Source organism: Salvelinus alpinus, chromosome 1 (genome assembly GCF_045679555.1).
Source record: "Salvelinus alpinus chromosome 1, SLU_Salpinus.1, whole genome shotgun sequence".
Taxonomy (NCBI): Eukaryota; Metazoa; Chordata; class Actinopteri; order Salmoniformes; family Salmonidae; genus Salvelinus; species Salvelinus alpinus.
In genome coordinates, this window is record NC_092086.1 from 104,135,071 (window position 1) to 104,279,249 (window position 144,179).

Sequence of the window (144,179 nt, forward strand, 5' to 3'; positions counted from 1 at the left end):
CACCTACTCAGACTCACCTGCTCACACCCCCATCTCCATCACACCTACTCAGACCCACCTGCTCACACCCTCATCTCCATCACACCTACTCAGACCCACCTGCTCACACCCTCATCTCCATCACACCTACTCAGACTCACCTGCTCACACCCTCATCTCCATCACACCTACTCAGACCCACCTGCTCACACCCCCATCTCCATCACACCTACTCAGACCCACCTGCTCACACCCTCATCTCCATCACACCTACTCAGACCCACCTGCTCACACCCTCATCTCCATCACACCTACTCAGACTCACCTGCTCACACCCCCATCTCCATCACACCTACTCAGACCCACCTGCTCACACCCTCATCTCCATCACACCTACTCAGACTCACCTGCTCACACCCCCATCTCCATCACACCTACTCAGACCCACCTGCTCACACCCTCATCTCCATCACACCTACTCAGACTCACCTGCTCACACCCTCATCTCCATCACACCTACTCAGACCCACCTGCTCACACCCCCATCTCCATCACACCTACTCAGACTCACCTGCTCACACCCTCATCTCCATCACACCTACTCAGACCCACCTGCTCACACCCTCATCTCCATCACACCTACTCAGACTCACCTGCTCACACCCCCATCTCCATCACACCTACTCAGACCCACCTGCTCACACCCTCATCTCCATCACACCTACTCAGACCCACCTGCTCACACCCTCATCTCCATCACACCTACTCAGACTCACCTGCTCACACCCTCACCTCCATCACACCTACTCAGACCCACCTGCTCACACCCCCATCTCCATCACACCTACTCAGACCCACCTGCTCACACCCTCATCTCCATCACACCTACTCAGACCCACCTGCTCACACCCTCATCTCCATCACACCTACTCAGACTCACCTGCTCACACCCCCATCTCCATCACACCTACTCAGACCCACCTGCTCACACCCTCATCTCCATCACACCTACTCAGACTCACCTGCTCACACCCCCATCTCCATCACACCTACTCAGACCCACCTGCTCACACCCTCATCTCCATCACACCTACTCAGACTCACCTGCTCACACCCTCATCTCCATCACACCTACTCAGACCCACCTGCTCACACCCCCATCTCCATCACACCTACTCAGACTCACCTGCTCACACCCTCATCTCCATCACACCTACTCAGACCCACCTGCTCACACCCTCATCTCCATCACACCTACTCAGACTCACCTGCTCACACCCCCATCTCCATCACACCTACTCAGACTCACCTGCTCACACCCCCATCTCCATCACACCTACTCAGACTCACCTGCTCACACCCCCATCTCCATCACACCTACTCAGACTCACCTGCTCACACCCTCATCTCCATCACACCTACTCAGACTCACCTGCTCACACCCTCATCTCCATCACACCTACTCAGACCCACCTGCTCACACCCCCATCTCCATCACACCTACTCAGACCCACCTGCTCACACCCTCATCTCCATCACACCTACTCAGACCCACCTGCTCACACCCTCATCTCCATCACACCTACTCAGACTCACCTGCTCACACCCTCATCTCCATCACACCTACTCAGACCCACCTGCTCACACCCCCATCTCCATCACACCTACTCAGACCCACCTGCTCACACCCTCATCTCCATCACACCTACTCAGACTCACCTGCTCACACCCCCATCTCCATCACACCTACTCAGACCCACCTGCTCACACCCTCATCTCCATCACACCTACTCAGACTCACCTGCTCACACCCTCATCTCCATCACACCTACTCAGACCCACCTGCTCACACCCCCATCTCCATCACACCTACTCAGACTCACCTGCTCACACCCTCATCTCCATCACACCTACTCAGACCCACCTGCTCACACCCTCATCTCCATCACACCTACTCAGACTCACCTGCTCACACCCCCATCTCCATCACACCTACTCAGACCCACCTGCTCACACCCTCATCTCCATCACACCTACTCAGACTCACCTGCTCACACCCTCATCTCCATCACACCTACTCAGACCCACCTGCTCACACCCCCATCTCCATCACACCTACTCAGACTCACCTGCTCACACCCTCATCTCCATCACACCTACTCAGACCCACCTGCTCACACCCTCATCTCCATCACACCTACTCAGACTCACCTGCTCACACCCCCATCTCCATCACACCTACTCAGACTCACCTGCTCACACCCCCATCTCCATCACACCTACTCAGACTCACCTGCTCACACCCTCATCTCCATCACACCTACTCAGACTCACCTGCTCACACCCTCATCTCCATCACACCTACTGAGACCCACCTGCTCACACCCCCATCTCCATCACACCTACTCAGACCCACCTGCTCACACCCTCATCTCCATCACACCTACTCAGACCCACCTGCTCACACCCTCATCTCCATCACACCTACTCAGACTCACCTGCTCACACCCTCATCTCCATCACACCTACTCAGACCCACCTGCTCACACCCCCATCTCCATCACACCTACTCAGACCCACCTGCTCACACCCTCATCTCCATCACACCTACTCAGACCCACCTGCTCACACCCTCATCTCCATCACACCTACTCAGACTCACCTGCTCACACCCCCATCTCCATCACACCTACTCAGACCCACCTGCTCACACCCTCATCTCCATCACACCTACTCAGACTCACCTGCTCACACCCTCATCTCCATCACACCTACTCAGACCCACCTACTCACACCCTCATCTCCATCACACCTACTCAGACTCACCTGCTCACACCCTCATCTCCATCACACCTACTCAGACCCACCTACTCACACCCTCATCTCCATCACACCTACTCAGACTCACCTGCTCACACCCCCATCTCCATCACACCTACTCAGACCCACCTGCTCACACCCTCATCTCCATCACACCTACTCAGACCCACCTGCTCACACCTTCATCTCCATCACACCTACTCAGACCCACCTGCTCACACCCTCATCTCCATCACACCTACTCAGACTCACCTGCTCACACCCTCATCTCCATCACACCTACTCAGACTCACCTGCTCACACCCCCATCTCCATCACACCTACTCAGACCCACCTGCTCACACCCTCATCTCCATCACACCTACTCAGACCCACCTGCTCACACCCTCATCTCCATCACACCTACTCAGACTCACCTGCTCACACCCCCATCTCCATCACACCTACTCAGACCCACCTGCTCACACCCCCATCTCCATCACACCTACTCAGACCCACCTGCTCACACCCCCATCTCCATCACACCTACTCAGACCCACCTGCTCACACCCCCATCTCCATCACACCTACTCGGACCCACCTGCTCACACCCCCATCTCCATCACACCTACTCAGACCCACCTACTCACACCCTCATCTCCATCACACCTACTCAGACCCACCTGCTCACACCCCCATCTCCATCACACCTACTCAGACCCACCTGCTCACACCCTCATCTCCATCACACCTACTCAGACCCACCTGCTCACACCCCCATCTCCATCACACCTACTCAGACCCACCTGCTCACACCCCCATCTCCATCACACCTACTCAGACCCACCTGCTCACACCCCCATCTCCATCACACCTACTCAGACTCACCTGCTCACACCCCCATCTCCATCACACCTACTCAGACCCACCTGCTCACACCCCCATCTCCATCACACCTACTCAGACCCACCTGCTCACACCCCCATCTCCATCACACCTACTCAGACCCACCTGCTCACACCCTCATCTCCAGCATCACTCTCTTCCACATGGCCTCAAACTGTACCATCTTGTTTCTCTCTGTCGCCCACGCACTTAACATTTAGATAATAAAGCATTTGACCTTTTCATTGCGTTAACAATGGAGGATTGGTTGATTTCCAGTTTTTAAGTATACAAGAGAAAAGTATGGTCCAACCCATCGGGTATCTCACTGCACCCTCATATGCCATGTCTTGAAATAGATGGATTAAAAGTACATTTACATTGTACTACTTCTGACAGCCAACTTTCTAACTCCGCCCATAACTTTTGGACTTTCTAGCATTCCCAGAAGGCCTGGATTATTGAGTCGTTGCTAGTTTTACACTGCGGACATGACTCTGCCGTTGTGCTGTAGAATTTGTGAATTTTGTAAGTGTACATTTTCGTTAACTGTAATTTTGTTAGTTATGTTCCAACATTCCCTCCACCTGTAGGTAAATCTAAACACACAGCAATAACAAAGGATGGAAAACATCTGATAAGGGATTTATGGTTGTCACTAGTAACACAGCCACAAAGTCATAAACCCTGCCTATTTCTACAAATTATCTTCTTAAAATGTGATTTTTAAACCTAACCCTAACCTTAAGCCTAACCTTAACCACACTGCTAAACTTATGCCTAACCCTAACCTTAAATGAAGACCCAAAAATAAAATAAAAATTCATGAATGAATAGACCATTTTGACTTTGTGGCTGTGGTAACAAGTATAAACCGTGATGTATGTTTATCATGCTAAAGATACTATAGGATAATCCACGTAATACAAAGTACTGCTGAACAGAAACTACTGTGTTGCAGCTGTAGAACATAAAGTGAATCTGCACACTGGTTTTATCCTCCCAAATAGGACAACGTTTGGGCCCCAAACTGAGTCTTCATCTCTTAGTGATTGCCCTGGTTCCTCTGGCCTCGCTGTCCGTACAGCAGGTCACCTTCAGAGGCTTCCAGAGGCCTCCAGTCCCATCATGTCTCCTGTCCCCATTTAGAGGCAGAGGCAAGCAGGTAAGTAGATTAGGTCCACATCGAATCGATAGCCAGTCACTTAGCCCCATGGAGCCGTGCAAGAGAGAGTTCTTGAGCGGCCCGAGGTTGGATGAGATGGTGTGTGTGTGTGTGTGTGTGTGTGTGTGTGTGTGTGTGTGTGTGTGTGTGTGTGTGTGTGTGTGTGTGTGTGTGCGTATGTGCGTGTGTGTTAAAGACAGCAGTAAGGACTCTGAGTCCCCACAGTAGTAAAGGGATGTTGTCTCTTGGCCAAGTGGCCATCACATCTTAATCTCCATCAGAGATGAGTTATACAGGCCATCCTCCCCATCCTTCTCCTCCTCTACACAGCTAAAGACAGACAGCAACCTAATGGGGATGAATGGTGATGATGTGGCTGTGGGTACTCTTGGTACTGTACAGTTACAGTAGGCGGTATAGTTGTTTCTGGGATAGTGCTCTTGTTTGCAGTTCTGCTTCTTTGTTATGCTGCACTTGATCTGTGTCTAGTCTAAGAGCTGTAACTGAATGAACACGTTTTAGGTTGTTTCCGTCTACCCTGGGAGTCTCAGAACATCAAAGGATGACATCATAAAATAACTAAATGACATCCAAGAATAATTAAATGACATCATGGAATAACTACTGCGGTGACACCATACATAGCCAGTGAATCCTAACATGTTCCTCCTTTTACTACTTTACCTTCATTATTAGTGTGCTTTGAATGAGGCTGGCTAAAAACAGAACCAAATAAAGCCTCTATATATAAATCTGGCTAAAACTGTCACTTAGACAAAGTAAACGAGTGTCACACCCTGATCTGTTTCACCTGTCTTTGTGATTGTCTCCACCCCCCTCCAGGTGTCGCCCATCTTCCCCATTATCCCTGTGTATTTATACCGGTGTTCTCTGTTTGTCTGTAGCCATTTCGTCTTGTTGTCAAGTCAACCAGTGTTTTTGTATCAGCTCCTGCTTTTCCCCAGTCTCTCTTTTCTCGTCCTCCTGTTTTTTTCCCCTTGCCTGTCCTGACCCTGTACCCACCCGCCTGACCACTCTGCCTGACCCTGAGCCTGCCGTCCTGTATCTTTACCCCTATCTGTATTTCCAACCTCTGCCTGACCTGACCCTGAGCCTGCCGTCCTCTACCTTTGCCTCTGTTGCCGTAATAAACTTTGTTACTTCGACACGGTCTGCATCTGGGTCTTACCTTATCCTGATAACGAGTCCATATACCAGGCCATAAAAGTGTAATCAACTGACTAAGTGATTAAACATAACATTAGAGGAATGACACAACATTTTATGGGGTGAAACACCCTTGGTGCTGTGTGTGTGATAAAAGCTGTCTTCCAGGTCTTTCTGATTAATGCTGACGATTAATTGTAATTATAATATATACATTCTGATGATATGTTTGGAAGTGTGTATTTCTTTAAATTTAACACAACCCGTCATGTAAAGAAATGCATTTTCATCTTTCTTTTTGGGTGGTAAAATCCAATAAGTAAATTTGCATTAGTTGATAGTAACCCATTTCAGGCATGCTGTACAAAAAGTTACATACTCACATCTTTACTTTGAGGAATTATTTGAGGTATCTACTTAGGTGAAGGATCGATGTCTCTCACTGTTTCTCTGAGGTTGATACTATCTCCAAACTAGTCTAGGGGTGGATATGGGAATGGACCTGCTGCTATCATGTGGGTGTAAATAAGGAAATGAAATACACAGAAGGAATACATTGGCAGGTACTATCTCTACCTGGCAAACTCTTCTCTGTTTAAATTGTCTGCTCTTGTTTTAAAGACTCCTTTTGATTGTTGCTTGCGTTAGATGTGGAGACAGAAAGACTGCGGCAGGATGTTTGGGCGTGTCTTGAAAAGACATCAGGTCTTGAGGTCAACAGATTATTATTATTTTTCTTCAGGAAATTTACAAAGGTATTCGTATCCCAGCAGGACTACAGACATTGGTACTATGCAAAACACCAATAAAACGCTAAAACATGAGAAAGAGAAGAAGAGAGAAAGAAAGAGAGAAAAGACAGAGAGCTTTTTCTTCGACGTACCTACCTGAATGAACATGACCAAAAATGTGTCGGGGGGGGGGGACAGTATATCACGCACAAATGAAGGTGTGTGTTCAGTCACAGCCAATAGCAGGTAGGCATCCACTCGCTTCCTGACCATCAATCTCTTTTATATCTTGACCTGGGGTTTTGTCCACTGCACATGACTGCACAGGGCTGGGAGGGTTACATACCTTCAATTCTTGTTTGGCCTGGGACCAGTCAATGGGACACTGAGAGAGAAAGACTTTTAGACAGCTTCCTGGACAAAACAGTTCACTGCAATAGTGAAGATGAGAACTCGGCAGTAGAAAGCTTAAACAGTTATATTTGACCTTTATGCTTCCCTATCAAATCTAAACACTTCAAACAGACAACATAAGAAAATTAACCACAATGACAAATGGCTTGATGAAGAATGCAAAAACTTAAGATAGAGTTTTAGAAACCTATTCAACCAAAAACACAGAGACCAAGAACCTGAGTCTACGCCTTCACTGTAGTGAAACACAAAAACAGTACAGAAATACACAAAGGAAAAAGAAGGAACAGCACGTCAGAAACCAGCTCAATGTAATTGAAGAATCTATAGAATCTAACCACTTCTGGGAAAATTGGAACACACTAAACAAACAACAACAACAAGAGCTATCTATCCAAAATGGAGATCTATGGATAAACCACTTCTCCAATCTTTTTGGCCCCAAAGAACAAACAGCAAAAACATATACATGATCAATTACAAATCTTAGAATCAGCTATTAAAGACTACCAGAACCCACTGGAGTCTCCAATTACATTAAATTAACTACAGAACAAAATACAATCCTTCGAATCCAAAAAGTATTGTGGTGTCGATGGCATCCTAAATGAAATGATAAAATATACAGACCACAAATTCCTTTAAATATACTTGAAATCAGCCGCAAAGTCTTCTCATGCTTTGTTGATTTCAAAAAAGCTTTTGACTCAATTTGACATGAGGGTCAGCAAAGAAATTGTTGGAAAGAGGTGTTGGTGGAAAAATATACAACATTATAAAATCCATGTACACAAACAACTAGGGTGCGGTTAAAATTGTAAAAAAAAACACAGATTTCTTTCCTCAGGGCCGTGGGGTGAGACAGGGATGCAGCTTGAGCACCACTCTCTTCAATATATATATCAACGAATTGGCGAGGTCACTAGAACAGTTTACAGTACCCGGCCTCACCCTACTAGAATCCCAAGGATGGCCTACAGCAGCACCCATATCTTCTGCACAGATTCTGTCCGATCTGGGCCCTGACAGTGAATCTCAGAAAGTTAAAATAATGGTGTTCCAAAAAAGGTCCAATTGCCAGGACCACAAATACAAATTCCATCTAGACATCGTTACCCTAGAGCACACAAAAAACTATACCTAACTTGTCCAAACCTCAGCACCACAGTTAACTTCCACAAAGCTGTGAACGATCTGAGAGACATGGCAAGAAGGGCCTTCTACACCAGCAAAAGGAACATAAAATCTGACATCCCAATTAGGATCTGGCAAAAAATACGGGCTGGGGTCCGCTGACCAACAAAGAATTCACAAAATGGGACAAACACCAAATTGAGACTCTGCATGCAGAATTCTGAAAAAACATCCCCCATGTACAATGTAAAACACCAAATAATGCATGCAAAGCAGAATTAGGACGATACCCGCTAATTACCAAAATCCAGAAAAGAGCTGTTAAATTCTACAATCACCTTACTAAAGGAAGCAATTCTCAAACCTTCCATAATAAAGCCATCACCAACAAACAGATGCACCTAGAGAAGAGTCCCCTCAGACAGCTGGTTCTGGGGCTCTGTTCACAAACACAAACAGATCCCACAGAATCCCAGGACGGCAACACAATTAGAACCAATCAAATCATGAGAAAATAAAAGATAATTACTTGACACTTTGGAATGAACTAACCAAAAAACAAGCAAACTGGAATGCTATTTGGCCCTAAACAGAGAGTACACAGTGGCAGAATACCTGACCGCTGTGACTAACCCCAAATTAAGGAACGCTTTGATTATATACGGACTCAGTGAGCATAGCCTTTATATTGAGAAAGGTCGCCATAGGCAGACCTGGCTCTCGAGAGAAGACAGGCTATGTGCACACTCCCCACAAAATGAGGTGGAAAGTGAGATTGCATTGCCAATGTAAACATGTTTCCCATGCCAATAAAGCCCTTTGAATTGTATTAGAGAGAGAGAGAGAGACCCTGGCCAGTGTGCATAGAAGTAACAGAAATACTGCTGTATGGTAGGCTCTAGCAATGTTTCCGTCTGGAATGTTTCAGCTGGCTCAGGTGAGAGTGATAGGCCCTCAGAGCAATGTGCCCATGACAGAACACTAATGTGGAATGAACATCTCAATTACAGAAATGTCTTGCCTTTGCTGGAAACCCGAACTATTTGCATTTTAGTGGGAAAAATAAATGCAGCATTCAACAATTTCAGCAGTTTTACTGAGTTACAGTTCATATAAGGAAATCAGACAATATAGATACATTCATTAAGCCCTAATCTATGGATTGCACATGACTGGGCAGGGGCGCAGCCATGGGTAGGCCTGGGAGAGCATAGGCCCACCCACTGGGGAGCAAGGCCAGCCAATCAGAATGAGTTTTTCCCCACAAAAGGTAATTATTACAGACAGAAATACTCCTCAGTTTCATCAGCTGTCTGGGTGGCTGGTCTCAGACGATCCTGCAGGTGAAGAAGCTGGATGTGGAGGTGCTGGGCTGGCGTGGTTACACGTGGTCTGCGGTTGTGAGGCCGGTCAGACGTACTGCCAAATTCTCTAAAACGACATTGGAGGGAGGTTTATGGTAGAGGAATTAACATTACATTCTCTGGCAAACGCCCTGTTGGAAATTCCTGCAGTCGGCAGGTCAAATGCATGCTCCCTCAAAACATGGGAAATCTGTGGCATATTGTGTGACAAAACTGCACATTTTAGAGTGGCCTTTTATTGTATCCAGCAACAAGGTGCACCTGTGTAATGATCATGCTGTCTAATCAGCTTCTTGATATACCACACCTGTCAGGTGGATGGATTATCTTTGCAAATGAGAAATTCTCACTAACAGGGATGCAAATAAATATGTGCACAACATTTGAGAGAAATAAGCTTTTTGTGCTCATGGAACATTTCTGGGATCTTTAATTTCAACTCATGAAACCAACACTTTACATGTTGTGTTTCTATTTTTGTTCAGTATAAATAACAGCACACTGACTGTTGTATGCTCTAGCAATGTCTCCAACAGAAGGTCAAAAACACCTGGCTGGCTTAGGGGAGAGTGTTAGGGGAGAGTGTTAGGGGAGAGTGTTAGGGGAGAGTGTTAGGGGAGAGTGTTAGGGGAGAGTGTTAGGGGAGAGTGTTAGGCCCATGACACAACACTTAAGAATGGATATCTCCATTTCAGACATTTCCTGCTTTTCCTAGTTAACAAAACTATTTGCATTTTAGAGAGATGAGCCATGGTGTTTGGTCACAAGGTGTTTCTTACTAAGGGAAAATAAGGTTGGCTTAGGGGAGAGTGTTAGGCCCACGACACAATTTCTGTACATTCAGCATCATTCCATCAAGGGAAATATAGTATTCTTTCTAACAAAGATATCTACATATATTTCAGGATGTTGTGTATCGCTGAAAATAATCAGAATTCATGTAATCATTACATTTTTGAAAACATAGCGTGTCCCAAACAATTGGTCTCTTGGCACAACTTACCCTTGGTATGGGTTAAGGTGTGCCGCGGGACAGGGTAAATTAAGCCACTTCCAAATTTCTGTACTGAATTAAATATTACCACTGCCTTTTTAAAACCATGTCTATCTTTATTTCCCCATACATAATTCAACACAAACACAATCGCTTTTTTGTCTTAAAATAATGTTAAGCATATTTTAACACAGGCTTAACACCTAACAAACACTTTGTACTTTTTTAAAACACTTTCAACATAGTCCAGGCCCTGTTGTTACCTCATAACCCAGTGGTAATGCCTTGCATTATGCCTGGGAAGAAAACACTTTTACTTGCCATTGGCTCAACACACCCCAAGGCAAACACTTGACTATATTTGCCCAAACAGCTTCAAGGATGCACTTTCATGCTAGGTTTATGACCTCATTGAAGCTTATAGACCCCAACTGATGTATAGAACAATCTTAAAAGTTTCTACTTTGGTTTAGATACAAGCATCATGAAACCTCTAACACAATAAATTCATTTGACTTGGTGAAAATCCGATTTTTGGACCTAACTTGCTTTTTCCATGTGGTTTCTTCCTTCACAGACTATATGAAATGATGCACTCTTCCTAAATATTTGGTCAAATGATTAATTCAATGAAGGGTGGCTGAACTTATCTGACTCTCACCTACCTGTGTTTTATATTTGTTCCAATGCAAAGGTCTGTTCCAGAATTAATCAACTGAACAGCCGGTGCAGAAAATACAGATACAGTAGGAGAAAGTCGAGAAATACAATACTGTATTTAGAGATAATCAATTATTAGCGTGGTTGGTGGCCGGAGAAGTTTGAGAGGAGGCCAGTGTCATGACTGGAGTCAGATAACCTTTCACCTGTAAAACTTTCTCTGAGTGAGTGAATGAGTGAGTGAGTGAGTGAGTGAGTGAGTGAGTGAGTGAGTGAGTGAGTGAGTGAGTGAGTGAGTGAGTGAGTGAGTGAGTGAGTGAGTGAGTGAGTGAGTGAGTGAGTGAGTGAGTGAGTCAGTCAGTCAGTCAGTCAGTCAATCAGTCAGTCAATCAGTCAGTCAATCAGTCAGTACAGGCTCCATCACCCACACAGTAGAAACACATCAAGTATCCAATCTCTATTCAATCAAACCTGCAATGAAATATGTGGGCCTATATTCCACAATGGTCCACAACAGCGGTTGATGTTGTCAATGCTCACAATTGTGTGACCGATGCAATGAATTCATCAGATGTTCAGTCGTTGTTTTCTCGGAACGAGAAGGCGTGGTCATCCTTTTCAATGAGCAGGATTCCCTGTGGGTGCCAAACGTGGCCTGTTGTAGTCATTTCAAATAAAACGTCCCCTTTGCAAGAATCGTCTCCCAGAAATATGGTATAAATTCATGCAGTATCTTAAATGGAAATATTTTTGCAGTCTCCAACGGGTGGGTTAGTTAACAACCGTCCAGCGTGCAATTTAATGCAAAATGTTAATTCAGTCTGAGGTAAAATATTTCTTAAGTTTCCTTTTTAGAGTTTAACCTTGGTCTTGGTTGTAGTCTTGGCCTTAATTTATTGTTTTGACTGGTTATTTTCTATGCTTTAATTTAAGATTTTGGGGAAATAGTCTTCACTCCTGATCAGTCTTGTGCAATCCCTCTGGTTGTGTGGGGTTTCGTGTGGAGGCAGCCTGGCCTCTATTAGATGCAGTGTCTGACGAGGCCTTGCAGGGGGAATTCATCTCTGTGTTTGTGTTACTGCTCCAGTACCCCCCTTCAGAAGGAGGATATTATGCTCGATCACATCCCCTGGTTGGCATCTCTCCTGACACATACCCCTCCAGTGGCACTTCAACTGAGGCTCAAATGACATCCTCTGAACCCTATCCCCCTTACAGTGCATGCAGTCCACTAAGCCTTAAGTGATTAAATCAAAAGTAGTGTACCACAATAAGGGATCTGGTAAAAAGTAGTGCACTACAAGAAATAGTGGGGTCTGGTCAGAATGAGTGCCCTATATAGCAACTAAGCGGTTGTTTGTGCCTTATAAGATGAGGAAGGACAAGCAGCACAGGAGCAGCAGGTTTCAGTCAGGCGTAGGGACGGAGATAGTGACTGTTCTCTAATACATCATCCAGGGAGGTTTACAAGTGATGCACGCTCAGCTGTCTCCGTTGTAATGCAAGAAGCACATATGGACTAAGGAGAAGAGGAAGAGAGAGAGTTAAAACCTCACTGCTGAAAAATACATCTCACAAAGTGGCAGTGAATTAGGATGTGTGACACACGGACATTTATACAGGTTAACCATATTAAAGAAAAGTGGCTCTGCCTGCCTGCTTCGGCTTGTCTTTAACTATCCCCTCTGTTTTCACCGTGAGGCAATTAGAATACAAAACACTGAGATGACTAGACCATAGACTTTCAGCACACAGCTCAGGTAGGAAGGGACATTGTGACAGAGGTTGTAAAATCACAGTGCAGGTTGGTCAGAGTCAGTTAATGTAATCATAGATTAATTCGGGGGGATTGAAAGAACAGTGCTGGATGTTGCACCAAGGTCATATACTGTTTTACAATAATAACCCCAAAATCAACACACTTCTTTTGGACATGCTCTGGTGACCCTATTCCGATGACAAATCCCCACCGATGGTCTATAGAGCACAAGAGAAAGACACAGGCACAAAAAGGCGGTTGGGTTTTGTCCATCCCTTCTAATTGCACATGGACACAGGCACACACATAGCTCCTGCCCCAGACAGCCAGCTTGCTCCCACTCACACAGGGGACTTGGCCAGGCTGTGAGGACTCATGGCTAGGGGTTAAAGGTCAGACATGTGAGCCTCGGCACTGCAGGTGTGGGGGACTAAACATATGACAGAGCAGTACAGGGGCAAGAGTATACAAGGAGGAAATATATATTTTATATCATGTCAAATGGGTGCTGTGATGGTAGATCAGAAACAAGACCTGCAGAGTCTACTGTAGACTGTAGTGTAATCCAGCCCTGTAGTCTACTGTATACCGTAGTGTAATCCAGCCCTGTAGTCTACTATAGACCGTAGTGTAATCCAGCCCTGTAGTCTACTGTAGACTGTAGTGTCATCCAGCCCTGCAGTCTACTGTAGACTGTAGTGTCATCCAGCCCTGTAGTCTACTGTAGACTGTAGTGTCATCCAGCCCTGCAGTCTACTGTAGATGGTAGTGTCATCCAGCCTTGTAGAGTCTACTGTAGATTGTAGTGTCATCCAGCCCTGCAGTCTACTGTAGACTGTAGTGTAATCCAGCCCTGAAGTCTACTGTAGACTGTAGTGTCATCCAGCCCTGCAGTCCACTGTAGATGGTAGTGTCATCCAGCCTTGTAGAGTCTACTGTAGACTGTAGTGTCATCCAGCCTTGTAGAGTCTACTGTAGATTGTAGTGTCATCCAGCCCTGTAGTATACTGTAGACTGTAGTGTCATCCAGCCTTGTAGGGTCTACTGTAGACTCATCCAGCCTTGTAGAGTCTACTGTAGACCGTAGTGTCATCCAGCCCTGTAGTCTACTGTAGACTGTAGTGTCATCCAGCCCTGCAGTCTACTGTAGACTGTGGTGTCATCCAGCCCTGCAGTCTACTGTAGACTGTAGTGTCATCCAGCCTTGTAGAGTCTATTGTAGATTGTAGTGTCATCCAGCCCTGTAGTATACTGTAGATTGTAGTGTCATCCAGCCTTGCAGAGTCTACTGTAGTGTCATCCAGCCCTGTAGAGTCTACTGTAGACTGTAGTGTCATCCAGCCCTGCAGAGTCTACTGTAGACTGTAGTGTCATCCAGCCTTGTAGAGTCTACTGTAGATTGTAGTGTCATCCAGCCCTGTAGTATACTGTAGACTGTAGTGTCATCCAGCCTTGCAGAGTCTACTGTAGTGTCATCCAGCCCTTTAGAGTCCTACTGTAGACTGTAGTGTCATCCAGCCCTGCAGTCTACTGTAGATGGTAGTGTCATCCAGCCTTGTAGGGTCTACTGTAGACTGTAGTGTCATCCAGCCTTGTAGAGTCTACTGTAGACTATAGTGTCATCCAGCCCTGTAGTCTACTGTAGACCGTAGTGTCATCCAGCCCTGTAGTCTACTGTAGACTGTAGTGTTATCCAGCCCTGTAGTCTACTGTAGACTGTAGTGTCATCCAGCCTTGCAGAGTCTACTGTAGTGTCATCCAGCCCTTTGAGTCCTACTGTAGACTGTAGTGTCATCCAGCCCTGCAGTCTACTGTAGATGGTAGTGTCATCCAGCCTTGTAGGGTCTACTGTAGACTGTAGTGTCATCCAGCCTTGTAGAGTCTACTGTAGACTATAGTGTCATCCAGCCCTGTAGTCTACTGTAGACCGTAGTGTCATCCAGCCCTGTAGTCTACTGTAGACTGTAGTGTCATCCAGCCCTGTAGTCTACTGTAGACCGTAGTGTCATCCAGCCTTGTAGCGTCTACTGTAGACGGTAGTGTCAACCAGCCTTGTAGGGTCTACTGTAGACTGTAGTGTCATCCAGCCCTGCAGAGTCTACTGTAGACTGTAGTATCATCCAGCCCTGCAGAGTCTACTGTAGACTGTAGTGTCATCCAGCCCTGTAGTCTACTGTAGACTGTAGTGTCATCCAGCCCTGCAGTCTACTGTAGATGGTAGTGTCAACCAGCCTTGTAGAGTCTACTGTAGACTGTAGTGTAATCCAGCCCTGTAGTCTACTGTAGACTGTAGTGTCATCCAGCCCTGTAGAGTCTACTATAGACTGTTGTGTCATCTAGCCCTGCAGTCTACTGTAGATGGTAGTGTCATCCAGCCTTGTAGAGTCTACTGTAGACTGTATTGTCATCCAGCCCTGTAGAGTCTACTGTAGACTGTAGTGTAATCCAGCCCTGTAGTCTACTGTAGACTGTTGTGTAATCCAACCCTGTAGTCTACCGTAGACTGTAGTGTCATCCAGCCCTCTAGTCTACTATAGACGGTAGTGTCATCCAGCCCTGTAGTCTACCGTAGACTGTAGTGTCATCCAGCCCTGTAGTCTACTGTAGACAGTAGTGTCATCCAGCCCTGTAGTTTACTGTAGACGGTAGTGTCATCCAGCCCTGTAGTCTACCATAGACTGTAGTGTCATCCAGCCCTGTAGTCTACTGTAGACTGTAGTGCCATCCAGCCTTGTAGTATACTGTAGACTGTAGTGTCATCCAAACTTGTAGTCTACTGTAGACTGTAGTGTTATCCAGCCTTGTAGAGTCTACTGTAGAGTCATCCAGCCTTGTAGAGTATACTGTAGACTGTAGTGTCATCCAAACTTGTAGTCTACTGTAGACTGTAGTGTTATCCAGCCTTGTAGAGTATACTGTAGACTGTAGTGAAATCCAGCCCTGTAGTCTACTGTAGACTGTAGTGTCATCCAGCCTTGTGGAGTCTACTGTAGACTGTAGTGTCATCCAAACGTGCAGTCTACTGTAGACTGTAGTGTTATCCAGCCCTGTAGTCTACTATAGACGGTAGTGTCATCCAGCCCCGTAGTCTACTGTAGACTGTAGTGTCATCCAGCCCGGTAGTCTACTGTAGACAGAAGTGTCATCCAGCCCTGTAGTCTACCGTAGACTGTAGTGCAATCCAGCCCTGTAGTCTACTGTAGACTGTAGTGTAATCCAGCCCCGTGGTCTACTGTAGACTGTAGTGTCATCCAGCCTTGTAGAGTCTAGTGTAGACTGTAGTGTCATCAAGCCCTGTAGTCTACTGTAGATGGTAGTGTCATCCAGCCCTGTAGTCTACTGTAGGCCGTAGTGTCATCCAGCCTTGTAGCGTCTACTGTAGACGGTAGTGTCAACCAGCCTTGTAGGGTCTACTGTAGACTGTAGGGTCATCCAGCCCTGTAGTCTACTGTAGACTGTAGTGTCAACCAGCCTTGTAGGGTCTACTGTAGACCGTAGTGTCATCCAGCCTTGTAGGGTCTACTGTAGACTGTAGTGTCATCCAGCATTGTAGGGTCTACTGTAGACTGTAGTGTCATCCAGCCTTGTAGAGTCTACTGTAGACTGTAGTGTCATCCAGCCTTGTAGGGTCTACTGTAGACTGTAGTGTCATCCAGCTTTGTAGAGTCTACTGTAGACTGTAGTGTCATCCAGCCTTGTAGAGTCTACTGTAGACTGTAGTGTCATCCAGCCTTGTAGAGTCTACTGTAGACTGTAGTGTCATCCAGCCTTGTAGAGTCTACTGTAGACTGTAGTGTCATCCAGCCTTGTAGAGTCTACTGTAGACTGTAGTGTCATCCAGCCTTGTAGAGTCTACTGTAGACTGTAGTGTCATCCAGCATTGTAGGGTCTACTGTAGACTGTAGTGTCATCCAGCCTTGAATAGTCTACTGTAGACTGTAGTGTCATCCAGCATTGTAGGGTTTACTGTAGACTGTAGTGTCATCCAGCCTTGTAGAGTCTACTGTAGACTGTAGTGTCATCCAGCCCTGTAGTCTACTGTAGACTGTAGTGTCATCCAGCCCTGTAGTCTACTGTAGACTGTAGTGTCATCCAGCTCCCACTGCCAAGTACTAAAATAACAGAGGAGAATGGCAATATAAGCATCCCTCGGATATAGTGGTGATGGTTGTGGTATTGAAGGATCATAGTAATGTTATTACCATCTCATACTCAGCAGTGATAGACAGACAGACAGCAGCCATGAGCAGTATGTCCTGCCCAGAGCTAGCCACAGCACAGCAAGGCCAGGGAATGTTAAGTAGTCTGCTGGTGCTGCCGGACTGGAGAGTGACATTGTGTTGTCCTCTGTACTCTGTCCAACCAACACTACAGGAAGTCTGTATGTTAAAGCTAAGATGCTTTTTATTTTCAGAAGAGAAATCTATCAAGCTAATAGCAAGCTCCTTATTTTGAATTTATTGACTGTTTCATGTCTATTTGTTTGTTTTGTTCTGCACAAAATTGTGAGCGCTTTTGTAAACAGAAACTGTTTCTTGCCAAGAGCCAATATTGATATCAGCCACTCACAAGCCAAAAAGGAATGGGTCGCAAACCACCATTGGCATGGCTACAGTAGGTAGTCTGAGGGAAGCATGGTGCCTATCACCTGTTTTACATTAGCAGCGGCAGCTCAGGCCAGGCCATGGCCGGCCGACCAGGCTCATAGTGGAACATTACCTCTCCTTCCTGTTCCATATGAGAAGTTAAGCAGTAACCCAGAAGAGCAGTAAAAAGTGGCCTGCCGGCCAAACTCAGCTCCTGGTCACACATGGTAGAGAGCTACAGCATTTACTCCAACCACTATTACAGGAAGGCAGAGGGGCCAGGCTGGTCTCAAATGGCACCCGATTCCTCTGTGAAAAAGCTAACGTTTAAGTTCCTCGCTCAGAACATGAGAACATATGAAAGCTGGTGGTCCCTTTTAACATGAGTCTTCAATATTCCTAGTTAAGAAGTTTTAGGTTGTAGTTGTTATAGGAATATTTCTCTCTATACCATTTGTATTTCAAATACCTTTGACTATTGAATGTTCTTATAGGCACTATAGTATTGCCAGCCTAATCTCAGGAGTTGATAGGCTTGAAGTCATAAACAGCGCTGTGCTTCAAGCATTGCTAAGAGCTGCTGGCAAACGCAGGAAAGTTCTGTTTGAATGGATGCTTACGAGCCTGCTGCTGCCTACCACCGCTCAGACTGCTCTATCAAATCATAGACTTAATTATAATATAATAAAACACACAGAAATGCGAGACTTAGGTCATTAACCTCTAATTCCTCCCAAACCCGGATCCGGGAGCACCCCCATCAGTAAAAAAGCTGACTAGCATAGCCTAGCATAGCGTCACAAGTAAATACTAGCATCTAAATATCATTAATTCACAAGTCCAAGACACCAGATGAAAGATACACATCTTGTGAATCCAGCCATCATTTCTGATTTTTAAAATGTTTTACAGGGAAGACACAATATGTAAATCTATTAGCTAACCACGTTAGCAAAAGACACCACTTTTTTTACTCCACCAGTTTTTTACTCCATCAGTAGCTATCACAAATTCAACCAAATAAAGATATAAATAGCCACTAACCAAGAAACAACTTCATCAGATGACAGTCTGATAACATATTTATTGTATAGCATATGTTTTTTTAGAAAAATGTGCATATTTCAGGTATAAATCACAGTTCTACATTGCAGCTGCAATCTGAAATAGCGTCAATGCATGCAGAATAATTACAGAGACCAACGTCAAATACCTAATTACTCATCATAAAACATTTCTGAAAAATACACAGCGTACAGCAAATGAAAGCCCAACATCTTGTGAATCCAGCCAATATGTCAGATTTTTTAAGTGTTTTACAGCGAAAACACAATATAGCATTATATTAGCTTACCACAATAGCCAGAAACACAACCGCATTTACCAGCAGCAAATGTTAGCGATCGTAACAATCCAGCAAAAGATATATAATTGGACTAACCTTCATATACTTCATCAGATGACAGTCCTGTAACATCATATTACACAATGCATATAGGTTTTGTTCGACAATGTGCATATTTAGCAGCACAAATCGTGGTTATACAATGTGATCATTAGCAGCATTTCATGCATTCTGGCCGGCGCCATCTTGGAGAGGCACCTAATCTAATCGATAAATAATCGTAAACTTGACAAAAAAATATAGGTTGGACAGCAAATGAAAGATGCATTAGTTATTAATGCAACCGCTGTGTTAGATTTTTAAAATTAACGTTACTAGACATACAGTGTGCGTTACAGCCAGACCAGTGCCGCAATAATGGCGGACAAATCCTTTTTCATTTTTCCACATAAATACGGAATAACATCATAAATAGCTCTTACTTTTGGACGAGCTTCCATCAGAATCTTGGGCAAGATGTCCTTTGTCCAAAAGAATCGTTGCTCGGTTGTAAAAAGTCCTCTTCAACTTTGGAACTAGCAGCTAACAATAGCTATGTGACGCCGACATGCCCAAATGTTCAAAACGCAATACTAAGGAAATTCCGAAAATGGCAATATACTCGCATAAAGTGATATAACTCGGTTTAAAATAACTTCGTTATGATGTTTCTAACACCTATATCGAATTAAATTACAGACGGATATATCTAAGGCCGATAACTGAGCGTTTCAAAATGCCATCCTGAGGTCTTGCTTTGCGTCATGACGAACGTCAAAAAGAAAGCTCCCTCCGTTCCTTGTGGCTTTATAAGGTCTGAGATCTGCGTAGAAACTCCATTCCAATACTCATTGGTTACTGACATCCAGGGGAAGGCGGGTGCAGTTCATGTCGACCCATAGGATACATACAGAGCTTTAAACTGATCTGAGAACAGAGCCTCGTTTTCAGACCTTCGCAGTTCCTGTCATGAATTTCGCTGCAGAAAGAGTTCTGTTTCACCCACAGACATAATTCAAACGGTTTTAGAAACTAGAGATTGTTTTCTATCCAATAGTAATAATAATATGCATATTGTACGAGCAAGAATTGAGTACGAGGCAGTTTAATTTGGGAACGATAAATGGTAACTTTGAAACAGCACCCCCTATATTGAGAAAAGGTTTTAATATGGTCAAATCTGGAAACTATAATTTTGAAAACAAAACGTTTATTATTTCAGTGAAATACGGACCCGTTCCGTATTTTATCTAACGGGTGGCATCCATAAGTCTAAATATTGCTGTTACATTGCACAACCTTCAATGTTATGTCATAATTATGTAAAATTCTGGCAAATTAAATACGGTCTTTGTTAGGAAGAAATGGTCTTCACACAGTTCACAACGAGCCAGGCAGCCCAAACTGTTGCATATACCCTGACTCTGATTGCACAGAACGCAAGAGAAGTGACACAATTTCCCTAGTTAATATTGCCTGCTAACATGAATTTCTTTGAACTAAATATGCAGGTTTAAAAAAATATACTTGTGTATTGATTTTAAGAAAGGCATTGATGTTTATGGTTAGGTACATTCGTGCAACGACAGTGCTTTTTTCGCAAATGCGCTTGTTAAGTCATCACCCGTTTGGCGAAGTAGGCTGTGAGTCGATGATAAATTAACAGGCACCGCATTGATTATTTGCAACGCAGGACAAGCTAGTTAAACTAGTAATATCATCAATACCATGTGTAGTTAACTAGTGATTATGTTAAGATTGATTGTTTTTTATAAGATAAGTTTAATGCTAGCTAGCAACTTACCTTGGCTCCTTGCTGCACTCGCGTAACAGGTGGTCAAGCCTGCCACGCAGTCTCCTCATGGAGTGCAATGTAATCGGCGTCCAAAAATGCCGATTACCGATTGTTATGAAAACTTGAAAATCGGCCCTAATTAATCAGCCATACCGATTAATCGGTCGACCTCTAGTACAGATCCAGGATCAGCTTACCCTCTCCAATTATCTTAACTATTAGGGGGAACAATGCTAAACTGACCTTAGGTCATTCTCTTGGGGAAACTACTGCAGCAGCTTCTGCCTCTCATCCCTTTCCCCTCATTGCTCACCACAGTTAGGGTTGCAAAATTCCGGTAACTTTCCTAAAATTCCCAGAAATCCCTGTTGGAGGATTCCTGGAATCAGAGAGGATCAGAAATGCAGCTGCAAACATCAAAAGGCATGTACGTCTTATGAGAAAGGTCATTTATTATCAGTACATGTTCATTACATTGCTCATCAGACAAGTTGACATCGATGACTTGGAACGTCATCCATCAACCTTACTACTTTACCTAGGTACCTGAGCATTTCTCACCCCTTCACCTTCCAATTCTCACTCAATCACAACATACACATACAGTACTGTAGGATGATAAAAGTTCATTCCCGGAAATGTGGGTCAGATTCCAGTTGAAAACGCTAGAAGGATACTATGTCTTGATGACAGAGAGCTTTACATTAACAATAGCTGTCAGGTCATGAGCGTTTCCCTTTTATCAGGGATTATTCTGATGGGCTGGAGTCACGTTAGCCCTGTGTTAGCTACATCAGTCCAGATGTGAACAGAGGCCAACAGCTTCTCAATAACAGCTGTTTTGGTGCTTCATGGCATTCCAGGGTTCAAAGTTCACACAGTTTAACAGGAAGGAGAGACAGTTGTTTTGAAGTGGTGGGTTAGAGCGGAAGAGAGGAGTGAGGCCTGGTCTGTCACATGGCCGGGGTTAACCTCCAGGCCTAACTCTTGACCTTCTTCCTCTCTCCGCCGTTTGTTGACGGGGTTGCGTGGATCATAGATCTCAAACGTGTCTTCGTCCTGCATGTTGGCATCCTTGACTTTTCTGGTTTGTTCATCAAACTGGAGAACATGGGCCATCCTAAATATATAAGAAAGAAAGAAAGAAAGAGAGAAAGGTCAACGACTTATAACCAACAGACTAGACCCTGTTTCACTGAGACATTAACACACAGATCCAAAATGGTGAAAGTAGCAAAAACATGGCCAGGTTTCTACTGACTAGACTCATATCATTCTAACTTCCCCTACAGATATTAAAGCACCAATGTCCACAATAAAAACATAAATAATCACAACAAAAAGAGATGCGTCTCCATCGGTTCCTCCATCATTAATTGAGAACAAATGCCCTTCCTCTGAAGTGGATGTTAAGTCACAACAGGCATGTTATCAAGATGTCATGGTGGTTAGAGATGCCATTGTATTGCTGATAAAGGAATATGCTACACCTTTTACACAACGCAACACAGTAATGAGTGTGGTGATCACAGAAGTTTGCTAAAGAAGAATAGCACAGTCAAAATATGGGGTCGAAATGTTCTGTTCTCTTATGGAGGAGGAGGAAGAGGAGCAGAAGAAGGATGGAGAGAAAGGTGAGGAGGTAAATGGTGAAGAGGAATAAGAGAAGGAAGTTGACTGATATGCATTTGGAAGCATGATTGGCTTTCCTGTTGTCCTTTGGGGACTGTCAGCAAGTAACACCGTCACAGCAGAGAAAAAGAGGGAGAACGGCTGAATCTGAAGGAGCCCGCAAGAAGCAGCTGTAGGAACAGCAGCTAACATGGAATTCCACCTACATAGGACAGGTTTACAACTGACATCCTCGATGGAACTGAACTGCCACCGGAAGACTAGGTAGGACGGATATAGCATACTTCTAGATTTCCACATTCTTTATGGTTTCACTGATAAGCATTCTGTTTAATGATCATTCCAAAGGGTAGATCCAATATGGCCACAAGCTTTCAACTGGAATGTGTGTTCTGCTAATTCTAAGTGTATTGAAAATTCCGTTAGGATCAGAGGACTGCTGCCTCATTAGTAAATAAAGGAGATGAAAACACACGAGGAGAGGGTTAGAGAAGAGAGAAGGTAATGGAAGAGGTGATTATGATTTGATTTGTTAGGATCCCAATTAGCCGACATCAATGGACTGGGGTCCAACACATAATGAAAAATACATTACAGACGAAAGACTTTACAATTGACATGCATTTAAAAACATGAACGTGTAGCCTGTGTACATCTATCAGTTACACATACAATGCCTTTGGAAAGTATTCAGACTTTTTCCACATTTTGTTACATTACAGCCTTATTCTAAAATGGATTAAATAATATATTTTTTTTTAAACTCAGCAATCTACACACAATATCCCAAAATGATAAAGCAAAAACAGGATTTTAGAAATTCAGCAACAACTTAAAAAAATATATATATATTTATTTGACATTCTTCAAAGTAGCCACCATTTGCCTTGATGACGGCTTTGCATACTTTTGGCATTCTCGCAACCAGCTTCATGAGGTAGTCACCTAGAATGCATTTCAATTAACAGGTGTGCCTTGTTAAAAGTTAATTCCTGGAATTTATTTCCTTCTTAATGCGTATGAGCCAATCAGTTGTGTTGTGACAAGGTAGGAGTGGTATACAGAAGATAGCACTATTTGGTAAAAGACCAAGTCCATATTATGGCAAGTACAGCTCAAATAGGCAAAGAGAAATGACACAAAGGTCGTGAAGGTCAGTCAATCCGGAAAATGTGAAGGCCTTTATGGTTTCTTTAAGTGCAATCGCAAAAACCATCAAGCGCTAAGATGAAACTGGCTCTCATGAGGACCGCCACAGGAAAGGAAGACACAGAGTTACCTCTGCTGCAGAGGATAAGTTCATTAGAGTTACCAGCGTCAGAAATTGCAGCCCAAATAAATGCTTCACAGAGTTCAAGTAACAGACACATCTCAACATCAACTATTCAGAGGAGACTGCATGAGTCAGGCCTTCATGGTTGTATTTCTGCAAAGAAACCACTACTAAAGGACACCAATAAGTAGGAGAGACTTGCTTGGGCCAAGAAACACGAGCAATGGACATTAGACCGGTGGAAATCTGTCCTTCATAATACGGTGTATTCTTCATTTTGTTGAGTTTAGTCACAACTTCTCAATTTGCAGTAAGTCAGCCAGTCTGATGTGCAGCCAGACTTATTAGCCACTCCTTTTGCTCCATCTCTTTCAGCCAGTCAGTTTTTAATTTCCTCATCAATCCATGGAGCCTTAACAGTTCTAACAGTCAGTTTCTTAAAAGGTGCATGTTTATCAATAATTGGAAGAAGCAATTTCATAAATTCATCAAGTGCAGTGTCTGGATATCCTTGTTAATCACATCAGACCAACAAATATTGTATGTTGATCTTTCAACTGACACTACTTACAGAAATACTTATCTGTTTATAAAAATCTATATTTTAGAGAGAAGATCACAGGGTTAGAGAGGAAAGGGATTGGAAGAGAAGCAAAGGGTCTGAAATGTCATAAAACGAGGTCTTGACCAAAGCAGGGACTGATTGGCCAATGGCCAGCTACCTTTCAGGAAGATGAATGAAAGCACAGCACTAACACAAACATAGATTTAGCTGTCGTGTTCATCAAGCTTTTTTCCCCCCTCCGCTTAGTCAGTCCGTCTAATCACTCACAGTGGCCTGTATTCCCAGAGCCTCACACGTCATCTACCCAACATCACCTTCTTCTTCTGGAGAGAACACGTATCTTAGATCAGCTGTAAGTCAAATCTTAATGATTTAACCTCTATCAACCTGCTTCCCTTAGAACACACTGACTGAAAAACTCCAATGCGTTACCTAATAGGCCAAGCCTATCAGTCAAGCAGTTAACATCAAACTACCAGTGTATAGCTACAGAGACCAGGAACTCTACGGGGAAACTGGTAAAGAAAGCGGAGAAAGAGATGACTTCAATAGGGGTGAGGCAGGTCACCGGTGTCCATCAGGCAGACTCATCTATCCGGCACAGAGGGATTTGCACCACATGCATAATGCTCCGACAGGGACACACCTGTTTGGAGGGTTCTGATGAAGACCATGCGTTACACAGGGGTCACCGAGCTGAACCCTGGGTTAATTAAAATCAAGATAACATCTTCTCTTTTATCACCAATTCACAGAAGATGAGATTATTTTATTATTCGGGGGGGTATTAGAGGTAGTTGTTTTATTATTTGGGGGGGGTATTAGAGGTAGTTATTTTATTATTTGGGGGTGGTATTACAGGTAGTCATTTTATTATTCGGGGGGATGTATTAGAGGTAGTTATTTTATTATTCGGGGGGGATGTATTAGAGGTAGTTATTTTATTATTCGGGGGGATGTATTAGAGGTAGTTATTTTATTATTCGGGGGGGTATTAGAGGTAGTTATTTTATTATTTTGGGGGGGGGGTAATACAGGTAGTTATTTTATTATTCGGGGGGGTATTAGAGGTAGTTATTTTATTATTTGGGGGGGGGGGGGGGTATTACAGGTAGTTATTTTATTATCCGGGGGGGTATTAGAGGTAGTTATTTTATTATTTGGGGGGGGGGGGTATTAGAGGTAGTTATTTTATTATTCGGGGGGGTATTGCAGGTAGTTATTTTATTATTCGGGGTGGTATTAGCGGTAGTTATTTTATTATTCGGGGGGGGGGGGTATTACAGGTAGTTATTTTATTATTCGGGGGGGTATTGCAGGTAGTTATTTTATTATTCGGGGGGGGGGTATTACAGGTAGTTATTACATTTTGGGGGGAATTACAGGTAGTTATTACATTTTGGGGAGGGGGCATTATAGGTAGTTATTTTATTTCGGTGGTATTACAGGTAGTTATTTTATTTGGAGGAGGGGAGGGGGGTATTACAGGAAGTTATTTAAGTCAATGTATTGCCATATGAGTTGTGTTGTATGCTATCAGACACCATTGGCAGAACCACTTTAATCAGCCACTAAGATCATATTGAAATGTTTGTCCTCCTCGTATGTGTGTGTTGGATGGAGTGTGTCTGAGTGTGCACTTGAGTTTGTGTGCGAAGCTAAGTACGAGTGTATTTGTGTCAGCTGGCTTGTCTCTCTGTGCATGTGTGTATGTCTGCCTTCAGTGAAGCGGTATGTGTGTGCTCTGCAGTCCCCCTCCTGTGTTCATGTGAACTGGGCAGTAGTAGTAACAGCTCATCCAGGATATCATGGCTCTATTCTGGCAGACAGGGTTAGGATTAGGCCAACCACTACCATTCATTTATCTTCAGCCTCAGTGATGACAGGCACACAGCCTCACCGCTCAGACTTACTAAAGAACAGTGTGTGTCAGGCTCTGGGCTCCCACCATTCAGAGCTCCACAGTCTGCTCATCAAACCCACTCTCTACCCAGAGCTCCACAGTCTGCTCATCAAACCCACTCTCTACCCAGAGATCCACAGTCTGCTCATCAAACCCAAAAGAGGGAGGAAAGAGAGCGCCAGACAGACAGATGTCTGTGAGCGCGCGTGTGTGTGTGTGTGTGTGTGTGTGTGTGTGTGTGTGTGTGTGTGTGTGTGTGTGTGTGTGTGTGTGTGTGTGTGTGTGTGTGTGTGTGTGTGTGTGTGTGTGTGTGTGTGTGTGTGTGTGTGTGTGTGTGTGTGTGTGTGTGTGTGTGTGTGTGTGTGTGTGTGTGTGTGTGTGTGTGTGTGTGTGTGTGTGTGTGTGTGTGTGTGTGTGTGTGTGTGTGTGTGTGTGTGTGTGTGTGTGTGTGTGTGTGTGTGTGTGTGTGTGTGTGTGTGTGTGTGTGTGTGTGTGTGTGTGTGTGTGTGTGTGTGTGTGTGTGTGTGTGTGTGTGTGTGTGTGTGTGTGTGTGTGTGTGTGTGTGTGTGTGTGTGTGTGTGTGTGTGTGTGTGTGTGTGTGTGTGTGTGTGTGTGTGTGTGTGTGTGTGTGTGTGTGTGTGTGTGTGTGTGTGTGTGTGTGTGTGTGTGTGTGTGTGTGTGTGTGTGTGTGTGTGTGTGTGTGTGTGTGTGTGTGTGTGTGTGTGTGTGTGTGTGTGTGTGTGTGTGTGTGTGTGTGTGTGTGTGTGTGTGTGTGTGTGTGTGTGTGTGTGTGTGTGTGTGTGTGTGTGTGTGTGTGTGTGTGTGTGTGTGTGTGTGTGTGTGTGTGTGTGTGTTAGCAGAGCGATCTATAAAGTAGAGTTTGTAGACCCAGACACAGTTGGAATAGTTTCTAGTCCCCCGGCCCAGACTTGACTTGGGGAGTCTGACCTGTAGTAATGTTCTAGTTCCTGTACCAGTGCTCTCAGAGTGGCACAGACATCTACTCTACTGGCTGGTGGAGTGTTGTTCTAGACTAGGACTACGTTCCAAATGACACCCTATTCCCTAGCTGGTACACTACATTTGACCAGAGCCCTGCTAACTGATGTGGCTCACGCAATGGAATGTATTTTTTGTAATGTCAGTTGAGTTGATTCAACAAATCACAGCACAGATTGATGGGTACACTTCCTGCTTTGCTCCCATGGGTAGACTTGCAATGGCTGCCAATCCACCCATTATGCCATTATTGACTTGAATGGGGATGCCAGTTCTATTCATTGTATTTCTATGGTCACAGCTGATTTTCTGATGCTAGCTCTGTCTGGGCAGAGAGACCAGGCTATGCAAACACGCATGCACACTGCTGTCGTCATTGTCTTCAATAAATTGTTATATCTGAAGTATTGGCACGACTTCAGGTGCCAATACACACAGTCGTGTTTTAACTTCCAGCAGCCGCTCCACAAGGCGCCTCTCACGCGCACACACACGGAGACACACGCAGCAGCAGAGAAGAGAAACATTACATTTAAAAACCTAACAGAAAAGGGCCAGAAAGGTGACTGGCTGGGGGAGAAAAAATGTGATATTCCATATGAATCTGATTTGTCTGACAGAAGGAGCAGTATGAGCCAACAGACTAGTCTGATTAGTCTGACAGAAGGAGTGGTGTGAGCCAACAGACTAGTCGGATTTGTCTGACAGAAGGAGTGGTGTGAGCCAACAGACTAGTCTGATTTGTCTGACAGAAGGAGTGGTGTGAGCCAACAGACTAGTCTGATTTGTCTGACAGAAGGAGTGGTGTGAGCCAACAGACTAGTCTGATTTGTCTGACAGAAGGAGTGGTGTGAGCCAACAGACTAGTCTGATTTGTCTGACAGAAGGAGTGGTGTGAGCCAACAGACTAGTCTGATTTGTCTGACAGAAGGAGTGGTGTGAGCCAACAGACTAGTCTGATTTGTCTGACAGAAGGAGTGGTGTGAGCCAACAGACTAGTCTGATTTGTCTGACAGAAGGAGTGGTGTGAGCCAACAGACTAGTCTGATTTGTCTGACAGAAGGAGTGGTGTGAGCCAACAGACTAGTCTGATTTGTCTGACAGAAGGAGTGGTGTGAGCCAACAGACTAGTCTGATTTGTCTGACAGAAGGAGTGGTGTGAGCCAACAGACTAGTCTGATTTGTCTGACAGACTACAGCCCTGAATGTGGCCTCCTCACTGTAGGGTCCATCACATTCTATATCCTCACCCTGTACGCTCTAAAACATTACAGAAACATCCCTATACTTACAACGCATGTGTGTTTTCTATGCATCTGTGAGTTTCTTACACAGTGGCAACCCAAGGTTGTGTTGTGTGAAAACATGCATTAGGAACGACAAACCCTAGATCATTGTTATTCTAACTTCCGCGACGCATATAAGGCCCTCCCCCGCCCTCCTTTCGGAAAAGCTGACCACGACTCCATTTTGTTGCTTCCAGCCTACAGACAGAAACTAAAACAAGAAGCTCCCGCGCTCAGGTCTGTTCAACGCTGGTCCGACCAATCTGATTCCACGCTTCAAGACTGCTTCGATCACGTGGATTGGGATATGTTCCGCATTGCGTCCAACAACAACATTGACGAATACGCTGATTCGGTGAGCGAGTTCATTAGAAAGTGCATCGGCGATGTCGTACCCACAGCAACTATTAAAACATTCCCAACCCAGAAACCGTGGATTGATGGCAGCATTCGTGCGAAAATGAAAGCGCGAACCACTGCTTTTAACCAGGGCAAGGTGACCTGAAACATGACCGAATACAAACAGTGTAGCTATTCCCTCCGCAAGGCAATCAAACAAGCTAAGCGTCAGTATAGAGACAAAGTAGAGTTGCAATTCAACGGCTCAGACACAAGAGGTATGTGGCAGGGTCTACAGTCAATCACGGATTACAAAAAGAAAACCAGCCCCGTCGCGGACCAGGATGTCTTGCTCCCAGACAGACTAAATAACTTCTTTGCTCGCTTTGAGGACAATACAGTGCCACTGACACGGCCCGCTACCAAAACCTGCGGACTCTCCTTCACTGCAGCCGACGTGAGTAAAATATTTAAACGTGTTAACCCTCGCAAGGCTGCAGGCCCAGACGGCATCCCCAGCCGCGTCCTCAGAGCATGCGCAGACCAGCTGGCTGGTGTGTTTACGGACATATTCAATCAATCCTTATCCCAGTCTGCTGTTCCCACATGCTTCAAGAGGGCAACCATTGTTCCTGTTCCCAAGAAAGCTAAGGTAACTGAGCTAAACGACTACCGCCCCGTAGCACTCACTTCCGTCATCATGAAGTGCTTTGAGAGACTAGTCAAGGACCATATCACCTCCACCCTACCTGACACCCTAGACCCACTCCAATTTGCTTACCGCCCCAATAGGTCCACAGACGACGCAATTGCAACCACACTGCCCTAACCCATCTGGACAAGAGGAATACCTATGTGAGAATGCTGTTCATCGACTACAGCTCAGCATTTAACACCATAGTACCCTCCAAACTTGTCATCAAGCTCGAGACCCTGGGTCTCGACCCCGCCCTGTGCAACTGGGTACTGGACTTCCTGACGGGCCGCCCCCAGGTGGTGAGGGTAGGTAACAACATCTCCACCCCGCTGATCCCCGCTGATCAACACTGGGGCCCCACAAGGGTGCGTTCTGAGCCCTCTCCTGTACTCCCTGTTCACCCACGACTGCGTGGCCATGCACGCCTCCAACTCAATCATCAAGTTTGCGGACGACACTACAGTGGTAGGCTTGATTACCAACAACGACGAGACGGCCTACAGGGAGGAGATGAGGGCCCTCGGAGTGTGGTGTCAGGAAAATAACCTCACACTCAACGTCAACAAAACAAAGGAGATGATTGTGGACATCAGGAAACAGCAGAGGGAGCACCCCCCTATCCACATCGACGGGACAGTAGTGGAGGGTAGAAAGTTTTAAGTTCCTCGGCGTACACATCACGGACAAACTGAATTGGTCCACCCACACAGACAGCGTTGTGAAGAAGGCGCAGCAGCGCCTCTTCAACCTCAGGAGGCTGAAGAAATTCGGCTTGTCACCAAAAGCACTCACAAACTTCTACAGATGCACAATCGAGTGCATCCTGTCGGGCTGTATCACCGCCTGGTACGGCAACTGCTCCGCCCACAACCGTAAGGCTCTCCAGAGGGTAGTGAGGTCTGCACAACGCATCACTGGGGGAAAACTACCTGCCCTCCAGGACACCTACACCACCCGATGTCACAGGAAGGCCATAAAGATCATCAAGGACAACAACCACCCGAGCCACTGCCTGTTCACCCCGCTATCATCCAGAAGGCGAGGTCAGTACAGGTGCATCAAAGCAGGGACCGAGAGACTGAAAAACAGCTTCTATCTCAAGGCCATCAGACTGTTAAACAGCCACCACTAACATTGAGTGGCTGCTGCCAACATACTGACTCAACTCCAGCTCACTTTAATAATGGAAATTTATCAAAAATGTATCACTAGCCACTTTAAACAATGCCACTTAATATAATGTATATGTATATACTGTACTCTATATCATCTACTGCATCTTGCCATCTTTATGTAATACATGTATCACTAGCCACTTTAAACTATGCACTTTTATGTTTACATACCCTACATGAAAGCCAATATACCTGATATGTATCTTCTGTATGGCGCAGGGACTGTGATGCAGAGCTCAGCCCCGCTTCTGACAGGGCATTATTCAACCCGCTCCTTTGTTGTCCACTGTGTAGTGTAGTGCTGTGCTCAGGAACGGCCTTCACAACACGGCTTCACACACACACACACACACACACACACACACACACACACACACACACACACACACACACACACACACACACACACACACACACACACACACACACACACACACACACACACACACACACACACACACACACACACACACACACACACACACACACACACACACACACGGAAACAAAGTTCTAAATAAGAGAAGAGAAAACATGCCCCTGTTAGAGCCATCTTTTCAATTGTCTGGCAGTCTGTGTTTCTCTGAGGATAAGGAAACTAAAAGTGAAGGCTGACACCCAGGCCATACAGCTACATCTATCTAATCTAGACCAGTTAGTCAGCAGTGTGGCAAGTCGTTAAGGAGCCTGTGTTGTGATGACTGGTGTGAGGGGAAAATGATGTATTCACCTTATTTGTTGGCTATGTAACAATTATTTACTTAACGAACAGTAAGATATTTCTGTCCTGCTAATGTTGTGTTTTATGGTCTCCACTCTAGCACCCTGCAGCTAGTCTGGGTGTTGAGGACATGGGTTCTACTAGAGATAGCTTGAAGCTGGCAATTGACTTGTGTAGGTGATAAAAACCTAAAAGCTAGCATTCTATACACAAGATGTGGTGTGTGTGACTGGAGATAGAGAGAGCCTGGAAGAGTTGAGACAATGAGGGATCTGGGAAACTAATTAAAAGACCATCCTTTGTAGATAAGCCACCTTGGTTATGGGAAGGTTAAAAGTGACTGACTAAGCAATCTTGGTGTCATCTATATAAAGACTGTGCATCGTCTGTAAAGGCTAGACTCTCAGCCTAACAGTTGGTCAAGACTGCTGGGCTGACGGTCTCATTATTGCAATAATTAATCGATATTAAATAAACATGATCGTTTGAAGAAATGACCAAGTCTCTCTCAGTACTGAATTTCCACCACACTGGCCATTAACAGACATAACAGGTCAAAAATCAAATCAAATGTTATTTGTCATATGTGCCGAATACAACAGGTGTAGGTAGACCTTAGTGAAATTCTTACTTACAAGCCCTTAACCAACAATGCAGTTTTAAGAAAAAAGCAAGAGATAAAAATACCAAATAATTAAAGAGCAGCAGTAAATAACAATAGCGGGGCTATATACAGGGGGAACCGGTACAGAGTCAATGTGCGGGGACACCGGACACCGGTATCAGGGCCTTCCTCTGATACCGCCTGGTATAGAGATCCTGGATGGCAGGAAGCTTGGCCACAGGGATGTACTGGGCCATACGCACTACCCTCTGTAGTGCCTTGCGGTCGGAGGCCGAGCAGTTGCCATACCAGGCAGTGATGCAACCAGTCAGGATGCTCTCGATGGTGCAGCTGTAAAACCTTTTGAGGATTTGATGACCCATGCCAAATCTTTTCAGTCTCCTGAGGGGGAGTAGGTTTTGTCATGCCCACTTCAGGACTGTCTTGGTGTGCTTGGACCGTGTTAGTTTGTTGGTGATGTGGCCACCAAGGAACTTGAAGCTCTCAACCTGCTCCTCTCAACCTGCTCCATCAGCTAACTTAATGATGTTGTTGGAATTGTGTTACAGTACAGGGGGTAGATGGATGGTGGATGGGCTCCAAATGGCACCCTATTCCCTATTCAGCCCATAGGGCTCTGGTCAAAAGTAGTGCACTATATAGGGAACAGGATGCATGGCCCCTGGTCAAAAGATGGGTGCCATCTGGGATGCAGTGGTAGTGTCGTAGTACTGCTGCTTGCATGCCCAGGGTGGGAGAGAAGCTCTGGTCTTAGATAGAGGACAACTGCAGGATAGAGTTGCCCCAAGTAATTCATGATAATAAGTTAATGGATTTTATAGTGCTTTCCAGATGTGTAAAGCTCATTAGATTATATGAGTGTATTGAAAAGTGGACGCCTGGTCCAATAGTTAGTGGATAAAGGTTAGATCTGAACCAAGGCACTATGCAAATTCTCTCATCTTTCCATGATAAGCAAATTAGTCAAATTCAATTGTTTGAGAGTACAGGTCATTTATAGACTGGATAATCTGCATAGTACCATTACACTTTGTTCAGAATGTATTACAAGTCACTAATCATAAGATTAGTCTCTGCTGAACTCCAAAAATGTATGTAGGTCTCTCTTGCAAAATATATTTCATCTCAAATCAGACAAAATGGCCAAAAAGTCAAGCTTTTTAACTTTGCTTAAATAAAACATTGAGTTTTTAAATGTACCCACAACATACCATCCTTTTTCATCATCCTCCGCCAGCTCCTCAGGGTCCTGTCTCAGGGTCCTGTCTCAGGGTCCTGTCTCAGGGTCCTGTCTCAGGGTCCTGTCTCAGGGATGGCTGAAGACAGCTTGGACTTGAAACGGTCCAGCAGCGCCATCGTCTACGGGACAAGCAGGTTAAAGGTCATTGGGTCACTAACACAAATCTTTCACCTCAACCCCCGGTTGTATCAAGGAGAGAGACATTGCTGGTAATCTATATGTATTTGACTGAATGATGCCATCATTAACGTCATCAACACCGTGATATACAGTAAGCTCCTACTGACCTCATTGAATGATGGAGTGTAGAGAGTGAATGACACCCGATATGAACAGCTCAGTTTTGAGTAATGACACCCGATATGAACGGCCCAGTTTTGAGTAATGACACCCGATATGAACGGCTCAGTTTTGAATAATGACACCCGATATGAACGGCTCAGTTTTGAATAATGACACCCGATATGAACGGCTCAGTTTTGAATAATGACACCCGATATGAACAGCTCAGTTTTGAGTAATGACACCCGATATGAACAGCTCAGTTTTGAATAATGACACCCGATATGAACGGCTCAGTTTTGAATAATGACACCCGATATGAACGGCTCAGTTTTGAGTTATGACACCCGATATGAACAGCTCAGTTTTGAATAATGACACCCGATATGAACGGCTCAGTTTTGAATAATGACACCCGATATGAACGGCTCAGTTTTGAATAATGACACCCGATATGAACGGCTCAGTTTTGAATAATGACACCCGATATGAACGGCTCAGTTTTGAATAATGACACCCGATATGAACGGCTCAGTTTTGAGTTATGACACCCGATATGAACAGCTCAGTTTTGAGTAATAACACCCGATATGAACGGCTCAGTTTTGAGTAATGACACCGGTCTGTTACCTGTGTCTTTCTGCTGGATCCCTTCTTCAGTTTGTTTCTTCATGTCTTCATATTTCTTCTTGCCATTCAGATATTCCGCCACCGCCTCGCTACCCGGCTTATTTTCCTCTATAGGGACACAGTAGTTAGCAGTCTGTTCATAGTTAACTAACAGACAGTTTGTTAACTAGGAGATCCTCAGCCATGGCCTCGCTCACCGGCTTATTTTCCTCTACAGGAAGTTAAAAACATAGTAATTAATAGTTGGATATACTCTGACATAGCCCTGCTGTCTGTCTGGCTTCTTGTCTCCTACAGGAACTTACTACGTTTAGTTATTAAACAGTTAATTAATGCGCATCCTAGTTAATTGGGAGAATAGTTCATCGGGACAGAATGCAGAGGAAATAACATCCAACATGTAAATAATCATCTGAAGCGCTGCCTCATTAGTAAGACAGAGGGTGTGTCTGAAAATGCACCACACTTATTCCCTATATAGTGCACTACTTTTCACCACAGCCCTATGGGCCCTGATCAAAAGTAGTGCACTACATAGGGAACAGGGTGCCATTTCAAACGCAGCGAGAGACCCGTTGAGTCACAGTGACAAACACAAGGTGAACGGATGTGATCTGAGGGAATGCTCCACTACAGTGCCTGCTGCATGGCCAACAGATCCAGCAGGATGAATGATGGGCTCACAGTTTAACAAGGAAAGCCCTCTCTTCCTGCTCTGCGCCAGAGCCAGCCACATCCAACCTATTGGAAATGTTCCCAATGAAAAAGAAAGGAGGAAAAAGGGACTGAATGCTTCAACTTCAGCCTTGAGACTGGATGAGACTGCAAAGGGAAAGTATACCTCTGGGCAAGGAGGGTTTCAATGAGAAAAACAAGTGGCTCAAATAAGTGGATATAACCTTGTATTATTCAAGCATAACGATACTTACAAAGCACAGTAGCAGGTCTAATTACTACTTCAATTCAGTATCTGCACACTGAAATAAACCTTGGTACTTTGCCAAGAGAGGATACAGAATACAACACATCCAAACTCTGTAGAATGTAGTGCCCTTAAAGAGATAAACATGGAAGCATCCATAAACAGTGTCAGTTGAGATTTGGATGAAGTCTAAATGAAGGACAGAGCGTACTGCCTCCAGTAACGCAGGTTTTGGCCCTGCTCTTTCAAAGGAACCAGCTGATGACAGGTGAGGGATAAGCCTGTTGGCTGGCCAAGTGGCCATGGGAAGACAGGAGAGAGTACTCACACAGAATATATGAGAGAGGAGAGAGAGAAACCTTGAGTGCAATGCTTACTGTTCATTTCTAATATTTTTTTGTTGATGCTGTTAAATTCGTTTATTCTCAGTTGTTTAGTTCACTTCACTTGCTTTGCCAATGTAAACATGTTTCCCATGACAATAAAGCCTATTTGAATTTAAATGAGATAGCGAGAGTGTGTGTGTGTGTGTGTGTGTGTGTGTGTGTGTGTGTGTGTGTGTGTGTGTGTGTGTGTGTGTGTGTGTGTGTGTGTGTGTGTGTGTGTGTGAAAGAGAATGAGCGAGAGAAAGAAAGAGACAAGGGAGAGAATGAGCGAGATGAAAGAAAGACTTGAGGAACGTTTCCCACACCCGAGACACAACTAACAATCACACTTAGCAAAACACAGAACATGTTAACGATAAACAGTAAAATTCCCAACATGCGAGGGGAGAGAGCAGATCAAGCTGTAAGACTGGTTGATATGATATGAGAGTGAGACAATCTGGGTCAGGACAACCATCATACCCATTCCTCTCTCATCTCTGACTGACAGGGCCAAGGCTACAGCGGCTATAGGGCCTGAAACCCTTGTACAGGTGCAGGTGCTGAAAGAAACGTGGAGCAGAGAGGCCGCGACACACTAACCCTCCACTCTCTTGTTCATAATGCTAATCTTTATGTAATTGATCACCTGGCCTAAAGGTACGGTAACAGAGAGTGCTGAGAGCTAAGCAGAAACAGAGGGAAGGGGGCCATATGTGAGATAATTGGTGAAACCTGACATAAATTCACTGGAACCAGGTAAGACCTGAGAACAAATTGTCATCTGTGAGGGGTGAATGAAGTGGGGGGGTATAGATCACAGCTCAGTGTTGCAACACTGTTTCTATACTAGGTCAAATTCCACATGCAGAGCCTTGGGTGTAAAGGATCATCTTCCAATGGATTCTATAAACTACAGTGGGCCATCTGCAGGTGAAGCAATAACAAAGCATTCTCCCTGCTCGTTTTGGTAAAAAGCTGAGGACTGGGGATGGAGAAAAGTAACCACTCTCAAATGCATAGACAAAGTTATGGATGCATGGACTGACCATCCTTGATATCAACATTATAGTTTTAACTACACTCACGGCATTTCAAAGATACATACTTCGAAATCAAATGGGTACATTTCATAATGTGTAAGTCCAAAAATGGATGTAGCAACAGCAGATTGGACAGAGAGAAAGAAACCAACTTCTTGTTCTTTCAAATGGTTCATGTTGCTTTGACATACAGTACATGTCAAACGTCTGGACACAAGGGGTTTTCTTTCTTTTTTACATTGTAGAAAATAGACATCAAAACTATGAAATAACACACATGGAATCATGTAGTAACCAATAAAAATTGTTAAACAAATCAAAATAGATTTTATATTTGAGATTCTTCAAAGTAGCCACCCTTTGCCAAGAGTGTGCAAAGCTGTCACCAAGGCATTCTCTCAGCCAGCTTCATAAGATAGTCACCTGGAATTCATTTCAATTAACAGGTGTGCCTTGTTAAAAGTTAATTTGTGGAATTTCTTTCCTTCTTAATGCGTTTGAGCCGATCAGTTGTGACAAGGTAGGGGTGGTATACAGAAGATTTGGTAAAAGACCAAGTCCATATTATGGCAAGACCAGCTCAAATAAGCAAAGCGAAACGACAGTCCATCATTACTTTAAGACATGAAGGTCAGTCAAGGCGGAACATTTGTGCAGTTGCAAAAACCATCAAGCGCTAGGATGAAACTGGCTCTCATGTGGACCGCCAAAGGAAAGGAAGACACAGAGTTACCTCTGCTGCAGAGGATAAGTTCATTAGAGTTAACTGCACCTCAGAAATTGCAGCCCAAATAAATTCTTCACAGAGTTCAAGTAACAGACACATCTCAACATCAACTGTTCAGAGAAGACTGCGTGAATCAGGCCTTCATGGCCGAATTGCTAGGGAAAAACCACTACTAAAAGGACACCAATAAGAAGAAGAGACTTGCTTGGGCCAAGAAACACGAACAAAGGACATTAGACCGGTGGAAATCTGTCCTTTGGTCTGATGAGTCCAAATTTGCAATTTTGGTTCCAACCGCCATGTTTTTGTGAAACGCAGAGTAGGTGAACGGATGATCTCCGCATATGTGGTTCCCACCGTGAAGCATGGAGGAGAAGGTGTGATGGTGCTTTGCTGGTGACACTGTCAGTGATTTATTTAGAATTCAAGGCACACTTACCCAGCATGGCTACCACAGCATTCTGCAGCGATACGCCATCCCATCTGGTTTGCGCTTAGTGTGACTATCATTTGTTTTTCAACAGGACAATGAGCCAAAACACCTCAAGGCTGTGTAAGGGCTATTTGACCAAGAAGGAGTGATGGAGTGCCTCATCAGATGATCTGGCCTCCACAATCCCCCGACCTCAACCCAATTGAGATGGTTTGGGATGAGTTGGACCGCAGAGTGAAGGAAAAGCAGCCAACAAGTGCTCAGCATATGTGGGAACTCCTTCAGGACTGTTGGAAAAGCATTCCAGGTGAAACTGGTTGAGAGAATTCCAAGAGTGTGCAAAGCTGTCATCAAGGTAAAGGGTGGCTACTTTGAAGAAACTCAAATATATTTAGTTTTGTGTAAAACTTTTTTGGTTACAACAGATTTCCATATGTGTTATTTCATGGTTTTGATGTCTTCACTATTATTCTATAATGTAGAAAATAGTAAAAAATAAAGGAAATCCTTGAATGAGTAGATGTGTCCAAACTTTTGACTGGTACTGTATTTGTGGAAATTAACCATTTCTGACATGAAATAATTTAAAAGTTTTGCTGACTTATGTTTGGTGGTGGCATGTAGCCTAGTGGTTAGAGCGTTGGACTAGTAACCAAAAGGTTGCTGGATCAAATGCCCGAGCTGACGAGGTACAAATCTGTCGTTCTGCCCCTGATCAAGGCAGTTAACCCACTGTTCCCCGGTAGGATGTCATTGTAAATAGGAATTTGTTCTTAACTGACTTGCCTAGTTAAATAAATAAAATAAAATGTACTGACTGGAGAGGAGACTCCTTCCCTTGATCAGCATAAATGAGGCAAACTGGTGTGGAGTAAGGCAGTGACTGAATGGAGTCAGTACATAAAATACTGGAGATTTTTCACCATTTTGTGATCTAGATCTTTTGTGTAAATTGGACTCTACTTTGATAATGAATTCATGAACTAATGAGAGGGAGAGATGGGAAGGGATGAGAGAGATGCTGAGATGAGAGAAAGAGAGAGCGCACAGAAAAACAGAGATGAGATGAGAGTGAGAGAGGGTGTGGTGGGTGGGGGGGAACCTGCATGTATGTTGACGTTTAGTGTCTCGAGGCGTTAATGTGCTTGTTTTAATCTCTGCGATCAGACGCCCAGGTAGTGATGTCACAGCGGGGGCAGACAGTGAGAAAAGAGCCAAGTGGTTCCAGTGGCACACTTATTTCCATAACAGCCCTCTGATGTCACAGACTCAGAAGACAGGCAGGCAGACTCAGTCACCTGGCTACTGGAGTCATGGTTATTCTGACTAGCAGGTAACGGCCCCAGACACCGACAGGACACACTGATGGGGGACAAAATAAACGTAACGTGTCGAGGACAGACCTCCTGTGTCTGGTCCTGTCATTTATTAAGAGCTACTGTAGTACTGTATAAGTCCTTCTGGCTGGAACACTGGGCCGCTGTCAGAGAGGATGGTATGTTAGGCATGTGATCATCATTCCAGGATGTGAGAAATGGTATTTAGCACCCATGATCACAGGTTGAGGCCTATTCTTCAGAGAGATTTTAAAAACTAGCTCTTCTTTAGATCATAATGCTGTAACTGTACTTTACCTTCCACTACTTGGTGTCTATAGCCAAGCATAGGCCTGAATTATATGGCCAGCAAAACATACAGGCCTGCTTTACCAGGGAGTAATGAGTCTGACCAAACCGATCCATAAACAAAATGTTGCTTGTTCATTCTCCAAACAATTTTAAGTGCTGTGAAGCCGGGCTGTACGGTACACGGTGTCCTCACACAACTTCTGACATCTAGGCTAAACTCTAAATTCATCCAGACAGTCTCAACTCATTTTAAAGCAGTTGCAGCATGGGTGTGTCTGAAATGGCACGCTATTCCCTATATAGTGAACTCATTTTGAGCAGAGCTCTATGGGCCCTGGTCCAAGGTAGTGCACCACAGGGAACAGGGTGCCATTTCAGACACAGGCCATGAGTTTGTTTTCTCAAAACGCCTAATTTGACTGAGTTCATACAACAGTCTTTTCTAAACATACGGTCAGCCTCTATGTTCATCTCTACTTAAATACACAAAAGTTCCCAACATTTAGATGTACAATTTTGTCATTTATTTGTGGGGGGAAATGTAAACACTTCCTGTATTGAAACGGCACAAACTGACATTTGTAAACTCTATTGCGTGGTGTTTTGGTCTTTAGCATTTTTTTACGTTGAATTTGAACGTTGAACTTGTAAACCGTTTCAGCAACAAAGTTCTGCTCTTAAAAATAAATGTATGCAAACAATAAATCTGCAGTACTTAGTTGGATATAACACTAAAAAGAGTATTATTACAAGAAAAAACATACACTAGTCTATACTTTCTGGACAGTGAAGTCAAACACCAACTTGGACAACATCCTTCATTCATCAAAATGATCTTCGAGACGATTGTATACTTCCTCTACTACCCAAGTATAGCATCATTACTATCTAATTTACTTGTAGTGCATTTAAGGTTTAAAAAGGCCTCTGAGGTTTGTAATTTCCACTTTGAAATTTCAGACTTTATTTTACCTTATGAAAATTATATCAAAAAATGTACCCTACAAAAATGTCCATTAATTATAATCCACATAATAATAAAAATGTCCTGTTGCTGCAGGATTATTTTCCTGCTGTAGCAAACTGGCTCAAATTAAGATCCTACCTCTGTAGCAACGACTCTGCTGCAACATGACAATTAAGCTTCTGGTTTGCAGATAAGATATGGGGCCTGATTCAATCCCTCCAGATATTGGGTTCCCAGGGTTAGTACACTGCGACAATGCACATTTGTATTAATGACAGCAAATGAAACAATGTTTACTATATAAACCAAAAAGAAACCCAATTGTATGATTCTCTCCAGAAGTGATATTAATTATATAGGGGTCCAAAGTTACGAGGAGAATCAACTGACACAACGGTCATAACTTTGGTGCCTGTCTCGTGTCTTAATTACTGGAGGCCAACAAGACTCTGCTGCTGTGACTACAACTCCTACAGTAGAACTACCATCATTCTAACGGTTCTAATATAGTCTGTTTAGAGTGAACAGGCATTTGGGGTTGGGTGGCTATCATTTAGGTCGAGGAAACCATGCAATTATTCTAATTTCACAAGGCATTTAGCCCACGAAAATACTCCAAATTCTGACCAATCATGGGATTCCCTTAGCAGAGACTTGTGAAGTGTTGGGCTGGGGCCACTCTACAGGCCTCCTCCCCCGAGTCAACACGGATGTCTGCTCTGCTGTTCGAGGTGCAAATCTTTCCCTTTGATTTATGAAAGCAAGAAGTGATCTCCTTCCATCTTTCCCATTCACCCCTAGCGCTCTGCCCCCTCGCAGCAGCCCGGGACTTGCAGGATGCTGAATGATGACTCCCTCGGGGCGCTACACGAGGAACTCACTTCACCCTCTCCAGCTGTTGTCACTAACTACTATATTTGAGTTTGATGGCCATTCTAACTACATTCTTCCCCTAGCTGTCTCCTGGGCCTTGGAGAGCTACAAATCCCAGGCCTGATGTGGGTTGTTGTGGACGACAGACACCTCTTCGTTAGGGAAGCAGGCTCCTCTCTTGCCCCAATCAACGCCTTTTCAAGACGAGGCAGAAACTTGTGAACTGACAGAAACCTAAGTTAAATCTAAGTCAATTGAAGTTTTTTTTAAATTAATTTCTTCCACATCCACAATTTGACTGACAAGGCGCCATTGAAATAAAACACGCTGTGCACACAGGCATAACCTGTATAAATAACTCAAAGTGGTCAAAAGAATGTTGCCACACCATTGAGGGTGGGTATAAAACAGACAGTGACGCTCTTATTTTTGGCTCTCAGAACCAACACTTATTCCAAGAAAGAAAAAAAATCAGACTAAAGGAACATGCTATAATTCATCTTGAAAATTGAAGAGATAATAAAAAATAAATTATAACTCAAAAAGGTTCCTAATGTCTCTTTTAGCACTCTGCTGGGTGAATTCTGAGGAGACAGTTGGCTTTTTCATTTCAATATGACTCCACATGCCAAGAGCGGGTAGTGGGCTGCTGCTGTTGCTAGTGCATGAAGGAGGAATGCGTTTGCTTTTGGGACTGAGCACAAAGAATGCTGTTACAAAACAAAATGAGATCAGTTTGTGTCTGGGATCAGATCCATTTGTGTCTGGGAACAGATCCGTTTGTGTCTGGGAATAGATCCGTTTGTGTCTGGGAACAGATCCGTTTGTGTCTGGGAACAGATCCGTTTGTGTCTGGGAACAGATCCGTTTGTGTCTGGGAACAGATCCGTTTGTGTCTGGGAACAGATCCGTTTGTGTCTGGGAACAGATCCGTTTGTGTCTGGGAACAGATCCGTTTGTGTCTGGGAACAGATCCGTTTGTGTCTGGGAACAGATCCGTTTGTGTCTGGGAACAGATCCGTTTGTGTCTGGGAACAGATCCGTTGTGTCTGGGAACAGATCCGTTGCTAGTGAAAATAGCCTCTACTAACACCTAGGAGAATAACATGCATTGAATGACGGTTTTCTCTCACATTGCATTAACATCTAATTTAATATACAATATTTTCCATTCTAAATTACATTAGTGATTTGAGGTGATAAGTTAAAACGGGAATCTTACAGCTAGAAATAGGCATTTCAGTTCAGTTAAACTCTGTGTTTAAACTTCAGGGCCGGTATCCACAAAGTATCTCAGAGTAGGACTGCTGATCTAGGATCCATTTAATCTAATCAAATATGATCTGAACGGACAAACTGATCCTAAACCAGCACTCCTACTGAACAACCCTTTATGGATACAGGCCGAGGCTTTCGTCTGCCACTAGCTTAACTGACCCAGATAGATGGAGCTCCCCTTCTTTGTTTTTCCTGGTATTTTGTTGGAGATTGCAGAGTACATGGTGAACATGCCTCCTCCAAACAGTCCATGACCCATCTTGGCCAAGCAGCCAAGGTGGGGTGTACATCCCAAATGGCACCCAATTCCCTACATAGGTTCACTACTTTTGACCAGTGCCCTAGTGCGCTATATAGGGAATAGGGTGCCATTTGGGACACAGCCGGCGAGGACTCCATCCAAGCACAACGTGCGCAAGCAGGACCGGAATTCCATTCTCTGAGATTTCATTCTCTTCAAAAATAAGACAAAGAGAAATCTAGAACACTTCCATCTTGTTGTGTGTGTGTTCATCAATAGTGTGTTTGGCAAGCTGAAAAAACGATCTAGATGTGTTGTTGTTCTTGAGCAAACTGTTCGGTCACAATTGAAATTTATCAAAAGCCGCTCTGAAAACATTTGAGGGAAACGGCTTTGCAAACACACCAGTCTCCTGCCAACAGTCAGAAATTCAAAACGTCTTTGTGTCTAATGGTCCTCTCCAAATATCCTCTCTCTTTTGAAAGTATAAAAGAAGAATAGCCCTTTCTTTGACAAGAATGTGAGGAATGTTGACAGGGTATTCAAGTGCATGGCAATGTAGGTATGTTTAGGAAGAGATGTCTGTCTTAATAGCAGACCAGTGAGGTCATGATGATACAGAACATCATGTCAGCAAGTTCACTCACCAGATTATATTTGGACTTTCTCTAGAGAATACAGATAAACCCACCACAGCACAGCTGCATCTGGGCTTCTTCAGTTGACCGCTGCCCAGAGGTTAGGCTGAGGGGTCAGATCTTTGGCTCCCTCTGGGAATTCAATGTGAACACTGTGACAGACAACAGTCTCCCCATTCAAAGCGGTTTAAAAAGGTTTTCCTGAGCCCACACTAATCCTTAGAGAAAGTTGGGCAGAAACCTTCTTTACCATGCAGAGAGGGCATGTTTTATTAAAATCAACAGAAATCTCATGAATCAACTTTCTCAAACATACAAGTATTAGGCACCATTTTAAAAGATAAAATTCTCGTTAATCCAGCCACAGTGTCTGATTTCAAAAATGCTTTACAGCGAAAGCTCCACAAACAATTATGTTAGGTCACCACCAAGTCACAGAAAAATCCAGCCATTTTCCCCGTCAAAGAGAGGAGTCACAAAAAGCACAAATAGAGATAAAATGAATCACTAACCTTTGATGATTTTCATCAGATGACACTCATAGGACTTCATGTTACACAATACATGTTTTGTTCGATAAAGTGCATATTTATATCCAAAAATCTCATTTTACATTGGTGTGTTATGTTCAGTAGTTCAAAAACATGCTATGATTTTGCAGAAAGCCACATGAATTCACAGAAATACTCATTATAAATGTTGATAAATTCAAGTGTTATGCCTGGAACTTTAGATACACTTCTCCTTAATGCAACCGCTGTGTCAGATTTAAAAAAAAAAAATCGGAAAAAGCATAATCTGAGAACGTCGCTCAGAGCCCAAACCAACCAGAGAAATATCCGCCATGTTGGGTAGTCAACATTATTCATATATAAATATTCACTTACCTTTGATGATCTTCATCAGAATGCACTCCCAGGAATCGCAGTTCCACAATAAATGCTTGTTTTGTTCGATAATGTCCATCATTTATGTCAATTTATGTCCAATAGCTTCTTTTGTTAGGGCGTTTGGTAAACAAATCCAAAAGCGCGATCTGGTCCATTCGGACGAAACGTTCAAAAAGTTATATTACAGGTCGAAAAACCTTGTCAAACTAAGTATAGAATCAATCTTTAGGGTGTTTTTATCATAAAAGTTCAATAATGTTCCAACCGGAGAATTCCATTGTCTGTAGAGAAGCAATGGAACGAGAGCTAACTCCCAAGTGAAAGCGCATGACTGAGAACGAGGCTGTAGGCAGAACCCTTAGTCAAACGGCTCCCATCCGGCCCCCCTTCACATGAGAAGCCTGAAACCACGTTCTAAAGACGGTTGACATCTAGTGGAAGCCTTAGGAAGTGAAAATTTACCCATATCCCACTGTGTATTCGATAGGGGTGAGTTCAAAAACTACAAACCTCAGATTTCCCACTTCCTGTTTGGATTTTTTCTCTGGTTTTTGCCTGCCATATGAGTTATGTTATACTCTAGAAACTTCAGAGTGTTTCCTATCCAATACTAATAATAATAATATGCATATATTAGCATCTGGGACTGAGTAGAAGGCAGTTCACTCTGGGCACGCTATTCATCCAAAAGTGAAAATGCAGCCCCCTATCCCAAACAAGTTAAGCAGACATCCAGCCCCATGCAGGCTACTGGCCCGTGACTTCTCTTCTACATTCCATCCTACGGAATAAAGCCTCATATCCAAAACATCCATGTAATGAGAGGAACCTTCAGAGGCTGCTGCCCTGCCAGAGACACACAAAGGCCTCCTGGATAACCCTGGCTACAGCATTAGGCTGGATAACCCTGGCTACAGCATTAGGCTGGATAACCCTGGCTACAGCATTAGGCTGGATAACCCTGGCTACAGCATTAGGCTGGATAACCCTGGCTACAGCATTAGGCTGGATAACCCTGGCTACAGCATTAGGCTGGATAACCCTGGCTACAGCATTAGGCTGGATAACCCTGGCTACAGCATTAGGCTGGATAACCCTGGCTACAGCATTAGGCTGGATAACCCTGGCTACAGCATTAGGCTGGATAACCCTGGCTACAGCATTAGGCTGGATAACCCTGGCTACAGCATTAGGCTGGATAACCCTGGCTACAGCATTAGGCTGGATAACCCTGGCTACAGCATTAGGCTGGATAACTCTGGCTACAGCATTAGGCTGGATAACCCTGGCTACAGCATTAGGCTGGATAACCCTGGCTACAGCATTAGGCTGGATAACTCTGGCTACAGCATTAGGCTGGATAACCCTGGCTACAGCATTAGGCTGGATAACCCTGGCTACAGCATTAGGCTGGATAACCCTGGCTACAGCATTAGGCTGGATAACCCTGGCTACAGCATAAGGCTGGATAACCCTGGCTACAGCATTTGGCTGGATAACCCTGGCTACAGCATTAGGCTGGATAACCCTGGCTACAGCATTAGGCTGGATAACCCTGGCTACAGCATTAGGCTGGATAACCCTGGCTACAGCATTAGGCTGGATAACCCTGGCTACAGCATTAGGCTGGATAACCCTGGCTACAGCATTAGGCTGGATAACCCTGGCTACAGCATTAGGCTGGATAACCCTGGCTACAGCATTAGGCTGGATAACCCTGGCTACAGCATTAGGCTGGATAACCCCGGCTACAGCATTAGGCTGGATAACCCTGGCTACAGCATTAGGCTGGATAACCCCGGCTACAGCATTAGGCTGGATAACCCCGGCTACAGCATTAGGCTGGATAACCCCGGCTACAGCATTAGGCTGGATAACCCTGGCTACAGCATTAGGCTGGATAACCCTGGCTACAGCATTAGGCTGGATAACCCTGGCTACAGCATTAGGCTGAACTGAAGTTTTTGTAGTTTCCTTGCGAGATGCCAAATAGACAGAAACACTGAATTGATTCTAGCTGGGATCCAGTCTCAGCTGAGACCCAATAGCGGGTTCTGAGTGGTACCCACCATGTGGGAAGTACTAAGTAAGAGGCAGTGTTGGTAAAAAAGACAAACAGTGTGGAGGAGATGAGAACATCAACCCCACAGTTCAGTTGGTACTTATGTTACCACAAGAACCCATGTCTTTAGTTGCAAAACAATACACACACAATCTGGACCTTCTCATCCATACTTAACTCTGAGCCAATGAGGTTTCGATAATTGTCCAGAAATAGGTTTCATCATTGCCGGGCGTATTGACAAAGACTTAGGAGACCGCCGGCATTATCTGAGGCTACAGTCCTGTGTGGTAACGACGGGAAAAACAACCCCTTTGTTGCCCCATCACTTTGGGCAAAGCTGGTGACCAACCTACACCAATAGCTTTGGTTTTCAACCAAAGGGATAGGCAACTCAGCAATTTGTTGCTCAAGCAATTTTGTCCATTTTTTTTTACACAAAAACGCAGAGCCTTGGATAGAAGAAACAAGACAACAATGTCTGCTTTAAAATGTCAGAGACAAGAGGACTGTCTGCTAACATACATTGCCATTAGAGAGAATGTGGCCCAGAGAAGACCACCCTCTTCGAGACTTAATCTCACAAAGAGAGATTTAAGAGGACCAAGCCAGAGTAAATAACTTTCGGTAACACTTCACTTTAGAAAGAGTATAATAGGTAAGGTAAAGAAGTACTTTAACAGTCTATATAAAGTATGCATAAAATCCTTCTATAACATGGTGCCTACAGTGCCTTAAGAATGTATTCATACCCCTCGACTTATTCCTAATTTTGTTGTTACAGCCTGAATTCTAAATGGATTCCATATTCCCCCCCCCCCTCACCCATCTACACACAATACCCCATAAAGACAAAGTGAAAACTTGTTTTTATTGAAAATTAGAAATATCTAATTTACATAAGTATTTACACCCGAGTCAATACTTTGTAGAAGCGCCTTTGGCAGTCTTTCAGGGTAAGTCGAAGAGCTTTGCACACCTGGAATGTAAAATATTTCCACAATATTATTAAAAAAATATTTAAGTTGATTGTTGATCATTGCTAGACAGCCATTTTCAAGTCTTGCCATAGATTTTCAAGCCGATGAAAGTCAAAACTGTAACTAGGCCACAAAGGAACATTCAATGTCGTCTTGGTAAGTACCTCCAGTGTATATTTGGCCTTGTGTTTTAGGTTGTTGTCCTGCTGAAAGGTGAATGTCTCCCAGTGTCTGTTGGAAAGCAGACTGAACCAGGTTTTCCTCTAGTATTTTGCCTGTGCTTAGCTCTACTCCGTTTATATAAAAAAAAAATGTTTAACTCCTTAGTCCTTGGCGATGACAAGTATACCCATAAAATGATGCAGCCACCACTATGCTTGAAAATATGAAGAGTGGTACTCAGTAATGTGTTGTATTGGATTTGCCCCAAACATAATGCTTTGTATTCAGGACATAAAGTTAATTTCGTCGCACTTTATTGCAAACAGGATGCAGGTTTTGGAATATTTTTTATTCTGTACAGGCTTCCTTCTTTTCACTCTGTCATTTAGGTCAGTATTGTGGAGTAACTACAATGTTGTTGATTCATCCTCAGTTTTCTCCTATCACAGCCATTAAACTCTATAACTATTTTAAAGTCACCATTGGCCTCATGTTGAAATCCCTGAGAGGTTTCCTTCCTCTCCGGCAACTGAGTTAGGAAGGATGCCTGTATCTTTGTAGTGACTGGGTGTATACACCATCCAAAGTGTAATGAATAACTCCACCATGCTCACATACAATGTCTGTTTTTTTTTCTACCAATAGGTGCCCTTCTTTGTGAGGCATTGGAAAACCTCTGTGGTCTTTGTGGTTGAATCTGTGTTTGAAATTCACTGCTTGACTGACGGACCTTACAGATTATTGTATGTGTGAGGTACTGCAATGAGGTAGTCATTCAGAAATCATGTTAAACACTATTATTGCACACAGAGTGAGCCCATGCAACTTATTATGCTACTTGTTAAGCACATTTTACCCCTAAATGTATTTAGGCTTGCCATAACAAAGAACTTGCCACAACAAAGGGCTTGAATAGTTATTGACGCAAGAAATTTCAGCTTTTCATTTTTTATAAAATATATATATTTTTAAATCTAAAAACACAATTCCAATTTGACATTATGGGTAAGCCAGTGACACAAAATCTCAATTTAATCCATTTTAAATTCAGGCTGTAACAAAACAAAATGTGTAAAAAGTAAAGGGGTGTGAATACTTTCTGAAGGCACTGTACATGGCATTTGAAACAGTAATTGAGGTAGTGACATACCCTCGTCTTCCTCCTCCTTCTGTGGAGGATTGGCGAGGTCTTCTCTTTTTGATGTCCAGTAGGTCCTTCTTCAACTAGCGAGCCTCTTGACGAAGCTCGTCGCTGTGGAGGGAGAAGAGGTGTTCACAGTCAGGTGTATCACAGATCAACAGGTCAATACCACGTCGCAGCTATTACTACTGATGTCACCCAGTTAATCATGCGGACTGAAGAGATCCAAGGGTACTAGCTTTTGGCATGTGGTCTAATGTCATAGTTTAAATGACCATTTATTCATCCAGACCTTTCTATAGGATAAATAGCAATCCACTGTTGTGGGTTTTGACAAACACTTATTGTTCAAAGACACCTACTCCAAGCTTCTCACAATATAATTATTATATGGAATGTGTGTGTGTGTGTGTGTGTGTGTGTGTGTGTGTGTGTGTGTGTGTGTGTGTGTGTGTGTGTGTGTGTGTTCACTGAGCTGTCATAAAACGAGCATAAAAACACAATGATCATAGGCAGCACTTCTATACAGTTTAAGGGTTGAAATATGTACATTAAAAACTAGCTTGGCTCGAATAAATCGAGTGGCGCCTTATTAGAAGGGATGTTGAAACGGCCTTCCAAGCAGGCCAGGGTTCTGGCACCACTAGAAGGGATGTTGAAACGGCCTTCCAAGCAGGCCAGGGATCTGGCACCACTAGAAGGGATGTTGAAACGGCCTTCCAAGCAGGCCAGGGTTCTGGCACCACTAGAAGGGATGTTGAAACGGCCTTCCAAGCAGGCCAGGATTCTGGCACCACTAGAAGGGATGTTGAAACGGCCTTCCAAGCAGGCCAGGGTTCTGGCACCACTAGAAGGGATGTTGAAACGGCCTTCCAAGCAGGCCAGGGTTCTGGCACCACTAGAAGGGATGTTGAAACGGCCTTCCAAGCAGGCCAGGGTTCTGGCACCACTAGAAGGGATGTTGTGGTTGAGTGACTACAACACAGTGCCATAAAACCCCTGCAGAGTAAAGTCCATATCTCTCTGAGTAACAAGTTACTGATCCCTACTGTGGCCGTTGAGCAAATTAACTTGATGAAGTGCTTGAGACGGGGAAACTGGTGCTCAAACTGCCTACAATTTGTTCCCAGTTAAAAATACATGTCCTTGGTTGGTTTTTAAATTGTGGCTGGCTGGCTATATTCATACCCTTCGCAAAGAAGAATTCAGGCCCTATTCAAAAATCGCTCCCCTTGTCATAACCTGCTTCCGACATTTATTTCTATAGATTGCAATTACAGTAATAAAAAAACAAGGGGTGTTATCTTCAGATGGACTCAAATAAATGTAAAGATACAACAGCCAACAATACAGAGAGAGAGGAACAGACTTCAAGACACAAGCAGTGGTATGTACTGGATCTACAAATCAAGTATGTTACAATTACTGTGCTGAGCCTGACTGCACATTCATTTAAATTGCAAATGTTCAATCAAGTGTGATTGTTCAGCCTTTCTGACCCTGAATGAGAAGTCCTCCAACAGTGATAAAGTCAGGCCATTGAGGCCAAGACAGGTCCAGACATGATGGGTGTGCTGGCTGGTTGCCCAACCCCCCAGCTAGAGAAGGAGGGAGGGAAGGAAGAAAGATCAAGAGATAGAGAGACTGGAGAGGAAGTATGCTCCCTATGCCAATATTCCTCCTCATACTGTTCCCTTTAACATTACTGACTGAGGCAGAGGTTACAAGGGCCAGACCAGAGCCCTATACTACAAATCAGGTTTGAGGAGTTATTGAGGCAACTTTGGTCAACTCTGATTTCAACTCAGGATAACTGGTATCACAAAAGTGGCTTACCTTTTAGCCAGGTACATTTCTGTGGCAACAAATCATTCAGAACTTACCTGCTCCGAGGCAGGCTAACTCAGGGCTAACTCCATTTATCCTGAATGAGGAGTCTGAGTCACAAATTGAGGACCAATGAAATCAGATACCCTCCCTCTCACAAAGATTGAGAAAGGACTGATGAAATATTTTATTAATCAAATATTTGTGTAAAAAAAGAGAAATGTTAAAATACTGCTCACATTACACATTTAGTAATGACAACATTTGATTGCCAAACTATGTTCTTCACACAATTGTATTTTGATATTTTCTAAAAGGCAAACTGACAGCCAGAACCAACCATAGATTTTTAATCCATAGATGGCAGTTCACATTCAAGTCAAGACTGGCAGTCTTGCTAGTGTACTCATGAGTTTAACAGTCAAATTGCCATCTATGGATTCAATGTCTATGGCCACAACGTAACAAGCTGTTCAGAAGGAGCAATATGAGTTGATAGGAGTGGGGAAAGGTGCTTGTGCATTGATAAGCACACCAAAGACGGCATTAACTATAAGAAATAAAATAAAGACGGCACTTTAAAAGCCTACTTCACACCATAGCCTGCTGAATTTGCAAGTGAACCTTCATTTTGATTTCAGCACAAATGAAAATGTGGCAATGCCTCACCTATGGATTGATGTTTCAGCACTGTCTCAATGAACAGTTCGGTGTTCGACTAGCCACGTGTGACAGTTACAAGCCTGCTAGAGTTAGTGGCAGATAAACAAGCAACATCCACCGTCGTCGTACGGATGAAGCCTGCCCTGGAATTTGAAGCTAACTGAAGCTGGCTAGCTTAAGAAAAAACTGAGGAGATCTAGCTTGCTTCATAGTTTACCACTCAGGTATGTGATGTTGGGAGATAACATTTATACACAGCCTGACAGCTTTGTCTGGGTCCCTTTGCAGAGCACAGGTAACATAGGTAGGTAACACAGGTAAGCTTCAGTCTGGCTGGGCCCCAGCCCAGAAACACAGCAAGGAAGCATCTCTCCAAACAATGGCTGCCTTTGTTTCTCCTCACAGCTGCTTCTCTGTACTGACACACTTTTTTCTAGTCTTTCTTTCTCTCTCTCCCTTCCTTTTATTACTCCTTCTGTACTTCCCCAGCTCTCCCTCAACCCTCCATTGCTCATCAGAAGCTCCCGGGGGGGGGGGGGGGGGGCAGAAATGGAGGCATCAAACTTAGCGACGTCTGATATGTTTGCCTCAGTAAAATGTATTACGGTGATTGACTTGATCCCGTCGTGTCTCTTCCTTGATGGGCTCCCTGATGTGTCCAAGTAGAGGCTCAGGTATGGGAGGTCTATAAGGTACTGTAGGTGTGGCCCAGACACAGCTAGGCATGGTGGAGATGTTTCCCCTTCGTAGGGGCTCAGGTATGGGAGGTATACTGTACATGAGGAAGCGAGTTCCAGACACAGCTGGACATGGTGTTGGCTTACAGCCAGCCAGCCAGCCAGCCAGCCAGCCAGCCAGCCAGCCAGCCAGCCATGCATGGTGTTGGTATGTTTTTCCTCTATTGGGTCTCAGGTAGAGGAGGTATGAGGTTTGTGAGCCTCAAACACAGCTTAGCATGGTGTTGCTATGTTTCCTCTCTCCTTCCAGCAGAGAGACTGTCAGAGCTGATTCCAGAGCGGGTCCTCACAGCGGAGGTGGCAGACAGGAGCAGCCTGGATCTCTGTTGGAGGCCTCTGAAAACCGTCGCCTGCCCAGTGCCACGTCTCAGTGTGTCTCAAAACCATCTCTCTGTGTCAGAGACAGGCTGGCAGGCTCATTTCCTGGAAGAGCTTGTTTTGGGGAGCCGGGCTGAGTGGACTCAAACATAAGGAGTTCGGGCACGATCAGGTCACATTGGCTCAAGATGAAGGGACTCCAGCCCATCTTAAAGTATGGAGACCAGGAGACTAAGTTCAATGAACAGTAGAATGTTTGCTGATCATGTTAACCATGTAGAAAAATGTAATGGTCAATCAGAATGCATTGTTTAGTAATCAAGGACTTAGTCATGTCCAGTTCAGCGAGAGGAGGTACCACAACTTGATGGCATCATCTTAACTGGCAAAACAACTCTGGGCCTGCTAGCTGTTGATACGGTAACTACACAAGCTCTGCTTTGTCAGCACAAAGATCTGGATGGAGACAGACCATGGGCTATATATTCTACTGGGAGGATCTGGATGGAGACAGACCATGGGCTATATATTCTACTGGGAGGATCTGGATGGAGACAGACCATGGGCTATATATTCTACTGGGAGGATCTGGATGGAGACAGACCATGGGCTATATATTCTACTGGGAGGATCTGGATGGAGACAGACCATGGTCTATATATTCTACTGGGAGGATCTGGATGGAGACAGACCATGGTCTATATATTCTACTGGGAGGATCTGGATGGAGACAGACCATGGGCTATATATTCTACTGGGAGGATCTGGGTGGAGACAGACCATGGGCTATATATTCTACTGGGAGGATCTGGATGGAGACAGACCATGGGCTATATATTCTACTGGGAGGATCTGGATGGAGACAGACCATGGGCTATATATTCTACTGGGAGGATCTGGATGGAGACAGACCACGGGCTATATTTTCTACTGGGAGGATCTGGATGGAGACAGACCATGGGCTATATTTTCTACTGGGAGGATCTGGATGGAGACAGACCATGGGCTATATATTCTACTGGGAGGATCTGGATGGAGACAGACTATAGGCTATATATTCTACTGGGAGGATCTGGATGGAGACAGACCATGGGCTATATATTCTACTGGGAGGATCTGGATGGAGACAGACCATGGGCTATATATTCTACTGGGAGGGAGACACTTCTGACGGAGTGATAATTTGCTGCTTGTCTTGACACGCTGCCATTTGAAAAACAAGAGAGACATCTCCAAGGCAACAGCCAAACCATGGCGTGGCTGGCAGCTCCCCGTGCCAATAAAGGAGAGGGGGAACGATGGCGGGAGAGGGGCCAGGTAAAGGGTTGAGGCCAGAGAGGAGGGGAACGAAGGGAGGGAAGAGACCCAGCCAGCAACACCTGCTCATTCAATCCTGGGGGCTCAGCACATTCCACACAAAGCCCTCCAATACTGCTACACTGACACATTTGTTTGTTTCCCTCATTAACACACAGGTAAAATACCTACTCTGCCTGCCTCCATCCGCCTGCCTGTAGAGATGACAGTATCAATGAAGTCGAAAAACACTATTCTTGACCAGAATGGTTGACTTGGCAGCCACCTGCACTGATAGTCATAAAATAAAAGTAGACAACGTGAAAACATTTTAACCCCTTAGAATTGTGGAAATTGGCCTATATGGATAGGGCCAAATGGAAATGTTTCTAACAGAAGCACTACAGTTGTGACCAAATAATTCCTTATTTCTTGTAAAATAAGTTGACATTTAAACAAAGTTTTGGTCTCCACTCCTTGTTATTGGATTTTTAACATTGCAGAAACAATTATATTTTTGTAAACTTAAGTTTACAAAAAAATTAAAAATAAATGGAATTGATAAAATTATTGGCACCCCTGAGCCAGTACTTGCTTGCACAAACTTTGACCAAGATAACTGCCAACAAATTATTCTTGTAGCCATCAATGAGCTTGCTGCACCTTTCTGGCAATGTGGACCACTCTTCAGCAGCAAAATGCACTAATTCTTCAATGATAGAGGGGTGCTCTCCACCAACGGCTATTCTTTGAGAATGGTGCGGAACACGCACTTGAATACACTCATGACTCTACTCTATGTGGCCAATTTACGGGCTCCTGACCAATCACACTCGCATTGATCTGAACTTTTTTGTACACAATGTTTCCGCCATTGTTCCCTATGATTGAAAAGAGCAATCCCTATGATCAGAAGAGCAATCACTAACCTTGATTTGGATTAAGAATTCTACTTCCATGATTCTGCCGCTCACTCGGAACCAGGGCCTAATACACGACACTCGGTAGAGGAAAAGACGCCGCTATAGAGGCTGATGTGGGCTGAGCCTGATGTAACTACGGCGACGTGTAGATAAACCTCCATCCTATTGCAGAACAAACTAGACAATTTCCGTTCGAGACTATCATATCAACGTGACCTGAAGAACTGTCAAATCCTATGCATCACGGAGTGGTGGCTGAATGAGGACATGGTTAATGTCAATCTAGCTGTTTTTTCTAGGCATCGGCAGGACAGATCATCAGCACCTCGTAAACTCAAGGGCGGGGGAGTGTCTCTGTTAACAACAGCTGCTGCGCAATCTCTAATATTAAGGAAGTCTCGAGGTTCTGCTCACCCGAGTTAGAATACCGCATGAAAAGCTGTAGACCATGCTATTTTTCGTAGCTGTCCATTTAACGCCACAAACCGATGCTGGCACCAAGACCGCACTCAACGAGCTATATAGGGCCATAATCCAACAAGAAAATGCTCATCCAGAGACAGCGCTCCTAGTGGCTGGTGATTTTAATGCAGGAAAACTGAAATCCGGTTTACCTCATTTCTACCAGCATGTCACACGTGCAACTAGAGGGAAAGAATCTCTAGATCACCTTAAATCCAATAGCAAGGTGTGGGGACCAAAATAGTTTTTACATTTTTATTAATTTTAGAACATTTGCCATTGAGGAACTGAAGCAAGTACTCCTGTAGCAATCCAAAAATGTTCCATTATAAATCACAATCTGGGTCAGGCGGGCACATTTTAAAGCTTATTCTACTGCCAACATGGCTAGCTAAGTTATAAAATACAATCTTACAGTGTTAGGCTTTCAAAAGGCACTTAAGACAAACAGAGTGTAATTTTGGTGCGCATAGAATGGTCATGAATGCATTCGGGTGCGTGTTCCGTGTCTAATCTTCTTCACAATACGACAAACAGAAACTCATTGTGTTCAGGACAAACCAGGGTATAACTGATGCCATCTTGTAACTGTGGATCAAACCTGGAGGTCATAATCATTGATATTGTAAATTACAGAAGTTTTCAAAAATGGAAATGTGAAGTGCACGTTAAGACTTATGGGTGTGGTTTGCTTGTACAATATCAAAACAATATTTATTATAATCCTCAACATCTCATCTTTCAGAACACATCGACTCCTCATGATTTAAACCATTGTCCTCACTCCGAGAACAACACATGTGCAAAAGTAGCCCAATCAGAGGGCTTCCACTTGATAGCACAGCCAGAAGTCAAAATTGTCTAAGGTTAGGCATAAGGTTAGCAGTGTGGTTAAGGTAAAAACACTAAATCACATAGGACTAGGTGGGGTTTATGACTTTGTGGCTGTGGTAACTAGTGACGACACAATTAGTGGGAGGGATGGGGACACGTTTATAACGACTGTCAGTTAAAACTTCTACAGGCTGTGAAGCAGAGAACCTTACGTCATGTAGGCTATAGCATGTTACTATACAGACACTGCATTCCAATTTAGGCGATTATCAATGACACAATCTGCCATATATACAGGATGACAGGGTGTGTGAGTGGAAATGGTTAATTCTATATTACTTTACAAGAAATAGAAATGTAACCTATAGCCTCATATATAGACTAGCTACATATAAAGTGTATAGTGCAGTAATTACGCATAATCTTATTTCAAGAAGGTGCAAACTGTCACGAACAGCCTCAAAAATTGACCTGAGAGGTGTACTACAAAGCAGCATCAATGAGTTAGACAGCTAACTTGCTTCAACGTCCCAAAATAACTTAACATTAAGGAAAATATGCTTAAAATGGGCATGGATTGATTCATGTCTAAGTTAATGAATGAACCAGAAACTATTTTTATTTCTGAATGTTGATCAAAGTTAGCTGGCTAACTCATTGATACTGCTTTGTAGTATACCCCTCAGCTAATGATTGAGAGTGAGCCTGAGTGGAGGTATACAGTTAAAAATAGCAGAAACACCACAAGGTATGCCCTAGTTTCAGCCTGCCCAATGTGAGGTCTCAGTGGGTATTCATTCAGCCAGATGAAGAATAACACTTCATTGAATAACATATTAGTGAATACAGTGGCCTTGTGTTAACAGGACCATCCCAGCCTCTCTCTCTCACACACACACACACACACACACACACACACTTAATGAGACCAGGCTTTGAAGAGACGCCAGAGTGCGCTGACTCTCTCCGACTGCCTACCCCTCCCTCCATCAGCCGGGGGGGGAGAGTCGAGAGACAGACACCCATCCATCCTCTCCTACTCCCCTCCACCCCTCCTTCTTCCCACCATCCCAACCAGAGCACAATGCCAGCCATTCAGCAGCACCTTTCCTGGAACTGTCCTCCCACAACACCATAAGGAGGAGTAGTGAGGAGAAGGAGGAAGAGTGAGTGAGGAGATCAGATGTGGTCAGACAGACAGGCAGACAGAGACAGCCAGTTAGACGTTTGGCGAGGACCAACCTATATACATTAAACTTCCTCCCTCTCCTCTCCTTTTCTGAGCAGAGTGAAGTAGGAACAGGTCCTTGTCACTCCTCTCCGCTGGGTCGGGCGGCTCTCAGCCTCTCAGGGGCTGCCAGCGATTGTCGCTCATTCAGACAATTCAAATAAGCGAAACCTAGGGTGCTGTGGATGATTTACTTTTCATAAAGAAAGCACACAAAGTGACTGGCTACGGCCCAGCCAGCTGCTCTCGCTGTCTCTGCTGCATCAGAGGGCTCAGCCGGCAGCGTTTAACCCTCCAGCGGCCAGAAGGAACCCTCAGCTTAGACAGACAGAGGGAGGGATTCCACAGCCTCAGAGCAGCAGTCTAAGCCAGGTCTCTGGTATACCATAGAGAGTGGGATGTCAACATCTAAACCTTTTGTGTCTATCTCTGGACTAGACTGAAGCACCAGGCCAGGGCTGGAATCTAGCCAAATGAAAACCCACTACTATGACTGCCATAGAGATTTGGATGAATGTGCTGGAATAACAAGGTGACTGGGTGGACTGACTGACTCCCCTCAGGGGGGTTAGAGGGGGACGCTTCATGGCTTGGTTCACAGCCAAGCAGTACAGTGAGACGGAGAGGGGGGGGGGGGGGGATCTTACCGCAGCACAGGCAGGAATCTGCATGACTGTGCAGAGAAGGAAAGAAGCAATGTGGATCCCTCTGCTACCAAGTAGGCTAAATTCCCCACAGGTTCTTCATTCCATTCAGCCCATCAAACACAAAGAGTGCTAAACACGCACATCTGTTTCCAGAGAGAGAGAAAGAGAGAGAGAGCCCCATGCTGGGTAGACATGCTAAGTCAGGCCAGCAGAGATGTGTAGACAGACAGACTGTCAGGAGGGGGTCAGGAACTGGATTACCTCTAGTGGTTCTCAACTAGAGAACAGAGTCCAGTGCTTCCTGACCCCCATGACCTTTCGCTGAGAGTCCGCTGGGTTATGACCAATCACAACAGACAGGTGCAGCCAATTAGCCACACTGTGTCACCGGTGTGTGTGTGTGTCGAGGGTAAGGCCACTTGGGCTTGGATAATTGGTGTCGTGTCCCAGTTAAAGGGCAACTCCACCACTTTTCAACATCTCCAGTACTATACCAGTGTCTACATGTGAAAACACCACATTTCTATGATCTGTGGGTAAAAAGCTAAGGCCCTAAAAAATGTTTATCTGTGACATCACAGGGCAGAATTAAAAGAAAAACTGTGATTTTTAAAACCTGCAACGAGTTTCTAGCCAGATGGGAGGGTTTTTCCTTGCTCCCTACGTCACTATGAATCTCATAGTGTTTGAAAATCACTGATTAAAATATATTTTAACTTGATGTTGTCAGGAATGTGGGTATTTTATGGTTATTATTATGGAGTTGTTTCCCCCTTTGCTGCTATAACAGCCTCCAATCTTCTGGGAAGGCTTTCCACTACATTTTGGAATATTACTGCAGAAACTTGGTTACTTTCAGCCACAAGAGGATTAGTAAGGTCTGGCACTGATGTTGGGCGATTAAGCTTGGATCGCAGTCGGCGTTCAAATTCATCCCAAAGGTGTTTGATCGGGTTGAGGTCATGGCTCTGTGCAGGCCAGTCAAGTTCTTCCACACCGCCCTGGACAAACCCTTTCTGTATTAAAAAAATAAATAAAACTTTATTTAACCAGGTAGGCCAGTTGAGAACAAGTTCTCATTTAAAACTGCGACCTGGCCAAGATAAAGCAAAGCAGTGCGACAAAAACAACACAGAGTTACACATGGGATAAACAATCGTACAGTCAATAACACAATAGAAAAATCTGTGTACAGTGTGTGCAAATGAAGTAAGGAGGTAAGGCAAAAAATAGGCCAATAGTGGCGAAGTAATTACAATTTAGCAATTTACACTGGAGTGATAGATGTGCAGATGAGGATGAAGTAGAAATACTGGTGTGCAAAAGAGCAGAAAATCAAAAATGGGGATGAGATAGGTAGTTGGTTGGTTGGGCTATTTACAGATGGGCTGTGTACAGCTGCAGCAATCGGTAAGCTGCTCTGACAGCTGACGCTTAAAGTTAGTGAGGGAGATATAAGTCTCCAACTTCAGTGATTTTTGCAATTCGTTCCAGTCAATGGCAGCAGAGAATTGGAAGGAAAGGTGGCCAAAGCAGGTGTTGGCTTTGGGGATGACCAGTGAAATATACCTGCTGGAGCGTGCTACGGGTGGGTGTTGCTATGGTGACCAGTGAGCTGAGATAAGGCGGAGCTTTACCTAGCAAAGACTAATAGATGACCCGGAGCCAGTGGGTTTGGTAACGAATATGTAGCGAGGACCAGCCAACGAGAGCATATAGGTCGCAGTGGTGGGTAGTATATGGGGCTTTGGTGACAAAACGGATGGCACTGTGATAGACTGCATCCGATTTGCTGAGTAGAGTGTTGGAGGCTATTCTGTAAATGACATCGCCATAGTCAAGGATCGGTAGGAGTCAGTTTTACGAGGGTATGTTTGGCAGCATGAGTGAAGGAGGATTTGTTGCGAAATAGGAAGCCGATTCTAGATTTAATTTTGGATTGGAGATGCTTAATGTGAGTCTGGATGGAGAGTTTACAGTCTAACCAGACACCTAGGTATTTGTAGTTGTCCACATAGTCGGAAGTCGGAACCGTCCAGAGTAGTGTTGCTAATCGGGCAGGTGGGTGCGTGCAGCGATCGGTTGAAGAGCATGCATTTAGTTTTACTAGCATTTAAGAGCAGTTGGAGGCCACAGAAGGAGTGTTGTATGGCGTTGAAGCTTGTTTGGAGGTTAGTTAACACAGTGTCCAAGGAAGGGCCAGATGTATACAGAATGGTGTCGTCTGCATAGAGGTGGATCAAAGAATCACCCGCAGCAAGAGCGACATCATTGATATATACAGAGAAAAGAGTCGGCCTGAAAACTGAACCCTGTGGCACCCCATAGAGACTCCGATTTGACACACTGAACTCTATGTGAGAAGTAGTTAGTGAACCAGGCGAGGCAGTCATTAGAGAAACCAAGGCTGTTGAGTCTGCCGATAAGAATACAGTCGAAAGCCTTGGCCAGGTCGATGAAGACGGCTGCACAGTACCGTCTTTTATCTATGCGGTTATGATATCGTTTAGGACCTTGAGCGTGGCTGAGGTGCACCCGTGACCAGCTCGGAAACCAGATTGTCTAGAGGAGAAGGTACTGTGGGATTCAAAATGATCGGTGATTTGTTTGTTCACTTGGCTTTCGAAGACTTTAGAAAGGCAGGGCAGGATGGATATAGGTCTGTAACAGTTTGGGAGCTGTTGCAGAGCTGTTGGCAGAGCTGTTGGCCAGGGTAGGGGTAGCCAGGTGGAAAGCATGGCCAGTCGTAGAGAAATGCTTATTGAAATTCTCAATTATCGTGGATTTATCAGACAGTGTTTCCTAGTCTCAGTGCAATGGGCAGCTGGGAGGAGGTACTCTTATTCTCTATTTGCATACCGTAGCATGCAAATTGCTGTTTGAAACAGCTAGCCTTTGCTTTCCTAACTGACTGTGTGTATTGGTTCCTGACTTCCCTGAAAAGTTGCATATTCGAAGCTAATGCAGCACGCCACAGGGTGTTTTTGTGCTGGTCAAAGTCTGGAGTGAACCAAGGGCTGTATCTGTTCTTAGTTCTACATTTTTTAAAAGGGGCATGCTTATTTAAGATGGTGAGGAAAGCACTTTTAAAGAACAACCAGGCATCCTCGACTGACGGGATGAGGTCAATATCCTTCCAGGATACCCGGGCCAGGTCGACTAGAAAGGCCTGCTCGCAGAAAGTGTTTGAGGGAGCGTTTGACAGTGATGAGGGGTGGTCGTTTGACCGTGGACCCATAACGGACGCAGGCAATGAGGCAATGATCGCTGAGATCCTGGTTGAAAACAGCAGAGGTGTATTTAGAGGGCAAGTTGGTCTGGATGATATCTATGAGGGTGCCCATGTTTACGGATTTGGGGTTGTACCTGGTAGGTTCCTTGATAATTTGTGTGAGATTGAGGGCATCTAGCTTAGATTGTAGGATGGCCGGGGTGTTAAGCATATCCCAATGTAGGTCACCTAACAGAACGAACTCTGACGATAGATGAGGGGCAATCAATTCACATATGGTGTCCAGGGCACAGCTGGGAGCTGAGGGGGGGTCTATAACAAGCGGCAACAGTGAGGGACTTATTTCTTGAGAGATGGATCTTTAGAAGTAGAAGCACGAACTGTTTGGGCATAGACCTGGATAGTATGACAGAACTCGGCAGGCTATCTCAACAGTAGATTGCAATTCCGCCCCCTTTAGCAGTTCTGTCTTGATGGAAAATGTTGTAATTGGGGATGGAAATTTCAGAATTTTTGGTGGCCTTCCTAAGCCAGGATTCAGACACGGCTAGGACATCAGGGTTGGCGGAATGTGCTAAAGCAGTGAATAAAGCAAACTTAGGGAGGAGGCTTCTGATGTTAACGTACATGAAACCAAGGCTTTTACGGTTGCAGAAGTCAACAAATGAAAGCACCTGGGGACACACAGGGCCTGGGTTAACCTCTACATCACCAGAGGAACAGAGGAGGAGTAGGATGAGGGTACGGCTAAAGGCTATAAGAACTGGTTGTCTAGTGCTTTGGGAACAGAGAATAAAAGGAGCAGATTTCTGGGCGTGATAGGATAGAGTCAGGGCATAGTGTACAGACAAGGGTAAGGTAGGGTGCGAGTACAGTGGGGGTAAACCTAGGCATTGAGTGACGATGAGAAATGTTGTATCTCTGGAGGCGCCAGTTAAGCTAGGTGCGGTCTCCGCATGTGTGGGGGGTGGGACATGGGGGCTATCTGAGGCATGTTGAGCAGGACTAGGGGCTCCGCAGTAAAATAAAACAATGAGAGCTGCCCTAAACAACAGTATACAAGGCATATTGACATTAGAGAAAGGCATAAAGAAATCACAGGTGTTGATTGGGAGGCCTTAGACACCAACGGATGAGACAACAACGGGTAAACAGCTAGGACAACAATAACGGGTAAATGGCGATGAAAGTGCAGAGAGGGTCAGTTAGCTACACACAAGGCCTGAGTTCGAGGCTGGGGCAGACAGATAAACAAAATGAAGTACCGTGTTAATGAACAGTCCAACAGGCATCAGCTGTGTAGCCGAGTGAGCACAGGGTCCAATGAGTAGCAATAGATGAAACAGGAAGCAATTCGATAGTCGATTACTACGCTAGGCGAGCGGGAGACACAGCGTTCAGGGAGCTAGCCGATAGCAGTATGAACCTCGCTTTGTGCATGGGGGCATTGTCATGCAGAAACAGGAAAGGGAAAACTGTTGCCCCAAAGTTGGAAGCACAAAATCATCTAGAATGTCATTGTATGCTGTAGCGTTAAGAATTCCCTTCACTGGAGCTAAGGGGCCAAGCCCGAACCATGAAAAACAGCACCAGACCATTATTCCTCCACCAAACTTGACAGTTGGCACTATGCATTGGGGCAGGTAGCGTTCTCCTGGCATCCGCGAAACCCAGATTTGTCCGTTGGACTGCCAGATGGTGGTGAGGCACGATTCATCACTCCAGAGAATGCGTTTCCACTGCTCCAGAGTCCAATGGCGGCAAGCTTTACACCACTTCAGCTGACACTTGGCATTGTACATGGTGATCTTAGGCTTGTGTGCGGCTGCTAGGGCATGGAGACCCATTTCATGAAACTCCCAACGAACAGTTCTTGTGCTGATATTGCTTCCATAGGCAGTTTGGAACTCAGTAGTGAGTGTTGCAGGACAGACGATTTTTTACGCGCTACAGCACTTGGCGGTCCCTTTCTGTGAGCTTGTGTAGCCTACCACTTCTCAGCTGAGCCGTTGTTGCTCCTAGACGTTTCCACTTCACAAAGACAGCACTTAGTTGACCGGGGCAGAAATTTGACAAACTGCCTGTTGGAAAGGCGGCATCCTATGATAGTGCCAAGTCACTGAGCTCTTCAGTAAGGCCATTCTACTGCCAATATTTGTCTATAGCGATTGCATGGCTGTGTGCTCAATTTTATATGCAACAACGGGTGTGACTGAAATAGACAAATCCACTGATTTGAAGGGGTGTCACATACTTTTGTGTATATATAGTGTATGTAGACACTGGTAATGTGCTGGAGATAATGAAAATTAGGGTGAAAAGTGGTAGAATTGCCCTTTAAGCACGAGTTCCATTGTCTGCAGGGCTGAAGGAATGTCTATTGAAATAACAATGGTAGACTATCTTTGTGTGTGAATAAAAGTCTAATGACTGTTATTCTTTAACCCTGGAGCTTGATTTAAAATGTGGCACTTTACTGCCTGACTGACTGTAAAGTGGTCACCAGGACGACCCAGTAGCTCCCCTAAAAATAAAAAGGTGTACATTGTGTCTTTAGTTGTATGTATGTATGTATGTATGTATGTATGTATGCCTGTATGCATGTATGTATCACACACTACCATTCAAAAGTTTACGGTCAATTAGAAATGCCCTTGTTTTTGAAAAAAAAAGAGCATTTTTTTGGTCCATTAAAATAACATCAAATTGATCAGAATTACAATGTAGACATTGTTAATGTTGTAAATGACTATTGTAGCTGGAACGGCAGATCTTTTATGGAATATCTTCATAGGCATGCAGAGGCCCATTATCAGCAACCATCACTCCTGTGTTTCAACGGCATGTTGTGCTAGCTAATCCAAGTTTATCATTTTAAAAGCCAAATTGATCATTAGAAAACCCTTTTGCAATTATTTTAGCACAGCTGAAAAATGTTGTGCTGATTAAAGAAGTAATAAAACAGTCCTTCTTTAGACTAGTTGAGTATCTGGAGGATGAGCATTTGCGGGTTCGATTACAGGCTCAAAATGGCCAGAAACAAAGAACTTTCTCCTGAACCTCGGCAGTCTATTCTTGTTCTGAGAAATGAAGGCTATTCCATGCGAGAAATTGCCAAGAAACAGAAGATCTCGTACAACGCTGTGTACTACTCCCTTCACAGAACAGCGCAAACTGGCCCTAACCAGAATAGAAAGAGGAGTGGGGGGCCCTGGTGCACAACTGAGCAAGAGGACAAGTACATTAGTGTCTAGTTTGAGAAACAGACGCCTCACAAGTCCTCAACTGGCAGCTTCATTAAATAGGACCTGCAAAACACCAGTCTCAATATCAACAGCGACTCAGGGATGCTGGCCTTCTAGGCAGAGTTCCTCTGTCCAGTGTCTGTGTTCTTTTGCCCATCTTAATCTTTTCTTTTTATTGGCCAGTCTGAGATATGGCTTTTTCTTTGCAACTCTGCCTAGAAGGTCAGCATCCCGGAGTCGCCTCTTCACTGTTGACGTTGAGACTGGTGTTTTGCGTTTCCTATTTAATGAAGCTGACAGTTTTTGTGAAGTGCACCAGTCCCTCCTGCAGCAAAGCACCCCCACAACATAATCAAGCTGTTATATATATATACAGTGGGGAGAACAAGTATTTGATACACTGCCGATTTTGCAGGTTTTCCTACTTACAAAGCATGTAGAGGTCTGTAATTTTTATCATAGGTACACTTCAACTGTGAGAGACGGAATCTAAAACAAAAATCCAGAAAATCACATTGTATGATTTTTAAATAATTAATTTGCATTTTATTGCATGACATAAGTATTTGATCACCTACCAACCAGTAAAAATTCCGGCTCTCACAGACCTGTTAGTTTTTCTTTAAGAAGCCCTCCTGTTCTCCACTCATTACCTGTATTAACTGCACCTGTTTGAACTCGTTACCTGTATAAAAGACACCTGTCCACACACTCAATCAAACAGATTCCAACCTCTCCACAATGGCCAAGACCAGAGAGCTGTGTAAGGACATCAGGGATAAAATTGTAGACCTGCACAAGGCTGGGATGGGCTACAGGACAATAGGCAAGCAGCTTGGTGAGAAGGAAACAACTGTTGGCGCAATTATTAGAAAATGGAAGAAGTTCAAGATGACGGTCAATCACCCTCGGTCTGGGGCTCCATGCAAGATTTCACCTCGTGGGGCATCAATGATCATGAGGAAGGTGAGGGATCAGCCCAGAACTACACGGCAGGACCTGGTCAATGACCTGAAGAGAGCTGGGACCACAGTCTCAAAGAAAACCATTAGTAACACACTACGCCGTCATGGATTAAAATCCTGCAGCGCACGCAAGGTCCCCCTGCTTAAGCCAGTGCATGTCCAGGCCTGTCTGAAGTTTGCCAATGACCATCTGGATGATCCAGAGGAGGAATGGGAGAAGGTCATGTGGTCTGATGAGACAAAAATAGAGCTTTTTGGTCTAACTCCACTCGCCGTGTTTGGAGGAAGAAGAAGTATGAGTACAACCCCAAGAACACCATCCCAACCGTAAAGCATGGATGTGGAAACATCATTCTTTGGGGATGCTTTTCTGCAAAGGGGACAGGACGACTGCACCGTATTGAGGGGAGGATGGATGGGGCCATGTATCGCGAGATCTTGGCCAACAACCTCCTTCCCTCAGTAAGAGCATTGAAGATGGGTCGTGGCTGGGTCTTCCAGCATGACAACGACACGAAGCACACAGCCATGGCAACTAAGGAGTGGCTCCGTAAGAAGCATCTCAAGGTCCTGGAGTGGCCTAGCCAGTCTCCAGACCTGAACCCAATAGAAAATCTTTGGAGGGAGCTGAAACTCCGTATTGCCCAGCGACAGCCCCGAAACCTGAAGGATCTGGAGAAGATCTGTTGGGAGGAGTGGGCCAAAATCCCTGCTGCAGTGTGTGCAAACCTAGTCAAGAACTACAGGAAACGTATGATCTCTGTAATTGCAAACAAAGGTTTCTGTACCAAATATTAAGTTCTGCTTTTCTGATGTATCAAATACTTATGTCATGCAATAAAATGCAAATTAATTACTTAAAAATCATACAATGTGATTTTCTGGATTTTTGTTTTAGATTCCGTCTCTCATAGTTGAAGTGTACCTATGATAAAAATTACAGACCTCTACATGCTTTGTAAGTAGGAAAACCTGCAAAATCGGCAGTGTATCAAATACTTGTTCTCCCCACTGTATATATATATTTTTTTTAATCAAATGTTACTACTTGCATAAGTTACTTGATGTGAAATAGAGTTCCATGTAGTAATGGCTCTATGTAGTACTGTGCGCCTCCCGTAGTCTGTTCTGGACTTGGGGACTGTGAATAGACCTCGTGGCATGTCTTGTGAGGTATGCATGTGTGTCTGAGCTGTGTGCCAGTAGTTTAGACAGACAGCTCGGTGCATTCAACATGTCAATACCTCTCATAAATACAAGTAGTGATGAAGTCAAGCTCTCCTCCACTTTAAGCCAGGAGATTGACATGCATATTATTAATATTAGCTCTCTATGCTAGGTAAAGCGCCACCTTACCTCAGCTCACTGGTCACGATAACAACACCCACCCGTAGCACGCGCTCCAGCAGGTATATCTCACTGGTCATCCCCAAAGCCAACAGATCCTTTGGCCGCCTTTCCTTCCAGTTCTCTGCTGCCAGTGACTGGAACAAATTGCAAAAATCGCTGAAACTGGAGACTTACATTTCCCTCACTAACTTTAAACATCAGCTGTCTGAGCAGCTAACCGATCGCTGTAGCTGTACATAGTTAATCTGTAAATAGCCCACCCAATCTACCTACCTCATCCCCATATTGTTTTTATGTACTTTTCTGCTCTTTTGCACACCAGTATCACTACTTGCACATCATCATCTGCTCATCTATCACTCCAGTTTTAATCTGCTAAATTGTAATTACTTCGCTACTATGGCCTATTTATTGCCTTACCTCCTCACGCCATTTGCACACACTGTATATAGACTTTATTTTTTTTTCTATTGTGTTATTGACTGTACGCTTGTTTATTCCATGTGTAACTCTGTGTTGTTGTTTGTGTCACACTGCTTTGCTTTATCATGGCCAGGTCGCAGTTGTAAATGAGAACTTGTTCTCAACTAGCTTACCTAATGTGAAACAAAAAATAAAAAATACATTTTAAAAACTCAAAGTCAGTGGCATGTCATTAGTAAAAATTAAAAATTAAAAGCAAGGGGCCTAAACAGCTAACCTGGGGAATTCCTGATTCTACCTGGATTATGTTTGAGAGGCTTCCATTAAAGAACACCCTGTGTTCTGTTAGACAAGTAACTCTTTATCCACAATATAGCAGGGGGTGTAAAGCCATAACACATGTTTTTCCAGCAGCAGACTATGATCGTTAATGTCAAAAGCTGCACTGAAGTCTAACAAAACAGCCCCCACAATCTTTTTATCATCAATTTCTCTCAGCCAATCATCAGTCATTTGCGTAAGTGCTGTGCTTGTTGAATGTCCTTCCCTATAAGCATGCTGAAAGTCCGTTGTCAATTTGTTTACTGTGAAATAGCATTGTATCTGGTCAAACACCATTTTCCCCAGAAGTTTACTAAGGGTTGGTAACAGGCTGATTGGTCAGCTATTTGAGCCAGTAAAGGGGGCTTTACTATTCTTAGGTAGCGGAATGACTTTTGCTTCCCTCCAGGCCTGAGAGCACACACTTTCTAGTAGGCTTAAATTGAAGATGTGGCAAATAGGAGTGGAAATATCATCCGCTATTATCCTCAGTAATTTTCCATCCAGATTATCAACAATGACAAGCCACCGGGGTCTGACAGACAACAATAAACTCATCCACACTGACTTTACGCAATTCAAAAGTACAATTCTTGTTTTTCATAATTTGGTCCGATATACTTGGATGTGTAGTGTCAGCGTTTGTTGCTGGCATGTCATCCCTAAGCTTTCTTATCTTGCCAATGAAAAAGTAATTGAAGTAGTTGGCAATATCAGTGAGCTTTATGATGAATGAGCCATCGGATTCAAGGAATGATGAAGCCGAGTTGCCCCCCCCCCCCCAACATTTTTTATTTAAGATGCCCCAAAGCTTTTTACTATCATTCTTTATCTTCGTTTCATATTATAGTTTATTTTTATTTAGTTTAGTCACATGATTTCTTAATTTGCAGTACGTTTGCCAATCAGTTGGGCTGACAGACTTATTTGCCATACCTTTTGCCTCATCCCTCTCAACCATACAATTTTTCAGTTCCTCATCAATCCAAGGGGATTTAACAGTTTTTACTAGTATTTTATTATTAACTGGAATCAGCAATTTCATAAATGTGTCAAGTGCAGCGTCTGGTTGCTCCTCATTACACACCACAGACCAACAAATTTTCTTTACATCATCAACATATGAATCACTACAAAACTTTTCGTATGACTTCTTATACACTATATTAGGCCCAGCCTTTGGAACTTTGGTTTTCCAAGATATGGCTATTATATTGTGATCACTACATACGATGGATTTGGATACTGCTTTAAAGCAAATTTCTGCAGCATTAGTAAAGATGTGATCAATACATTGATGGGGGGGGAATACAATCCACCACACAGATAGACCACCCCTGGACTGACTCAACAGGCCATGCACCTTAAACCCCCTAACCAAGATTTTTCAGTCAAAGCATGACTAAGATTGGAAAAGACTGGTCATGGTTATTCGTTAGCAACATAGTGTACATAGACCCATATGGAAGCGTTTTGCTTCCCCAGTCATGCCCCGTTGGGTTTAACAATTATTTTTTTTTTTAAACAAACTACCGCAAAGAGGCCTCAGGCACTTTATACAGACTGAGACCTGACTTAATCAATAGGAATGGTGATGAGGTGTTGGAGCTCAGATCTATCTCTGGTGAATGCTGTGGAGGTGAATGGGATTGATGTACAGTGCATTTGGAAAGTATTCAGACCCCTTTACTTTTTCCACATTTTGTTACTTTATAGCCTTATTCGAAAATGTATTAAAATAGTTATTTCCCCTCATCAATATATACACACACACAATACCCCATAATGACAAAGCAAAAACAGGTTTAGAAAAAACTGATATCACATTTACATTAGTATTCAGACCCTTCACTCAGTACTTTGTTGAAGCACCTTTGGCAGTGATTACAGCCTCCAGTCTTCTTGGGTATGACTCTACAAGCTTGGCACACCTGTATTTGGTGAGTTTCTCCCATTCTTCTCTGCAGATCCTCTATAGCTCTGTCCGGTTGGATGGGGAGCATTGCTGCACAGCTATTTTCAGGTCTCTCCAGAGATGTTCCATCGGATTCAAATCCTGCCTCTGGCTGGGCCGCTCAAGGACATTGAGACTTGTTCCGAAGCCACTCCTGCGTTGTCTTGGCCAAATACAGGTCTGCCAACAGTGTACTCAAGAAAACGAGGCTGTAATCGCTGCCAAAGGTGCTTCAACAAAGTACTGAGTAAAGGGTCTGAATACTTATGTAAATGTGATATTTCCATTTTTTATTTGTAATACACCTGTTTTATGCGGTATTGTGAGTAGATTGATGAGGGAAAAAAAGATTTAATACATTCTAAAATGTATACAAAATATTTTGTAATGTAACAAAATATCAAGTGGTCAATACTTTCCAAATGCACTGTATATAGCTGTATCATGAGGTTGATATAGAATTAAGCAATAAGGCACGATATACCACGATATGGCCAATATACCACGGCTAAGGGCTGTTCTTATGTAGAACGCATTGCGGAGTGCCTGGACACAGCCCTTAGCTGTGGTATATTGGCCATATACCACAAACCCCCGAGGTGCCTTATTGCTATTAAAAACTGGTTACCAATGTAATTAAAGCAGTAAAATGTTTTGTCATACCTGTGGTATGTCAGCCAATCAGCAATCAGGGCTCGAACCACCCAGTTTATAATAATGGATAATGATGTGATAAGTATATACCTGTGTTGTAAGTATATACCTGTGTTGTAAGTTTGATAAAGGCTTTTTAAGTTCACATTAAATACTGTTTGCACCCCACCAGCAGTGTGAGTATATCTAGAGAAGTTTGCAGGTTTATTCATCTCTCCTGTAACGTACAGGACCAAATGGGGATTCCCTCTTCAATTCCAATCCGGACATAGTAAATATATACTGTATTATGATGGCCTCTTGTGAAAATAGCACACACCTCAGACTGATTACGTCACTTGATGAGATAAATGGAATGTTGTCTGGTCACTTGGCAACTATGGGAATCAAATGCCTGGCAATACGGTAAAGACGTTTTGTGTAGATGTGAAAAATATTTTTGTTTTTCAGCGAGATTCCTAATTTTCACACACACACACACACACACACACACACACACACACACACACACACACACACACACACACACACACACACACACACACACACACACACGTGCAGCACAACTGTCCTTCAGTTTTATCCCCTGCAATTGAGCATAAAGGAATAACTCGGTGGACCAAACAATAAAATACACCCTTGTGGTCTAAAACAATATCTCAGAGAGAGAGACAGGAGAGGAGATCTGCTCTACAACAATTGCCCCTTTGTCCCAGGCCCAACACTGTAGCGACCAGCCTCCTCTTTGATTCTGTGCCAACACAAACCACGGTGCTGGGGTACAAGTCTACAGTCAAACAATCTACACTTGTGTTTAATATACTATAGTCTGTTAGCGTTGGCCTACCTGTCAGTCACACGCACACAGCTGACTGGCAGGGCCGAATCCTTATCCCAGTGGGGTTAAGAGGCAAACCAACCCGCAGCTAGATAACAGAGTTTCTGATAAAGCTGCTGTTGTATGGCAATCAGCACAGTGGCATTGTGAGATTACGACATGGATTACAGGATTCTCTCAGTAACTGATTTTGGACAATGGACTAGAGGTCTGTGATGCATCTTTTCAATCTAGGTTACAAAAACTGTCACAACGGTTCTCTACCCGACTCTCCCTCCCTTCTCTCTCTCCCCGTTGGGGCTTCTCTCGGTCTCGTGCTCCCTTTCGGGGTCCCCCCGTCCTCTCCACTACAGCAGGGTAAGTCATGTAGTGTGGGTGCCAGCATTTCTCTTTCACCTAGCAGGAACTGGCTGCAGTGGACAGGCCGGGTTCATTGATGTGGGGCCAGTGGCCCAAGGTGTGTGTGTGTTAGCAGCAGCAGCGGGGGAGGTGGGGGTTCTGCTTGGCTGACAGGGTGTCACTAGTCCTCATCAACACCCTAGCATCAGTACCGCCAACCCTCTGATTCATTTATTCATTCAAGGTCACCAAAAAGTCACTGTCTTTAAAATGTTAGTGTGTACTTTTACAACAGATAGTGTTCAATCAATCAGATATGGTGTTTGTCATTGTAATTATCTTGGACTTAGCTACAGTAGTGTAGCTAACTGTAAAGGCTCGCACACATCGCACCAAATGTGGATCTAGAAATTGTCTGCCGATCGTACAGCACAGTGTTTTAGGGATCACCCGCTGTAGACGATCCTTCAGCACAGTGTTTTAGGGATCACCCGCTGTAGACGATAGTTCAGCACAGTGTTTTAGGGATCACCCGCTGTAGACGATCGTTCAGCACAGTGTTTTAGGGATCACCCGCTGTAGACGATCGTTCAGCACAGTGTTTTAGGGATCACCCGCTGTAGACGATCGTTCAGCACAGTGTTTTAGGGATCACCCGCTGTAGATGATCGTTCAGCACAGTGTTTTAGGGATCACCCGCTGTAGACGATCGTTCAGCACAGTGTTTTAGGGATCACCCGCTGTAGACGTCTTACAGCCGACATGTTTCACAGATTCTCGATTTAAAAATCGGTGGGCACTCGGTTGGCAAAATAACAGACGCACTCTGTTCAGAGGTGCTCAGTACTCTCAGCCAGCAAACGCTAATGGAGTGTCTGAGCCCTGAGTCGCTCTGCATAAGAGCATCTGCTTAATGACAAAAATGTTAAATGTGGAGAGTGAGGAGTCATTGTTGAGTTATCAGTGTCGGCATGCAGCCTACAGTACAGCCTGTCCATCGGATTAATGATGCCCAATGCCATTACTGCAAAGCTGCTGAACCACACTGTTGTATTTCTATGAAGAGGACCTCTGGTATTTTCAGTCATAGAATGATTAGAACAGGCTTCCCCATTCAAGTCTATTATTAGTTCTATTCAATCTACTTCTGTGTGTTCAGTAATACTGCATCATAACGTTTATCATAAGATTGCTTTGAAGGACACCTATTTTTGTTAGAAAAGATCAAATGAAATAATCTGTCTTTCATCGCTGATTTCCTTGTGAACTGAACCAACCTGTCAGACTGGGCTCCCTTGTCTACGCCATAGGTCTACGCAGTACAACAGCACCTCTGCCTGGCTAGTCTATAGAATTACAACTGCCTAGTACCACTGATTTGACATCACTTTCTCTTGTACAATAGCACCACTTGTTGGACACCTAGTCAACTCTCTTATAAGAAATGTAGCGGTTAAAGGCCCAATGCACTCAAAATTCAGTGTTTTTATATCATATAAGAGCTGATGAAACTAACACTGGAAAACTGTGAAAAAATGTGATCAGTGTTATTTCCTGAGTTGCTGACCAATAACAAAAAGTTCAAAACTTTTGCCCATGACAGCTAGTTTTCCATTTTCCTTTTCCCACAGAAAACTCTGACAGTTCTAGCAAATTTTTTGCCTGAGAAATAGTTATTTGCTAAAAAACTATTTTTGCCCATTTTAATGGAAATCTATTACACAAACAAGGTTTCCATACAACCTTTTTATACGAGCAAATTGCATGTCGAGAAAAAGCTAAAAGAAATTTGTCCTCAGAAGAGGGTGGTGAAGGGACTAAACATTTTTTTTTTTAAATAAAGTACATGTCGAATAATTTTATTTTTTACGACAGGCCTAATAGAAACAGAAAAAGTTTCGGTAAACTTTCCAAATGTTGACAAAACACGATAAACAAGGTGGGATCTTTTTGCGTCTGTGAAATTAATATGTGAGAAATGTCGGTTCAAACACTTTTATGCACAAATATTGATATAATAACCATTATATCGAAGTAAACTTGGAGTCACGCAATGACATGTGTTGTCCTCCCACCACGACTCAGGAAAGCCTGCAGTTTATTAGGCTACAGATTAAGTCAGTTATGAACTTCACAGGGTGGTGAAAGTGCAAGGTGATGAGCTTGATGCTCCTTTCCAATAAATATTGAGGGTTTTATGCTGGTGACATGACATCGATGCTTGGCTGCCGTTTGACCAATAAAAATAATCTTGCTCCTTTGTCCATAATAATCTCATGCATGCTTACAGGTAGAGTATTGTGAGCTGTTGGCTAGAGTGCACATGCCAATACCAGAGTGGGCATACTCACTATATAACACAGCATATTTTGATAAAACCCATCAGTAGAGTTGAAAAAAAAAAATCCTCGGGTAAATGGAAATTTAACCGCAATAGGTATTTTTATGTGCACTACATCATCACGCACAGGCTTTTATCTGCAACAAGTAAATTTGACAGAAACACATCTCTGGTGGGAAAATATTGTTTTTATGCATAAAAATCTGTCAACAATTGGATGGAAACCTAGCTAGTAAGGTACTTAACTGTTATCCAGAAATTATTATATAATAATATTAAAACAGCTGCATTGGGCCTTGAAGAAAAAGTGTCATAAACTCTGAACACTGATGAACAAGTAACGTAAACAATGCTATTATAGCGTAACATGTGAGAAAACATTCCCGGAATTGAAATTGAAACAAATGAATGGTCAAAGTGCTAAAATACTATTGTGTGATGTAAACCCAACCCATACCTCAGTGGTTTGTAACTTGTGTGGATTTAAAGGTCTTTCCTCCGGATCACATTCCATTTCTGCTAACCTGAGCATGTTGTACATTGTATCACCTGTCACCTGCATTGAGGAAAGGAAGATTAATTTACAGGAAAAGATGGCTTCTAGAATCTGTTTGCTGCAATTACAACTGAGTTGGCTCAGATTACAAATGCTGCATACTAAAAGATTTACCTCATGCATGGATCTTCTTTTGGCGTTTTACCTTTCCAAAGATGGTGTGTTTGTTGTTGAGCTCATCTGCCCGGCCAAGGGTGAAGAAGAACTGGCTGCCGTTGTCATGGGGCCCTGCGTTGGCCATGGCAACCAGGCCTCGTCTGTTGAAGTGCAGTCTGGAGTGGAACTCATCCTGAGAACGTGGGACAGAACCAACAGAAAAACAAGAATCAGCCCCACTGTTTCATCATTAGTAGCAGTATTATTGGTGAGTTGGCAAAGGTTCCAAGTAGAAGAGTTCCATTTATGTCTAGTCTATCTTTTGGGGGGATTGAACATGATCCGAGATAATGAGGTGATGGAGACAGTGAAAGTTAACCTTGAACTGCAGTCCATAGATGGACTCTCCACCGTCCAGGTGCCTGTGGGATCTCCTCCTTGGACAATGAACTCTGGCACCACTCTATGGAATGATATTTGAACTTACTTTACCTGTTGTCCATACAATTGGTCCTTTTGGTAGGGATATTAGACAATATATCACAGGAAAGTATAATTATATCAACTTTTCAAAGTGCTGGTTCAGATTTCTAGCAGAATCATGTAAAACAGGTGCACGAGCTAGGCAAGTGCGCATGCATCTCGTGCATTTTATATTGTGCATATAATTCAGGTGATAGAAATCTGAACGTACTACCAGCGCTTTGAACATTTGATGTAATTATACCTTCCTTTGATATATTGTCTCACATCCCTACCGCCAAAAGGCTGAACCGCAGGGACAACGGGTATTTAACAATCTGGCTTGTAGAGGTCGTAAGAGTAAACTTTCCTGATACAAACGCTCATTTCTGCCCCACGTAGACTTCAATGCAATTCAATGTCGGGTTTCTAGACAAAGATAATATGTTCTGTATAATCATAGTTTATCATGCAAACCATTGTAGTGACAGTCAGATATTAATAAGGATCGTCAGGGGAACAAATGCTCGCGCTCACCTTTCCATTTGATGGAGGCTCTTGAATGTAGATGTTGCTCATTCTGTCGTTGATATTAACGAACAACTAGAAACCGGAAATCCGTTGTTTTTTCAGCAGTAGAATAGATAGCTAATTTAGAAATCAGCACTAAGTGGTTTGCAAAAATGTAGAGATTAATGTCTACATTTCTTGCTAACCCAGATTACTGTCAACCGCCATGTTGTTTAAACATGGGTGCTTTATTTACCTCGAATCAATGGGCGATGAAGGGTATTTGCCAAGTCAATGCTTGGAAGCTTTTTTCCCCTAATATTAGTTCGAGGGTGATATTTTTCAAATAGTAACAAACTATTATTACATATTTGTAGGAAAATTACGTAATTACACAACTCTGTTAAAATATAGATCATTATTTTCATATTCATCTCTAAAATTTGGTCCGTGTGTTACATTGTAAACAATCCCACTAAAACATCGCACAGAACATAAGTTAGCTTGAAGGAGGCTTGCACATTTATATCAAGAAAACACTTATTATGAAAGATGTATGAAAAAGAAGAGAGTCACAAGTACTAGTAAATTAGAATTATTTCTCAAGTAGTGAGTGAAATCCGCTCAAAATGCGGTTTTACCAAAGACGGTACAGGGAACTAACCAGTTGATATTTCCTACCGGAGCTATTTTGTAGAGGACCCACTGGGAACTTTGTGGTTTGAAATTTATGAACGCAACAAGGTTTTTGTCTATAAAGTGTGATAATGGCTGCATCAGGTATGTTTGATCCAACTTAAAACGAATCAGATGTCATATTATAATGGCAATTGGAGTTAGCTAGCTATAGCCTAACTATCGAATCCTTGCGTTTTTTTAATGGAATTTATGTACTGCTAGTTTAGCTAACCTTGCACCTCTGATTAGCTAGCATGATTGTGCTCAATGTTTAGATAGCTAGCTAAAGTTATTTCGACAATAGTTTGTGTATGGTAGTTTAGCTTCCCTATTAATTTGATAATAATTGTGTTATGTTATAGCTAGTCTCAATGTGAATCATAGAAGGAATCCAATTATTTTAGGCGTGGAATATAACGTTACAAGGCCTACGTTTTTGCTACACATCAACAAAGCAAGAAGTTGTGACATTTCTAAATTATTTGATTTCTCACTTAATTTGCAGGTCCCAATAAGGACATCAGAGCTGGGTGTAAGAAATGTGGTTATCGTAAGTAATCTTTATTGCTTATATCATGTCTCTAACTCTACATATTCAAGCCTTGTGAATACAGTTACAGCATGTTCTTTGCTGTCCCCTGACCCCTGAGTGTGTCAAATCACATTTTATTGGTCACATACACATGGTTAGCAGATGTTAATGCGAGTGTAGCGAAATGCTTGTGTTCTAGTTCCGACAATGCAGTAAGATCTAACATGTAATCTAACAATTCCACAACAACTACCTAATACACACAAATCTAAGTAAAGGGATGGAATAAGAATATATACATATATATTTATGGATGAGCAATGACCGAGCGGCATAGGCAAGATGCAATAGATGGTATAAAATACAGTATATACATATGAGATGAGTAATGCAATATATGTAAACATTATTAAAGTGGCATAATTAAAGTGACTAGTGATCTATTTATTAAAGTGGCCAATGATTTCAAGTCTGTATGTAGGCAGCAGCCTTTCTGTGTTAGTGATGGCTGTTTAACAGTCTGATGGCCTTGAGATAGAAGCTGTTTTGGTGTCCAGGAGGGCAGGTAGTTTGCCCCCGGTGATGCGTTGTGCGTTGTGCAGACCGCACCACCCTCTGGAGAGCATTGCTGTTGTGGGTGGTGCAGTTGCCGTACCAGGCGGTGATACAGCTCAACAGGATGCTCTCAATTGTGCATCTGTAAAAGTTTGAGGGTTTTATGTGACAAGCCAAATTTCTTCAGCCTCCTGGGGTTGAAGAGGCGCTGTTGCGCCTTCACCACACTATCTGTGTGGGTGGACCATTTCAGTTTGTCTGTGATGTGTACGGCAAACTTTCCACCTTCTCCACTGCTGTCTCGTCGATGTGGATAGGGGGGTGCTCCCTCTGCTGTTTCCTGAAGTCCACGATCATCTCCTTTGTTCTGTTGACGTTGAGTGAGAGGTTATTTTCCTGACACCACACTCCGAGTGCCCTCACCTCCTCCCTGTAGGCTGTCTCGTCGTTGTTGGTAATCAAGCCCACTACTGTTGTTGTCTGCAAACTTGATGATTGAGTTGGAGGCGTGCATGGCCACGCAGTCATGGGTGAACAGGGAGTACAGGCGGGGGCTGAGCATGCACCCTTGTGGGGCCCCAGTGTTGAGGATCAGCGAAGTGGAGATGTTGTATGTCATAATCATACTGTGCTAGATAAAGCTGCTCTCTAAAGTACATCCCTTCATTACTCTCTTCTGTACCCTTGTCATTTCATCAGCGGGCCACCTGACGTTCGAGTGCCGTAACTTTGTGCGTGTGGACCCCCGGAAAGACATTGTCCTGGACGTGAGCAGTACAAGCAGCGACGAGAGTACGGAGGACGAGCAGGAGGATCTGCCTAACGACAAGCTGGGCCGGGGAGGAAAAGACTCAAAAAGTCAATACAGTACAACAGACAATTTTTTTATTTAATTTTAATTTAACCTTTATTTTCTCAGGGAGTCGTACTGAGACCACGGTCTCTTTTGCAGATGAGCCCTGAATTACAGAAAATACATGCATCAAAATGCAAGCAGGAAGAAAAACATGGCCATAAAAAACAAACACATTCATCAGTAATAAGGTCCTCAATCAGATTTCTGAATTGTCTTCGAGGCACCAAAACATCACATTTAAGAACATTTTGACGCTTGTTCCACAAATAACAGAACAATAGTTATGTTATAACAGACTTAGCACTGCTGTATTACACTGTTATAACATACACAGTTATATGACCTAGTCTTCATCACCTGTGTTGCGCTCACTTTTATTCAAGTGTTTTTTGTTGTCTGAATGGTTTTGTGTATTTCTCCTGATTGCTGTAGGTTCCCAGGAGGACGCCAGGAAAATTAAACACAAGAGGAGGAAAAGTAAAGACAGAAAGTCTGAAAGGAAGAGGTACATCACATTGTCTTCTAATTCCAGTATCTATGAGAAATAATTATGCCTAGTCTCAGTGGTGTTTTATGTTTAATAACTGTGGATGTTGTCATTTTTTGCAGGTCCTTTTCATCAAGTGACGAAGAGGAGAGCAAGAAGAGAAAGAAACACAAAAGCCACAAGAAAAAGGGCAAGAAGGGAAAGAAGGAACGTCACAAGAAGAAGCAGAAGAAGAAACATGATTCTTCCTCATCTGACAGCTCCAGCAGGTCCTCTGACACTGATTGAGAAGATGGAACATTTAGGGACAGATTTACTGAGTATTTGCACCTGTCATTTAACAGAGGAATCAAACTAAGACATGAAAATGTATTTAGACACACTTTTCCATAAAATATTATGCAGTTTTTTAAAACTTGAATTTGATATTTTGTTCTATGATTTATGTCCTATGGAAAGTAATAGGTGCAGACACTGGGTGTATCTGGCTCTCGCGTTTCACAGATTCAAGGTCTGGTCAATATAGCCTCTGCTACAAATGAAACAATGGACCCACATTTACTGTTACTTGTTTGACTTTGGTGAATGCTGAAAGTATTTTTTTGTTATTGATGGAATTTGTTATTAAAGGTATTCTATACATAGAAAGCTTGTAGATTATCTGATTTATTAGCAAACCGTTTGAACTTTTTATTTTCCAAGTGTTGATCTTTCAAGTAAGTTACCAGAATGGAAAAGGCAGATGAAAGAAAAGATAGATGCAGAGCCATATACTTTAATTCCACGTCAGTACTGCAGGGAGCGGTATTAAGCTATTGAGTTTTTCTCCAAGCCCGCGGTGAACGGATACGGAAACCGAGGGGAAAACAGTGAATTCGGCAACTATGGCGGCCACCACAGAGAACGTAGATCTGAAACGAAAACTAGACGATAATCAGGATGAAGTAGAAACTGGAGAAGAGGAGGAATGGGTTGGACCCATGCCAAGCGAGGCGACACAGACCAAGAAGAGAAAAGGTTTATGATGGAAAAGCTAACCAGCGAGTTAAAGCAACTTGAGCTAGCGAGCTATGTTGCATTGCTGGATGTGTGCTAACTTCTGTGCTCCTCGCTATTAAGCTAGCCAGAGTGGCTATTGCTCAAACAATTTCCCAGAACAAAGCTGAAAATCGTGTTGCTCTCATTGTGATTGCTTCTAACAATGGTGTTTTTGTTTTTGTACAGTGCTGGAGTATGAACGTGTGTATTTGGACAACTTGCCATCGGCAGCCATGTACGAGAGGAGCTACATGCATAGGGATGTTATAACGCACATTGTCTGTTCCAAGTAAGAATTGTAACGTGTGTGGTTTGTGTTGTGGTTCAGTCTTGGTCCTATGAGACACTTTCACTTGCTGATTTGTTTACTTCCTGGTACATTGATTTGTGTTTTCCTGGATGCCAAATGTTACACACATACCAATGCTGATCAGTCTGCCTCATAAATTCTTGTATTATTTTCATTTCCAGGACAGATTTCATCATCACAGCCAGTCAGGACGGTCATGTGAAGTTCTGGAAAAAGAAAGAAGATGAGGGGGTAGAGTTTGTCAAACACTTCCGCAGTCATCTGGGTACGAATAATGAATTAACATGTATCTTTATGCAACCTCAGACTGGGCTTTAGACTGCCTGAAATGTAATTTCAGGGCTATAATTCACTGTTCTTCTTGTTCAATGTGTTACAGGAGTTATAGAGTGTATTTCTGTCAGTGCTGATGGAGCTCTATTCTGTTCTGTTGGGGACGACCAGGCCATGAAAGTCTTTGATGTGGTCAACTTTGACATGATCAACATGCTGAAGCTGGGGTGAGTTTGCATCTTTTGCTTATTGTTTTTAAAGGTGAAACTTTTAGCAATTTAGCTTGTTTCCTTAAAGCCAAAAGATATCCCTTCTCCCGCTTCAAAAACACCATACATGTTATAGAGCTACGGCACATATTTTATTCCTAGTTGATCTGCCATTCCTCTGCTCTGTGTGTTGTGTAGTTTCCACCCTGGCCAGTGTGAGTGGATCTACAACCCAGGCGATGCCATCTGCTGCGTGGCCTGCTCAGAGAAATCCACTGGGAAGATCTTCGTCTATGATGGACGGGGAAGCAACGAGAAGCTCCACACCTTCGACAAGATGCACTCCTCTCCGCTGTCCCAGATCCGCCTCAACCCTAGATACAGGGTTATCGTCTCCGCAGACAAGGCTGGAATGCTGGAGTATTGGACCGGCCTCCCCAGCGAGTTCAAATTCCCCAGGCACGTGGACTGGCAGTATAAGACTGACACAGACCTTTATGAGTTTGCCAAAAACAAAACCTACCCCACCAGCCTGGCCTTCTCCCACGACGGGAAGAAGATGGCTACCATCGCCACCGACAGGAAAGTCAGGATCTTCCGCTTCCTGACGGGGAAACTGATGAGGGTGTTTGATGAGTCGTTATCGGTAAGTTTCCAACTTTCAGAATCAGGACTTTAATTTATTTCATATTGCTATTAATAAACTGTGCTACTTCTTGTTAAAATTTATCACAAGATACTCACATTGGTAGCGTAGTATTCACCGTTTCCCACATTTCCCCAGTGCATTTATCTGAACTGTGCTCATTTCTCTCATCATGGCCCATCTCTGACCTGATCCTGTAGAAGTTCACAGAGCTGCAGCAAATGAAGCAACAGCTGCCAGACATGGAGTTTGGTCGGAGGATGGCGGTGGAGAGGGAACTGGAGAAAGTGGATGGCATCAGGCTGACCAACATCATCTTTGATGAGACGGGTCACTTTGTCCTCTACGGAACCATGCTGGGCATCAAGGTCATCAATGTGGAGACCAACAGGTAGCATTTAAATTGTCAAAATGGACTTCACAGACAGTAATATCCTCTAAAAACACAGTGGTTGTCAGCCACGGAGAGCTACAGGGAGAGCAGGCTTTTTGCACCAAAATAACACTAATTCAACTTATCAAGCTCTTAAATAAATTTATTAATTGAATCAGATGTTTTAAGGCTGGATGGAAACAACATTTTGCACACACTGTTGCTCTCCAGGGCCAGGGTTGTGGACTGCCTCTAACCCTTGCCCCAACAATGTTTTCATGAAACCCCTTTGTCTTGTGAAAGTGACAAGAGCATTAGTCTAACATGTTTTTATTTCCCACCCGTGTGTGTTCAGGTGTGTACGTATCCTGGGGAAGCTAGAGAACATTCGTGTGGTGAAGCTGAGCCTGTTCCAGGGGATTGCCAAGGCATGCAACACAGCTCCCACCATCGAGATGAAGGCATCAGACAACCCGGCCCTGCAGAGCACAATGCCAGACCCCACCATTTTCTGTACTGCTTTCAAGAAGAACCGCTTCTACATGGTAATCAACTTTATTTGTCCCTGCAGGGCAATTGTAGCTCGTCCAAAAGAGAAATGGTCTATTACTGTTGCTCCCTTGCAGTGCTGCTATTTGTTATTATAAACTGGGTGGTTCAGGCCCTGAATGCTGATTGTTTGAAAGCCGTGGTATACCACGGGTATGACAAAACATTTATTTTTACTGCTCTAATTACATTGGTAACCAGTTTATAATATCAATACGGCTCCTCGTGGAATATGGCCAATATACCATGGCTAAGGGCTGTGCCCAGGCACTCTGCGATGCGCATAAGTACAGCCCTTATACCAGCCATATACCACACCCCCTCGTGCCTTATTGCTTCATTCTTTGCCATATTTTCACCCACATTACATAATTTCCTCAGCATTTTTGTCACTATCCCTTCTTTTGTCTTGGTAGTTCTCCAAGAGGGAGCCGGAGGACACTAAAAGTGCCGAGTCAGACAGAGACGTGTTCAACGAGAAGCCGTCTAAGGAGGAGGTGATGGCTGCTACCCAGGCAGAGGGGCCCAAAAGGGTGTCAGACAGCGCTATCATCCACACCACCATGGGAGACATCCACATCAAACTGTTCCCTGTCGAGTAGGTCACCCTCCGTTGTTTTAGAGAGCTTCCTTTCCATTTGCAATGCCATGGGTTCTGTCTGCTAACTTTCCTCAGAACCTATACAGTTTTGCAATTATATATTTTATTGGACAATTTTACTTATGTTTATGGACTACTTTGTATCTCAGGTGTCCCAAAACAGTGGAGAACTTCTGTGTTCACAGCAGGAATGGTTATTTCAATGGCCACATATTCCACCGCGTCATCAAGGTAGGACATTTTAATCACTGCTCATTGTTTTGACTTTGTAGTAGGAACTTAAATCACAAGATGTGACGGACTATGTTTTGACTGTTGTCTTTCCTCTCCACCCAGGGCTTCATGATCCAGACAGGGGACCCTACAGGGACAGGCATGGGAGGGGAGAGTATCTGGGGAGGGGAGTTTGAGGATGAGTTCCATGCCACACTGAGACACGACCGGCCCTACACACTCAGTATGGCCAACGGAGGCCCCGGCACCAACGGATCACAGTTCTTCATCACCGTCGTGCCCACGGTAACTAAGGGGCTCACTCTCTGTGAAGTCTGATATTTTACTTAATCGACATTCCTTCAGTTGAAGTAATGTCTTTATCCCTGTTTTGTCAAGTATTGTACATTTCTGCATTATGTACAAAGATGTTGAAATAAACATCTCTCCCTACTTGTGTTTAAAGCCCTGGCTAGACAACAAGCACACCGTGTTTGGAAGGAGTGCCAAAGGAATGGAGGTGGTTCAGAGGATCTCCAACCTCAAAGTCAACCCTAAAACAGATAAACCTTACGAAGACATAAGCATCATTAACATCACCATCAAGTAATCATGTTTCCATCTCACCAGTATGTTGTGTACTATTACGTTCCATTTTTAAAGTAAAGTGTTGGATTATTCAAGAATGCATCTTGCCGCATATTTTCCCTCTTGGATGTGAGCAATTAAGAATTTGTTGGTTGCTTAGTAACATGTTTGTCAACTGAGCTATACTTTGAATAAACCAGTGTCTTATTAACATTCATTACAGAACATTCAGATAGAAATGTCCATGTTACTGGCAAGGGGGTCTGACAGGATATAGAATCATTTGTTATCTAGCTGCAACATTTCTGAATTGGTTGGACCATATAAGCCCCCGAGTGGCGCAGCATCTCAGTGCAAGAGGCTTCACTACAGTCCCTATCACATCCGGCCGTGATTGGGAGTCCCATAGGGTGGCGCACAATTGGCCCAGCGTCATCCGGGTTTGGCCGTCCATTGTAAATAAGAATTTGTTCTTAACTGACTTGCCTAGTTAAATTTTAAAAAGAAACATCCAGTTTATTTAATAGCGTCACATTAATTATGATTTACAAAAGCCATGATCAAATCCACGAGTAACGTGTGGATGTGCACTGCGCTTCTAAATGTTTCAAAAACTCATGTCAGACTCTGAAATCCTTTAACAGAGGGCTCTTCACACATGCATTTTATTTTCACATAGAAGTAGTAACATTACATAGCAATGAGGAAAGTGAATTCAAACCACAGGATGGTTCCTCCATACAATAACAGGAGTTGAAAGGTGTTTGGTTAATGTTTTGACTAAGTTTCACATCTACATGTGGGTAACGTTAATGTAGAATGTAACAAACAGCACTCCACAGTGGGCTAAAACAGAAGACCATCACAGGTTGTGTCCCAGTTTCAAAAGAAGCAAGTATCACATTCTGTAGGGCACAACATTCTTGAACGTTCAGAAATATAGTGTGTAGATCATCCTCTGTCAATTAGATTAAGGAATCATGTCTAGTCTATACATCTGCAACATGAGTCAAACATTGCACCCTCATGAGCACAACCCAGATGTATTGAAGCGGCAGAAAAGTGCATCCAATGAATTCTGCATGCAAGACACTCCACAAAACAGGTGGGAGAAAGATTTCATATATAACACTTTAGACGTTTCCCACCACAGCTACTACAATATCCCCCACCCACCCAACTGCACTATTTAACCAACGTAAATAATAGCTGAACTCAGCCCACTACCAGTGTCATTTCAAGACCTGATGCTGCATTACATGAAATCATCACAAGTCAAGTGCATTGGTACCAATGAAAAAAATCTACAACATGGAGTTTCGCCATGAAATGAATCTCATCTGATCTGCATTGAGGCAATATGGGAATGTGTAGTCTTATAAGCAGGTTAGTTTAGTACGCTTGAGGGAATCCCTATAACCTGGCCCTGTTAGCATACCCACGACAGAGCAGAGTACAAAGCATTACGACTAATGATGGATTCACTGGCTGTGGGTTAGAAGCTTATCCGCAGGTTAGGGGTGAGAAGGGTAGAACAGCTATAGGATGTAGGGTTAAGGCCTTAGTATGGGGTAAAAGACTAGGGCCTTAGTATGGGATGTAGGGCTAGGGCCTTGGTATAGGGTGAAAGGTATGGGATTTAGGGTAGAACTGAAAGGTATGGGATGAGACTTTGGTAGGACTGGTCTTTAGTGTATGGGTTGGACTGGGTCTACCATAAGTCAATCATCAGGTAAAAGGTTTAGGTAGATGTGACTGGTGCGGGTCTATGGTGGACAGGTCTTTATGGTGTGGATGGTTTAAAAAGATCGTTCTGGGATCTATGGTAAGGGGGTTTTACTTGGTAACAGAAGTCAGTAATCAGAGGAGGTCTAGGCCACGTCTAGCCCCCCTGCAGCATGGGGAGGTCTAGGTCACGTCCAGCCCCCCTGCAGCATGGGGAGGTCCAGGCCACGTCCAGCCCCCCTGCAGCATGGGGAGGTCTAGGCCGCGTCCAGCCCCCCTGCAGCATGGGGAGGTCTAGGCTGCGTCCAGCCCCCCTGCAGCAAGGGGAGGTCTAGGCCACGTCCAGCCCCCCTGCAGCAAGGGGAGGTCTAGGCCACGTCCAGCCCCCCTGCAGCATGGGGAGGTCTAGGTCACGTCCAGCCCCCCTGCAGCATGGGGAGGTCTAGGGGAGGTCTAGGTCACGTCCAGCCCCCCTGCAGCAAGGGGAGGTCTAGGGGAGGTCTAGGCCACATCCAGCCCCCCTGCAGCAAGGGGAGGTCTAGGGGAGGTCTAGGCCACATCCAGCCCCCCTGCAGCAAGGGGAGGTCTAGGGGAGGTCTAGGTCACGTCCAGCCCCCCTGCAGCATGGGGAGGTCTAGGCCACGTCCAGCCCCCCTGCAGCAAGGGGAGGTCTAGGTCACGTCCAGCCCCCCTGCAGCAAGGAGGGGGTCTAGGCCACGTCCAGCCCCCCTGCAGCAAGGGGAGGTCTAGGCCACGTCCAGCCCCCCTGCAGCAAGGGGAGGTCTAGGCCACGTCCATCCCCCCTGCAGCAAGGGGAGGTCTAGGGGAGGTCTAGGCCACGTCCAGCCCCCCTGCAGCAAGGGGAGGTCTAGGTCACGTCTAGCCCCCCTGCAGCATGGGGAGGTCTAGGGGAGGTCTATGCCACGTCCAGCCCCCCTGCAGCAAGGGGAGGTCTAGGCCACGTCCAGCCCCCCTGTAGCATGGGGAGATCTAGGGGTGGTCTAGGCCACGTCCAGCCCCCCTGCAGCATGGGGAGGTCTAGGGGAGGTCTAGGTCACGTCCAGCCCCCTGCAGCATGGGGAGGTCTAGGTCACGTCCAGCCCCCCTGCAGCATGGGGAGGTCTAGGTCACGTCCAGCCCCCCTGCAGCAAGGGGAGGTCTAGGCCACATCCAGCCCCCCTGCAGCAAGGGGAGGTCTAGGGGAGGTCTAGGCCACATCCAGCCCCCCTGCAGCAAGGGGAGGTCTAGGCCACGTCCAGCCCCCCTGCAGTAAAGGGAGGTCTAGGCCACGTCCAGCCCCCCTGCAGCATGGGGAGGTCTAGGCCACGTCCAGCCCCCCTGCAGCAAGGGGAGGTCTAGGCCACGTCCAGCCCCCCTGCAGCAAGGGGAGGTCTAGGCCACGTCCAGCCCCCCTGCAGCAAGGAGAGGTCTAGGCCACATCCAGCCCCCCTGCAGCATGGGGAGGTCTAGGCCACATCCAGCAAGGGGAGGTCTAGGCCACATCCAGCCCCCCTGCAGCAAGGGGAGGTCTAGGCCACATCCAGTACACCTGCAGCCACCAGCTGTCGGGACAGCCAGTCCAGGCCCTCGTGGAGCCCCATGCCACTGCGGGCATCACATCCCTGGATGTGCCAGCTCCTCCCACAGCACAGCTTGTGGAGACTCAGCAGCTCCGTCATCTCCTCCACCGACACAGCCCCAGGGACATCCTGCAGGTGAGGATAGACGAATCAATGAGCTAATCAGCCAATCAACGTTTGAGTCATTTAGCAGACACTCTTATCCAGAGCTACTTACAGGAGCAGTTCGGGTTAAGGGCCTTACTCATAGACAGATTTTTCACCTAGTACGCTCGGACACTAACCCCCTGGGCTAATTAATCAATGTGCGTGTGTATACCTGTTTCTTGGACCAAGGGGTTGTGTGTGTGCGTACCTGTTTGTTGGCGAAGATGAGCAGCAGAGCGTCTCTCAGCTCCTTCTCTGTCAGAAGTTTGGCCAGTTCACTGTGGGCCTCCATCAGCCTATCCCTGTGACAGCTGTCAATCACAAACACCACCGCTGGAGAGTGAAAGGAGACAGAAAAAATAAGTCAGGGCCCTCTTCACACAAATCATCCTTATAACATTTTACAATTCTCTTTTCAAAATCAGTACATTTGTCATAGTTATTGATATACAACGAGTGTACAAAACATTAGGAACACCTGCTCTTTCCATGAGAGACTGACCAGGTGAATCCAGGGGAAAGCTATGATCCCTTATTGATGTCACCTGTTAAATCCACTTCAATCATTGTAGATAAAGGGGAGGAGACATGTTGAAGGATTTTTAAGCCTTGAGAGAATTGAGACATGGATTGTGTTTGTGTGTGTCATTCAGAGAGTGAATGGGCAAGAACTTTTTTTTAAGTGCCTTTGAATGGGGTATGGTAGTACGTGCCAGGCGCTCCGGTTTGTGTCAAGAACTGCAACGCTGCTGGGTTTTTCACACTCAACAGTTTCCCGTGTGTATCAATTGTCTGTCACCCAAAGGACATCGAAACAACTTGAAACAACTGTGGGAAGCATCGTAGTCAACATGGGCCAGCATCCCTGTGGAACACTTCCGACACCTTGTAGAGTCCATGCCCCGACGAATTGAGGCTGTTCTGAGGGCAACTCAATAGTAGGAAGGTGTTCCTAATGTTTAGTATACAGTACATGTTAGGGAAGCAGGTAATATGAAAGAAAGAGGTAAACAGATACCTTGTGTGTTCAGGTAATAGTGCTTCCAGAGAGGCCTTAGCTTATGTTTCCCACCAACGTCCCAGATGGTGAACTTGAGATTCTTATACTCCACTGTCTCCACATTAAAACCTACAGATGACAAGGAGGAGGAGTGGCTATACAATTCAGGTACATTTTAATGACTGACACTGTTGTGGGTTTACCTATGGTAGGGATGGGCTGCATAAACTCGTCCTGTTTCAGTTTGAAAAGGATGGTGGTTTTCCCAGCACTATCCAATCCCAGGGTCACCACCCGGATCTCCATCTTAGGCCCGATGTGGACCCGGTTGTCCTGGAACAGAGAAAACAATGTAGTCTAAATGAAGTTACTAATTATTTTTCAATGGAGTGTATGACGTTCTGTATTCCTACAGAGTAGAGCAGAGTGCTGTACCTTGGTGAATGTGACGGGGATACCAGCGTCAAGCTGGATGTGGTCGGCCAGCTCAGTGAACTGCTGCTGCTGTTTCTGCAGAGTCTCCAACAGTCTGTTGATCTCCTGCTTGGCCAGGACCACTCTGCAGTCATCCTACAGAGAGAGACAGGGAAGACATCAGTCATGACTTAGGAAAATCACATTTGCAAATGTGATTTTCCTATCTGATTTCAAACCATACAAAAGTCCTTAGGAAGACCTTGGTGGTTCTTATTGAAAATGAGAGCACCATCCAGTGCAAGCAGAGATTGCAATCCTACAGTGTGCTCTAGAGATGTTATGCCCACCAGTGGCCCATTTAGGCTCCTACCTGCTGCAGTGTCTTCTCGCAGTGCAGGCAGGCTGTGGACACCTGGGACAGTAGGATGGTCATGTCTTCCTGCTGTTGCCGGAGCCAAATGAGCCTTTCCCTGACATGTGCATCCACTACACTGAGCGCCATCTCCTCCTGTCTGCACAGCGTCTCGTGGAGGTCGGCGAAGTAGGCCCGTACGCAGGACCGCGCGCTCTCTGCCGTGCCTGGGACCTGGGGAATAGCCACAGACGACTGAGTCCATCAGGAATACACAGATTACACACTGCATCATGAAATATACACTATGATAAACCATAAGCAATGTTATGACTTTTTGGAAGGAAATACAATGATGTTTCCCAGGACTTTGAGATGTAGCTACCGTAATTTTTAAATACAGTAACAGCTTTACAGCGATTATACCTCAATTACATTTGAATAGCCTATCTATCCACTTTGAAATCTAAAGTTCATCTGTTGTTTAGTATGCAAAAAGTTGTTATCCACAGCCAGCTGTTCTTACATGTTCGGTGTGTGCCATGCCGATGCCATCCTCCACTATCCGTTCTCCTCCCTCAATCTGCTGTACGATCCCAACCAGCTTCCTGGAATATTCCGACACCTCCTCTGTGAACGTCCGGATACAGTGGGCCATGTCCAGGATAGACGCACGGATCTGATTGGCTTCTGCCTCCAGAACTGCATGCTACAGGAAGGAAGCAATCAGCAAGGAGAAATTAACACAATCATAGTAGGGCCAGGACAATCCTCATTAGTATCGTGGCAAGGAAACAAAACACGAAGCAGATTCAACTTCTTTATGAAAACAGCCCTAATGTTGAAAACAAACATAATTATGTTGTCATCCAGAGTCACATTTATTTATTTAGCTACAGTATTGAACACAATAGTTTACATCCAGCAGGTTTTTAAAGGACCAAAGAGTTTGGTCTGCTTTGTATTTTCATTTTTGCCATGGACAAAATATTGCGATACTGGGATCATCACAGCCCTAAATCACACCAGCTGAACTACCAACCAGTACAACGACAAATTCCTTTAGCTATTCTGATTTGCTTGTTGTCTCTAGTGTTGCTAGGAACGTTGCTTCAGAGATTGACCTGTCAGTCAGTCAATAAATACAGCAACCAGTGAGGCTACTCCCAGCTGACTCGTCCTCCTCCTCCTTCCATACCTTGTGTCCCTGGTGCTTGCCGTACTCTTTGCACACGCAGCACATGAGCGGCCCAGGCTGGCAGAGCTCCTCCTGACAGACGAACTCGATGGCGTGAACCTGGTGCTGCGGGCATAGTGTCTTCTCGTGGGGCTTGTCTGCCAGGGGTACCTGCCGGTGCTTGGCTAGGGTGCGGGTGGAGTGGGTGAGCTGGGAGCAGTCGGCACACAGGTGGGTGGCACACACCGTGCAGTACATAGATGCCGTGTGGCTCTCGTCCTCGTCACAGCGGATTATAGACTGGAGGGGAGGACATACGATAGTGTTACATTTCATGTGTTGTTGTCATTAAGTAAGTGTCCTTGAGAATTGGATGGATGGATGTGAAAGAACTAGGCAGATCAAAGCCAATTCCCATACAGCTTTCACCTATCCTTTCTGTGTTTTCAGATAATTGCCGATGAAAGATGGGAACCCAGGGTGGGGGTAACCACTGCCTACCTCAAGATGGGAACCCAGGGTGGGGGTAACCACTGCCTACCTCAAGATGGGAACCCAGGGTGGGGGTAACCACTGCCTACCTCAAGATGGGAACCCAGGGTGGGTGTAACTACTGCCTACATCAAGATGGGAACCCAGGGTGGGGGTAACCACTGCCTACCTCAAGATGGGAACCCAGGGTGGGGGTAACCACTGCCTACCTCAAGATGGGAACCCAGGGTGGGTGTAACTACTGCCTACATCAAGATGGGAACCCAGGGTGGGGGTAACTACTGCCTACCTCAAGATGGGAACCCAGAGTGGGGGTAACTACTGCCTACCTCAAGATGGGAACCCAGGGTGGGGGTAACCACTGCCTACCTCTCCCATGCCTGTTAGGGCGTCCTCTGCCATGCTCAACTGGCTGGACGCTCCATTCTGCAGCCTCTCCAGAAGCTCCAGCAGGGCAAAGTTCTTCTTCAGACCCCACACACCAGAGTCCCCTGAGAGAGACAGTCAATAAAACGCATTCATTCATCATCAAATCATTCACACATTTCCCAGAGGCGATGGACTAAAAGCTTACAAGTAAACAAGTGAGACGTTAGACCTTATATTGTGATGGATATTACATCACGCTCACTGACACAGGAACACAAAAGGCCTGTACAGAAACTAAACCCTACGGAACTCACCCAGCTCTGTGACCTGTCTGTCAAAGGGGCAGCGGATGGCTCTACCATGCAGGGGGAGCCGGGTCAGACAGTCATGACAGACTGTGTGACCACAGAGCAGCAGCCGGGGGACCTTGTCCCCCTGGAGAGAGAAGACATCTTCACACACCCCACACTCCAACACCTGGGGACAACAACACACATACAGGTCGCGTCAACCACACACATAGGTTGAGTTTACTTAGATGGACCCCTTGTCATTGCATATCAATTCAAACTGTACTTATTTTTGCATGGACTGAGATGGTGTCTGTGTCATGTTTCCCGTAGGCAAATTCATCTGGCTTCTCATGGAACTCATTTGGTTAGTGTAGTGTTGACGAAAAGACACACAGCTAACTACACATGGTGGTTTGTTATTAAAGTGCGTAGTTAGCTAGTGCGACAACACTAGCCTGCCTGCGAAATCGCCATTTCATTGAAGTTGTCATGCAAAACCGCACTTTTATGAAGGTAGTAAATGTTGTTTTGAGGGTGATTCCTGAATCAACTACACCCAGCTAGTGACTTTTCAGATGGCACACAATGTTCTACACAAAGAAGTAGCAAGTTAACAAAATGTTAGACTGGGTATCAGCAGTAGTTAGCTATAGCTAGCGGCTTAACGTTAGCATGCTATTCTGCTAATGAGAGGAGTTAGCTGATGCAGTTGCATGGTTGATACAAAAAGCTGTGATCATGGCACTTAACCCAGATGGTGATTCTGTTTGTAATCTTGTGGATTGCATGTCTATTGTCTACGCAGACACACAAACAAATTCAGGCCGATCGTTTGACAATGCGTTTACGGCCCGGCCGCAAAACAGCAGAATTGAGAGTTCCCCCGATCCGAGCGCCCTTGTCGGTAATTTGAGCAAACGACGTATCGCCTTCAAACGCTGTTTATATGCTTATTTAGACGTGCAAGTATTCAACCAACCTTCACCGTGCTGCTTGTGGCCCCCCTGACGTGCCGAACACAGACGTCCATCGTTGCTGCGGTTCCCTGCTTGTTTACACCCACAGCAGCGGCCATCCTAGACCTAGGACTAAACCATTTACACAGTTAGTGTGAATTCGAAAATGCATATGCGGAATATCTGTAGGCCACACAGTTAATTTGACCAAATGGAACTATAAAATGTAACTTTGGTGCTTATTTTGTGTTGGATCGATAAGAATTCGGTTATATATATTATAAATGTAAAGCTACAATGAAACTGGCGACTATCCATGACCCCTTATATGGACATGGAAGAGTCCGGTTCTAAGGTTTTTCGATTTTAACGCCCTCTTGGGGTTTTTCTGCAACACTTACGCACTCACCTTTTTTGTATAACGGTGACGTTGTTATTCCGCGCCTATGTTTTGAACAACACGAATGACAACCGTCAAAGCAAACAGCCTGATCATTCCCCCCTAAATAAGTACCACACTAATTCAATAACGTCTACCCACACTTAGTGCTGAGGTAAGAAGCTTTTCATTTGCAATAATGTTATCAGAGTTGAGGTATTGGCAAGCGGGCCGTTTAGGGCTAAGTTAGATAGCGACTTTAGCTACGTTTCGTAGCCACATTCACAATTATTGCCAAACAAACATAGATTGCTAGCTAGCTGACGAAGTTGCTAAAATTACATTGAAATGTTGTATGGTACTAGAGACGTGCATACCACCAATGAGTGGGCTCATCAAAAAAATGGTAACAATGGAGCAAATGCATGAATAATTTTTTGTTGTTGATTGAATTGCTAATGAGATCTCCTCCCTCTCTCTTGGCCCCCAGGTGACTGAGGTGACCCGTCATGTCTCACTCTCAGCAGCAGTCCGCCCCCGGGCCCCTCCCCACGGCCCCAGACTCCCCTGCCATGGGCGTGACGGTCAGCGGCAACGTCACCAAGTATGCCATGAAGAAGAAGAAGATCCTCAACGCCGAGGAGAGTGAGCTATTTGAGCTGACGCAGGCCGCAGGCATCGCCATGGACCAGGAGGTCTTCAAGTACGTCTGAGAGGGGGCATCTCAATAGTCTAACTTGGCTTCCTTTCCTCATCAACCCTCTCCTTTTCCTCTGATCTGAACACACAATCCCCTGTCTTTCTGTCTGGCCAACAACATTATTCTGAGCTGGTATTTTTAACCCATCTTATCCTACAGACCTAGACTCTGACTAATGCATTGATCAGGCCAGTACACTCACTGATTTGTGTGTGTGTGTGTGTGTGTGTGTGTGTGTGTGTGTGTGTGTGTGTGTGTGTGTGTGTGTGTGTGTGTGTGTGTGTGTGTGTGTGTGTGTGTGTGTGAGTGAGAGCGTGTACACTGTATTCTTAGTTTAATCCTTGTCCTCTCCTGTAGGATCATTGTGGACCTGTTGAAGATGAACGTGGCTCCCCTGGCTGTGTTCCAGACACTGAAGGCCATGTGTGCTGGCCAGAGGATAGCTGAAACCTCCATGGGAGACTCCTCCACCGCCTCCTACCCCAACACCACCACAGCCCCTACAGAACCCAGAGGTCAGTAGGCTCTGGATCAGGTGGTGAGAGCGCTAAAGAGGGGTTGTGGTTTCCTGTTCCGCAACAATACTGCTTTCTCACTGGTAGCCCAGCCAGAGTATATAGCTCATTGTTTCCTCTACATAACAGTACATGTCTCTCGGGTAGGGACAGACAGAGAAGAGTGTTAATGTTTCTATAGCCTCAGAAGTTATGTTAGAAAGCCTTGGGAATTTCCCTTTATGAAGATGATAAAAATAGGGTGGAATGTGGTGGAGTCAAGATAGAAACTAGTGTTACGTTTTCCAGTTATCCAACCAATTAAATATTTAGCGTGGATGGTGCTCCAAACAGAAGTTGAGTTTCTGAAAAATGTTCAGACTTGCAACCTACATGCATAAGATTCAAAACTAAGGTCGTATAGCTTACTAAAATGTTGTCTGACGAAGTAGGAAAAGCGAGACACAACGAAATACCTCTCCTGAGGGGAAATGTAATGTCTACTCAAAGCCAATCAAATGTGAGTGTTGAATGCCAGCTCTCCCATTGTAATGCAAAAACCAGTACTAAAGTTCTCCAGACTTCCACTAGTTTAGTCAACAAGATTTGGAAGGAGAGCCACAGGAGACTCTACCATACCATAATGGTACCTGTATGTCTGTCTGTCGGGTAAGGACAGACAGATAATTATTGTTTTTATTATTTAGGTGGAATAGAAAATATAGATCTCTTTCTGTTGCTTTGCTTGCTTTGCAGCCTTCTGCTTAAACCCTTGTATTCTGCTCAGACAAGATATTCCCCCCTTTCACTTCCCCAGCTGAGTCTCTACACCTAATCTTCCAATGTCTCCTATTCCCCTCACTAACTAACACATTGCTGCTATTCTCTTCTCCACTTTGCTCCACTGTGGCCTTGGCCAGCCAGCTGAATAGAAATGAATGGAGAAGAGAATAGGATACATTGGCCTCCAGTCAAACACTAACTTTACAATGTTACCTGTATATTTCAGTTTGCACTCTAACTCCTCTCCAATTCTTCTCTATGTGTGTTTCTGTGTATTTGTGGTGTGTATGCACAAACACTCTGTGTGCGTATCTATCTCGCTGCTGAAGAAGAGGACTCTGTTGTGTCTGGCCCTAAAAGCTTTAAGCCCCCTGCACCTCCCCCCACCTCCTCCTCCACCTCCTCCTCTGCTGGCCCCAGGCCCACCAGGGTCAACTCTAAGATGGTCTACGACACCTCCTCTCCTCACTCTCAAGGTCCCCTTTTCACTCTCTCCTTTTCTTCCCTCTATCCCTCCATCTCTCTCCAGAAACTCTTCAACCTCTGTTTTTTTGCCCGTCTGGCTCCAGTACTTCAATGTCTTCACCTTGTGCACTGAGTTTACTTAGTGTGTAGGGGTTTCACAGTGTGTGTGCGTGTGGACTCAGGTATACTCAGTGTATTAGGTACACCACCCTGTTCATGAAAATGGGTTGCTCCTACTGACAGTGAGTCACGTAGCCGTGGCTTGCTATATAAAGCAGGCAGACAGGCATCGAGGCATTCAGTTACTGTTTGATTGAATGTTAAAATGGCTAAAACGAGTGGCCTCAGCGACTTTGAGCGCGGTATGATTGTCGGTGCCAGGCACGCCGTTTCAAGTATCTCACACACAACAGTCTAGGGTTTACTGAGAATAGTGCAACAAACAAAAAACATCCAATCAGCAGCAGTCCTGTGGGTAAAAACAGCTTGTTAATGAGAAGTCGAAGGAGAATTGCAAGAATTGTGCGAGTTAACAGGCGGGCCACAAACAGGCAAATAACAGAGCAGCACAGTGGTGTGCAGAACGGTATCTTGGAACGCATCCTTTCATGGATGAGCTATTGCAGCAGACGACCACACTGGGTTCCACTCCTATCAGCTAAAAACAAGAAGTGGCTCCAGTGGGCATGTGATCCCCAACACTAGACAATTGAGGAGTGGAAAAGCATTGCCTGGTCTGACGAATCCTGGCTCCTGTTGCGTCATGCTGATGGCAGAGTCAGGATTTGGCATAAGCAGCATGAGTCCATTGCCCCATCCTGCCTGGTGTCAACGGTACAGGCTGGTGGCAGTGGTATAATGGTGTGGGGAATGTTTTCCTGGCACACGTTAGGTCCCTTGATACCAATTGAGCAACATTTCCATGCCACAAAGAATTCAGACTGTTATGGAGGCAAAGGAGGGTCCGATCCAGTACTAAATAGGTGTACCTAATAAACTGGACTCTGAGTGTATGTGCATTTGTTTGTTAACCTCATCTTGCTGTCTTTGTGTTTTCTCTACTCATGTAGATTGCAGCCCTATATTTGACAAAACGTTTTTGACTGCATGGTTTTGAATTTGATTCACCTGCTTGAGGGGGAGGCATTTTCCCCATAGGGCGATTTAGGAAGAGTCTAGACTGAATAAAGTGTTCCATCTTCATTGCTGTCAGTCATGCTCTCATAAGTGTCTCATTGGTCTTTCATCTGAACATGCTCATCTGCATGTTCTTATTCCAGCCCAAACACAGCCATTTTGCCTTGCATGACAGGCACACACACACACACACACACACACTGCAAACCATCCCTCTCACCCTTCTCTTTGTTTTTGCAGTGCGTAGTAAAGCGGGTGCTGGCCACGGGGAGAAGAGCAGAGAGGGTTCCAGCCAGAGGGTGCCACGCCAGCCCAGCGCCACCAGGGGGCAGAAGACCACCAAGAGCTCTGGAAGCAGCAGCTCCTCCTCCCAGATCACCCCAACTACCACCAACTAGACCCCACAGGAAGGAGAGATGACTGATGGGGCACCTCACAAGTCTTAAGTTGCTTCCTCTCCTCGTCTTCTTTCCTTCATCTACATTAACGGCTAATGAATCTCCTCTCCTCCTCGGTTGAATTAAGATAAATGAAGATAAATGACAGTTGTTTGTTTTAGTGAAGGTATGAACCTAGTCCACCATGTTGCTTCACCTTTCATATGCTTCCACGTCAGATGAGTAGAGGAGGAACCTTGTTTCAAATACAGTATTGAAAGTCAGAATCAGTGTGACCTCTAATGCTTACCTCTTGGTCACCAGTGCTGATTTTCGACCTGCCAAAAAGGCTGGGAGAAGTGCCTCTTTGGGTCCAGAGTCCATTGGGATATGTTAGCGTATAATGGTTGGGTTGAGGATAAGGGTTGACAGAAACAGTTCCTAGTACAGTACCATGGGCTCATACTTTAGATAGGATATAAACCATTCTGTCTTATAAGAGGGGTGGCATCTGAAAATACTGTTTTGTGATTGTTGTTGTTTTTATACCATGAACACACATAGAAGAGTTGTCTAAATTGCTCACCATTACAGCACTTGTGGAACCAAACATTTTCATAACATCTTGTCACAATAAAAAAAGAACACTTTTGGGGACCTCTATACAAGGTGTGTTGGTTGTCTTTGTCTACCATGCTGAAATCCAACACAATACTGGGTCTTTTGTTGTAATTTCCTTTGGCTTAGCGAGAGTTACTAGAGTACAGCCAATTCTGTTGCCTCTCTTGTCCAACACAACAGACTGCTGTTGTATTCTGCCTGATACCCACGAGGATAAAGTGAGTGAAGAGGCAGCAGTTAATGATGCACATGCTTGTCCCAAAATGTTGTCAAAATAAAAATCTAATTTTTACAAGCTACTGCGTGTTCTTTTCTCTGTCCACCATAATGAAACCCAACACAATACAGTCTACTGTGTCATGTGTGTACCTTGGAGATGGTGAGTAAAATGTGGTGGGCTTTGTGATGTTCGGTCTACTGTGATGCTACAGCTGGGAAGAGACAGAACAAAGCACTGCACAGGTCACCTCTGGGACAATGCCTCATCGTATAGCATTGGTTCAATTCAATAATTTTATTATTCATACCACTGATATTCTAAAGGTGTCCTCTTCCTTTATCTCTCCCTGTCTGTAAATACTGAATAGATATGTTATATGCACTATATCTATTCAGGTTCATGGTTCTGACATTGTCCAGTGAATCTTGTATACAGGACAAAGATTATTACTGTTTGAAATGTGTACTGTTCATCGTCTATTTGACTAGAACCAAAAAATGTGATCATATTACTCCAGTGCTAGCCTCCCTACACTGGCTTCCTGTTAAGGCAAGGGCTGATTTCAAGGTTTTACTGCTAACCTACAAAGCATTACATGGGCTTGCTCCTACCTATCTTTCCGATTTGGTCCTGCCGTACATACCTACACGTACGCTACAGTCACAAGACGCAGGCCTCCTAATTGTCCCTAGAATTTCTAAGCAAACAGCTGGAGGCTGAGTGGGTTGAGTCGCTGACGTGGTCTTCCTGTCTGGGTTGGCACCCTCCCTTGGGTTGTGCCGTGGCGGAGATCTTTGTGGGCTATACTCGGCCTTGTCTCAGGATGGTAAGTTGGTGGTTGAAGATAATCCCTCTAGTGTTGTGGGGGCTGTGCTTTGGCAAAGTGGGTGGGGTTATTTCCTGCCTGTTTGGCCCTGTCTGGGGGTATCATCGGATGGGGCCACAGTGTCTCCTGACCCCTCCTGTCTCAGCATCCAGTATTTATGTTGCAGTAGTTTATGTGTCGGGGGCCTAGGGTCAGTCTGTTAAATCTGGAGTATTTCTCCTGTCTTATCCAGTGTCCTGTGTACATTTAAGTATGCTCTCTTTAATTATCTCTTTCTCTCTTTCTCTCTCTCGGAGGACCTAAACCCTAGGACCATGCCTCAGGTCTACCTGGCATGATGACTCCTTGCTGTCCCCAGTCCACCTGGCCGTGCTGCTGCTCCAGTTTCAACTGTTCTACCTGCAGCTATGGAACCCTGACCTGTTCACCGGACGTGCTACCTGTCCCAGACCTGCTGTTTTCAACTCTCTAGAGACAGCAGGAACGGTAGAGATACTCTCAATGATCGGCTATGAAAAGCCAACTGACATTTCCTCCTGAGGTGCTGACTTGGTGCACCCTCGACAACTACTGTGATTATTATTATTTGAACATGCTGGTCATTTATGAACATTTGAACATCTTGGCCATGTTCTGTTATAATCTCCACCCGGCACAGCCAGAAGAGGACTGGCCATAGCCTGGTTCCTCTCTAGGTTTCTTCCTAGGTTTTGGCCTTTCTAGGGAGTTTTTCCTAGCCACCGTGCTTCTACACCTGCATTGCTTGCTGTTTGGGGTTTTAAGCTGGGTTTCTGTACAGCACTTTGATATATCAGCTGATGTAAGAAGGGCTATATAAATACATTTGATTTGATTTGATTTGACTCCAATAAAGACTTTTCGCCAGTGCAACATTGTCTGTTCAATGAGTTGGGCCTGTAACTTCCGCGACGCATATAAGGCCCTCCCCTGCCCTCCTTTCGGAAAAGCTGACCACGACTCCATTTTGTTGCTCCCAGCCTACAAACAGAAACTAAAACAACAAACTCCCTCGCTCAGGTCTGTTCAACGCTGGTCCGACCAATGTGATTCCACGCTTCAAGACTGCTTCGATCACGCGGATTGGAATATGTTCCGCATTGCGTCCAACAACAACATTGACGAATATGCTGATTCGGTGAGCGAGTTCATTAGAAAGTGCATCGGCGATGTCGTACCCACAGCAACTATTAAAACATTCCCAACCCAGAAACCGTGGATTGATGGCAGCATTCGTGCGAAAATGAAAGCGCGAACCACTGCTTTTAACCAGGGCAAGGTGACCTGAAACATGACCGAATACAAACAGTGTAGCTATTCCCTCCGCAAGGCAATCAAACAAGCTAAGCGTCAGTATAGAGACAAAGTAGAGTTGCAATTCAACGGCTCAGACACAAGAGGTATGTTGCAGGGTCTACAGTCAATCACGGATTACAAAAAGAAAACCAGCCCCGTCGCGGACCAGGATGTCTTGCTCCCAGACAGACTAAATAACTTCTTTGCTCGCTTTGAGGACAATACAGTGCCACTGACACGGCCCGCTACCAAAACCTGCGGGCTCTCCTTCACTGCAGCCGAGGTGAGTAAAACATTTAAACGTGTTAACCCTCGCAAGGCTGCAGGCCCAGACGGCATTCTCAGCCGCGTCCTCAGAGCATGCGCAGACCAGCTGGCTGGTGTGTTTACGGACATATTCAATCAATCCTTATCCCAGTCTGCTGTTCCCACATGCTTCAAGAGGGCCACCATTGTTCCTGTTCCCAAGAAAGCTAAGGTAACTGAGCTAAACGACTACCGCCCCGTAGCACTCACTTCCGTCATCATGAAGTGCTTTGAGAGACTAGTCAAGGACCATATCACCTCCACCCTACCGGACACCCTAGACCCACTCCAATTTGCTTACCGACCCAATAGGTCCACAGACGACGCAATCGCAACCACACTGCACACTGCCCTAACCCATCTGGACAAGAGGAATACCTATGTGAGAATGCTGTTCATCGACTACAGCTCAGCATTTAACACCATAGTACCCTCCAAACTCGTCATCAAGCTCGAGACCCTGGGACTAAACACCCCCCTCTGCAACTGGATCCTGGACTTTCTGACGTGCCGACCCCCAGGTGGTAAGGGTAGGCAACAACACAACACATCTCCACCCCGCTGATCCTCAACACTGGGGCCCCACAAGGGTGCGTTCTGAGCCCTCTCCTGTACTCCCTGTTCACCCACAACTGCGTGGCCATGCACGCCTCCAACTCAATCATTAAGTTTGCGGATGACACTACAGTGGTAGGCTTGATTACCAACAACGACGAGACGGCCTACAGGGAGGAGGTGAGGGCCCTCGGAGTGTGGTGTCAGGAAAATAACCTCACACTCAACGTCAACAAAACAAAGGAGATGATTGTGGACTTCAGGAAACAGCAGAGGGAGCACCCCCCTATCCACATCGACGGGTCAGTAGTGGAGAAGGTGGAACGCTTTAAGTTCCTTGGTGTACACATCACGGACAAACTGAATTGGTCCACCCATACAGACGTTGTGAAGAAGGCACAGCAGCGCCTCTTCAACCTCAGGATGCTGAAGAAATTCGGCTTGTCACCAAAGGCACTCACAAACTTCTACAGATGCACAATCGAGAGCATCCTGTCGGGCTGTATCACCGCCTGGTACGGCAACTGCTCCGCCCACAACCATAAGGCTCTCCAGAGGGTAGTGAGGTCTGCACAACGCATCACCGGGGGCAAACTACCTGCCCTCCAGGACACCTACACCACCCGATGTCACAGGAAGGCCATAAAGATCATCAAGGACAACAACCACCCAAGCCACTGCCTGTTCACCCCGCTATCATCCAGAAGGCGAGGTCAGTACAGGTGCATCAAAGCAGGGACCGAGAGACTGAAAAACAGCTTCTATCTCAAGGCCATCAGACTGTTAAACAGCCACCACTAACATTTAGCGGCCGCTGCCAACATACTGACTCAACTCCAGCCACTTTAATAATGGGAATTGATGGAAATTATGTAAAAATGTACCACTAGCCACTTTAAACAATGCCACTTAATATAATGTTTACATACCCTACATTACTCATCTCATATGTATATGTATATACTGTACTCTATATCATCTACTGCATCTTGCCATCTTTATGTAATACATGTATCACTAGCCACTTTAAACTATGCCACTTTATGTTTACATACCCTACATTACTCATCTCATATGTATATACTGTACTCTATACCATCTACTGCATCTTGCCTATGCCGTTCTGTACCATCACTCATTCATATATCTTTATGTACATATTCTTTATCCCTTTACACTTGTGTGTATAAGGTAGTAGTTGTGGAATTGTTAGGTTAGATTACTTGTTGGTTATTACTGCATTGTCGGAACTAGAAGCACAAGCATTTCGCTACACTCGCATTAACATCTGCTAACCATGTGTATGTGACAAATAAAATTTGATTTGATTTGATTTGATATGTGGTGACCTTATGGTCTCTCCCTAAACGGCTGGTGTGATGTGACAATGGAAGTGTATTGTCTTCTCTCAGGGACAGACTCAAACATTTACTGAGATATGTCTCTGGTTTCTTTGGCCTATAGGGGGAACTGAAGGCACATGGGGTGTGCCTACCAGCAATCTTACACCCCATCCCGAGTGGCGCAGCGGTCTACAACACAGCATCTCAGTGCTAGAGGCATCACTACAGACTCTGGTTTGATACTAGGCTGATTCACAACCGGCCGTGTTTGGAAGTCCCATAGGGCGATGCACAATTGGCCCATTGTCATCTGGGTTAGGGTTTGGCCGGGTTAGGCATTCATTGTAAATAAGAATTTGTTGTTAATTGACTTGCCTAATTAAATAAAGGTTAAAAAATATAATCCAAAATGTAAACCCCCCTACATACACACACACCCTAAACATATTATGTAGCTCTAGGATGTATTTAATGAGATGAAACATTCAGAACATTGCTCATGTTGTGGCCCAATGTGTGGACAACACGATTCCATATTTTACATGACAATTATATTCTACGTTCTGTAGCATTTGCCTTTTATCTGACTTTACAGTGACCATTACTTTGAATCTACATTTTGTCTGAGTATAAGGAAGTAGTGTTTGTTTGTTTACACGTATTTGTGTTTCAGGGACACTTGTGTGTGTGTGTGTGTGTGTGTGTGTGTGTGTGTGTGTGTGTGTGTGTGTGTGTGTGTGTGTGTGTGTGTGTGTGTGTGTGTGTGTGTGTGTGTGTGTGTGTGTGTGTGTGTGTGTGTGTGTGTGTGTGTGTGTGTGTGTGTGTGTGTGTGTGTGTGTGTGTGTGTGTGTGTAAGACCCCTAGAGTCGATGTTCGCACACCTGCGGAAATCTAATTATCATAATAAAAAATCCCCATAAAAATCTGTTTGTTTAAACTAGAGATAGATATCTGGTGTTAATCCACTGCATACAGCCATAAAACGTAGAGATCAAACAGGGAAATGGTTCCAATCTTTTTTCCACCATACATTTTACCCCATAGAGGATTGAAGAAACATTTAAAATATGGGCTGTGTTTCGTTTAGGCTTACCCTTTTTTGATAACTGTGTAAATCTCTTTAGGACAAGGTGACTTTTATCAAAATATTCGCATACTAATTAACTGCTAATGTGGCTATCATAAAGAATTACAAATGCTGATCTGGACCAGACTGACGAATTGAGGCAAAAGTAAGAATCTCTGGATTAACTATCTAATGTTAGCTAAATTTAGAAATTAATAAATCAGCTACATTCTGCGAACTGTCTTGTGCAAGTTTTAAATTGCCACAATACCTGTTAGCAAAGGTGCCAGCTAGAGATGACGTGCAGGAGTTTGCAGGGATTTCTATTTTTTCATAATGTCTACTTTGATGCTAATTAGCATTTTCGAATCTGAGAGTAAATAGAGATAAATATATTGATAAAGGTCCCTTTGTCCGAGAGAGATTTACATGGTTATCAAAATGCCATGCCAGACTGAGCCTATACGAAACACAGACTTTATTTGAAGTGTTTCTAAAAAATCCCCTATTCGGAAAAATTTATTGTGGAAAAACTATTGGAACCATTTCCTTGTTTGACCGCTAGGTTTTATGGGTATTATGGCACCTCCACTGTGGGGCTCTTTGGCATGTCTCAGATTTATGCTACGTACAGAATAATATGAAATGCTCTGAGACCATGTTGCAGCATCTGAAGGTAGCAGGTACCAGTTAAAACGTTTTATTGAAGTAAATATGGAAGTAGTTTAGTGCCCCAAAAAAGTGTTTTTCCATGTATGAATCTGTTATTCAATGTGTTTCTATGGGCTAATAGCAGTAAGGCCAAATTCAATGTTTTATCAAAAACCTAAAATGGGTCTAAAGATTCCAAATCAAATCCCCCCCCACCAGGCTTAGGCTCTTAATGTGTCTTCTTCATAGGGTGAAACGCTTTCCCCGCCCCAGCCAGCAATGACGAGGGGGAGTAGGATAGGGCTACATCCATCAGTATGTGATGAAGGGAGCGGGGTTAGGGCCTGGGAACCAACAAGAGGCTGGTGCAGAGGAGGCTTGTGGGAGGAGCTGTAGGAGGAGGGGTTCATTGTAATGGCTGGAATGGAATATTTGGAAAGTTATCAAACACATCAGACAAATGGAAACCACATGTTTGACTCATTTCCATCTATTCCATTCCAGCCATTACAATGAGCCTGTCCTCATGTAGCTCCTCCCACCAGCCTCCACTAGAATGGGGATGGGTGGGATGGAAAGTTGGGGGGGAACAAGCAGGTGATTTATTGCAGTTCCACGAGGGCTCCTCCTCTACTCTGCTCTCTCCCACAACAGCAAGGAAATAAATTACAAAAGAACCAGTGTTCTTTTTTTTGCACAGCGCACATGGTAAACAAGGGATGTTTTGGTGAAAAGAAGTGGAAAATGATTTGAGGTGTTTGTTGGCACGCAGCAGCAGGTCAGTCGCTGAGCCCCCAGCCTGTGTATGTTTTTATACAGCACTGTTTATGTTGGTGCTCCTATAGAATCAGCTGCTTCCTTCTCTTCTTGCTCCCTCTCTCTCTCTCTCTATCTCTCTCTCTCTTCTCTAGTTCTCTCTTGCTCTCTCACTCGTTCTCTCCCTCACTCTCTCTGAGAGGTGGAGTGATACAGGCCTCTGTTCTGGGCGGAGGAGAGGAGAAGCTCAGGGGAGTAAACAGGAGTGAAGGAGGAATAAATAAAGGGGACGGAGGGATGCTGGTAATGACACAGCGGTGGGTGAGGACCACGTCCACCGCTGTGGTGTGTGTGTGCGTGTGTGCAGACTGCGGATTGCTCCAGACTCCCACAGGGGGGAGGTGTGCGTCTGCGTGTGTGCGGAGCCTGTCTCCTCTCACATTACCCCTTACATTAAAACCAGTCGGGGGGAAAATGACTGCAGACCTAAGCCACCCTGAGTCCACCTGGGCCCACGGAGAGAAGGATGCAGCCGGAGGAGGGGATAAAGGGGTGAAAGAGGGGGAGGAGGATAAGGCTGGTGCCCCACTAGGAGTGGGATGGAATAGCCTCTAGATGCTGATCTAAAGTCAAGTTTGTGGTTTTCCCCGTAATGGTTCAGGATAGGGTAAGCTGATCAAAAGACCTGTACCATAGGGACAAATTCTACCCTGAGCAGGTGGAAGAGAAATAGGCCCCGTCCATAAACTACCCCCTAGCCTCTACCCCCTAGGCACTAGTGTTGATCTGAAATGATTGGCTAGGTGTTAGTAATAAAGGAAAAGGTTGAGCTTTTATTATTGCTTGCCCAAATAGCATAGAATCCTCTCCTACCAGTGAGTAAGGGTTGGGTGACTCCATTCCTTATATCAAACAGAGGTTTGAGAAAGCCAGAGCCAATGTAGTGCAAGAGATGTTTATTTATCAGTACTATTTACACTGAAACAATACCCCCACCCATTTTCCTTCAGTCGCTCGAACGCACACACACACACACACACACACACACACACACACACACACACACACACACACACACACACACACACACACACACACACACACACACACACACACACACACACACACACACACACTCGTTCTCTTTCTCTCATTTACATTGTGGCGATATACCTCAATAAATGTGGACACTGTACTCCTCCTTTTGATTCCATACAGAGACCAACGAAATTATTATTTCAATAATAGGATAGAAATAATAACTCATAGGGAACAGATAGTATGCATTGGTATTTTCATTGTCGCTTTCCTAAGACAGTGTACTTGTCATTTTTTGGCTAATTTGTCGTCCTTCATTTTGGATGTGTGTGGGTGTGTGTGTGTGTTGTCTGTGTGTGTCCCTGCATGTCTCTGCATGCCTAAATATGCGTCCCTGAAGCCTAGTCCTAAGGCACACACACATCACACACATTCCTCGACTAACCTGTACCCCCGCACATTGACTCAATACTGGTACCCCCTGTATATAGCCTCATTATTGTTCTTTTATTGTGTTACTTTCTTTATTTTTTAATTAGTTTATTTCGAAAATATTTTTTAAACTCTATTTTCTCAAAATTGCATTGTTAGTTAAGGGCTTGTAAGCAAGCATTTCACTGTAAGGTCTACACCTGTTGTATTCAGCGCATGTGACAAATACAATTTGATTTGATTTGACACACGGCTGATGGAAAGCCTTCTCTTTAGTTGTCTTATCTAACCACTAGGTGGCGATGGTTACCAGGCTGCCAGGCAGACAGACGGGTAGCAAGTCACAGATGTTGTCTGGCTCCTCCTTTAGTTTTCTGTCTATTGAAGAAGGAGACCTCAGCTGCTGAAGGACGTTCTCCATTATGGCTTCAATGTTCTTTTGAAAATCATTTCCATTAAAACATGCTTTTTTTTAAAGGGACACTAACAAAGGGAAGATCAGGAGAAGTGGAGAAGGAGAGGAGGAGAGGAAAAAAGAGGGACTGACAGGGGTGCCTGGATGGGCGTGAGGGATATGTGTGTGGAGGGGGCCTTGATTAGAGAGGGGTGGGTGTGGGTGTGTGTGTATGCGCGGCTTATGGGTGTGTTCTGAATAACCATATAGAGATCCTATACGAGAACAGTGAGACCATCTATCAGGAACACCTCACTAGAATTGATGCTCAAAATGGTGAGGAATGTATGTGCGTGTATATTGTATAGAATTCAGAATTGTACAGAATAATTCATATATGTCACTATGGGCCTTTATGAAAGCTGCAGTAGAGTTGTTCAAAAGCTATCAAAGGGATCACATAAATGTTGTCAATGAGAATGTCTTTGGTATCTAACATGTTTATCTGGCTACCGCAAATGACTCTCCTGCCTTCACACTAAACTGACTGTTGTCATCTCTGTCATCAAGCAGATATCTGCTCTCCACTACAGCCCCCTGAAGGGTTTATCTCGTTGGTGTTGAAGCTAAAATCAAAGGTGGTTGTGCTTAGAAACAGTTAAAACACTGAACAAGTGTATTTGTCTGTATTTGAGCATTGTATTGGAAGCAATATTACAATAGGAGACTGGTGTACCAGTAAAACATCTGTTATGCAGAAGAGGAACTGACCAGTTAGGCCTACAACACTGTGACTTTAACAAACAGTAGGCTAGAATAAAAAACCAAGACAGTTTTGAAACCAAAAAATAAAATACATAAATCGTCCCTTTTGGCTTGTATTCTTTCTTGATCTCGCTCTGCAATATCAAGTGTCCTTATCAAGTGTCCTTAGTCTCCATCAATGGATACCTAGATCGCTTCTCAGGGTGGCGGGGAGGGGCGGTGAGGGGGGGGGGGGGGTGAGGGGTGGTGGGGAGGGGTGGGGGGTGGTGAGGGGGGGTGATACGGGGGGGTGATATGGGGGGGGGGGTGATACGGGGGGGGGTGATACGGGGGGGGTGATACGGGGGGGGGGGTGATACGGGGGGGGAGCTGATACGGGGGGTGATACGGGGGGGGGTGATATGGGGGGGGGGTGATACGGGGGGGGGTGATACGGGGGGGTGATACGGGGGGGGTGATACGGGGGGGGGGGGGGTGATACGGGGGGGGGTGATACGGGGGGGAGCTGATACGGGGGGTGATACGGGGGGGGGGTGATACGGGGGGGGGGGGGGGGGGGGGGGTGATACGGGGGCAAGAGGAACCGCTGAAGCGTCTTTCTTCCTCCAATCCCAGTTCATTTGTCCCAGAGGTGGGTGGGAGTGTATTTCTACTAACGGGGCTGAACAGGGCAGCGAATAGTACAACAAAGTTCAGATATGTCCAGCAAAGCCACCCCATCATCCATCCTCAGTCCTTCACGTGAAGGATAAGAGTCAGGGGGAACAATTCCATTTCAACTCCATCAATTCAGCAAGTCAATTCAAAAATACCAATCCGTGAATAGAAAAATCCCCATTAACAAATACATAAACGCCATTTTTAATTCATAACTACTTATTAATAATGTCTTCAAATTCATCTCCCGTGTTGATTGAATCGAAAATGGGAAGTTCACCCTCCCCCCAACGAAACCCTCATCCCTTTCCCAGACCCAGACCCAGGCTCTAGTCTACCAGACGGTGGTCTCTCCCATCTCCTGTCCAGGGTGGGACATGGGGGCGCTGTAGCTGGAGTTACTAGCCAGGGAGAATGGTGGGCTGGGCCCCCCTCCGTATGCCTCACCAGGGACAGGATGCAGGGAGCTGGGCAGGCCGGGCTCTGGGCTGGGGGTATCTGCGTGGGAGATCATGTCCGTGAACCTCTGGTCGTCAGAGGGGTGGTGGCCTGACACAGAGCCCTCCATGGCCCCTCCATGGATATAGGGGGATTCTGCTGGAGACTGAGCCTGAGAGGAGGGAGGGCCGTGGGGGAAGAATTCATAGTTTCCCCCTCCGTAGTAGTCGCCCTGGTACTCTGTAAGGGGAGAGACGATTTGATTAGAAAACAAATAATCTAATGAAGAAATTCATTGTGCAGCACACAGATGAAGCAATTGATATAGCAACATTCAAAATCACTGACATTGAATCTCACAGCCTTTTAAAAATGGACCTACATCAAGATTCAAGATTTTGTAAATAATTGCATTATTTAGTAGCCTAAGTTACATTATAACATTTCAAGGAGGGGAAGGGAGCGGTTTAGTTCACTGGTATAGCTGAAAAGTAAAAGTGCAAAACACGCCTAAACTTCTTAAATTCACCCTGGTACTAGGTGAAGGGACGAAATGGGTTAGGGAATGGTTTGTTTCACTCTTTCTGTTAAAGTGAAAACGCACTTAAAAAATGTATTTTTTCCTCCTATATTTCCAAGATTTTGTGAGTTGACTTTAGAATTTTTCTTATTTTCTTATTCAAAGCGACTAAACTTTAAAAAGGAAATTAAAATCACATGCTCTACATTTCAGTTAGGCACCATACTCTTTATCTTTTAGTTGGTATTCTTTATGTCAGTATTACAGAGGGAAGGAGCTCAAATAATTAACCAAAACACATCAAATATATGGATGTCTTGTACTGTATAGTATATGATGTTGTTTTTACTACCTAATCCAACTTAAATCATCAATCTAGCACACACACACACACACACACACACACACACACACACACACACACACACACACACACACACACACACACACACACACACACACACACACACACACACACACACACACACACACACACACACACACACATACACACACACGTTATGTCAAGATCAGTTAAATGTAGTCAGCATTTCATTTCATGCTTTGTTTCTAACAAGACAGAGAAATGTTTCTCCTTTACATTACGACATCAGCAGCACGCTGACATAACACCTTATGTTACAAACTGTGATAATGAGGGGAAGAATAAATCCACTAGCAATGCAATGATGACCCTGTTTTTTTCTCCAAACTGAATAAACAAGCTAATTATTGAGTCCCACAAACAGAACCCTGCTAGCTACATCAGACCTTGAGAATCAAGCTGAACCTGGAGCAGCCGTGGGAAGAAAGGGGGGAGGGGCAGAGAGAGAGAGAGGTGTTAGAATAACACACACACACACACACACACACACACACACACACACACACACACACACACACACACACACACACACACACACACACACACACACACACACACACACACACACACACACACACACACACACACACACACAGCAGCAGCAGTAGAAGACCAGAGGGATGGAGGGAGTAGTGCTGCTAATACAGATGCCACTGCTCCACCAAGGCACAAAAGGGCGTGAAAAGAGGAATGCTGAGAATGGAGGGAGCAAGGAGCTAGGAGCTAGGAGCTAGGAGCTAGGGATAAAGGTTTTGTCCTCTTCCCTTCCTCCCATCTCCCTTCCCGCCCTCCCTGTTCCATCCTTCAAGGCTCCCTTGTAATTACAGTGGACGGACGCTGCTCTGTTCCAGTATAGCAGTGGTTCCCAAACTGTGGGGGACGTGAGGGGTCGGCAGGGGGAGTGTGGGTTCCCCCCCAATTATTATTATTATTATTATTATTATTATATACAGTATATATAGATAATGATATATACTATATATATACTGTTTATATTTTATTTTTTAAGGAACTCAGTCCAGCTTTTTACAAGGTGACATTTCAAAATTGGGTAGTGCATCATCAGTTCCTCTCGTCATGTTAGTCATTGCAGACCTTAGAGAGATATTTATAACTTGTCAGCCATGTTAGCTAATGTTGTTTAGCTAGGTTTTTTTAACCCATAGATGTTGTTGTAATGTTTCAGTCACTCAAATGTCACATGAATACACATTAGACATGGCAAAATGTATAGAATGGCATGAAAATGTGCTTTAAAACTGAAAACATGTATCTGCACCCCATGACAAGATTTGTAGAATTACAGGAAAGAAGTTTTAAACCTGCAACATTTTCTCTCCACCAAGAAGAGGGGTGTGAACAGTTTGTGTCATGAACAGTGCTTGTGCCCAGAGATATATACATGGTGCTCTCGTGCGCAGGAGGGGAGCGGGATGTTCCCCAATGCTGGAAGGGGGGCCTGAGTGAAAAAGTTTGGGAACCCCTGCAGTATAAGACTCATTCCTCAGACACATCTCTCTTCAGCAGGCAGGTAGCCTAGTGGTTAGAGCATGGGACCAGTAACTGAAAGGTTGCTGGATTGAATCCCAGAGCTGCCAAGGTAAACATCTGTCGTTCTGAACTAGGCAGTTAACCCACTCCCACCCCACTGATAGCCCGGTAGGCTATCATTTTAAATAAGAATTTGTTCTTAACTGACTTGTCTAGTTAAATAAAGGTTCAATTAAAAATCTAATAATTCAGCTTTGTACTGACAATTAACTAACAAATGCTCTTGTTTTTAATCATTCTATGATTGTTCCCTTCAGCCCATTCCGAAATGCTCTGCCTTAATTTTAACATTCTTTTTCACTTCTAGATTTCAGAATCCTCTACATTGTTCCAGTAGGTCACTTGATGAGCATTCGACACCTTTGTCACCCCACAGTTTAGACGGAGCTGGACAGCACAGAGGTGGGCAATGGCATTCCTGACGAAAACCATGTCGGGGGTAATGTGTGTTGTGTATCACTAACATCTTCACCAAGGATCACCTGTAAGCTAACAGTGAGCATTGTCTTCCAACAGGTGGTGTCATTCGTACTCAACGCCCCGACCAAACCGACAGATTCATAATGTCTGATGTAATACAATGAACAGTGAGTGTATTTTACCACTCAAACAGGGAGTGTATTTTACCTGTGTAGTATCCGTAGGCCCCAGGCCCCAGTATGTCTGGGTCCTCCAGTCGTCCCCCCATGGACCTCATCCTCCGGGGCCCTCTGAAGAAGGCGTGCCGCCGGGCTCCCAGAGCACTCAGCTGCTTCATCCTCCGCTCCTTAGACCGACGGTTCTGAAACCACACCTAGAGTATGGAGTGGAAGAGGTAGTGAGTTATCAAATGACATCACAACTATGAGGACGGCGAGGAAGAGACAGGGAGTTATCAAATGACATCACAACTATGAGGACGGCGAGGAAGAGACAGTGAGTTATCAAATGACATCACAACTATGAGAACGGCGAGGAAGAGACAGTGAGTTATCAAATGACATCACAACTATGAGGACGGAGAGGAAGAGGTAGTGAGTTATCAAATGACATCACAACTATGAGGACGGCGAGGAAGAGATAGGGAGTTATCAAATGACATCACAACTGAGAACGGAGAGGAAGAGACAGGGAGTTATCAAATGACATCACAACTATGAGGACGGCGAGGAAGAGACAGTGAGTTATCAAATTACATCACAACTATGAGGACGGAGAGGAAGAGGTAGTGAGTTATCAAATGACATCACAACTATGAGGACGGCGAGGAAGAGACAGGGAGTTATAAAATTACATCACAACTGAGAACGGAGAGGAAGAGACAGGGAGTTATCAAATTACATCACAACTTTGAGAACGGAGTGGAAGAGGTAGTGAGTTATCAAATGACATCACAACTATGAGGACGGCGAGGAAGAGACAGGGAGTTATCAAATGACATCACAACTGAGAACGGAGAGGAAGAGACAGGGAGTTATCAAATGACATCACAACTATGAGGACGGCGAGGAAGAGACAGTGAGTTATCAAATGACATCACAACTATGAGAACGGAGAGGAAGAGACAGGGAGTTATCAAATGACATCACAACTATGAGGATAGAGAGGAAGAGACAGGGAGTTATCAAATGACATCACAACTAAGAGGACGAGAGGAAGAGACAGGGAGTTATCAAATGACATCACAACTATGAGGATGGAGAGGAAGAGACAGGGAGTTATCAAATGACATCACAACTATGAGAACGGAGAGGAAGAGACAGGGAGTTATCAAATGACATCACAACTATGAGGATAGAGAGGAAGAGACAGGGAGTTATCAAATGACATCACAACTATGAGAACGGAGAGGAAGAGACAGGGAGTTATCAAATGACATCACAACTATGAGGATAGAGAGGAAGAGACAGGGAGTTATCAAATGACATCACAACTATGAGGATAGAGAGGAAGAGACAGGGGGTTATCAAATGACATCACAACTAAGAGGATAGAGAGGAAGAGACAGGGAGTTATCAAATTACATCACAACTAAGAGGACGAGAGGAAGAGACAGTGAGTTATCAAATGACATCACAACTATGAGGACGGAGAGGAAGAGACAGGGAGTTATCAAATTACATCACAACTAAGAGGACGAGAGGAAGAGACAGTGAGTTATCAAATGACATCACAACTATGAGGACGGAGAGGAAAGAGTTACACAACTAGGACCAAGATAAAGATCAAAGATTGTTATCAGATCAAATTAAGTTAAACTATTTTTCTTTGAGTTTAGATCATTTTCACGGAATGAACAAACTTGATTTATACTGCATTTTAGACAAGCGTGTCAAGCACACAGAATGTCGTAATCAAAATTGAATCAAATCTAACTTTATTTCTAGTCCATTACTTGTCTACAATGGACAGTAATCCTCACCAGATGTATTCATAATCCATTTCACATTAGCGTTACAACACACTTTGCAGAGAATTAAAAACAAATTAAAAACTACATACAAGATAGTTAAAATGACAAGGTAGTTAAATGACAAGGAAGTTAAATGACAAGGCCCACTCCTATCATCATCAAATCAAATCACCATCAAATTAAATCCACCTTCATTTCAGACCTTCATTGTTTTGTCCATTTGTACATTGTCCCTTCCACAGACTTGGAGTGCTATTTAACTATGCTTGTTATTCTCATACGGGAATTCTAATTCTGTAGTATTGCTCATTTTATGTACGTTCTGCAATGATAGTTTTTTGAATTGTTTGCTGTCTTGAGACCGGTGTCAACACAGCAAATAGATTAATATCCAGAAAATAGCTTTTCTCAGGCACATCACCTATAGAAATAAAGGGCTCCACTTAGATAAAAGTTAGATTACTGGAGAAATGGTAGGAATAGGGACAAAGTGGGATGGAGGCGGTGGAGGTAAACTAACAAACATGGACACTGTCCAACCCAGACACATGATGAAAATGTGTAGCCTCCAACACTCCTTCCGTGGCCTCCAACTGCTCTTAAATGCTAGTAAAATGAAATGCATGCTCTTCCACCCATCGCTGCCCACACCCGCCCGCCCGTCTAGCATCACTACTCTGGACGGTTCTGACTTAGAATATGTGGACAACTACAAATACCTAGGTGTCTGGCTAGACTGTAAACTCTCCTTACAGACTCACATTAAGCATCTCCAATCCAAAATTAAATCTAGAATCGGCTTCCTATTTCGCAAACAAAGCATCCTTCACTCATGCTGCCAAACATACCCTCATAAAACTGACTATCCTACCGATCCCTGACTTCGGCGATGTCATTTACAAAATAGCCTCCAATACTCTACTCAATAAATCGGATGCAGTCTATCACAGTGCCATCCGTTTTGTCACCAAAGCCCCATATACTACCCATCACTGCGACCTGTATGCTCTCGTTGGCTGGCCCTCGCTACATATTCGTCGCCAAACCCACTGGCTCCAGGTCATCTATTAGTCTTTGCTAGGTAAAGCTCTGCCTTATCTCAGCTCACTGGTCACCATAGCAACACCCACCTGTAGCACGCGCTCCAGCAGGTATATTTCACTGGTCATCCCCAAATCTAACACCTGCTTTGGCCGCCTTTCCTTCCAGTTCTGGAACGAATTGCAAAAACGACTGAAGTTGGAGACTTATATCTACCTCACTAACTTTAAGCATCAGCTGTCAGAGCAGCTTACCGATCGCTGCAGCTGTACACAGCCCATCTGTAAAAAGCCCATCCAACCAACTACCTACCTCATCCCCATATTTGTTTTTGTTTTTCTGCTCTTTTGCACACCAGTATTTCTACTTGCACATCCTCATCTGCACATATATCACTCCAGTGTAAATTGCTAAATTGTAATTACTTCGCCACTATGGCCTATTTATTGCCTTACCTCCTTACTTCATTTGCAACACACTTTATACAGATTTTTCTATTGTGTTATTGACTGTACTTTTGTTTATCCCATGTGTAACTCTGTGTTGTTGTTTTTGTTGCACTGCTTTGCTTTGCTTTATCTTGGCCAGGTCGCAGTTGTAAATGAGAACTTGTTCTCAACTGGCCAGCAGGTTAAATAAAGGTGAAATAAATAAATACAATTTTAAAAAGTGCCTAAAAGTAAAATGTTCAGCCTCTCCTCGTTAAGGAATATGGATGTGAGTGAGAGTGTAGGTTCAGTTCCAACAAGGATCCAGGTGTTAAAGAGCCACAGCCACCAACAAACACCCAGAAATCACACTGGAGCTGTTTAGTAATCAGTGATATCGCGGTCAGTATATTTTTAAATGATCCAATAAAATCAATGAATCAGTCAATAACACAAAGAAACACAACACATACATTATTTTCTATAGGTTCTCTCCATGTGCCTCAGCTGGTCACTGTACAACAACACAACTCAGCAGGCCTCAATACAACACAATTCAGCAGGCCTCAATACAAAAACACAACTCAGCAGGCCTCAATACAACAACACAACTCAGTAGGCCTCAATCAAACAACACAACTCAGCAGGCCTCAATACAACAACACAACTCAGCAGGCCTCAATACAACAACACAACTCAGCAGGCCTCAATACAATAACACAACTCAGCAGGACTCAATACAACACCACAACTCAGCAGGCCTTATTACAACAACACAACTCAGCAGGCCTCAAAACAACAACACAACTCAGCAGGACTCAATACAACACCACAACTCAGCAGGCCTTATTACAACAACACAACTCAGCAGGCCTCAATACAACAACACAACTCCACTGGCTTCAATACAACAACACAACTTAGCAGGCTTAAATACAACACAACTCAGCAGGCCTTAATACAACACAACTCAGCAGGCCTCAATACAACAACATAACTGAGCAGGCCTCAATACAACAACACAACTCTACTGGCTTCAATACAACAACACAACTGAGCAGGCCTCAATGCAGCATCACAACTCAGCAGGCCTCAATACAACAGCTCAGCAGGCCTCAATACAACAACACAACTCAGCAGGACTCAATACAACAACAAAACTCAGCAGGCCTCAATCAAACAACACAACTCAGCAGGCCTCAATACAAAAACACAACTCAGCAGGCCTCAATGCAACATCACAACTTAGCAGGCCTCAATACAATAACTCAGCAGGCCTCAATACAACAACACAACTCAGCAGGCCTCCCTCAATTCAGCAACACAACTCAGCAGGCCTCAATACAACAACACAACTCAGCAGGCCTCCCTCAATGCAGCAACACAACTCAGCAGGCCTCAATACAACAACACAACTCAGCAGGCCTCAATCAAACAACACAACTCAGCAGGCCTCAATACAACAACACAACTCAGCAGGCCTCAATCAAACAACACAACTCAGCAGGCCTCAATACAACACAACTCAGCAGGCCTTATTACAACAACACAACTCAGCAGGCCTCAACCCAACACAACTTAGGATGCAGAGAAATGAAACACAGTCATCACTGGAGTCAAATAAAGTATTTGTACAGGAACAAAGGAGAAGAGAAAAATGTAAAAATGTCCAACATATGGAGCTTCGCATTCTAAAATCATAACCCATTTCTTGTTGTGCCTCTGCATCGGCACTGCATAATAATGCATGTTAACACCAGCTAGGCTACACCAAAGGCACAATCCCACTGCGTTGAAGATTAACAAACAAAACACACACAAAAACACCTAAAAACCACTTAGGCATTCCTCTCCATGTTTTTCCCAGCAAAGACGACACCTGCCTAGTGAGAACAATTGTCTAACTGTAGGGTACATTTTTATGGAAATGCTTTCACTCCCCTTGAGAGAGCATTTCTTAGGGATTACCACACACACACACACACCAGAGGCCTCCCTGCTCAGGGTGCATCGGCAGTTACTACACAGCAAATGAGGGGGGAGATGATGGCCATGAAACTGGCCACCATCTTGGTTTTATGTATCACAGTGCATTATGTTGTTGCTAACCAGAGATGAACGGGATCGATTCAGTGTTGTGGAGACATGAAACTGGGAAGGTGCTATGCTACACTACGCATGGCCTGGTCTAAGAGGAGAGGAGAAGAGAGGAGACTGTCTGGCAGTAAATGAGTGAGGACAGAGAGGAGCGAGGGGGGTGTACGATATGTAAATCTGGGAAATCAGTGATAATTACTGTAAGCGCACAAAAAGCCACATCTCAGCTGGCAGAGACGGTGCTAATCACCCTAACACAGTCTGAACCCAGACACCGAGAGAGAGAGAGAGAGAGAGAGAGAGAGAGAGAGAGAGAGAGAGAGAGAGAGAGAGAGAGAGAGAGAGAGAGAGAGAGAGAGAGAGAGAGAGAGAGAGAGAGAGAGAGAGAGAGAGAGAGAGAGAGAGAGAGAGAGAGAGAGAGTGTGTGTGAGTGTGCGTGCGTGCTTGAGAGTGTGTCTGTGCATGAGTTTGTTCATGCGTGTGCGTATGTGTGTCACAAAGAGCAGAGAATTATAGAGGTTAAGACTAAAAGCCTGGAGACCTGAGTGTGTTGGGCAGCAGTGATGATAAATTCTACATTTCCACTTCTAGGACGTAAACAGTAATGTTATGTCCCTCTCACTCACAGTGATCATGATCTCACATCAGCTCTCCCTAACAGAGGTCAATTCAGTTTTCATTTCAGTCAATTCAGGAAGTGAAAAATCCTTATTGAAAATAAAGGAGTATTTTCACTTCTTTGACTGAACTGAACTACTGCTCCCTAAAACATCTCCATTGTCTTGGTTGGGATGTTAATAAACTGTTTTACTATATCTCTATAACACCTTCCTGTATCACCTGTTCACAGTATTTCTGTGCAATGCTGTGGGCTTTTTTTGTAATAACACTGTTGCTAAATTATTAGCTGTTAAAACCATTAACAGTGCATGATATTTCCAACATTTAAATGCCTATGGCTACAGATACATATTTAAATATGTACATACTGGATTGCCTATGTCTTTTATACAAAGGCTCTTGTCCCACTTTTGACAGTGCATGCCATCTGGTTATTATACTTTCTTTAAGAAGAAATAAGAAATCAACAGAAAATATAATATTCCTGTCATATTATTAAAAAACAAACGTCTTCCATCTTTCATTCATATTAATCAAATCATAATTGCTGTGTTGTTTTAAAGAACCAAAACTATCAAACAGGAGTCAATATACAATAGAAGATAGATAACCTAGCGGTCCGGAACCTCCAGCGACGGTCAACGGTCCGGAACCTCCAGCGACGGTCAATGGCCCGGAGCTTCCAGGCAAGGCGTCCAATCCTGTTCCAGGGCGGGAGTCTTCCTCTGCACCGATGTCCAGTCCTGCTCCATGGCCTTCTTCAGCGCCGGTGCCCAGTCCAGGCACGGCGTCCAGTCCCGCTCCATGGCAGGAGCCTTCCTCTGCGCCGGTGCCCAGTCCAGGCACGACGTCCAGTCCCGCTCCATGGCAGGAGCCTTCCTCTGCGCCGGTGCCCAGTCCAGGCACGGCGTCCAGTCCCGCTCCAAGGCCGGAGCCTTCCTCTGCGTCGTTGCCCAGTCCAGGCACGGCGTCCAGTCCCGCTCCATGGCCGGAGCCTTCCTCTGCGCCGGTGCCCAGTCCAGGCACGGCGTCCAGTCCCGCTCCATGGCCGGAGCCTTCCTCTGCGCCGGTGCCCAGTCCAGGCACGGCGTCCAGTCCCGCTCCAAGGGGACTGTCACGCCCTGACCATAGAGAGCCCTCGGTTCTCTATGGTGTTTAGGTCAGAGCGTGACTAGGGGGGTTATCTAGTTTATAGATTTCTAGGTTGGTGGTTTGTGTGGTTCCCAATTAGAGGCAGCTGGTAATCGTTGCCTCTAATTGGGGATCATATTTAGGTAGGCTTTTTCCCCACCTGCATTTGTGGGATATTGTTTTGTGTTTGTGCATGTGCACCACGTAGTCACGTTTAGTTGTTCGTTTATTGATATATTTTGTTTTGTTTAAGTTTCTCTTTGAATTAAATATGTGGAACTCAACATCCGCTGCGCCTTGGTCCCGTTCTTACGACAGCCGTGACACCAATTGCCAATGTGTGATTACTAAAAACATATTTTAAAGAAATAGCAATCTCAATTATGTTATTTTATCGCATGATAGTGTAGCTAAATATTACAAAAATATCACAAAAGCTATAAACATCTCGATTGAATATTGTGGTTTCTAGACCCCATTCCTATTTCCCGGGGAGGGATGTTCAATAGCTCTCGAGTTGATCTTATGACGATCCTATGGATTTGTCAATCTGCATTTCATTTGAATGTGTCTTGTTTTCAACGTTTTCATTAAAAGGCATTTTTCTCATATTTGATTCCAAATATGTTTTTCCCTCCATAGAAAGGTAGGTCAGTTATAGGCCTATTTCATTTTACACATAGTTTTAGGGATGTGGACTAGATAATAACCTCATAGTAACCTGTTGTGACATTTTTTCTTCTCACTCTCACTTTGTCAATTAAGTCTTCAATTAAATCTCGCTCTAATTTCAGGGAAAATTAAAATCCAATCTATTCTAATTCATCAAGAATGTCAAAGACAGCAGACGTTGCTTACAACACCAGTAGTCTATCAAAACCTAGCGGTGCTCAACAAACACAAATAGAAAAAAACACATAACGTTTTCTCCACTGGACCTGGGAAATCAACAGATCTACCCAGAGCATCTATTCTATTCCATATGGGAGTAGAAATTCTAACGTGGCCAAATAAAAACCAGGCTCTTTATCACCCAAAAATGTATAGTCTCAAGTGAAGTATATAACAGTCTTCTACCTGTATAACCCGCATGTTGAGTCCCGTCTCCTGGGCCAACTGTTCCCGGATGTGTCGGGTGGGTTTCGGCGTGGCCACGAAGGCAGCCTTCAGCGTTTCCAGCTGCTTGGCTTTGATGGTGGTTCGCGGACCTCGCCGCTTCGTACCCGAACTCTGCTCCTCATTCTCGTTATTGTTCGTGTCCTTATCTGAGCATGTGGAATTGTCCGTCTCTTTTGTGTCGTCCTGCATCGGGTCCTGGAGGTCCGGCGATAAACTTCTGTCTGTGCATGATGACACTGGGGAACGAGAGAGAATGGAAAGGTCTCAATCGGAGATATCATGAGGCCTTCTGTGGGCTGCTAGATTAATTCTGTAGTCTGTCTAATCAGAAATAAACCAGAATACGTGGAACAATGACGCCTCACAAAATACAAATAGCCTATGGAAGCCCTTTGAGTGCCTTTTAAATAAAAAAAATACACTTTACCAAGTCCATATGAAACAGTCTAAATGCCTGGATTTACCCGTTTAAATCTAGTCACAAATAAAACAGGTGTAACCAACTTAACTCAACCCTGCCCGCGTGTGACCTGAAGCGGATCGACATATGGAAATAGAAATTATGCATGTAACGTGAAACAAAAAAAGGGAGCTAGGCTGCCTATCCAGCGGATCCCCAAGGACCCGCTGCGTCGCACGATAACAGCATGTCATTGTCCGAGGGGATGGCTGTTTGAGAAATGTATCAAACAGGAAATTATAGCATTGATAAGCCTCAGCTATATGGTCAGATGCATTCAGCGACCCGGAGATGCTTTGTTGGGGAACATCATCAAACACTAGGCTACACATGCTCTATATGCGGCCCATTGAGCCAGCAAGAATGTCAGTAGTCATATGTTGTTCATATTTGAAGCAACAGACACGCAACGAGGGGTTCAAATCAATGTCACGTCTTTCGATGATACACATGTTATCCGTCACCTTGTTGATCTAAAGACAAAATCGAGTGCCAGTGATGGGAGCCTGACAACTCCTCGAACACAATACGCTTTTCCGATAGTTGTTGTTGTTGATTTAGGCCTATCAATTTTGGTTCCAAACACCCAACATATAGGCGTAATCTCTTATCAATATCAACGTCTTTAAATAATTACATTTTAGAGATATTTGTTTTGAAATAATTAGAGGAGAAGTCACTTGCAGACGAATTCTCCATATAGGCCTACACATGTTTGACCATGTGACGTTAGGCGCTATACGACACTGCAGCTAAAATAGGAAAGTAGAGAATAGAATCAAACAGAATAGAAAAAAGCCCATGTATCCATATATAAGACTACTTCAACAGCGGTGAGATTGGACGCAGGCGACAGCCTACCCTAAATCATGCAGAGCCAGAGCTGACGCTCAGACACCCGCCTTGTCCATGGTTCTGAATTTCCTGACGGTGGTGTGTAGACTCAACTCCGCTACGGCGGCCGGTGGCTATATAGGTTATGCCTCTGGATACTTCTTTTTTTTTAAGGTGCAGAGTAACATAATAGGTTTTCCAATTCATACATTTTAGTTTGCAGTGGGATTTGTAAATATGTGATATAGGCCTATCCCATTTCAGGATGCCAACAAATACATCCAAGCAGTAGTGGCGTTTCATATCATGAACAAGTCGTTTAATTCTCCACCATAAGCAGTCTATGGTTTTGGTTTGATTGGATGTGTACCAGTGTATGGTAACGTGAGATCCCACGTTGAAACAATCAGTAAATCAACAAAGAAAAACGGTCCCTTATTTTCAGACATCAGTGGGCCTATAGACATTTTCCATGACCAACAGAACATTGATATGTTTGTATCCATGTAGTAATATAACAAGACTCACTATTGAAACCCTTAAAGGTCAAATGCAGCCGTTTTTATCTCAAAATCAAATCATCTCTGGGTAACAAGCAGGTACCTTACTGTGATTGTTTTAAATTAAAATGGTCAACAACAAAAAAGAAACCAAAATAGCTTCTTAGCTATTATTCTCAAGCAAGAATTTCGCTAGGAATGTCTGAGAGTGGTCTGAGTGGGGAGGAGACAATTTAAAACTAGCTGTTATTGGCAGAGAGGTTTGGAACTCTCTTTCTTATTGGTCTATTAAGTCATTTACCACCTGGTGATGTCACCAGGCAGTCCAAAACTCCATCCCACCAAAACAGGCTGAAATGCATTTTCAAACAGCTCTTCCACTAAATGGGCATAATAATCTTTTTCACAAGTTCATAGTATTCCAACTGCATAGTGTGGAACACAGGAAATCACGTTTTTGACTGCACTGGGCCTTTAACAATAATTACCTGAATTCAAGTTGACTTCCTTGATCGCCCCTGAGCTCAGGTAGTCTTCTTTACAAACAAATTTATTTTCGTCAATGACATAGAGTTCCTCGCCCGTGGACAGCTGCTTGTTGCACACCATGCACGTGAAGCAGTTGAGATGGAACACCTTGCTGCGCGCCTTGCGCACCAGATCACTGGGAGAGATGCCTTGGAGGCATCCTGCGCACTTCGTCCCAAACCTCCTGAAAAGAAAGCGAGAGGACAGAGACAACAAGCATGTTGATGTAAAATCACTCTGAGACTAAAATAGTAAACAACATCCTGAATTTGAGCGGGAAATTGTACAGTTTTAACTTAAGTAAATAAGTAGACGGCGTTCAACCTGCGTGAGTCTTAATAAAGAAAGGAAAATTATAGGCCTATAGTGAATTATGCAACTGTGGGCAATGCAGATGTTTTTGTGAGTAGCCTAAATTTAAAATTGCAACCACGAAATCTAACAAAATCTGTCTTAAATAGATTTTACATAACAAGGCCTGTTTCAACAATGACAACAGATAGCCTTTAATAATAATAATAAAATGCCTAATAATAACAATAGTAGTAACAATAACATCATCTTAATAAATAATAAATAACATACTTAATATATTTGTTTTATAGCAGGCTATTACATCTTTGCCATAATTGAAGAAAGGGGAGCCTATTTCGAACTAATTTTCGTTCAAATCTAACATCCTACTTGATACGAAATAGCCTACAATGTGCGCTAGACAGATTTTCAACATTCAATAGAAAAACATTAATTTTCAATTTTTTTATGGAGTTGTTATATTAATAAACCCACGCTAACGCATTAGTGACAGTCAGCACAATGTGACCACGGAGATATCCGAGGATTAAACCGAATAGGACCCTTTTACCGTGAAAATCTCTGTTAATCCACATTCACCCTCTTCACATGCAAAAACCTTGGTGGATAGACTTTTATTATTTAGATAGACAGACGAATACAATAGCATAATTCAACGTCTCAACATTTCCAGGGATAACTCGACAAGGTAAATGCTTGAAAATGCCTGTGTAGCATTGGAAGAAAAGGTATGCTAATGTAGGCCTACATAAAGTGATGGAGAATGGGAAGCCTTATTTTGTGTTTCTCTCTCGGATGTGAAATAAATAGGCCTAATCCACCTCATCACGAGCCAGAAACCTCGTCATGCGCCTCATGCTGATTTGGTAATCTCTCTCTCATCAATATGGAGTCGCCTCCAGGAGGAAAAAAAATGCAGGAATTGAAAATATTTCAATTATAATACGAGTATTGGAGATAGTGTGTGTTTGAGGGTGTGAGTGGGGGGCTGTTGTTTTGGATTTTGGGAAGCGGTTGCACGAGGGCACGACTGAACGAGCGGTTCAGGCAAGCCCCCTTTATTTGAACACTAATGTAGTCTACGGAATCTCTCTCTCTCTCGATCCATTTGCAATAGTATCGCTCCACTGTAGCCTTTTACATGCACCGCCCGGGCCCAGCCTCCTCCGGTGCGGCGAGTGCAGGCCACCGCTCTACTTACACAACAAATGGCCACATTAGGGTGATTACTGTTTCTCCTGGCTAATGGTTGGGCCATTTAAATCCACTGCTTGATGGGAGCTGGCTAATATGATGGTCAAGGTCGTTTGGGGGCAACAATGCCATCACAAAGGCTTAAACACTGGGCCTTACATGTCATTAAACAATTAGTTTGGGGAGACGGGAAAAAGCTGACACATAAATAATTGCTCTGATGCTACAAACAAGGGCCTATACTTATCACTGAATTACATGGAACACGTTGAAGAACTGAGCGGATGGTGTAGGCCTAATGGAGTGGTTTTAAAATATATTGGAACAAACAAAAGTGGAAACAGAGAGTACGGGTTTGAGGAAAATGTAGCTGATTTAGAAATAGATTTAAACTGTCATGTCTGCATGAATGGATTAAGAGAAGTGTGAATATTCAAGCCCACATAATATTCAGAATATTCCCATAATATGAATTTATAAATACAAGTGATATTATTGGTGTCATAATAACAATTATTAACTAAGTTAATGCTTCGTATTGTCAGAAAACACACTTTGTTTCTTTAAAAACACACACGTCATGCGGACAAAGAGTGATCATTATTATATGGTTCTGTCAAAATGCTAAATATTGTTGTGATATTCAAAATTAACCTATAACTATGATTAATTTATTGGCCTAATAATTATATGATTTTTGTTGCAAAACCAATGTGACACTAAATGCCAAGATGCCAATGTGCCATGGCTGCAATATTACTTCTATTGACTATAAATATTATTATTTTGAAGTGACATTCTTAAACATTTCAAGTAACTTATATGTATGCTATCTCGCTTATAGGTGAAATACATCCTGTGAAATAGGCCTTGGTAAACCATATCCATTTCCACAAAACAATGTGTAGGCCTACATAATAATATCTGGTTAATTATGTGAGTGACGCTTAAACGAGAGCTATTTTTAGCATTGTGTCATGAAATCCCATTTCAGCATTTGATTTGAAACAAATCCACTGACGAAAAAAAAACAAGAAAACAAAATCCAGAATGACAATCTTCAGAAGCAGGATGATTATAATTCTCCTTACTGAGTTTTTGGCAAGCCCTGCTTTTACGTCTGAATCCCCAATCTGAATCCTTACCTGAAAAAGTCAATTTTACAATAGAGCTTCCCATCCCGGGAGAAGCACTTCTCTGTCAGATTACAGTTGCACTCGCAGCACTGGACGCATTTGGCGTGCCAGGCTTGGTCCAACACGTTAAGCAGGAACCGGTCCAGGATGGGCCTGTCGCACCCGGCGCAGTGGACCATCATCCCGCCTGTCTGGAGGACACCGAGGGCCGACCTTCCCACGCGGGCTCCGGTGCTGGGTCTGGGGCCACACGGCTCTCTGCACAGCAACGTCTTGGCTCCGGGGTTTGGGACAAAGCAGACGCGAATGTTCCGTCAGGTGGGTGGGCGGTGAGAAGACCCTATCCCCTACCGTTTAAAGGCAGGCTATAGGTGAACACTCCCCGAAGTTCCTCTTCTGTACTTCTGGTTCTGGACGCCCCTGTCCTGTCCTGGCACTTGTCACAATCCGGAATCCAGAAGATAGAAAGGTGAATTTAAAAAGCACCTATTCCTGTTCATTGACGGGCTGCGTAAAAATGGTCACCTGAAAAGCCTGTTCTTCCCCGCTGTAGAGAATATGTTGCATGGGGCTGTAGCAAAGTTATTATTTTGTTGTTGTTGTAAATAGCCCTTTCTTTTATTATTCTGTCATCTTTTGTTTTTAGGTTCCACTTCTTCGCCTCCGCTCACCTCAGGTGGACACTTTTCGCATCACTGTGCCCGGCTGTGCTGGCGCGAGGCACGTCCGTATTCAGATTGGGTGACGGTCTCCTTTAATTCCTGTGCCTGGGTGGCCAATCAGGACTCAGTTGTCATAGTTACGCATTTAAATAATGGTCGGTAGCCTACCTTCAGGTCGACCTAAACCTTAAACATACTATCATAAATAGGCTAATAAACTTTAAATCTGCTAAGAGGGACACGATTTTTTTTGAAGACATTGGCAAATGATGGTCACTCGTTTTGTTACTGCCTCGTTACAGAATGGACCTAAACGGCGTAAACAGGTCTATAATCTTACATTTTCTATTTTCCTGCTGTAGCTCCCATCAAACTCGTGGGGTGAATGGATTTTAGGGACTATCCCAATGGAACGCTTCAAGAACTAAGGCACCAACCAACGAATTATAATTGCTAAGCTTGCTGCCTGGGCTGGGCACTATAAGAAACTAAACATGCTTTTTGTCTAATATCACCAATCAACAAGATCTTTCTCTGATACAATTATGCCAATTAGACATGTTATTTAGGTGAAATGAAAGCTTTGATTGTTTCAATTTAATCTAAATTAAACTTCTGATGACACCAAGGCACAGAACAAAAACCTGCGGATCAACTTTAATTTTAATTCTTATTTTCACCTCTTCTTCGTCCTCTGTCTGTGACAAGATGACCTAGTGGAGTTGATGCCTACAGCCATCACCTTAAAGCGGCCTACAAAGTGAGGGGGCCGTCTTACATGACATGTACCCGCCTTAAATGACCCTGAATGGGATGCAATGGGAGACGGGAGTAGCTGAACAAGAGTTAAGGCTACAAAACCCTTCCTGCATTAGGCTGTCATTTGGCTCTCTACAGTATGCGTGCGTGTGTGTGTGTGTGTGTGTGTGTGTGTGTGCGTGTGCGTGTGCGTGTGCGTGTGCGTGTGTGTGTGTCTGTGTCTGTGTGTGTGTGTGTGTGTGTGTGTGTGTGTGTGTGTGTGTGTGTGTGTGTGTGTGTGTGGAGTTGAGGGAACGAGAGGGGAGGGGGACCCAGGCATGCCCTTTCTCATACAGAAAGCTATTTACAGGGAAATGCATAGGATTAAGATAGCGGGCCTCATCAATAGGGAGAGCCTGGTCGCCCGCCGCTTTAACAGAGGGGAATTTCAATATTTACCCAGAACATCATTTAAGTTAGTCGAGGCAGTGCAAACATCATGCAGACACTAATGGTTGTTAGTGGAGAGGCGAGGCTGGTTTAAAACTAAGTTTGAGCAATTGTTTTGTATAATGAGTTGGTTAAGTAGCCCAATAGGTGTTCATTTTGACCCACTGCATATTTTCATTTAAGATAACTTTTAAAATCAGAACAAGAACAACATTAACAATTACAGCAACATTGGCAACTTTATGCATTCATAATAATATCAATTGAATCGCACATTGTTGCTGTACATAAATAACTCGTCTAAGAATTCGTCTGAAGAAATTTGTGAATTATTAAGGTCAATTCAACAATTATTCAAAGAAAAGTAGCCTGTTGTTCAAGATGAATGTGTAAATAGTCTGATTTATGGCAAGAAGCTACCAATATTTATGTTTTTACGCAAAATAAAGGACCATCATCATATTTGTGTGAGTTTGTATGAGTTTTATTATTATTATTATTATTATTATATCCTCATCCTCACAATTTTTCAACATCACCACCACTATCATCATCATTATCATCCTCACCACCACCATCATCCTTATCATGCTCATCAGTAAAATGTTTTAACCAAAGCATATTACAGTGATAAAAGCAGGTCCATAGCATACTGTCATGTTATTACCTAACCTAAAATTGAGCCAACAAAAACAACATGATAGCCAGAGTGAAGTTGTAGCGCGTGCATGCATGATTATCCATCCATCTCCATCTGTAGATTGTAGAATGTGAAATGTTTTCCGTGGTGCTGGTTAGTATTAACTGGTGACTCTACATGATAATAAAGCAGTAATTTCTGTAGTCGGGGGGAGGCCGTTCAGCTTGTTGGGAGAGAAAGGGAGAGCCCGGGCCACAGAGGGGACCCCCGCCGCTCTTGGCAGGCGACAGTGGCACTAAAGCTTGGCCCCGCTCACGGTCTTAATCCCAAAGCTATTGGGGCTTGCTATTTATTTTTCTCACCGAGTCTTGTTTTCTTGACTCTCCGTTTAAAAACTCCTTAACATTTCGTTCGAATGTTACCAACCTATAGGCCTACTCTCCAGTGCCCTGTCAACAACAAACAAATAAGGTGCAAATTGTAGACGTCACAGGCACCTCAATTCACACTTCTGAAAGGGTTACATTTCTCGTTCAACCTGCCAACTGTTGAGGAGTCAACATGGGTTTGTATCTACATCATATTTTCCTTTATGCCTTTGATGATAGCCTATTAATCCAACCAGGTATTCACGTATATGATAAGGTGTGTGAAGACAGTCGTATGCAATAGGCCTATCCAAATATTAATACAAACGGTGATTTCAGATAATATAATTTATTTTGGGGACAAACAAAGCGTTATCACCCTGTACGTGGGAAGAAGAACATATTGGGTAAAGATAACTCTTGCCACAGCTTCTCTTTCGCCTCTTGTTTGCGTCACACAGGTCATTGTAAGGGACACATTTTATTGTGTAGAGAGCTGTGTTCTCTTCTTTATCCCACCACGTACCGTTCTGTCGCTCTCCATCTCTCTCCCCTGCAAGCCAAACAGTCCCGCGCCATACTTAGCCGAGCCATCGCGCTAGGTTTAGGAACTCCTGGAGAGAGAGGAAGTGTCCAAGGTGCTGAAACTAGACAACCCGCCAATTTCTTGTTTAGTATTTCTAAAAGTAGTGAGCATTGATTCTGAATAGGTCTGTATAGTCACCTATATGAATCTATGAATTAGTTGTTTGTTTTCTCCATCAATCAAACGCGTTGGGATGCATGATATGATTTTATGACAATATGCAGATTATCAACAAGAGATTAGGCGTTGTAATGTATTGACAGAAGTAAACAATTTACACGGGCGTGCTCTGTTATTATGCTATTCTATTATGATTGTCCAGGTGTGGTATGATGATTCATGGGTTGTACATCTTGTGCAACAGCAGAAAACATTCTTACAATTCTGAATCGGGTGAGGCTTTCAACATTTGAATCTGTTGAGGCGTCATGCACAGCCAGGTCGTTCAAGATTGACGTCGAAGTCGGAATCTATCCATGTCCTGAGGACGTCGGGAAATGCTTTCAAAACCGGCCACTAGGGACAACAGTGAGCGCTATTACCATCATGTAGGCTTGGGTTTTGCTAGGGTGTTGTGGGGCGTAACCCCATGACTCTGGCTCAGACTATTGTGTGTTGAATCCCAGTCATGGACACTGTTTTTTTATATTTGGTTTTAACCCTATCCCAAATCTTAACCCTTAATTTAACCATTTGGAATGAGTGCCTAAACTTAACCATTCAATTCGAAATTTGATGTTTGGGAAAAATGGAATGATAGTGCAGCAGGAGCAACAAAAACACTTTGAAATGTGACTTTTGGAGAACGTGGATGAAGTCTAATTCTGCAGTGAGACTGTGAGAACTTGTTGGTCATGCACGCATCAACATTTCTTGAAGACACACTGATGCCCAAATGCAATATCTTTCAATGATACATTCGGTTTAAAATAAACTTTATCTTTACAAAACAATTGTTTACAACTGGGCAGGATGTCATAAGCCCCAAAAAAGCATTGGATGTGAGAGAGGAACTAGTTAACTGTCTACTCACTGGACCACACAATGGGAATAAAGCTCTAGAAACATTTTACAATGTGTCTCTAATACCAATGTCTTTCCACTAAAGGTGGTACACCATTGTTACACAGCACAACAAGCAAAATACTGCACATTGTTACACAGCACAACAAGCAAAATACTGCACATAAGCAAGTGTGGAAATGGAAGAACACACACACACACACACACACACACACACACACACACACACACACACACACACACACACACACACACACACACACACACACACACACACACACACACACACACACACACACACACACACACACACACACACACACACACACACACACACACACACCATTTTCAAGGACTTTCTTCCTCCAGCTGCAGCCTCCCATCCAGGGCGGGTTGAGCAGCCGTCCCCTTTGTCCACGGTGGCCTTGGTCATATACAACACACAACCCAAGCTCTGCTCTGTCTGTGTGTGTCTGTGTTTGTCTGTGAGTGTCTGTCTGTGTCTGTGTCTGTGTGTGTGTGCGAGTGTGTCTGTGTGACAAAGGAGATGATTGTGGACTACAGGAAAGAAGGACCGAGCACGCCCCCATTCTCATCGACTGGGCTGTAGTGGAGCAGGTTGAGAGCTTCAAGTTCTTTGGCGTCCACATCATCAACAAATTAACATGGTCCAAGCACACCAAGACAGTCGTGAAGAGGGCACAACAAAATCTACTCCCCCCCAGGAGACTGAAAAGATTTGGCATGGATCCTCAGATCCTCAAAAGGTTCTACAGCTGCACCATCGAGAGCATCCTGACAGGTTGCATCACTTCCTGGTATGGCAACTGCTCGGCCTCTGACTGCAAGCCACTACAGAGGGTAGTGCATACAGCCCAGTACATCACTGGGGCCAAGCTTCCTGCCATCCAGGACCTCTATACCAGGCGGTGTCAGAGGAAGGCCCTAAAAATTGTCCAAGACTCCAGACACCCTAGTCATAGACTGTTCTCTCTGCTACTGCACGGCAAGCGGTACCGGAGCGCCAAGTCTAGGTCCAAGAGGCTCCTAAACAGCTTCTACCCCCAAGCAATAAGACTCCTGAACATCTAATCAAATGGCTACCCAGACTATTTGCATTGCCCCCCATTTTACGCTGCTGCCACTCTCTGTTATTATCTATGCATTGTCACTTTAATAACTCTACCTACATGTACATATTGTCTCAGTTACCTCGACTAACCGGTGCCCCTGCACATTGACTCTGTACCGATACCCTCTGTATATAGCCTCGCTATTGTTATTTTACTGCTGCTCGCATTTCACTGTAAGGTTGAATTGTGTTTGTATTGTACCTGTTGTATTTGGCGCATGTGACAAATACAATTTGATTCGATTTGATTTGATTTGTGTGTCTGTGTGTGCGTGTGTCAGTGTGTCTGTGTTTGTCTGTGTGTGTATGTCGGTCTTTGTGCGTGTGTGTGTCTGTGTGTCTGTCTGAGTCTGCTCTCCTCGGTTCTGTCGTGTTGTGGGAGCTGGAGGGAAAATGGCATCTCTTTCAGAAACACTCAGCTCCTCCTGACTTCTTTAACTTTCCTCTTTCAGCCCTCCTCCTGCAGCTTAGTACAAGCATTTACAGATGGTAAACAGAGAGAGAGAGAGAAGAGAGGAGGATGAGTGTTTAAACCTTTTATATTCACTGAACAAAAACATAAAAGCAACATGCAACAATTTTAAAGATTTTATTGAGTTACAGTTCATAAGGAAATCAGTCAATTTAAATAAATTCATTAGACCCTAATCTATGGATTTCACATGACTGGGAATACAGATATGCATCTGTTGGTCACAGATAACTTTAAAAAAAGGTAGGGGTGTGGATCAGAAAACCAGTCAGTATCTGGTGTGACCTCCATTTGCCCCATTCAGCGCGACACAACTCCTTTGCATAGAGTTGATCAGGCTGTTGATTGTGGCCTGTGGAATGTTGTTCCACTCCTCTTCAATGACTGTGTGAAGTTGGTGCATATTGTCGGGAACTGGAACACACGTCGTACAAGGTGATCCAGAGCATCCCAAATATGCTCAATGGGTGACATGTCTGGTAAGTATGCAGGCCATGGAAGAACTGGGACATTTTCAGCTTCCAGGAATTGTGTACAGATCCTTGCGACATGGGGCCGTGCATTATCATGCTGAAACATGAGGTGATGGCGGTGGATGAATGTCACGACAATGGGCCTCAAGATCTCGTCACGGTATCTCTGTGCATTGAAATTGACATTGATAAAATGCAATTGTTTTCATCGTCCGTAGCTTATGCCTGCCTATACCATAACCCCACCGCCAACATGGGGCACTCTGTTCACAACGTCTGCCTTCTGCCTGGTACATTTGAAACTGGGATTTATCTGTGAAAAGCACACTTCTCCAGCGTGCCAGTGGCCATCAAAGGTGAGCATTTGCCCACTGAAGTCAGTTACAACGCCGAACTGCAGTCAGGTCAAGACCCTGGTGAGGACGACGAGCACGCAGATGAGCTTCCCTGAGACGGTTTCTGACAGTTTGTGAAGAAATTCTTTGGTTGTGCAAACCCACAGTTTCATCAGCTGTCCAGGTGGCTGGTCTCATACGATCCCGCAAGTGATGCAGCCAGATGTGGAGGTCCTGGGCTGACGTGGTTACACGTGGTCTGTGGTTGTGAGGCCGATTGGACGTACTGCCAAATTCTCTAATTTGAGAGAAATTCACTTTAGATTCTCTGGCAACCACTCTGGTGGACATTCCTGCAGTCAGCATGCCAATTGCATGCTCCCTCAAATCTTGAGACATCTGTGGCATTGTGTTGTGTGACAAAACTGCACATTTTAGTGACTTTTTATTGTCCCTAGCACAAGGTGCACCTGTGTAATGATCATGCTGTCTAATCAGCTTCTTGATATACCACACCTGTCAGGTGGATGGATTCTCTTGGCAAAGGAGAAATTCTCACTAACAGGGATGTAAACAAATATGTGCACAACATTTGAGAGAAATAAGCTTTTTGTGCATTTGGAACATTTCTGGGATCTTTACATGTTGCGTTTATATTTTTGTTCACTGTTGTATAAAAATAAAAGAAAGTCGCACATCTTAATAACCAACGTTTCAGCAACACAGTGTCTTCTTCAGGATTTAGGTTTTTACTAAAATAGTTCAAATAAACAAAACACACAATCTGAACATGTCCTTGCAATATGTTTGAGTCATGAGACAAGAGGAAATTGCGTCTCAAATACTTATTGATAGCTACAACTGAGGTAGAATAGTAGAATGCAGGTGTGAATAGTTGTTAAACTACTGTGGTTTAATGTCATTCACTGATCAAAACATCAAATGGAAAACACTTTTTGTTCACAGGGCCAAGCAGAGGTCAACGTAACTACATACATTTTCAATAAATATTCGTACCTTGCTGACTTGTCTATTGAGACTGTTGCAGATAAAGAACACTTTTGATTCAAAATGTAGGCAATAGGGAGCGTAAGAAATAGGAGGGAGGAATGGAGATGGAGGTAGAGAGAGAAAGCGGGGGAGGGAGAGATAAAGATGGAGGGAGCAAGAGAATAACACTTGGAGGTGAAGGAAGGCCTGATTCAGACGTCTCTCTGTGTCCCGGGGGTCAATACTAAGCAGAGCACCTTCACTCTTTCATTTCCCTCTCTCCATCCCTCCCCCTTCCTTCTGCTCCCTATACCTCACAGAGGGACAGCCTAGACACCTGAGGGGGAACACACCTCCCCTCCACCCCCAAAGTTCCTACACACGCTGTCACACACACCTAATACACACAGCCCCATACACGCACCCCACCATACACCCTCTCAGCATCCCTCCAGCCCCTGACCCCAGGCAGATTCCCTCTCTGGCAGGTACAGTATATGCATGCACCCAAACCCCCCTCCCCATACACCCCACATCTCCCCTGCTCCCCTCCATCCCACCTCTCCAGCCCCCCAGGTCCCCTTTCCGTCAGGGCGGCTCCCAGGGGAGAGGTTAGTGTGATTGATGTATGATTGGTAGGCCTCCCTTAGGGCCTCCCTCTCCGTCACCTCTCCACCTCTCCCTCCACCTCTCCACGCTCTGAATTAAAAGGCTGTTTGTCACCTGCGAGTCCTCAGCTGCACAGACCAGGCCTGCAATTTCACAGCACTCAGAGAGAGAGAGAGAGAGGCCATTACTGGGGAGGCTGTCAGGGGAGCCATCACAGACCGAACACGCCTGGGGGGCTGTCTCTCTCTCTCTCTCTCTCTCTCTCTCTCTCTCTCTCTCTCTCTCTCTCTCTCTCTCTCTCTCTCTCTCTCTCTCTCTCTCTCTCTCTCTCTCTCTCTCTCTCTCTCTCTCTCTCTCTCTCTCTCTCTTCTCTCTAAATTCAATTTCAATTCAATTCTCTCTCTCTATCTCTCTCTCGCTGTCTCTGTCTCTCTCTCTCTCTACCTTCCCTTTCCTTCCATTCCCTTACCTCTCGCTCTCCATTCCTTCACTATCTCTCCCTCACTGAGCCTTGTTTTGAATTGCTGAACCCACCACTGGAGCTCTGCAGGGAGGGAGAGAGAGATAAATAAAAAGAGAGAGAATGAGAGAGTAGATAGACTGTCAAGCATTATGTACACAAACATAAACATGCTATCTCTGTAGATATGGACAGCATTGTAAATACATATAAACACACCCGCCCACCATGAAAAACAAAACATGCTTTTCTTAACATATTTACACACAAATACTGTATAGGACAACAGACTTGCCATCTTCATAAACATACACACAAATGTAGAATACAACAGGTGTAAACCTTACCGTGAAATGCTTACTTACAAGCCCTTAATAGAGATAAGAAAATATTAACTAAACAAACAAAAGTAAAAATAAATAAGTAACACAATAAAATTACATAACATTAACAAGGCTATATACAGGGGGTACCGGTACCAAGTACATTTGTACATGTAGGTAGGGGTACAGTGACTATGCATAGATAATAAACAGCGAGTAGCAGCAGTGTAAAAACAAAGGGGGTGTTAATGTAAATAGTCCAGATGGCCTTTTGATTAATTGTTCAGCAGTGGCTTGGGGGTAGAATCTGTTAAGGAGCCTTTTGGACCTAGACTTGGTGCTCCGGTACCGCTTGCTGTGCAGTAGCAGAGAGAACAGTCTATGACCCTCTGTAGCGCTTATGGTCAGATGCCGAGCAGTTGCCGTACCAGGCGGAGATGCAACTGGTCAGCTCTCGATGGTGCAGCTGTAGAACTTTCTGAGGATCTAGGGACCCATGCCAAATCTTTTCAGTCTCCTGAGGGGGAAAAGGGGTTGTCGTGCCCTCTTCACGACTGTCTTGGTGTGTTTGGACCATGACAGTTCGTTGGTGATTTGGACACCAAGGAACTTGAAACTCTCGACCCACACTGCCAGGTCCCTGACCTCCTCCCTATAGGCTGTCTCATCGTTGTCGGTGATCAGGCTCAACACTGTTGTGTCGTCAGCAAACTTAATGATGGTGTTGGAGTCGTGCTTGGCCACACAGTTGTGGGTGAACAGGGAGTACAGGAGGAGACTAAGCACGCACCCCTGAGGGGCCCCAGTGTTGAGGATCAGCGTGACAGATGTGTTGTTGCCTACCCTTACCACCTGGGGGTCGGCACGTCAGAAAGTCCAGGATCCAGTTGCAGAGGGAGGTGTTTAGTCCCAGGGTCCTTAGCTTAGTGACGAGCTTTCTGGGCACTATGGTGTTGAATGCTGAGCTGTAGTCAATGAACAGCGTTCTCACATAGGTGTTCCTTTTGTCCAGGTGGGAAAGGGCAGTGTGGAGTGAGATTGAGATTGCGTCATCTGTGGCTCTGTTGGGGCGGTATGTGAGTTGGAGTAGGTCTAGGGTTTCCGGGATGATGGTGTTAATGTGAGCCATGACCAGCCTTTCAAAGCACTTCATGGCTACCGATGTGAGTGCTACGGGGCGGTAGTCATTTAGGCAGGTTACCTTCTCGTTCTTGGGCACAGGGACTATGGTGGTCTGCTTGGAACTTGTAGGTATTACAGACTCGGTCAGGGAGAGGTTGAAACACTTGCTAGTTGGTTCGCGCATGCTCTGACTACACGTCCTGGTAATCCGTCAGCCCCGTTGCCTTGTGAATGTTGACCTGTTTAAAGGTTTGCTCACATCTGCTACGCAGAGCGTGATCACACAGTCGTCCGAAACAGCTGGTGCTCTCATGCATGCTTCAGTATTGCTTGCCTCTGTCACGCCTGCTCCCGCTCCCCCTCTTTGGCGCTCGAGGGCGCCAGTATACCCTTCATTACACACACCTGTCACCATCATTATGCGCATCAGCGCTCATTGGACTTACCTGGACTCCTTCACGTTTTGATTGCCTTCCCTATGTCTGTCTGTTTCCTCTGTTTCATCCCCGTGTCAGCATTATAGTCATTTCCGTTTCCCCTGTCCAGACGCTGTCCGTATTCTGTTCCTGTCCGTGGTTATTAAATGTTCACTCCCTGTACCTGCTTCTCGTCACCTGCGTTGATCCTTACAGCCTCGAAGCGAGCATAAAAGGCATTCAGCTCATCTGGTAGGCTCGCGTCACTGGGCAGCTCGTGGCTGTGTTTCCCTTTGTAGTCCGTAATAGTTTTCAAGCTCTGCCACATCCGACAAGCGTCAGAGCCGGTGTGGTAGGATTCAAGCTTAGTCCTGAATTGACGCTTTGCATGTTTGATGGTTCGTCTGAAGGCATAGCGGGATTTCCTATAATTGTCCGGATTAGTGTCCCGCTCCTTGAAAGCGGCAGCTCTAGCCTTTAGCTTGGTGTGGATGTTACCTGTAATCCAAGACTTCTTGTTGAGATTTGTACGTACACTCACTGTGGCGATGATGTCGTCGATTAACTTATTGATGAAGTTGGTGACTGAGGTGGTATACTCCTTAATGCCATTGGATGAATCACAGAACATATTCAGTCTGTGAGTAGAATTCTGATCATTTTCATATTGAGCGAGTCACTAGTACCTCCTGCTTTAGTTTTTGCTTGTAAGCAGGAATCAGGAGGATAGATTTATGGTCAGATTCTCCAAATGGAGGGTGAGGGAGAGCTTTGTATGCGTCTCTGTGTGTGGAGTAAAGGTAGTGTTGAGTTTTTTGTCTCTGGTTGCAAATGTGACATGCTGGTAGAAATGAGGTAAAACAGATTTAAGTTTGCCTGCATTCAATTCCCATTAGGAGCGCCACTTCTGGATGAGCATTTTCTTGTTTGCTTATGGCCTTATACAGCTCGTTGAGTACGGTCTTAGTGCCAGCACCGGTCTGTGGTGGTAAATAGACGGCTACGAATAATATAGATGAGAACTCTCTTGGTAGATGGTGTGGTCTACAGCTTATCATGAGGTACTCTACCTCAGGTGAGCAATACCTCGAGAATTCTTTAATATATCCTCACAAGGCACCCCGACCTTCTCCATCTGTATCTCTGCATTTTCTTCATGTGAATTAATGGGCATTTGGGCCTGGAAAGCAGTATATCCTTCGCGTCGGACTCATTAACTTCTTATGGCTGCAGTCCTGTTAACGGGATCGATATGACAACAGCCAGTCGAAGTGCAGGGCACCAAGTTCAAAAAACAGAAATTTCATAATTAAAATTCCTCAGACATTCATGTGTCTTATATCATTTTAAAGGTAATCTTGTTGTTAATCCCACCAAAGTGTCCGATTTCAAATAGGCTTTTCAGCGAAAGCACTACAAACGATTATGTTAGGTCACCACAAAACCACAATAACCACAGCCATTTTTTCCAGCTAAAGATAGCTTCACAAAAACCAGAATAGAGATAAAATTAATCACTAACCTTCGATTATTTTCATCAGATGACACTCATAGGACTTCATGTTACACAATACATGCATGTTTTGTTTGATTAAATTCATATTTATATCAAAAAATCTGAGTTTACATTGAGGCGTTAGATTCACTAGTTGCAAAAACATCAAGTGACTTTGCATAGCCACATCGTTTCAACAGAAATACTCAACATAAATATAAATGATAATACAAGTAATACACATAGAACTATAGATATACCTCTCCTTAATGCAACCGCTGTGTCAGATTTCAAAAAAACTTTACGGAAATATAAACCATGCAATATACTGAGAAGGAGCTCAGATGATTAGCCAAATTAGCCACCATGTTGGACTCAACAGAAACCAGAAAATACATGATAAATGTTTCCTTACCTTTGATGAATTCATCAGAATGCAGTCCTAGGAATCCCAGGTCCACAATAAATGCTTGATTTGTTCGTTCATGTCCGTTATTTATGTCAAATTAGCTACTTTCGAATTGTTTACCAAATACCCTAACCAAAGTCTCAAAGCGCGACCACTATAACGTGACGAAATGTCCCAACGTTCCGTTACAGTCAGTAGAAACATGTCAAACGATGTACTGAATCAATCTTTAGAATGTTGTTAACATACATCTTGAATAACGTTCCAACCGGAGAATTAAATCGACTTCAATTGAGAGATGGAACGGAGCTGCCTCTCACGTGAAGTGAAACCCCATCAATATCTCTCTGTATTTTCAATAAGAGCTTGGTTGAAAATATGGCACCCCCAGAAAAAATCGAAACAGGAAGTAGAACTTCTCAGGTTTTTGCCTGCCATATGAGTTCTGTTAATCTCACAGACTTAATTCAAACAGTTTTAGAAACTTTAGAGTGTTTCTACCCAATACTAATAATAATATGCATATATTAGCAACTGAGACTGAGAAGCTGGCCGTTTACAATGGGCACCTTTCATCCAAGCTACTCAATACTGCCCCTTCAGCCATAAGAAGTTAAAGAAGGAATCTTTGTCCAGTTCGAGGTGAGTAATTGCTGTTCTAGAAGCTCTTTTCAGTCATTAGAGACGGTAGCAGCAACTTTATTTACAAAATAAGTTACAAACTATGCGAAAAAACATACAAAATAGCACTGTTGGTTAGGAGCTCGTAAAATGGCAGCCACCCCCTCCGGCGCCATTATTTTAATACACCTACTCTCTCCATTGATGTACACGCAAATCCTGCCAGGTTAAAAGATACAATGTGAAATAGTGCATACACTCCACTGTCTCTATGTAACACATCCCCTGCTATGTATTGTGTCTATCGTGTTTCACAATGTCCTGCATTTTCATGTTTTATATTATGCTGCAAAGTGAATTGGCCTTTGGGGACAATAAAGATTTATTGAAATAAAATGTAAACAACATACAGCCGTGGCCAAATGTTTTGAGTATGACACAAATATACATTTTCACAAATTTTGCTGCTTCAGTGTCTTTAGATATTTTTGTCAGATGTTACTATGGAATACTGAAGTATAATTACAAGCATTTCATAAGTGTCAAAGGCTTTTATTGACAATTACATGAAGTTGAATCAAAGAGTCAATATTTGCAGTGTTGACCCTACTTTTTCAAGACCTCTGCAATCTGCCCTGGCATGCTGTCATTTAACTTTTGGGCCACATCCTGACTGATGGCAGCCCATTCTTGCATAATCAATGCTTGGAGTTTGTCAGAATTTGTGGGTTTTTGTTTGTCCACCCGCCTCTTGAGGATTGACCAAAAGTTCTCAATGGGATTAAGGTCTGGGGAGTTTGACAATTAAAGGGGATTGGCATTTTAGTTAAATGTGTTTTACTGTCTGTCTCCCCCCCGAATGTTTCTTCCCACACCATTGGTCCTGTTTTGTTTTGGACCCAAAATATCGACGTTTTGTTCCCTGAGCCACTCACTTTTGCCTGATGGCAAGGTGCTCCATTATGCTGGAAAAGGCATTGTTCGTCACCAAACTGTTCCTGGATGGTTGGGAGAAGTTGCTCTCGGAGGATATGTTGGTACCATTCTTTATTCATGGCTGTGTTCTTACGCAAAATTGTGAGTGAGCCCACTCCCTTGGCTGAGAAGCAACCCCACACATGAATGGTCTCAGGATGCTTTACTGTTGGCATGACACAGGACTGATGGTAGCGCTCACCTTGTCTTCTCCGGACAAGCTTTTTTCCGGATGCCCCAAACAATCGGAAAGGGGATTCATCAGAGAAAATGACTTTACCCCAGTCCTCAGCAGTCCAATCCCTGTACCTTTTGCAGAATATCAGTCTGTCCCTGATGTTTTTCCTGGAGAGAAGTGGCTTCTTTGCTGCCCTTCTTGACACCAGGACATCCTCCAAAAGTCTTCCCCTCACTGTGCGTGCAGATGCACTCACACCTGCCTGCTGCCATTCCCGAGCAAGCTCTGTACTGGTGGTGCCCCGATCCCGCAGCTAGAATCAACTTTAGGAGACGGTCCTGGCGCTTGCTGGACTTTCTTGGGCGCCTTGAAGCCTTCTTCACAACAATTGAACTGCTCTCCTTGAAGTTCTTGATGATCCAATAAATGGTTGATTTAGGTGCAATCTTACTGGCATCCTTGCCTGTGAAGCCCTTTTGTGCAAAGCAATTATGATTCCAAGCACCACCCTCCCTTTGAAGGTTCCAGTCTGTTATTCGAACTCAATCAGCATGACAGAGTGATCTCCAGCCTTGTCCTCGTCAACACTCACACCTGTGTTAACGAGAGAGTCACTGACATGATGTCAGCTGGTCCTTTTGTGGCAGGGCTGAAATGCAGTGGAAATGTTTTTTGGAATTCAGTTAATTTGCATAGCAAAGAGGGACTTTCATCTGATCACTCTTCATAACATTCTGGAGTATATGCAAATTGTCATCATACAAACTGAGGCAGCAGACTTTGTGAAAATTAATATTTATAAAAATATATCTACATAAATAAGAGAGCACAATATGTTACCTGCTGAAATAGACTGTCTGAAATACCAAGTAGACAAAAGGATAATGTAGTATAGGCTATTCTAAAGCTTGAATGAAAGTCTGAAAAACTTGCTTTCCAAATTCGTTCTTTGGCCGTAGTGAGTTCCAGCCTTCATGAAAATAACAGAGAGGCCTGCACAGTGTATATGGCCCCTATTAACACCTTTACGGACAACATTTCAATCCACAAGGATCTTCTTCAGGTCAAATGGACTGAGTGCGTTCCAGCCTTGATCAGAACTTTTATCACGACACACCACAGCTTTGTCTTTTTTCTACTTTAGGAGTCTTGAGTTAGTTTGGAGCATAAACAGTGAGTGGGCCTTTCTGTTCTTTAGATTTGTATTTACATTTTTCATGAAAAAGGCAGAAATTAGAAGGCCCAATTTGTGTGGACATTGGTCATGCAAAAAGTCAAGCTTTTTACCAGATACTGTAGTTGATAAACAACTCACATATGAACACACTCTCTGGAGATATTTGCACAAGTCTAAATAAATGTATGCGTCCATAATTTGAAGGCACTGGGACAAACAAATGATGTCTCGTCAGGGGGTGGATCAGGGCAAACACACACGCCTGGGGGAATCTCATCACGCTGATACACACATACGGATACACACACATAAGAACACACATTGATTTTCACACACACACACACACACACACACACACACACACACACACACACACACACACACACACACACACACACACACACACACACACACACACACACACACACACACACACACACACACACACACACACACACACACACACACACACACACACACACACACACACACACACACAGATACACACATTGACATGCATAAAGGCACAGGCACACATGAAGTCAGATCACCACCATGACGATCACATACCAAATAAAATAAAATTTTATTGGATGCATACACAGATTTACAGATGTTATCTTAGGTGGAGGGAAATGCTGATGTTTCTAGCTCCAACAGTGCAGTATTATCTAGCAATACAATAACAATACACATATAATCCCTAAAAAAGAAAAATCCAGTCTCAACGTCAAAAGTGAAGAGGCGACTCCGGGATGCTGGCCTTCTTGGTCAGTTGTGCACTGGGGCCTCACACTCCTCTTTCTATTCTGGTTAGAGCCAGAATAGGGAGTAGTACACAGCGTTGTACAAGATCTTCAGTTTCTTGGCAATTTCGCATGTAATAGCCTTCATTTCTCAGAACAAGAATAGACTGCCGAGTTTCAGGAGAAAGTTATTTGTTTCTGGCCATTTTGAGCCTGTAATCGAACCCACAAATATTGATGCTCCTTGAATAGAATACAGTATATAGATATTGAGTGGGTAAAACAGTATGTAAACATTATTAAAATGACCTGCGTTCAATGACTATGGACATAGGGCAGCAGTCTCTAAGGTACAAAGGTAGAGTACGGGGTGCTGGCTGGATAGGGGTGGCAGGTAGCCTAGTGGTTAGAGTGTTAGGCCAGTAACTGAAAGTTTGCTAGTTTGAATCCCTGAGCTGACAAGGTAGAAATCTGTCATTCTTCCCCTGAGCAAGGTAGAGTACAGGGTGCAAGGTAGAGTACAGGGTGCTAGCTGGCTAGGGGCTGCAGGTAGCCTAGTGGTTAGAGTGTTGGGCCAGTAACTGAAAGGTTACTAATTCAAATCCCTGAGCTGACAAGGTAAAAATCTGTTGTTCTGAACATGGCAATTAAACCACTGTTCATAGGCCATCATTGTAAATAAGAATTTGTTCTTAACTGACTTGCCTAGTTTATAAAATAATTAACAGTGATAAATTCAGGGCAGGGTACTATTTAACAGTCTGATGGCCTTGAGATAGAAGCTGTTCTTTAGTCTGTATCCCCTACAGGTGTATAAACTTGTCTGCCACACCTCTCTGTACGTAACCAAGTTGTTATTGTGAAAGATCACTTGTTCTCAAAAACGTACCTGGGTAAATAAAAATACAATCCTGGTGAGATGAAATTAGAAGAAAATAAAAAGAAAGGGTGGATGAGATGGAGGTGGATGTGGAGATGGAGGTGGAGATGGAGGTAGAAATGAGGTTGAGATGAGGTGGAGATGGAGGTGGAGATGAGGTGGAGGTGGAGATGGAGGTGGAGATGAGGTGGAGGTGGAGGTAGAGATGAGGTGGAAATGGAGGTGGAAATGGAGGTGGAAAGAGAGAGAGGTGGAGACGGAGGTGGAGATGGTGGAGATGGGTGGGGAGGTGGAGTTAGCAATAGAGGTGGAGATGGAGGTAGAGATGGAGGTGGAGATGGAGATGGAGATGAGGTGGAGATGGAGATGGAGGTAGAGATAGAGATGGAGATGGAGATGGAGTTAGAGATAGAGGTGGAGATGGAGATGGAGTTAGAGATAGAGGTGGAGATGGAGATGGAGTTAGAGATAGAGGTGGAGATGGAGATGAGGTGGAGATGAGGTGGAGATGGAGGTGGAGATGGAGATGGAGTTAGAGATAGAGGCGGATATGGAGATGGAGTTAGAGATAGAGGTGGAGATGGAGATGGAGATGAGGTGGAGATGGAGATGGAGTTAGAGATAGAGGTGGAGATGGAGATGAGGTGGAGATGGAGGTGGAGATGGAGATGGAGATGGAGTTAGAGATAGAGGTGGAGATGGAGGTGGAGATGGAGGTGGAGATATAGGTGGAGATGGAGATGAGGTGGAGATGAGGTGGAGATGGAGGTGGAGATGGAGATGGATGTGGAGATGGAGTTAGAGATAGAGGTGGAGATGGAGGTGGAGATGAGGTGGAGATGAGGTGGAGATGGAGGTGGAGATGGAGATGGAGTTAGAGATAGAGGTGGAGATGGATGTGGAGATGGAGTTAGAGATAGAGGTGGAGATGGAGATGGAGATGAGGTGGAGGTGGAGATGGAGGTGGAGGTAGAGATGAGGTGGAAATGGAGATGGAGATGAGGTGGAGATGGAGGTGGAGATGAGGTGGAGGTGGAGGTAGAGATGAGGTGGAAATGGAGGTGGAAAGAGAGAGAGGTGGAGACGGAGGTGGAGATGGTGGAGATGGGTGGGGAGGTGGAGTTAGCGATAGAGGTGGAGATGGAGGTAGAGATGGAGGTGGAGGTGGAGATGGAGATGGAGATGGAGTTAGAGATAGAAGTGGAGATGGAGATGGAGTTAGAGATAGAGGTGGAGATGGAGATGGAGTTAGAGATAGAGGTGGAGATGGAGATGAGGTGGAGATGAGGTGGAGATGGAGATGGAGTTAGAGATAGAGGCGGAGATGGAGATGGAGTTAGAGATAGAGGTGGAGATGGAGATGGAGATGAGGTGGAGATGGAGATGGAGTTAGAGATAGAGGTGGAGATGGAGGTGAGGTGGAGATGGAGGTGGAGATGGAGATGGAGATGGAGTTAGAGATAGAGGTGGAGATGGAGGTGGAGATGGAGGTGGAGATAGAGGTGGAGATGGAGATGAGGTGGAGATGAGGTGGAGATGGAGGTGGAGATGGAGATGGATGTGGAGATGGAGTTAGAGATAGAGGTGGAGATGGAGGTGGAGATGGAGCTGGAGATAGAGGTGGAGATGGAGATGGAGATGAGGTGGAGATGAGGTGGAGATGGAGGTGGAGATGGAGATGGAGTTAGAGATAGAGGTGGAGATGGATGTGGAGATGGAGTTAGAGATAGAGGTGGAGATGGAGATGGAGATGAGGTGGAGATGGAGGTGGAGATGGAGATGGATGTGGAGATGGAGTTAGAGATAGAGGTGGAGATGGAGGTGGAGATGGAGGTGGAGTTAGAGGTGGAGGTGGAGATGGAGATGGAGGTGGAGATGAGGTGGAGATGGAGGTGGAGATGGAGATGGAGTTAGAGATAGAGGTGGAGATGGATGTGGAGATGGAGTTAGAGATAGAGGTGGAGATGGAGATGGAGATGAGGTGGAGATGGAGGTGGAGATGGAGATGGATGTGGAGATGGAGTTAGAGATAGAGGTGGAGATGGAGGTGGAGTTAGAGGTGGAGGTGGAGATGGAGATGGAGGTGGAGATGAGGTGGAGATGGAGGTGGAGATGGAGATGGAGTTAGAGATAGAGGTGGAGATGGATGTGGAGATGGAGTTAGAGATAGAGGTGGAGATGGAGGTGGAGATGGAGGTGGAGTTAGAGGTGGAGGTGGAGATGGAGGTGTGAGAAAGAGTGAACATCAAAGTGTGAGTGGATGTCACCCTGCGAAGCTCAGAGTTTCAGCCCCTGTTATTGACCCCTAATGAGGGATATGGCCCATACTAATGAGCTAATGAGCGGGGGGGGGGGGGGGGGGGGGGGGCGCACCTCTGCCCTCACCTACTCCATTAATCAGACTGGAGAAACAGTCAGCAGCCATCACACAACCTCCCCCATCTGGTGGTGCTAATGGAATGACCGAGGGATGGTAGGTGCTTTTAATTAAAGAGCTCTATCATGGTGGTTAGTATGGGGAGGAGAGAAGAGAAGAGAAGAGGAGAGGAGAGGAGAGGAGAGGAGAGGAGAGGAGAGGAGAGGAGAGGAGCAAAGAGAATAGGAAAGAAATGGAGAGGAGCAAAGAGAATAGGAAAGAAATGGAGAGGAGAGCAGAGAAAAGAAGAGGAGAGAAGCGAAGAGAAAAGAAAAGGAGAGGAGAAGAGAGAAAAGAAAAGGAGAGGAGAAGAGAGGAAAGGAGAGATCTCTGCTTAGTCCCAAAGTACCATTTAAGTGGTCCCAGAACTGTAACTATGCTTTTGAGTCCGCCAAAGCGCTACTTTGTAGTGCCCCACTGCTTGCCGCCGCCAACTTTGACAAGCCTTTTAAGTTGGAGGTAGATGCTAGTATAGTGGGGGTGGGTGCGGTTCTCTTGCAGGTAAATGAAGAGGGGATAGATCGGCCCGTCAGTTTCATCTCCCGTAAGTTCAACTCGTGTCAGTCAAGGTACTCCACCGTTGAACAAGAGACGGTGGCTTTATTGCTAGCCTTACAGTTTTTTGAGGTATATGTGGGCTCCAGTGGCTTGCCTGTACTGGTCTTCACGGACCATAATCCTTTGGTGTTTTTGAAGCAAATGTACAATCAGAACTGCCGCCTTATGCGGTGGGATCTGATTGTACAAGGATACAATATACAGATTAACTACAGTGGGGCAAAAAAGTATTTAGTCAGCCACCAATTGTGCAAGTTCTCCCACTTAAAAAGATCAGAGAGGCCTGTAATTTTCATCATAGGTACACTTCAACTATGACAGACAAAATGAGAGAAAAAAATCCAGAAAATCACATTGTAGGATTTTTAATGAATTTATTTGCAAATTATGGTGGAAAATAAGTATTTGGTCAATAACAAAAGTTTATCTCAATACTTTGTTATATACCCTTTGTTGGCAATGACAGAGGTCAAACGTTTTCTGTAAGTCTTCACAAGATTTTCACACACTGTTGCTGGTATTTTGGCCCATTCCTCCATGCAGATCTCCTCTAGAGCAGTGATGTTTTGGGGCTGTTGCTGGGCAACACGGACTTTCAACTCCCTCCAAAGATTTTCTATGGGGTTGAGATCTGGAGACTGGCTAGGCCACTCCAGGACCTTGAAATGCTTCTTACGAAGCCACTCCTTCGTTGCCCGGGCGGTGTGTTTGGGATCATTGTCATGCTGAAAGACCCAGCCACGTTTCATCTTCAATGCCCTTGCTGATGGAAGGAGGTTTTCACTC

General features: G+C 44.3%; 6 protein-coding genes across 14 annotated transcripts; 3 read left to right on the top strand and 3 right to left on the bottom strand.

Annotated features, from left to right (window-relative positions):
• Nucleotides 1-21,786: 21,786 nt before the first annotated feature.
• On the bottom strand, nt 21,787-74,949 carry LOC139556003 (spliceosome-associated protein CWC27 homolog). Of its 3 annotated transcripts, none has more exons than XM_071369501.1 (7): nt 74,782-74,949; nt 74,162-74,245; nt 73,832-73,975; nt 73,588-73,686; nt 48,543-48,644; nt 33,243-33,390; nt 21,799-21,936 (listed from the first exon to the last, which is right to left on the bottom strand). In XM_071369501.1, the coding sequence occupies exons 1-6, from the start codon at nt 74,821-74,823 to the stop codon at nt 33,325-33,327; spliced, it is 537 nt and encodes a 178-aa protein (XP_071225602.1). In that variant the 5' UTR covers nt 74,824-74,949; the 3' UTR covers nt 21,799-21,936; nt 33,243-33,324. The 3 variants fall into 3 exon arrangements, with proteins under 3 accessions (XP_071225763.1, XP_071225602.1, XP_071225680.1); XM_071369579.1 differs by lacking the exon at nt 21,799-21,936 and adding an exon at nt 34,184-34,291 and having other exon boundaries at nt 33,278-33,390; XM_071369662.1 differs by lacking the exon at nt 33,243-33,390 and having other exon boundaries at nt 21,787-21,936.
• Nucleotides 74,950-75,211: 262 nt separating this feature from the next.
• Nucleotides 75,212-78,510, top strand: LOC139556163 (protein SREK1IP1-like). 2 transcript variants are annotated; one of them, XM_071369872.1, is made up of 5 exons: nt 75,212-75,534; nt 75,938-75,982; nt 77,219-77,377; nt 77,808-77,880; nt 77,985-78,510. In XM_071369872.1, the coding sequence occupies exons 1-5, from the start codon at nt 75,522-75,524 to the stop codon at nt 78,148-78,150; spliced, it is 456 nt and encodes a 151-aa protein (XP_071225973.1). In that variant the 5' UTR covers nt 75,212-75,521; the 3' UTR covers nt 78,151-78,510. The 2 variants fall into 2 exon arrangements, with proteins under 2 accessions (XP_071225973.1, XP_071225886.1); XM_071369785.1 differs by having other exon boundaries at nt 75,280-75,534; nt 77,219-77,386.
• A 160-nt stretch (nt 78,511-78,670) lies between these two features.
• On the top strand, nt 78,671-82,879 carry ppwd1 (peptidylprolyl isomerase domain and WD repeat containing 1). The gene is made up of 11 exons (XM_071369071.1): nt 78,671-78,879; nt 79,087-79,189; nt 79,372-79,475; nt 79,590-79,710; nt 79,891-80,338; nt 80,539-80,729; nt 81,067-81,256; nt 81,677-81,858; nt 82,011-82,092; nt 82,198-82,380; nt 82,541-82,879. The coding sequence occupies exons 1-11, from the start codon at nt 78,747-78,749 to the stop codon at nt 82,682-82,684; spliced, it is 1,881 nt and encodes a 626-aa protein (XP_071225172.1). The 5' UTR covers nt 78,671-78,746; the 3' UTR covers nt 82,685-82,879.
• Nucleotides 82,880-83,295: 416 nt separating this feature from the next.
• trim23 (tripartite motif containing 23) lies at nt 83,296-91,348 on the bottom strand. 4 transcript variants are annotated; one of them, XM_071369190.1, is made up of 11 exons: nt 91,194-91,348; nt 90,236-90,398; nt 89,922-90,043; nt 89,082-89,360; nt 88,410-88,592; nt 87,902-88,117; nt 87,550-87,684; nt 87,318-87,447; nt 87,133-87,243; nt 86,323-86,447; nt 83,296-86,096 (listed from the first exon to the last, which is right to left on the bottom strand). In XM_071369190.1, exons 1-11 carry the CDS (start codon nt 91,287-91,289, stop codon nt 85,917-85,919), a joined length of 1,740 nt encoding a protein of 579 aa, XP_071225291.1. In that variant the 5' UTR covers nt 91,290-91,348; the 3' UTR covers nt 83,296-85,916. The 4 variants fall into 4 exon arrangements, with proteins under 4 accessions (XP_071225291.1, XP_071225272.1, XP_071225282.1 ...); XM_071369171.1 differs by having other exon boundaries at nt 87,318-87,471; XM_071369181.1 differs by having other exon boundaries at nt 87,902-88,138.
• A 196-nt stretch (nt 91,349-91,544) lies between these two features.
• On the top strand, nt 91,545-96,425 carry mzt2b (mitotic spindle organizing protein 2B). 3 transcript variants are annotated; one of them, XM_071369235.1, is made up of 5 exons: nt 91,587-91,724; nt 92,040-92,252; nt 92,607-92,764; nt 93,856-94,002; nt 95,369-96,425. In XM_071369235.1, the coding sequence occupies exons 2-5, from the start codon at nt 92,059-92,061 to the stop codon at nt 95,524-95,526; spliced, it is 657 nt and encodes a 218-aa protein (XP_071225336.1). In that variant the 5' UTR covers nt 91,587-91,724; nt 92,040-92,058; the 3' UTR covers nt 95,527-96,425. The 3 variants fall into 3 exon arrangements, with proteins under 3 accessions (XP_071225480.1, XP_071225336.1, XP_071225393.1); XM_071369292.1 differs by having other exon boundaries at nt 93,859-94,002; XM_071369379.1 differs by lacking the exon at nt 93,856-94,002 and having other exon boundaries at nt 91,545-91,724.
• Nucleotides 96,426-106,344: 9,919 nt separating this feature from the next.
• Nucleotides 106,345-123,882, bottom strand: LOC139537561 (LIM/homeobox protein Lhx5-like). The gene is made up of 5 exons (XM_071339008.1): nt 123,149-123,882; nt 120,455-120,678; nt 118,131-118,408; nt 109,971-110,136; nt 106,345-107,127 (listed from the first exon to the last, which is right to left on the bottom strand). The coding sequence occupies exons 1-5, from the start codon at nt 123,319-123,321 to the stop codon at nt 106,784-106,786; spliced, it is 1,185 nt and encodes a 394-aa protein (XP_071195109.1). The 5' UTR covers nt 123,322-123,882; the 3' UTR covers nt 106,345-106,783.
• Between the last annotated feature and the right edge of the window lie 20,297 nt (nt 123,883-144,179).

What these genes read in the sequence shown, in the direction of transcription:
- LOC139556003 (XM_071369501.1), bottom strand. Translation starts at nt 74,823, where the DNA reads ATGAGCAACATCTACATTCAAGAGCCTCCATCAAATGGAAAG. An exon ending in ACAAGTTACAAACCACTGAG is followed by an intron (nt 48,645 to 73,587) that starts GTATGGGTTGGG and finishes CTCCCTCCACAG; the next exon opens with CGACGAGCTTCGTCAAGAGG. An exon ending in GAAGGAGGAGGAAGACGAGG is followed by an intron (nt 33,391 to 48,542) that starts GTATGTCACTAC and finishes CTTGTCCCGTAG; the next exon opens with ACGATGGCGCTGCTGGACCG.
- LOC139556163 (XM_071369785.1), top strand. An exon ending in GTGTAAGAAATGTGGTTATC is followed by an intron (nt 75,983 to 77,218) that starts GTAAGTAATCTT and finishes TCATTTCATCAG; the next exon opens with CGGGCCACCTGACGTTCGAG. An exon ending in AGACTCAAAAAGTCAATACA is followed by an intron (nt 77,387 to 77,807) that starts GTACAACAGACA and finishes TGATTGCTGTAG; the next exon opens with GTTCCCAGGAGGACGCCAGG.
- ppwd1 (XM_071369071.1), top strand. Translation starts at nt 78,747, where the DNA reads ATGGCGGCCACCACAGAGAACGTAGATCTGAAACGAAAACTAGACGAT. An exon ending in ATCAATGTGGAGACCAACAG is followed by an intron (nt 80,730 to 81,066) that starts GTAGCATTTAAA and finishes GTGTGTGTTCAG; the next exon opens with GTGTGTACGTATCCTGGGGA. An exon ending in AGAAGAACCGCTTCTACATG is followed by an intron (nt 81,257 to 81,676) that starts GTAATCAACTTT and finishes TTGTCTTGGTAG; the next exon opens with TTCTCCAAGAGGGAGCCGGA.
- trim23 (XM_071369161.1), bottom strand. Translation starts at nt 91,289, where the DNA reads ATGGCCGCTGCTGTGGGTGTAAACAAGCAGGGAACCGCAGCAACGATG. An exon ending in CCCTAACAGGCATGGGAGAG is followed by an intron (nt 89,361 to 89,921) that starts GTAGGCAGTGGT and finishes CCTCCCCTCCAG; the next exon opens with TCTATAATCCGCTGTGACGA. An exon ending in TCATCTTCGCCAACAAACAG is followed by an intron (nt 86,097 to 86,322) that starts GTACGCACACAC and finishes CCTCACCTGCAG; the next exon opens with GATGTCCCTGGGGCTGTGTC.
- mzt2b (XM_071369235.1), top strand. Translation starts at nt 92,059, where the DNA reads ATGTCTCACTCTCAGCAGCAGTCCGCCCCCGGGCCCCTCCCCACGGCC. An exon ending in ATGGACCAGGAGGTCTTCAA is followed by an intron (nt 92,253 to 92,606) that starts GTACGTCTGAGA and finishes CCTCTCCTGTAG; the next exon opens with GATCATTGTGGACCTGTTGA. An exon ending in AGCCCCTACAGAACCCAGAG is followed by an intron (nt 92,765 to 93,855) that starts GTCAGTAGGCTC and finishes TCGCTGCTGAAG; the next exon opens with AAGAGGACTCTGTTGTGTCT.
- LOC139537561 (XM_071339008.1), bottom strand. Translation starts at nt 123,321, where the DNA reads ATGATGGTCCACTGCGCCGGGTGCGACAGGCCCATCCTGGACCGGTTC. An exon ending in TCAACATGCGGGTTATACAG is followed by an intron (nt 110,137 to 118,130) that starts GTAGAAGACTGT and finishes TCCATACTCTAG; the next exon opens with GTGTGGTTTCAGAACCGTCG. An exon ending in GGCCTACGGATACTACACAG is followed by an intron (nt 107,128 to 109,970) that starts GTAAAATACACT and finishes CTCCCCTTACAG; the next exon opens with AGTACCAGGGCGACTACTAC.